Raw genomic sequence first — 144,179 nt, 5'->3', positions numbered from 1 at the left:
AAAGGTATTTTCTCCATTGACTTGAATGGTATTGTAGCAAGGCATTAGCTACTAAGAAAGCACCCCCCTGCCCCATGGAAAAAATAACTTACAAAGTATATGTATATATCTATTTTAAATCATTACCTGACCGTTAATTCTTATTCTTTGGACGTAACCAAGTATTGGTGTGTAACATATGGCCAAACTGAAGTTACTTGCCAGCATCCATGCATAGTAAAACAGTGGCTAATACGGGAATTTGGTTTCTGAAATTCATGATTCCTGCGTTTTGTCCTTTTCTTTCCCATGGTGTGGGGTGAACGGCAGTTCTTAAAATCTGTCTTAAAATGCAGGGAGGGTAGATGAATGGAATATATCTTAGAATCCTACAAAAAAGTCAGTGTTTGCCAAGTATAGACGACACATAATGAGTTGTTGAGCTTTGCTATATTGCTAAAATTCACAGTGGAAAGCTAGTTATTTTAAAAATGGGGTTTATGCTACTACTCTACATAGCATCATGGAAAAAAAAGAGAACCGATGCAGGAATTCTGAAATTTCAGTTCAACCTGGACTTGAAGGCATTAGTTGTAACAATGCATAACCTATTGGAAATAAAGTCTATGCTCCTCAATGTTTCAGTTTAAGTGAATATTTGAAATACTTTTTTTATGGGACTTCATCAGTTGAGTAATTATCTTCATCTGAAGAAGGTAATAGTTTGTTTCCCACCCCCGCCCCTGCCGTGAAAAATGAAAGTTCCTGTATAAATCAGTTGTCAATATCTTCAGCAGAGGAAAAAAGTTGCCAACACTTGACACAATACTTAGCTCTCAGTGGATTTAGCATACTTCAGGAAAAGTTGTTAATATAGTAGGTTTTAAACATTGACTAGCATTTTTTTAAAAAGTTCTGCTGATGAAGAAAAGGACCCTGTAGTAAAGATACGTAATTGGAAGACTTTGCTCAAGGCTTGAGATAGTTAACTCTGTTAATGATCATCATCTTGCTTTAATGTTAATATTTAAATGCATTGAGTTCTTTCTCTTTCAATGCTGCCTCCCATGTAAACCTGTAGTGTCTAAACAATGGTTTAAGGCATTTTCAGGCAAGTAAAATAATATTTACATCTCATCATTAGAAGGGATACATCCACAGCAACTTGTCAGCCTGTGATTATCCCCTTTTCCTTTGTGTCACCATTTTTAGGGTGTAGGCAATTGCAAAATTAAAAGAATTGGAGGTTAGAGTGAAGGAAATTGGGTGTTTGTACTTAATGTAATTCTTACATTTCAAGTGTGTATTTACTACTTCTCAAAAGTTTGACTCTGAAGTTCACCAACACTAATTTGTTTTATGACTGTGTTTGAATTGGAAATTAAATCCTAGAGCTTGAAACCAGCCGATGGGTACTGAAGGGGATCACAGTTGAGGCTTCTGCAGTATGGTTACCACACAGAGTATCATGATACAGTGTGTAATGTCAATCCTTTTGAATGGCGAGTCAGTCTCTCCAGCTCCTATTTTTCTGAAGCTAGGATCTCGTCAACAGAGACACTCACCCAGGGTTGAAACTGAAATATCATGCGCTCTCAGGAACCCTTTCCTGCTGTTCCAGCTGTGTGGATATGGACTTAGGACCAGAGCTGTTCCCCTACGTGGTCCCCTTGGACTGTCTGGTGATGCTGCTGCTCAGACTATGTCTTCTGCTGTTAGTAAGACAGGAGAGGGCATGTAGCTACTGGAAGTCTTATCTTTGGGAAGCAAACCCAGCAAGGCCAAGTGGGGCCATGCTGGGGAGTGCCCTCAGCCTGCTCTCTCTGGCCTTGTAATACTGCCTCTGCTCTGGTCCTCTTCATTTCTCTTGTGCACCTTCCCTGCTCCTTTGGTATCTGCACCGCTTAGTAGCTGCTGCTGCTGCTGCTGTGTCCTACCAAACTGTTGACTATCACCCTTTTAAAAACAGATTAGCTTTCTCTGACAGGGGGGCAAAAACCCCCAAAAACAAAATGCAGAAGATGTGGGTGTCTACACTAAAGCGATAACTGTTTTCTGCACATACAATTTGTAAATAGGGATTAACCTAACCAGTTGATGTTGGGTCAATGGAAGATAGTTTTGATGGAGAGTTTTCATTTTTTGTAGTGGTAGAGTAGATCTCTTAATTAGCTTTCCATATTGGATATTGCTGCTTTGGAGACAATATATACTTCCCAGGAGGTCATGAAATGGTACGAGCTTGGGTTTTGAAACCTTAGTGCAAGATACTGTATTGGTTAGACTCTTTTATTCAGTGTTGCATGTGCCCTAACAATAAACAATTACAGAGATGTTGGTGTTTATAAGGATTTAACTTTCACTGCTGCTAGTGTGAAATTGAGGAGTAGCTGTTTGCAGTGGATATTGTTCTCTGGATCAAATACAAATGAGTGATTAACCTGGTTCTTATGTGCTAATTGTTTTGCACAACCTGAAACTAGTTTTATTCAAACTACACGTTTTGTTTCCTCTTTAGGAAGAATGTGTCTCGTATTTTGCTCGTAAGAGTGGTTACTAAAACCAGAATGATAGCAGTTCATCATGGTTTCTGAATAATTTAAAATCCACTGTAGAATATTTTCTTCTCACTCTGCCTTGAGATAGTCTAAACTGGAATAATAATTTAAGTGTTTCATTCCTTTGAACAGTGCAAGTCACCTGTTTGAACAAGGTTAGCTTCATCCTCCTTTCCTACACTCTCACCACCGGGCATTAAGTAAGGAGATAAGTTGTAGACACAATTCTGAATTTCGGGAGTTAACACTCATATCTAACTGGCTTGACTGATCATCGCAAGATCACTGGCATTCATACTACAAACTTGAAACTCATTTCTGTAGCTATATGAATTTTAATATTGTTTTAGTAAGTATAAATCTGTCTTTTGGGAATGTTTTCTGTAACAGTAACCACTCGGTTGTGAACCAATTAAATGTATGGCAGAATGGGTATAGTTATATTGTGTGCCTTTTAATCTCCTATGTTTTGGTGTACAGTGCCTATTCCGGAGTTCTGATAGAAATGTTTCGTGAACGTTGGCTAGCTGGATTACCTGTATATCTACATTTTAAAAAAAGGCTTCATGGTTAGAAAAAAACTATACATTTTAATATAGGTGCTTAGGCTGCAGTACTTAAAAAAAAAATAAAACTCTAATAAATTTGTTGACATCTGTCAGCATTTGGAAATCAAACTGTGATTTGGAAATATTGTGTTTTTACCAGAAAACAAATTCTGGTTATTCAATCCTCAATCACTAGCTAATTCTGTTAATCCTAGTCTGCAGAAATTAGCCTGTAAATACAAAGACCACTTCTTCAAAGTATGACATGCAGTCAGCCATTGGCTATTTGGGAGCGGGTTACCTAAGCGCAGATATAAACACGCAGGTTTGTGAACATACTTCCAGGGATAACAGTACAGTTGCTTTCATTAGATGAAGCGCTGTACCCATGCTGGATCAGAAATGGTGCTGGATAAACCTTGAAAATTTTGCACTGTATTTCCAGAACTCAGGCCACTGAGACACACAGCGTGGAGGAGGCAGTGAGTGGCTCTACAAGACCTGTGGGTCTCTGTTGGTATTTAACATGGTCTCACTACCGCTCCTTCTGCACGTCACGGCAGAGCTCACTAGCGCAGTAGGACTAGAAGATGCTGATGATTATAGCAGGTGTCAGGGTGATGCGGTCTATGCTCTGGAAGGGTTTGGTGAGTGCAGTTCTCAAATATGGAGTCAGCTTAAATTCAGCGCCACATGTCAGCTAATTAGTCTTTCTGGAGTCTGGTGCCTTGGAAAGTACATTGCAAAACCCAAGTGGCTTTGCAGTGTTGACTCTATGCAGTTAGGTGTTACACCTCCATATCCAGTATGTCATATATTATTCAAAATCTTTCTGTTATACGTGATATCTTAACTTTCTGTTTTTCAAAGTAATGGAGAGTTGGCTTGCTCACTAAAAATTAAACCCAGATTTATGCTGAGTGTCCTGGAACAGACTTTGAACAGTATGACTCTAAAAATATCAGCTAACTGCTGAAGAATGCAGAATAAAACTTAGGTTTACACAGTAGTTGGGAAGCTGCCAGGTTAAAGGAGAAGCTGTCTTCACAGAATTAAATTTATGTTCAAGGTCTTAAAATTCTGATTCTTAACTGATAGCTGTGTTTGCTTAATTGTGTCAGTTGATAGTGGAATACCCTTACACATCCTTTCTCTCACACTCTGCTTTCTCTCATATTTCACTTTTTGTGGCTCCTTTGTTGTACCTGATACCTTGCCCTGAATAATCATCTTTGCAATGTTTTCTTCCCCTCCAAAGAAACCATAAAATAAATTTGAAATACTTGATGTTCTTTTCAAGGGGAACAAGAAAAAGTCCTAATCTGGAAGAGAAAAATTTCTCATGGGCAAAAATATAATTAACTCATGCTCGTTTAAAAGTAATGTGTATTTGAGAAACGTCTGTACAAGGAAGTGACCAGAGACACATAGTCAACTTCAGAGGTGGTCCACGCTGAAAGATCCAAATAACTTTTGGGCGTTACTATAGAAACAGAGACACTCATGCTTGCAAAGTCGTGTATTGAAGTGTGCAGTCTATATATTGTTTAAAATAATAATTTTGTGAAACTGTTGTGTACATCTACCTTAATTTCTTCCAAAGAAGTCACTAGCCTATTAAGATGATTGGAGTCTCATGATTTTATTTAGTGGTGTGTGTAACCTTTAATATGAAGTTGGAGCATGCAGGGAGAACTTTAGATTGCAAGAATTACAGTAGAAACTCAGTTTGGCAGCCTTGAGAATAGGAATTACGAAGTCTGGCAACTCAAAATCTCTGAGAAGCAGAAGAAATGGGTGTGCTGGCACTGTATATACACTAAATGTTACCTGTTTTCTACAGCTATGCCTTTTTTAATCATGCAAATTTACATGCATATACAGCAAAAAAAAATCCTACATGGAGGTATGGTCTAAAGTTCACAAATCTGGAGTAAAATTTCAGATTTCAGAAGGAAGTCGTGTGAAAATTTGGCTAAACAGGATTGCTCTGACTTGAATACAGAGAGAATCTCTTTTAATGAAAAGTGTTAACACAATTGGAATCTTTCAAACGTCAGAAAAACTCAAGGATGTGATCTGATTGCATGGAAACTTACCTCAAAAAGGCTGCTAGAAATAAGCAGAGAGCCTGCAAGAAACAGGAGGAGGAACCAAGAAAAGAATGTCCCATTATCAATCAAAAAGTGAATCTTGGCTGAGAATTGTTAAAACGCGAATGGACTTGGACTTTTCATGCTTGGAGACAGACAATAGAAACATGCAAATAGAAAAATAAGGAAAAAGTAGTTGCAGCCATTCGGTACCAAGAAAAAAGATTAAGGGTGATCTGAGACTGATTTGCTGGAATGTATGGTTTCAAAATCAACTCCAGGGAACAGTGGCAAAAATCTCAGAGGAAATAGCACAGATATTCAATGCTTTGTGCTCACCAGGACAAAGTATAAGTAATCAACTCTCAATAAGGACAGTGATTTTTAACCCAGGAAGATATAAAAAAAAAAGAAATTTTAAGGGAGAGGGTAATTTGGAATTAGGAATTACCAAGACTCTGATAAATACAGATCGCATATTTTAATAAAGTCAATTCAGTGATCTCCATTGCAGGATTCAAGAAGTTCATGCTTACCTTCAACTTTCTAAGGCAGTCTTTTGAATAGGAGGTGACACCATCTGAGAACAGATACCCGAGTTTAGCAGATATGATGCTGATGTTTTCAGAATGTGAAAAATGTTCAGTCCAGCTCTAAAGTACAGAGATATGTTGGTCTAACTTCAGCTATATGTGAAACTTCAGAAGAAATTCTAAGGGGTGGTGGAAAGCAAGGAGAAATGTTAAAGTGGAAAATGAGCTTTCCAAATTGTGTCATGCTAACCTGGTGGTTTTGATAAGAGAACTTTTTTTTTTTTTCTAGACAGGAAGTAGATCTTATCTGCTTAGGCAAATTTTAAAATTACGGTGATGAAACTGTTGATGAATTTTGAGAGGTTTAATTAGTATGCAGGAAGATTATGCAAGAAGGGTTGAAGGACCTTGGAAATTGAAGTAATAATTTTTAAAAGTGAGATTTAAAAGTAAAAAAATCTTGATTTATGTATGTGAGGCTGTACTTGAGCAGAATATGTTTTCCTCTAAGGGGAAGCATATAATTTGAAAATGCTGGAGGGTGGAGTTGGGTGATGGCGGGATCTCTAAACTGCCAACATGAACGAGACTGAAAAAGTACTGGGCACAGGTCAGGTCTTGCACAAATGAGCAACCTGCTGCACAGGGGCTTGCTGAGACATCATCTGGGATACTGCACACGGTTTTGGTGCTCCGCAATTTGAGAAGGGTAAAATCAAATTGGAACAGACTTCGAGACGGACTACTAGGTTAGGAGTTTAACCATGTGATGATAAAAAAATCTACTCTGAATAAAACCGCAATTCCCTGAATCCAAGTGTGCGGTGAAAGGGATGGAGAGGTGCAAAGGAAGAACTGGAAGTTAGTGCTAGGACGTGAATGGATAGATTGGTTTGACAATGTAAATGTTTATGTGGAAAACTATAAGGCGGCCTGAAACCATCAGGGGAAAAAAAGCCTTCTGGATCATTTTTCCAGTAGGAGTCATGGGGGCAAAATACGCAGGTGCTGTAAGACTGAGTTTGTAATCTCTTTTTAAGTGATTATGTGTGTTTTGTGGAGAACTGGGCTCCTGATGTAGGAAGTTGTTTCTAGTCCTTTGTTTCCATGACTTAAGTGATAATGAAAAGATAATTTATTTAATCAGCAAAGTTGGGCAGCCTGATTTAAGCAATCTGTTTCAATCTTGGTTTACATTTCTATTTTTCAGTATTTTTGTCAGAAAAAAAATTATTCTTGTTTAGTATAATTAGCTCTGGCTAGGAGAATGCTTTTTCTCTCTAATCATTGGTGATCATTATGACAGCATTGTATAGCCTACCGTGCATTGATTACAGTTCTTAGCGTATTTTGATTGTGAAAATGGTGAATCATGCCTTCTGATTTTTTAAATTTTTTTTTATTCACAGTGATGTACAGCTGCATTTTGATGGAAAGTGAAATTAAAGGTGTACAAACCCCTTTTCTACAACATTTTGTTAAATTTTAAGTATTATCATTATGACAACAACAAAAATCCCTTCAGAGTCATCAAGTTTATTCAACAAAGGTGGTATTATCTGTAGTTACTGAATTAACTACATGTTTATAATTTCCTTCCAAATTTTAATTATTAATACACTGGAAGAAAAAAAACCCAAACAGCTTTAGTGCTCTTTTTGGTTCCCAGTTCATTTCTCAATATTGGATAAATTTATCATTCAACAGATCTAAATAAACTAAAATGAAGAAAATTCTTTGTACCTGCAGAAGTGCACAACAGTTAATGGTTGGTTGTGTGTTTCAGTGTGCTCTTTTTCCCAAGTACTTAGCTTCTGATCTCAAATCAATATTAACTTCTAACAGTAGGAACATTTTTTAGGTACTTTATTAAATGCTACTAAATTTAGGTATTTGTGTAGTGTTTAAGTTTGAAGTAATAACCTTACAAAGAAAAATACCTTTTAAAAATGTGAAATACTTAAAAATCTGAAAGGTTTGCAATTAGTGTTTTACCTACCTGGTATACTGTTAGAGTACAAACGTGTAGGTTACATCTGTTGAACAAAGCAGGCTTTTGTGTTATTAAATGCTTCATCTTTTGTATACAGGTCCTATACATGCCAATGGTAATCTTTGTTAGAAGAATAACTTAGTTTTAGAGACCTGAAACTTTCTTCCTTATAGTTTGTTTACTTTTCTGGCTGAGATGAGAGCATTCTTTCTATCTTGATCTCTGACGATAATGTTGATTTTAAATGGGAGTTTTGCTGTGAACAAAGTCTGACTGCTGAAAGATATGCGTAGTCACATTTTACTTGACCTGTAGTTGGGTGAAATAGGGACATCAGGCAGAGACTGTGTTTCAACATACATGCATAGGCAACTCAAGATTTTGAGAGTAGGTCCAATGAAATTCATATGCCTAATCAGATTCATCCGTCTGTCCCTCTTCCTTTGGGTATGTATAGCCTAGCTCTGAGCACTGCACCTTCCTGTGCAGTTTGGCAAGTAGAGCTGTATGCCCTTGAAGAGTCATGTATAAAACCTCCCTTGATCTACCTGTTGGATTCAGTGACTAATCAGAAGACCACTTCCCTTTTCTAGGTGGCTTTGTCATGGCTATAAAAGATATAACTCAGTATAGTTGATTCCCAAAACCTGTACTGTGGGTCTTTGTCTACCATTTTCCTTTGAAATATCAAGCTGGTTTTGTTTCTTTTGTTTTCTGAGTATAGGCTACCTCTTGTATTGATAGACCTGTTGTTTCATGCAGTTCAGTTTGAATTCTCCTAAACCTTGTCAGGTACGAAACCAAATTTGCCCTGACTACCAAACTGTAAAATTACCTATGTGGAAGACTGGCTCCCCTCTTTTTTTCTTTTTTTTTTTTTTTTTGTCCTTTCTTTTTTTCTTTCTTCCTCCCCTAAAGAATCTTGGATGTAGAAAGCACATCATTCATGGGCCTGGATCTCTGAAAAGATCTCAGATCTCATGAAGTGGACTGCTTTCTGCTTGTTCAGTTTGGTTGTTGGAGCCTTGGTTAGATTATGGTGCTGTTCTGTGCCTTTGGTTGGTTTGACATTACGGATAATGAAAAGAAATTAGGGTGGATTGTGTCGGTCTGTTTGGAACAGTTACTTCAGAATGTCATCCCCCTTCGTTTTTAGTCATCCTCTGTCTTGCTTTCTAAAAATAGAAACTTGGAAATAATTTCTAAAGTTGGTACAACTGAATCAAAACCAGTGTGGTGCACATCATGAAGACAGACATTTTATGGAGCTGAACATACAGTATTTTTAGAGATGTATGAAAAGGTAACTTAAAATTACTGTGTCTTACTATATCCTCTTAGAAATATCTTTTTGGTAGCAAGGCACTGTACTGCATTTTAAGTGTTTGAAAAAGCTAGTATGTTGCTTTGTTTTAAGCTACTAAAGAGATTAAGCTTGTTTAATTTGAAGTTATAGAAGAAAGAGTGCAATAACTTCATATTTTTTCTGCTTAATTACATATTATGGTGTTGTGGGTTTTAAGTTGTTTAAAATGCTATTTTCTGTTACTTTCTATGAACAGTACGTGTCAAACAGTATGCTCTTTGTTGTTCTGCACCACTCTGAACTGTTAATGCAGTCATTCCACTGGTTTGCAGATTGGGTCAGAAACAAAAGTCCATCAGTCACTGGCAACTGGGAAATGTCTTTTGAGCCAGTAGATCTATCTTGTGGAGTAAAACTTCTAGGGACCCCAGATCCCTCATTAATCTTTTTCTTAAGAGATTTTGGCTCCAGTTACAAGAGAAAAGCCTTCTTAAGAATGAAGATGGAAATATTTTTTGGAGTGGCCTCTAAATCCCCATTATTCAATCTTTTTCCTCACAAAGTCATAGAGACAAATTCTGCAAATAAACATGCACTGATTTGTCCATCTGCCTAGATAATTGGAGCAGGAAAGACCAGTCAAATATACATTCAGGAATCAGTACAGTATCACCACATACTCGCTTAAAAAACAAAAAGGCAAAAAACCCCTTGACCAGCCTCTTCAGAGACTGTGCCTCCTCTTGTATACGAAAGTCTACTTTTGCAGTACTCTAGGAATCATTGTTGGAAGCAAGCAAGAGCAGAGGTATCCCTTTTCATGCTTGTAGAAGGTGTAACAGAAGAGGGGATTTTTGACTAGACCTGTGTGCAGCAGCCGCTGCTGTGGTAACCATGACCTAAGTGTTGGGCCATCATTCTTGGTCGCTCTGGGTCAGCATTCCTTAATACTCGCCTTTCCATTTCTAGCTGATCATTTCTCATGCTGCTTTCCCATGTACTTCATTCAGATAGGCACTTCTGAATCATTGGGTTTGTAGTAAATTTGTTGTCATCTATAGTAGGAATATCTTAGAAATACCTGATATACTCCTTCGTAATGTGATATCTAGTCTCTGTATCTCCTTCGAGGCAGACTACTTGAACTCTGACTTTGGGGCTCTTGAGAAGAGTCTTAAGCAGACCAAAGTGAGTCCTTCCAAGAATCTTTAGTATTTTTGGAAAAAATTCTTTTGAAGTTATTCATTTCCATGGTAAAATCTGAAATTCTTTAGGAATGGATAAGACCTAAGCTTGGGACTCATTTCACTAGTAGCTCTGAAGGTGAACCAAAAGGTTCTGCATAGTGCTAGTAACTGAACTGAAGAGAAGCAACATTTTGTGAAACTTTATTGTGGAATTTAGTACTGGTATTTCATGGTGTCATGACTTGGCTGTCTCAGCTAAATAGTTTAAGTTAGTAGGTGAACTTTCAACAAAACATCAAGATACTACTGCAAGAATGTTGTCTAGCATTTTGGCATGAAAGTGTCACAGTTAGCTGACATCGATAATGAGATGACAATATTAATACTCCTAGTTTTAGGGAAGAATTAATTTTATTTTTATTTCATGTTTTTCACTCGAGAGGAATCTGTGTCATCTGAGAAGTTCTTAGGATAATTTTAGTCTTTTTAAGCTGGATATATCCATGTAAGGATGTGAGCGGAAAAGTTTTGGCCAAATTTGAACTGCATCTGCTAATTGCTGAAAAAGATGGGAAGAAAAGATGCTGACAGATGAGCTCTGGTAGATTTAGCAGAAGGAGTTTTTATAATGGTACCAATACTAGCTGTCAATCTTGCTCCTCTGCTGCAGGTGATTTTCCTCACTGCATGCATGGCAGAAAGCATTATTTAAGCTAAAATGGACTGTGAACATGTGCAGGTTAGCTGCCTCTGTGTTGGACAGGAAGGCAGTCTTTTCATTTTAGAGCTGTAGCAGATGGTTTTATTTGAGCCCTATGTCCTTTTCAAAAGAGCTGTCATGTGTTAGTCTCTTACTAAATTACATTTTGCTGGCAGAGAAATGGAAACCTTTTTTCAGTCAGTCTAGGTGGTATAACTAGAATTCTTTTGGCTCTCAATGCAGCATGCAGAACCATAATTTCATGATTTCATGGAGTTTATTTTAGTTGATTTCTGCTGGGAGGTAAGATCACGCCAAATTTCACCAGCTGTAGTATTCGGGTAGACCCTTGTGTCATTTTGCATAAGATCATTTATAATTAGAGATGTGTAGCAATAGCCATTATATACATGCCATTAAAACTTGTGGCATATTTTAAATAACACATGAGGTATTTTGCCTTCCTATGAGCATACATCTTGCTTTTGTAATTTCAAGCTAACTTTTTCAAGTAATGTCATGCTGCTTAAGTGCTGTGTTCCTAACTTTACTTGTTCAGTCTGTAATTTTAGAAATTTCTGAATATTGATGAAGCCTTTCTGAATGCTGAAGTTTGTTGGCTAACTTCAGGAGCTGTTGAAGTGCGTCAGGTATCAGATGGCACTTGCTGGATTTTTCTTTCTTTTTCTTTTTTGGCTTCTGTGAGAAAGCTGGAGCATGAGGTTTCCATCCAGAGAAAGTCTTAGGACTGGAGAAGGATATTCATAATAGTAGCATCAGAATCCCATTGGTAATGAAAGTTTGGGGAGAAGTGAAAGTTCTGTAGTAGCTCTCTAGAGTAGCAGGAAGACAGACTTATAATGAGGTGAGAAAAAGCAAAATTAAGAAAGGAATCCTGAGAACAGTTTTAATATTTAGAAAACAATTTAAGCTGATCTGAGCAACCACTGTTGTGGTCCAGTTCAACGCTGCTCTCCGCGGTATCCTGTCATCTTTAAGTACGTTACTGTACAAGACAATTTGTCAAATGCTAATTTGTAGAAGTTCCTTCAATTTTCATGCTTACAGATCCCTTCTCCTTTATTTTTTATGATCTAAGGATATATCATAAAAGGGTGAGAGCTGAAACTGTTATTGAACAGACCTCAGCGCTGCTGCAGCCCTGTTCCTTATGGCTCTCCTGTGGTTGTTTCTGCCCATTATATTATGCCAACTCTGCCTATAACGGGGAAAGCCATGTATTTATGACTTTTTGAGGGTACGTTTTAGCTTTCTTTATGTTTAACTCAGTGAATCACTTCACTAAGTGGGTTCACACATCTGTGCATGCCATCTCAAAGTAGATGGAAGGAACGCAGACAACAATGGAATAGGGTTGGCATTAAATTAGTGTTAACTTGGATTGGTTTATGCAGTTGAGAAGTAGTTTGTTTCCTGTAATTCAAAGAAATACTGAAGAGTAGTAGGGACTTACGAGACTGCATCTTGAACTTTCCTTCTCCTGGCTTTAGGGTTTGACAGTGTCCTGCAGTCCACTTCCAAGATTACCATGGAAAAATATAAATGTAGTAACTTTTGGTGGTGTTTGTTTCCGTTCAGTTGTAATGCAATTATGTGAGTTATTAATGATGGGATTGCTGTTGCCTTTCCTCTGGGTGTAGAATAAGACACAGACTGTAGTTCATTCTCCGGTTGTGTTTTGGGCTTGTGTTTTCTTGGCTTTTTGCAGCAAGACTTTTAAATGTAACGTTTGCGAAGGTATGCCTAGTCCTTATTTCCTCATCTTCAGACATTGTCTTGCCAGTTTGTCTTCATGTGGTCTCTAACTTGTTTTAAAAGTTTTTTTTAGAACACACTTAACTACTTATATATTTAACAAATTCCTGATAGTTTTTTGCATGTAATATGTATCAATGAACAGAACTTCTGGAGAAATTTTCAAAATTCAGTCTACTTGAGAGAGTAGTGTAGTGCCATAGCATGACAGTGAAGGTTGGAAGAATGCTTTGTAGGTATGCGCCCTTTAGGTACACTTGTGTTTCAGCACAAATGTAAATACTGGTTTCATGTTTAAAATTTGTCACCTTTATTTTGCATTTCAGGCTTCTTTACCTTTAATAGTTCAAAAATCTTTCTTAAAATGCAAATTTGCCGCAATTGGAATCCTATGAGGATAGATCTGTTTGAAATTGTAGGGATTTGATTTATAGATAAGGCAGTCAAAACAACTATATTATACAAAGGCAACATGATAACACTATCGTGCTTTAAATTCACAGCATTATTTAGAAGGCTTCACCTAAACTAAGTAGCTAATGAAGCAGCTCTACATTTCTTTAAAATGGTCTGTTTTAACATTATCACGTTCATACAGCATACTATTAGCATGCTGTATTAGTGCAAGCTATACCCTAATCATTGTGCTGAATGCTATATAAAACATTGATGATGGAGTCTGCCTTTTGAGATCCAGCAATTCTAGATGATGCACAAAGAGAAAATGCAGGTGGAGGTCAGTGGCCATGTTTGGGCTCGGAAGTGTGCTAGCAGGTCTGCTTTCAAGTTCTGAGCAGTGAGTAGAGTTTTGGTGGGTCAGATCAGTGCATAGCATGTGACTAACTTGAAAGTAATCTCGCTTGCAAAATTCTTGTAGTAGGGGTGAGCAAAATAGACAGTAGCTGTAATGTAGGGCTTAGGTTGGCTTATGTGAAGTCTAGAAAACTAGTATATGAAGTAATTTCGCCTAGAGGACAAAACAAGATGATCCAGAGAGCATGCTGTAAAAGTGTTCTTTCCCACATCAATCTCATGAATCACCCTGCTCTCTGCTTTCCAAATGAAATGCAGGAGAAAGGGTTCCATGATCTAGGTGTATGGGGAGAGAAGTACAGGGAGGAGTCAAAGATTGCAGGCGCTGTGATGAGTGAAGACAAACATGGTAGCTGCCTTGACCTGAGCTGTGTCAGAGGGAAATACGCAGTCAGACGCTTTGAGCTTGCTAAGGCCTGTATTGGGATCTTGTAAATAGCAAGAGGTCAGATATGCATCTTCTTAAGAATCATAATTTTTGTCATGATACCTGTTCTAGTATTTAGAAAGCTAAGCACGCTGACTTAAAAAAACAAAACACAGTAACCCAATACTGATACTATGTTATATTTTCTGTTTCTGTATGTCTGGCTTTCCTGAGTTGTGTCATCACTGTATTTAAATTTGCTTGATTTTTTTTGTTGATGAAAATATGCCACATAAGTAGCCCATTTCTTTGCGGATATGAACACTGTAAGCGTTGTTGTTTTTGGTAACTGTTAAGTTCCCCCTTCTGTATTTTTTTTTCTCCTTTGTCTAATGTTATTTGCTTTGACGTGATGGCCTCCTTTTCAGCTTGGCATTTAGGCGAAGGTTTCTGATGTGTCCTTGCCATTGTGTGTCATAGCTAGCTTTTAACATTTCACATCAAATTTAGCCTGACTTTTTTGTCGATTTTGTTCTGGTTTTCTACAGTGGACAGGCCAAAATCCCAGCAAATCAGAACTTCTGGTACCATAAGGCGAACTTCTTCTTTGGACACAATAACAGGACCTTACCTCACAGGACAGTGGCCACGTGATCCCCACGTACACTACCCTTCATGTATGAAAGATAAATCTACTCAGGTAAAAGCTGTAAAACAAGACAACAGAGATGTTTCGTGTAATTGATGTCTTCCTGATAATACTTCTATCACCTGCTCTGGAATCTTAGCTCAACTTTATTCTGAAGAAATGTGGATTCACTTAATTTACTATAAATTTGAAGCCCTAGAAATAGGTTACAGTGGTGTTTTTTTAACCAGTGTCAATTCAGTAACATGGGTATGCGACAGATAATATTTTTATGCTTTTAGAAAACAGTTATTAAAAATAATTTTCTATATGTGGGCAGATCTGTTCAGGCTAAATAAGCAGATTTCAGTCTCAGCCTTGTATCTGGTTTATTTTGAAGCTGCTATAGGCAAAATTGTGCTGAGTGTTACTTTGAAAAAGATTTCATAATAGTAGTGGCTGACAAACTAAAGATGTTAATAAATCTCTGGGTCTCAAAAAGTGTATTTTTTTGGGGGGGGGAGGAGAAGGAGAGCGGTTACTGTTAAGAAGAATTGATCAGTTTGTCACTAGAGGGGAAATCCAGAACAGGAAGCTGGGAGTGAGCATGCAGTATGGTCTAGAGATGTCCCCTCTGCTGCTTAGTAGTAAGAATGACAAATAAAAATGCTCTGTGAAAGAGTTGTCTCTTGAAGCCAGACATCAGAACAAGAGCCTGACCACCAGCTACAAAGAGAAGGCTACTGAGATTATTTATGGCCTGATACCCTTGGATCCTCCTCAGGGCTCTGTCCTTAGCAGGAACCTCTGGCAGGTAGGCTGCTGTGGCATTCATAGTCCTCTGGTCCTCTTTGGCTAGAAAAGTGGACATTGTTTCTTGCCTGATTCCTCCTCATGCTGGAGCTTGTTGCCCACAAAGATGATCACTATCAAACAGGTAAAAAATACATATAAAATTCTAAAAACCCCAAATTACTAGCAAAGAAGTTGCATTATTGTTTTTTCAGTAGTGTTATTAGGGTATGGAGTAAGTCATCTGAGTTTGGGTTCTGAACTAAATTGGAAACTAGAAGAAACTATCTATCTTTGGTTGTATTTTCAATCTACACGCTGTGTAGTTAAATCAGTTTTCTATCTCTTGTGCCACGATTCTGGTCCATTGTTATCATGGGTGTCCTGCAAAGCAAAATGGTACTTCTGACATCCTGCCTTTTGCTTATAACTCTCTTTTGCCATTAAGAATTGTTTTTAATGGAAGCTTATGTTGTCACAAGGCATGATACCTTTAAAATATCAAGGATTTTTCTGTCATAACTTCACTTGTAGGTGTATAGGTTTTGGTTTCTACTGACTTGCCACATTCTTGTCACCCATTCTGCCACCATTGCTTAGAGCAAATGCAGCAGCTCTTTAAATTGATTCTGGGTTTTAGTCTTTTTTTGTAATACTGAATTTCTTAGGACAAGTTAGAATGTAAAAATAATTTTCCACATGCAACACAGGAAGTCCTCTGATGGGGGAAGGAGAAGTGTAGAATGCTTAGAAAAGAAAAATGATCTGTGTATATGTTCCAGAAATCCTATTTAATGAATTAGGGAATCTGATGATTAAAATTGTTTAAGGAAACTTCCACAAACTGTGGTGGGACCTTTAAGAAAATGCTGTCCTTATGTCCTATGCATTTATTTTGAAACCAGCTACCTAGTTTTAGCAAAAAAAGAAGCAGCAGCAGCAGTCATCTTTACTGTCATGAAAGATCTACCTAAAAAGCTTTTCATCCTGGATTTCCAAGGTGCCTTCCTTTCACAATACTATGCCTTGAAAGTCTTTATGTTTTGAAACTATAATTTCCATTCAGGAGAGTTTTTGATAGCATGCTTTGTACTTACTGTATTTCTTAACCCTTCTTTTAAAACATATATCCATACCAAACTTCACAAATACCCTTCTGAATAGAAATTTTAGAATATTTAAACATTCACAAACAAACCTTTTCACTAGTTACAGAAAAGAGAAACAAACTTGTTCTATAAATATTTGAGCTCCAAGCATTTGGCAGTAGAATTGCTTTCCTAGTGAGCTCAAGTAGGTGTTTAGGTTACTTGACCTGTTGGCTGCCACCCTTTGCCTCATTCAGAAACAAAGTTCAGGGAGGAAAAAAACCAAAAAAGTTGTTTTACCTTTTCAGTATAATCAAATGTAACAGAGAGGAAAGGCAGTACTGTTGTTGCTACAAGCTGTAGTATTACTTCAATGTGATAAGGGCAGGGAGGTTTTGTGGTTTGGATTTGTGTGGATATCTTCTAACAAGGAATTATATTAACTGTCTTTTTATTCAAATTATGCAAAAATCAAGCATTTAGCAGTGTTTAAGTTAGGTTGAAAAACATGTGTCTTGAGTACTCAGGACTATCTGAATATGTAAAATATAATAAGTATAGTGATTGGCACAGCGAATTCTAGGTGTTCTTTTTTTAAATAATATGTTCACTGGGGAGACTTGTAGATCATCATAAAATACTGACTTAGTTATGTTTTGGTTGTGTGAGGTTGTTTTGTTGTTTGAGCTCTGTGTAGTTTAAAGTGTATCTAATTTCAAGAACTGAGGATGAGTTCCAAGTTGTTGATAGGATGTGTGCATGGCAAATTAAGTTAAATTAAATTAAAACCTTGCTCTTTGCCTGAGTACCAGCACAAGTACTTCTACTACTTCATGTCTGTTGGCTAGGTAACAGTTTAGCTCATGGGAGTTCATATAGTTTACAGTAGCTAAAAATAATAGTGCTTGGTAGCTTAGCAGAGTGGAAGATGGTAACAAACAAAATAAATAAAAAGATAACAAAAATCAATAAATCTTTTTTTTTTTTTTTGTATGAGCATGTTTCACTGGAGAATAAATTATCTCTTGTTTTAATTCTGAAGTCATGAACAATACTGTCAGTATAACTTCCATTGTAGGTGGAATAATTATTTCTCTTTCAAGGGTACTTTTTGTCCCTAATTAAACATTAATTTAAAATCCAAATTTTGTGCAGTTTCATGAAGGCGGTGATTATGGCTCTTCCAGGTTTCTTAGAATTATTGTATGTAAAAAAAATAATTCAGATTCTGGTCTCCACTGTGAACCTTTAATGAGTGTTATTCCAAGTCCTTGTTTCCCACTTAAGTTCTTTGAACCTGTGTAGTGCTCATGAATAAAATATTTCTTCTTTCTCCAAAATTAAACCAGGATTTTTAAAAAGGAATTCAGTAATACCTTATTCTTTAGAGGAAACAATTTTGTTTGTTTTAGTTTCTGTTGCATCCTGGAGAATAGTAACTATAGTTCATGTTTCTGTGTCCCACTTACCCACCTCAAGTGTTTTGACTGAAAGCACTGGAGAGAAGTGAGGTGGTTATGTTTGCTTTTGGAAAAATATACTATGACACTACACATTGTGACATTTATACAGAATTTATATATTTCTCAGAATTCTGCATGCGTTTATGTTTGTGTGTGTATGTGTGCATGTGCATATGACTAGCTGATCTTTAAGGAGCAGCAAGTTTTGGGTAATGCAAGGTACACAATTTATTCAGAAATGTAGGGAAACTTACTATTATAGGAAGTTATTATACGTGTTGATATACTTTGTGATCCCCTTCCCGAGTGCCTCCACTGTCCTACTCTCCTCTCCTTTTCAGTAAATTTGAACTTTTCATTAAGGCCATTTAAAACTCAGTATAGCTTCCTTCCCCATTTTTTCAGTCTCTATTGGGAGCACTGATGGAACAATTTTGTATACTTCTCCTTCATGCTATACATGTAAGTATTCCCCCCTTCCTAGTGTAAGGAATAATTCAATGTTGAAATGGTTATGCCTAACCTCAGAATCTTCAGAAACATTTGGATAATCATAGTTTATTAATATAATTATTTGGCAGTAGCTAAATAATTTAAAAGATTTTTATAGCATTAAAAAGGAGAGATTAAGGATAAACATGATACTGATGTAAAAGATATTGCCACTTAAAGTTCGTCTGTGTAGTCTTTCTCGATCTAAATAATACAAAGAAAAGAGCAAATGACCGAGCAGAATATGATTCAGTGATTAACAACCCCCCCCTCCCCCGCCAGCTGACTACTAAAATGATTCCAATATGCCTGGATATGCCTTTTTCATTGTACATGGCAATTACATATTACACAAACAGAAATGAAGAAAGCTTGCAAAATGCCTTTCAGAATTTTTACTACTCTCTAATCTAAAGAATAATGCAGAGTTATTAAACTGGAATGCTTGGCTAAAATATATTTTTGTTGTTCTTGTGTGTGGGTCAAGGCTTTAATGTCGTTACTTCTCATTATTCACCTGAGTAATGTTTTGTTTTCTTTTGGGTAGAAATTTTGTTGCTTAAAAATTAACATCAGGAGGCTCAACTACATGAAGCTTTTTCATTGGTGTATTAGTTATCATTGCTTTCATGGGATATTTTAATGATGTACTTTGGGTGGAAGGGACAAGGAGGAAGCGATATGTGTCATATAACTATGAATTTATCATTCTAACTTTTCTTAACCTGTCTGATGTTTAAGAGGAGTCATCACTTATAGTCAAATTAACTTCGAACTCTTTAGGCCATTTCTTTCTGTAAAATTTCTAGAGGGCCTTTGCTTTAGAAACATCTGAGACTCATAAGACTTTATCTTCTAGTGCTGTTGCATTTTTTTTGAATGTGGAAGTTCTGCGAAAACATTGCTTCCCCTGTAAAACGTAGACTTGTATTCTTAATCTTTACACCCATCCCCCAACATAGTTAATCTGGAACGCAGGCTAGATATAGTAATTTGACTGAAAGGCTGGCAATAAAATGTGAGATTATTTAGAGTAATTCAGTCTTATGTCTAGGTTTAGGTAGGTTGGTACTCCATTCTGATCTAAATGAAGTGGAAAGAATGTAGGTGTATATCCCTGACATGGGTGGAAAAGCAAGGCAAAATTACCAGGCGTGTTGGAAGAAATGCTAATCTCTACAAGGTTGGGTGAGTTGGAACAATGGTAATTGTGATGTACGTTAAGACTGAAGAGAGCAAACAGATGTGGTGTTCTCAGCATGTCCTATCCCATGCGCGTGCTTTAAGCATTGTGTCAGCTGAAACTGGGACCACGAATCTTCACATTTCGAAATACCAGCGATTCCCCTCTTGAAGCTGCAGCATGCGTTACTTAATGTTTTCAAGGTTCTCCTTCTAAAATGTTTTAAATCTTAGTTTCCGAATATAGTTTTTCAGGAATAATCCTTCAGTTTCATGAAGTTCAGTTCATACTTAAGTGATGCTGTAAATTTGGTTCAACTCTGAAATACTACCAGTTTCACAGATAGTGCCTATGACTTCTCTTACTGTGTTTCTGACTTGAGGGGCAGCAACTTTGGTTTTGTTTATTGTGATTTAGAAATTTTTCTTCAAATCCAGTTTTGAGTTACTTTTTTTACTTTCACTGTTTTTTTAATATGTTCTAACATACAGGAATTACACTTGCAGCTTCAAATGAAGGCTTCCATGGATAAGCCTGTTTTGTAGAAGTTGTAAATAAATATGTGAAAACAATTTTTGTGAAATATCAAGGGTGCTGTATACCTCCCATCTTATTTGTGATGTAAATTACAACATTCAAGTGAGATATGAGGTGCACATACATGAGCTAAACTTACAAAAGCAGAATTTCTGTTTGAATGTTGCAAGTGTGGGGTTCTTTTGTTTGTTTGTTTGGGTTTGTTTTTTTTTTAAAAGCTTTTGCTTGAATATGAGGAGTTTGGTTTACAACCCCAAAACATGTCTTCATATAATGTGGGTTACAGTATATTACAAGCAGCAATTTCTAGGGTTTGAAGAAGACTAGTTTGCTATAATATTCTAGTAACTGCTTATGTTGTGTTATTTTGTTAACCTTTTTTCTTTTTTTCCATCTCAATATAAATAGCACTTTAATATAACATTACCTGACTTCAGTGCTGTGCTAGGAACATCATATAGTATTTGTAATCTAACACTGCAAATAAAATTGAGGGACACAAATAGTCTGCCCCATGTATACTGATACTTTTATGTATATTTTGAAAGGTTGTGACTTGACTCAATTTACCAGAGGTTGAAAGCAACTGTGTAATCCTTGTCTCAAGGGAGATAGTATTTGAGTGGAAGAGAGTGCTAAAGCATATTTGAGAAAGTACAAAATTTAGTATTAAGTGAATTAATGTTATGTATTTGTTACTTTTGATTTCTGATTAAATCAACTGCAATATAAGGATTCCTACCTCTCTCTGCTAAGTCACCAGTGTTGTTGATGAAGTTCTTCAGGGTGTTGCTATTAGTTTGTTTTTTTGTCCTTGCTATCTGGATTGGTATCTGTGCTTATTAAAAAATACAGGCAAGCTCTTGCTTTCTACATATGTTTTGTTTTTTAACAGTTTACTTTGTTGAGAAACTCACTTTGGCTTTTTAGACACTTGATGCCTTTTCTGTTCTGTTTATTAAGCTGTAGTTGAAAGGCTATGAGCTTGTAGTGATCCCTGGTACACCCTCCTGCACTACAGGTAAATATTTAAGCACCTGAAATGCCTGTTTCTACCTTGTCCTGGAGTTGTTCCCCAAACTATGGAGCAGTGTTGTATTCAGAAAACACTCTTTGGAAGATAAATTTTCCAAGAATTCCCTTTGCATTGATGTTTTTCTGGATTTGTATCAGGGTATAGTTCCAGCTGTACTTGATATATAGTAAAATACTTTTAAAAAAGAGCAATTTAAATTTGAAAGTAAATTGTAATAGATTGTGAAAGCCCATGATTTTGAAAAAGGACCAAATTCCACCCTCCCCCCCCCCCACCCCCCATTTCCTGTAGTTCTTTAGAAATCTGCAAACCACTTCAGTGTTTAAAAAATATTTAAAAGCAATACAGTGTCTTTCACACAAATTTCAGGGAGGTGGTAAGTACCCAACCTGCAAGAACAAGTAATTATTTAGAACATGGCTCCGCTAAAATGCAGAACGAGTGCATGCACACACAGGTAGCACGTGTGTGGTAGAAGCTCTGCTTTGGGTGATGAGAGTCATGGGTTGCCTGGCTGAGGGACTCCCATGTTTTTCTCATAGTTTTAAATAGCTGTTTTCACTCTTGATTTTTTTTTTTTTTTTTTTTTTTCATAACCACATTATCTTCTGGCTTCTTCCCCAGACCCACACAAAGAGAGTCATATAATAAATACACAGAACCCTAACTTTTATTAAGACTTGTTTTTTCTTTCCTGGGAACATGCAGCAAAAACTTTGTTACTGATTTTTTCCATTTTGCTTTCTGATCGCCCACGCAACTTGCTGGGCCTTTGGTGGAAGTATTCCTCGTGGTGTAAAAATAATGGAGAAAAAACCCACCGAAAAATATGGAAAGTGCAGGGCTAGCAGAAAGCACAAGTGGGATACGTAGGCCTGTGCACACAAAATTACTTAGCACTTTAAATATTAACACTGAGGAGTTAGGTGCTGGGCTGTAGGGTGTGAAATACTATGGCAGCGCAGTGATTATGAAGGCATAGCGTGTGCTCTGAAACTACAGTTCAGTGCTTAATGGTACCAGGCCTGGCCTGGCGTGCTTGGCTTGAGTGGCCTGGCCTCAGAGGTCTGCTTCCACCTCCCTTGGCAGGGCAGCAAGGGTGAGGAGCTCCAGATGCTGGTTTTGTGGTGGTCTCCAAGGCGATGCCCAGTCTCTTTCCTGAGCAGAACAGTGTCTGCTATGTGTGTGGGTACTACAGAAGTTTCTAGACCCTAGAGAGGAAGCAAGAGCAAGGAAAGCTGTGGAGGAGCAAGGTTTCCATGCATGAGAAGGAAGTCTGGCAGGGAGGTGGATCCCAGATCCTACCTGTCCTGCTGGGTTGGGGTCCCATCTGCCTTGGGGAAGTATTGGCAGTGTTCCCCTCCCTGAAAAACCTCACTGCCAAATTCTCATTGTTTTCAGTGGTGTAGTTTTATTTCTTGTGGCCTTATTGTGGAAGATTCAGCTAATACTAGTAGGAATTGGTGGGAAAAAAAAGCCTTTTCACAAATTTATGTATCTGCCTATAGCTCTGAGTTTTATATGGTTCATATCCCAAACTCTCCCTGGATTTTAGATGTCCCCATTGCTCCTCTGGCACCCGTTGACTCCCTTGTTCAGAAGTGCTGCTGGATACCCTCAGTTTTCGTAATTGTCTAGTGGTGAATAAGGACAGGAGTTGGGAGGTCTGGCTTCCAGACCCTTCTCAATCTTTGGGGTTTAACTTTATAGCTCCTACATCCAAGGACGGTCCTCAAACTTCTGGGCTTGCAGACAAGGCTGGAAAAGGCCTGCCCTTCACTTTTGTGCTCATGTAGGTCGGTGCCAAAAATAATAAAAGGTGTATCAAACTCTGTATCAAGTCAGAGTTAGCAAGAAGGAATTGATTACATGGCCCAATGATTAAGAAAGACAGGTGGGAGGAGTGAATCCTGGCTTTTGGTGTCTGAGTTTGTGTATTTTTTTTAATCTTGTGGTTTTCTAAACTGTCCACTCAGTGAAAACTAGAAATGGATGTCAAAGCGCAGATGGGAGTAGCCAGGTAAGGCTTTTTTTGTGATTGTCAGGCCTCTGATCCCTTCTTCAGTAATGTGCGTTGTCTCATCCTTTGTAAATGCAAGTTTACAAAGCCTTAGTTTTCTACATTGTTTTTTTATTTATTGAGACTATTACTGCTGCATGTCAGATTCTCAAATTTGTTCTTCATGTGTAATGCCTGAACTCTGACACTGCAGAAGGATTAAAGCATTAATTTGTGCCGTAAGTTTTTCTTACCTGGAGAGTTCAGTACAGTACATTTTCTTTTTTTTCCCTCTAGACACCTAGCTGTTGGGCTGAAGAAGGAGCAGAAAAGAGATCACATCAGCGCTCAGCATCGTGGGGAAGTGCTGATCAACTGAAAGAGGTGAGAAGTTTTGCACAATGGAGCCTTTCAAGTTTTGATATGCCCAAGGTATTTTTTAATCCCTGTCTGGAGTCCAGGAAACTGCACCCTTTCCCTCCCCTCTGTTGCTTTTGAAACAGGTTTTACCCCCAACGTAACAGTTGTTTCCAGAGTGGTGGTTACTTCATGCCTATTGGATTTCCTCCCTGCCTACTACACAGTGTTGGCTGGGAACGAGTAGCCCGAGTGAGTTCTGAGGAGCCAGCTGCTTGTTGCTTACTGATTTTTTCTGTTCAGAGTTACCTTAACTAGCTTTCTGTTCTTTAACGCTGCTCTCCTGAAAGAGACAAAGTGTAAGTCAGTATCATATTCTTGTTTAGAAATTTCATTCAAGTTTTAGGGTGGAGATAGAGAAGACATCACTTTCACAAATGGAAAAGGAGGGTAAGTGTTGATACAGTAATGGTATGACTACTTGAAATGCTCTTTAATCATATGTATTTTGCTGTAGACTACAATTGCAACTAGAAAGAACCCACCAAAAATGAAGTGGATTTGCATCTTGAGAAAGTGATGCAAAGTTTTTGTTCCAGTAAACTGTTCTGTCCAGAGTTCATGTAACTCCAGCTCTGTCCAGTACCTAATAACTGGCCTGCAGTCAGCCTCATGCCCTTGTCAGGAAGGGTGCAGCCTCTTTTCAAGAGCTACACCTTTCTTTTTAGGAAGTGAATCTTACTGTGTTTCTCATGGGGTGGGACTTTTCCCTGATACTCTTGGCTTTTTGCATCCTCTCTCCTGGCTCCCTTTTTAATAGAACATTCAAAAATTAGAAGAAATGTGTAGGTTATCTGAGGAGGTGATGTTACTGGCAATATATAGCCCTCTTCCGGACAGCCATTGATAGGAAGAATAATTGTCAAAAGGAGTGATGTAAGTTTAATTACTTGAATTTTAAAATCAGATTTGACAAATATGGAATAATCTTGCATTCCAATGGTGACAATAGCCTCATTTTTAAAGATGAGGACCTGGGCCAAAGAGAGGTCAGTCCAAGGAGGGTTGTCTGTTCCCATCTCCTTGAGTACCTGTTATGAAACCCATCACAACTGATTTATTAGTACGTGGGCCTTCAGTTGCCTGGGTGACTTCATCTGCAGCTGTGAAGAAGCACTCGGAATCACAGATTAAGTGCCCAGAAATTAGTGCAGAAGGAGTGTTGTGTCTGAAAAGTTTTGGCTTAAGCATTACCCACCAGCACAAAGGAATTGTAGCAGAGGCAGGAAGAACATCTGTATTGCCAGAATAACGCTTGCTTGCTTTTACTGAGAGACCATCTTTCGTCTTCTGGCAGTTCCCTATCAAGTTCTGCAACAAGCAGCTTTACCACAGGGCTGTGACTGTCAGTGATAGTGAAACCTGCAGCATGTAAGCAAGTCTCTGCCATTTGATAACAGTGATCCATTGTGCTAGGTTGCCATCCTCTTTATGGACTGACCACAAGAGAAAGATAAGAAACATGTGGCCAATGGGTTTCATGGTTTCTTTCTGATAGAACACAGTAATGGAAAAAAATGGAGTCTGTGGAAGGGAATTGTTTCTATCCAAATTTTGCAATGGTTGTTTACCCTAAAACTTGCCCTTGTCTTTTCCAGCTTGTAGTTCTTCCCCTTCCTCTGTTTTCCTTTCTTCAGCTTCTCAGACCAGTTTTCTTGCCTTTTCTAGTTTGGTGGGTTCATAGTCCCAGTGTCACTCTGCATGCGTTATCCAGCAAGTTCTTGTCAATCTTCCCTTACTTGAGCTCTTGCTCAGTTACCTTCCAGCTCCTTGTCTGGTCTGTCTCCATTGTTTGGTTTCTATTTTATCCCTTCCTTTTTCCTTTCCCTCACCTGTAAGTCCTGGTTCCAGCTTCTCTGTCTGGCTACTTAATGCCTGCGTGGTGGGTGTTAAGAGTTTGTTCAGTACCATCACTACAGTTTCTTTGTGCCACAGTAATCTGCACTTTCTGGAAGAAGAAATGCCCTGTGGCAGTTCTATTCAAATTGCAAAGCCCACTAGAGACAGAACTACTAGCAAATGTAGCTGCCAGTTCCAAATATCTTTCTTGAACACGTGCAAATTTCAATTTTTGCTAAAGCTTCGCCAAATGTAAAGACTTTTCCAAGGGAATAGAGGGGTGCATTCCCAGCATAAAGGACCCCCAGACCAATGTTCGGCTTTTTCTTCCAAAGCATTGGACAGCAGAGCTTCCCAGGTAAAAAGCTACGATAATGTGTTTTAGGGCATAAAATGGTAACTCAATTTCCACCTCCCTTTCATTTTAATCTCATTCTTAAAACAACTCTAATTCTTGTACTGAAATCTCTGAGGGGAAGGGGATAGGAGAGCTGAATGTTGCATGATAGACTTCAAAGAAAATTTGACAAAGCTATAGGCAGCTGAAAGCAAGAGCTTAAGTAATGGAAATAAAAGTACCGCCTCTCATGGGCAACTGCATTTATTATGAGTAACATAGGTAACAGTAGTTCTGATCAGCATTTTGAATTGTTTCCCATAGCATTTGACAGTAAACAAGTAGATAGCTGTTTACAGTTTCCTTGGCTTGTCTTAGCAGTTTAGATTCATGTTTTCTTGTTCCAGCAATTAATGGAATGATTTCTAGTGTGTATTTTTAATTATGATGGTACTGTAAACTAGCCAAATACTTGTATGCATAGTTTTAATTGGTTTTGGTAAAAGAAGATTGAATGTGCTTTCAAGTTTAAAAAAATTGCTTTTTCCTTGGCTAGTTTGAGAACTATTACAATTAAATGCATTTATTTAACACAACTGGGAGCTCTTTTTAAAAGACTGACATTTAAAAAAACTAAAAAAGAGTGTATAGACTTAAGGTCTCAAGCAAGCAAATGAATTCTGTACTACCACATTAAAAAAAATTCTCACTTTGTGTAGTTGAAAATTATTTTGCCCTTGAATTGAAATAGATGGGTGTCAGGATTGAATCTGTCTAGCGGTGAAATAGGCAGTGCTTGTTTTCTTGTAGTGTGTCTATTAAAAAATTTAAAACTCCTCAGATTTCAATATTAACTTTGTAATGATAGAGTATACCTTTTTTATCACCTCCTGATAAAATTTACTACTTTTTTTTTTTTATTCTGAAGGGTTCTACTTGTTTTTATGAAGTCTTGAATATAACTTGTAAGATAATGCCAGACTGCTTTAACATTATTTTAATAGATACACGTCTTCACTGGGAGATAAAGGTTGCTGTCACGTCTTTGTACTGGACACAAACCAGGTAGTGGTTTGAACCAGTGGTATTTTTTCCCCTCTCAGCCTGGGAATAGTTAGTTTGAAATTCCGTTGAAGTTCAGTAGTGACAATTTTAGTTATAGCTTACCCTGAACTGGAATTTACTTAAAACTGGAAAACCCCAGGATTTAAAACAAATAGTTTTCAGTTTGTGTAGGTTTTTACAGACATATTTCAGACAGCTGATTTTTCACTTCCCTTAAGCACCTCTGTGTGCTGTATCTGTTACACTGACACTAGCAACCCTCTATTGGAAGGTCCCTTTTGCTCTAACAGAGTACTTGAAAAGGACTTTGGAATAAAAGAGAATCAAATATGAGAGCTCGCACTTTTTATGTGCTTTCGTATACCAATCGAAAGATTGTATTCAAAGGTTTAAGGTGAATTTCAAATGCTTGTTTTGCTCTTTGACCTACTAGTTAACTTGTTTATTAACAAATGGTTCATGAATGAGTTGGAACTTGTTCTCGTTAATAAGGAGTCTGTGGCTTGTTCAGCAATAGGAAGTTACCATCTTATGTAGCCTGGTTGGTAGAAATACAGCCTATTGACGGGTAAATACTAATGAGCATTTAGACAGGAATGGTGAGATGTAACATGTTCCTTCATATTAGTAGTCTGCATCTAGGTCTCTTCAAATGAAAAATGACGAGGATACTCTGATTATTTCAGTGTTGTAAAGAACTGACCTAATGTGCTTATTTCTCAGGTTGGTGCTGTTAGTTATATTAGACTGCATACAGATTACAGGTGGTATAGACAAGATTCATATTTATTTCAAGTACACTTTTAGCTGTAAAAATACTCAGCAAAAAATATATTTATAGGGTTTTTTCTTAACTTCTTGTTTGTTTAATTATCTTTGATGGTCATCTTATAGTTGGCTGTATGACAGTAAACCATCAAGGCCGAACTGCACGTTTGTGTTCTAGATATGATGCGCTGATCTTTGTGTTTTCTTGGTTTTTTTTTTGTTGTTGTTGGTTTTTTTATAAATGACTTTAAAGTATGTGAGGAAAAGAGTCTTCCTGATACATCAACAATATTGCAGGGAACAGTCACTGGAAGAGGAAAGGCTGAAAACTTCACTAATTTTTTTTGAAATGTGGACAGATATGCTTTGTGTTCCCCCCCTGCCATACGCTCATGTGAGAGTACTTGCCAAATGTGAATTAAAACATATACTTTGAAATTTATTCCTGTATGTGGTTACACCTTGTAAAGTAGCAAAATAATTTTAAATAATTGTATCTGAACATTGGAAGTAGGATTCAAATTACATTTATTCCTTGAGGAATTTCTTGATTTTTTTTCTTTAGTTTTTTTTTATTTTCAGCTCTATCTTTTCAGAAAATACCTGTGTTGTATAATGAGAACTTTCTGCCCATCTTCAAGCTGGGTAGACAGGAGAGCATTTGAATTGGTATACTAAAATCATTGTCACATTTTATGGATCTAAGAGCACATATGTGCAATGCTAAGGCTTTAATGTCTTCAACAACTGAATGCTTTAAAGGATACACATTAGATGTTTTTGTGACAATTTACATGTATTCCTTAATATGGTTGTGTATGCCCCATTCACCTTCATGCTCAGTATTTGGGCACGTGAGGGAAATGTCCCAAACCTTTTCTGTTTTTAGCTGCCCTGTTAAAATGGAGTGTTTTGCTACTGCATGTTTTTTCCCCAGCATAGCACATTATTCCTTTTGTTCCTCATCTTCCTAACGGAAATATCTGTATTGCTGCCCTGAATGGACTTCAATGTCAGTGTATTTACACCAGTGTAATGGCTGGATTTTCAAGTACGTGTTTTCCTGATACCAATTGCTTGGTGCTCTTTTCTTTGCACAGCAAATTCCTTAGTTCATGTCAGTTGCATCAGTTGAGTGCCCAAGGGACAGGTTCTGCTGCCTCTTGAGATACTTGGTAAAACAAGTGCCATCAAGGTGTATGTTTCAGAGTCCTTCCTCACTACACAAATTAGATCCTAGGATGCGTGTACCACATACCTGTCTGCAGCTCATTTGGTTATGTTTGATGCTTTGATTATGCTTCTTTGCTGCTTAGGAAGAAGATGAAGATAAACTTCTAGGAAGCTAGCACAGATGCCTCTTCCTGTTCATAGTAGCAGCTTTATTTGAGTTTGAGGTGGAAAATAATTGGCAATAAAAAGATAGTCTTGTAGAAGAAAAAAAGCTATTGGGATTTCAGGATTAGCTTTAGCAAGTGGTAGATTCACTGTGGAGTCCCCTTAGCGAAGAGATGGAACATCATTTAGTTTGGAGGTTTCTTCTGTCCATGTACTCGGTGCCACCGCCTGATTAGTGTGACTGCTCTGAAGCCAGATTGTCTGTGCTGGCAAGCCTCTGTCTCCCATGTCTGGAGGATGAGTAAGAAGTGGCAGATTCCTTTCTATATGCACATCCTTAGTTTTGTTTTGTTTTGTTTTTTCTTTCTTTTTTTTGTCTGATGGTAACTACCACATCATGGAAAACTAGGGTCCTTCAAATTTAGGGCTAAGGACAGATGATCTGAGAAGGCGTATCTATTTCTTCACTGCATTGCATGTTTGGCTTAAGTGATCATACCAGCTCCAGATACACAGTCAGATTCTTCAACAAGTTTTCATCTTTCTCTTTCTCCCCATTGACCCAAGAAGCCTTTTCTTTCTGTTACTGTCAAGAACATACTGGCTGCCAAAATATACATACTCTTGAGGTAGCTGAGAGAAGCTCAGATTCCAGGGGTCCATGATTCCTTTCAGGATATCAGAGCTTCAAGGTTTTGGTCAGCCTAGAGACATACCAGCCTATCAACACTCTCTCATTTAATGCTTTCACTGTCCAAATTTTACAGTAGTGAGAGGCTGTGTTCTCAAAGATTTGCAAGCTGTTTGTGACAGAAATCAGTCAGCCAGATCTTTGAGGTGGAATTGTATAGATCTTTTTTCTTATAGCATGCTCCTGAGGAAAGCTCAGAAAGCCAGATTTCATTTAAATAGCAAAACCCAGGGTATTTAACTTTTGAACTAGGAGGAAGCACACAGCATCAAGGAGAGGCAGCAGAAATGAAAGATTTATATTACAGTAGTCTCCCTGTTTTCTGATTATTCTTGTAGCCAGCCATCTCAGTCCACAGCTGTCTTCTGATCTGGGCGTTGTTTTTTCTCTTCTGTTTTTAAGTTTTTAAAGGGGAAGATGAAGGTTATTTGCCTGTTTTCCTCATTCTCCAACATTCTGATGTAAGACATAAATCTTTGTAGATGTATGTATACTGACCAGACTGGTTACCTGCTTGCTTCTTCATCTCTCTATGGAGCTAGGTTTCCTAATTGCCATTACTCCTACAGGGAAAATGTGGAAGTTCTGGACAATTATTTTTTTTTTTGTAGACATGAACTATCTCTTCAGACTTCGTCAAAGTTTCTTCCAGTGTGGTGCCTGACTTCCACCTTTCATCAAGAGATTAGTCTCCCAGTTCTCTAAATCTAGCTCATCTGTGTTAGAAACTCAGTCATATTAGGGCTCTGTCTGTCTTGATGTATTCTACACACAGACCCTTTTGGAAGTCTGAACTGTTTGTTGTTGAAAGATCAAAGTATTCAGCCATTTCTGAGTAGCAGTTCTCTGAATGTGGGTAACAAGCTGTGGCAAGACTTGATATGAAGCCTTAAAGGTGGATCCTTCTTTTGTGAGTGATACCAGAAACATCACAAAGAAAAGTCCACAGTCTGGAGCAAAGCTGCATCCAAATCTCTTCACCAAGCAGTGTCATCTCTGATACTGTGAAGAGTGATGTGAAGTGATTCTCTACCACAGAGTTGCTTTGCAAGAACACTAGTGATATATTTAACTACTTGGAGTTAACCACAGAGTGCGTGTACTTGTAAGCTGTCACTCAGAAAGAGAGGTTACTTTCTGATGAACTGATGAAGTTCTTTGAAAGATGAATTTCATGTGCATTCACTTCTCCTTACTTGCCCTTCAGGTTTTTAAAAATTGTATCTCTAGCCGAGTTAAAAATGAAATGGGGCCGTGCATGCTTTGCCGTATATGCCAGTGTGCTGAGCATGAGCCCAAAGGAAAAAAATTATCCAGTCTTAAGAAGTGTCTGTACCTGTTGTGTGAATTTGCACATAGTCTAAACTTCTGAGATAATGCTTATAGATATAAATACTCTCTTTCATGTACAAATTATCCAGGAGGAGTAAGGAATCCCAAAATGAAATTCTTTGGTTTCTTGTAAGGAGCAGGTTAAATGCATAATGGCTTTAGTTGCATTTGACCTTTAAAATATGTAACTTTTGATTAGACATCTTTGCAGCAGACAGCAGAAAAGATAATTCTGTCTGCCCTAAGAAACCTGTGATAATTTAGCCTGCAGGGAAATGCTATTAAATAAGTTCTCAAAGATGAGCAATGCATATTGATTGCCAGTTGTTTGTGAAGTCTCTTTGCTTTTATGATGAATTATCACTGGAAAACTTTGGTTCAATTTAAGATCAAATAAATTAAACTGTAGACTTTATAGTCCCCAGTTTAAACCAGTTTTAGGCCAGAAATTGCTACGAACTGTTATTCTGACTACTTTTGTTTGCATCAGTTATTACAGCGCTTGTTTGTAAATGAGGAAGTTTAGTAATTAAACTAAGCCTGCTGTCATATTCAGGTTGGTGAGTAGGGCAGATACTTTGAAGAAAGTAATAAATAGAAAGAAGCTTTAATGCTCATGCTTCAATGGAAGGCAATCCCATATGCTTGTAAAATCCTCCAAAGAGGACTTAAAATGTCTGTGATTCACTTTATATGTGAAGATTTGAGCAGTTATCCATTCGATAACTCACTAGTACGTCACCTGAACTTCTTTCCAGCAGATTGCCAAACTGAGGCAGCAGCTTCAGCGCAGTAAGCAAAGTAGTCGTCACAGTAAAGAGAAAGAACGTCAGTCACCTCTCCATGGCAACCATATAGCAATCAGTCAGACTCAGGTAAGTAGATGGTTGCTTATATTAACAGCCTCCTACCTTATCAGGGTTGGGTGAATAGCCTGCTGTTTCTTCCTGTCTGTCTTGTTTTTTCCTTCTGTGGTATGCTAAAATGCTTAACAACCTGATACCATTGCATCTTCACTGAAATTTATCTGCTAGTTGTCATATAATAGAAGAAAGAAGGTTGCAGCAGGATAGTAACTAAAATATATTAAGATGCTGTAAAAATTCTGAGCATGGCCAGCTAAGACTGTGTTTACAGGAATACATACTTGCTTCCAAGACTCATTTCTGTGGTACACTTTCAAAAGTCTCTGCTCCTCTGGAAGGTATTTGCTTGTCAGTTTCACAACCCAATTTCATCTGAGCTGCTTAAAAAACCCATAAAAATAGAAAATAAAGAAAGTACCAAGGGTAAGAAGTCTGGATTGGCAGCCAAACAATTGATCGGTCTTTGAGCAGCAAGCAGAACACTTAACTGGCTTGTTAGGAACGGACTTGTAATTCACCTTACCATGTATTCATCAGTAAAAGACAGCAATGCTGTATCACCAGCAGTTTGAGAGAAAATCTCATTTCCTTGTCCCATTTTAAGAATCTTTCTGCCTTTGCTTATTGGTCAGTTCTGGCCAGAGAGGCAATTTCCACATCACATTGAGGAAAACAATATTGTGGTGTTTACTTTCTAAAAAGAAAGTGATAGTTCACCTTGAATTTAAACTCAACTGAAATCAAGATGATGCTTGCCACAATACCCCATCCCTAGTGACTGGTGACTAGAGGATCTGTCACGCTACAGGATGAAAGTCTTTTTCTTCATGGTTTTGTCTAGGGCATACCTATTGGTTGTTATGGTAGTCCAGAATCATTGTCAGTACAGGATCCTCTCTTCTAGCATGAGAGTTTGTGGTTGCAGTGGCTATGTTACAGTGCAGTCATTAACAGTATATTTTGAGAGTTTCCATCATACTAAATGGAAAAATTGCTACAATCACCAGCTTGTTCTTGTTCCAGACACTGTGACTTACTGTAAAACCTCAATTGGACATAATCTTAAGGATGCAAAATATTACGTCCAGATTATGTTGATGACCATTCTTATGTTCTATACCAATGGGCATTGTGATGACAGGATGTCTGTCCAACCATCGGTCTATGCATTTGGTATCCTCCTCTCTGAGAGGTTAAGCTCAGGCTCCTAGTCTGGCAGCTTCTGTTTTCTGTTGTCTTATTACTTACCTATTTTTCAAAGTGATGTGTGAGTTTAGGCAAATTCTCATATATCTGATCTTTTTAACACTAGCCTGGCTAAGACAATTTTTATTTTCAGGTCATTTTCCTGTTTCACAAAGCTAGAAAAAATTGCCTGTGCTCTGAGTATATCTATATTTCTCCTGTTATAAAGATGCTGACACATATGAAGAATAGCTTCGGACAAATTACCTGGCCAAATTACCTGACCATGAACCAGGTTCTCAGCAGGGTGCAATGGAGGATGCCCCATGCAGTGTCTGCTCTAGCCATTAAAAACTGCCAGCAAAATTGTAACCCAATTTTGAGTTCTAAAGCTCAGGCAAGGTTCAGTCAATGACTTCGTGAACCTTAAGCCACTTGTAGAAGGGAGTTAATCATGTCTCATTTGACAGTGCAGACATTTGAGTCCTGATTAAATTTCACCTTGGATCTTTAACTTGGACCCTGTGTTACTAACAGGCCACTATTTGAACTCCTGAAATGTTGGTTCTGTCATTGTATTTCCTGACTACCTTTTTAAATAGCTAGTGTTTTAGAAAGAAGAGGTTGAGCCATGGCTGATCCTTTATATTCCTTCTTCTGTTTAGATAAAATCTTGTGGTTAAAACCTAATCCTGTGATAAAGACATACAGGAAAGTGATGTTCTTCCTGAAACTTTTATGTGTCTATAACAAAGGGTCCCACTACATTTTGCATAGAAAAGGGGTTTGCTTTCCATCTCAAAGCTGTTGCAGGTACCTGTGCCACTATTTATAGTTACAGTTAGTATGGCACAGACTGAAATCCACCTGGGACAAATGCTTTGAAGGAACATTTTTCAGTACTTGGAGCTCACTTTGTCATGGCTTGTTCAACATTTTGATTTCTCAAGAAGGTATTCTCTGATGAGGCCAGTGAAGTTTTTGGTTCTGGCACCATTGTGAAAAGTCATCCTGCAGGCAGTGTGTTTCGTCAGAGGATGCCTCCACACAAGTGACATGTACCTTTGGAGCTGCACATTGTGCAAGGTTCATTTGGCAAGAACTCGAAAAAAAATATTTTACATTTTTTCTTAAGCAACCTGTGATTCTATGAACAAGAGGAGAACATATATTGGGAATTTAAACATTGCTCGTGGCTGTCAGCATAGGTGCATCTGTGCTGTGCAGCTGCTGCCAAGGTAAAGGTTTTGAGGTTGACTGCACAAGATGCATGTGCACTCTTGTGAATGTTCCTGTTGGTAACAGACCTTCACTCCAGCAGGTTATTCTGAAAACTATACTTGTATTTATTTACGTGCTTGATTCTTAAACTCAAAATGATTTCTTTTAAGACCTTTGACATAAAGTTCTGAAAAGCTATAAGCTAGTGAAATTAAAGGTTCAGAACAAATGCTTTATTTTTCATTCACTAAAACCGACCAACAGAGAATAAAAGTGCATTAAGTGAATATTTCAGTTGAGTGGTTAAGCTTTAGTAATATTACAAAATGCCTTTTGGATCCCAGTTAAACCACCAGCATCAGCACCCTGTGTACTCCCCATCCCCTTACTGCATATTCTTGTAGTCTATACATCTGGAAAGTACCTATACCTGCCTACTTACTGATAAGCGAAGTAGTAGAATGTTTTTATTATAGAACACTTCTGTGAGTTAAGTTGAGGTGATTTTAGTGGCTTTTGATTTATGCAAGCATTTCTTTTTATTAAAATTTGCCAAGTAAAGATGGTGTTCTACGTGGCAAAATTAATACACAGCTTCTTACTTTCTAGGCTATTTTAGTACTGGTCTCAGAATTCTGTCTTTATTCCATTTTCCAACTTCAAAATGTTGCTCTCTACCTTCTAGGCCTCTATTTCCAGATCAGTCCCTATGCCACTGTCAAACATTTCAGTGCCAAAATCAACTGTTTCACGTGTGCCGTGTAATGTAGAAGGAATAAGCCCTGAACTGGAAAAAGTATTCATCAAGGAAAACAGTGGAAAAGAAGAAGTATCGAAGGTAAGCTTATATTAATGTGTTCATGGTTGTTTTTCCTTTGTAATCTATAAACTCATGGGAAACCTCCCTCGTGAGAAACCTTCCTTGTGGCTGAAATTACAAATAATTTTCTTCAAAGAACTGTTTGTTTGAAAATTTTGTTTCAGTGTTTTAGGGTGGTGTTTGTTGGGGTTGGTTTTTTTGTTTGTTTTAAAGGGCTTCTGGCCAAACATACTTTGTCTAGAATGCTCTTTCTGTAGAGAACTTGAAAGTTTTTGTGCAAAATGCAAGTGCTTGAAAATTGAGGTACATCAGGCTACAGTAGTAAGTAATTAGAGCCCAGGAGATTAATTTATTTGCTTCATTTTGCATTCTTTTTCTTAGGCAAGACTTAAGTTTCCTGTGCTATGCTCTGCTTTTTGGTTTTAATGCTTTTCTTCCATAAACTGAATGGAAGACCATTTTACTTCCATGAAACCACTGTGTTCTGTCACGGGAGATCTCCGTATGGAAATACTGACAAAAGGGGCAGCTTTAGTTATGTGGGAGAACTGGAGCATTGGAATTGTCATTGAGGAGCACTGGAGACCTTAGATGACACTTAAAATGTGAAATACTTGGTTTACAGCCACTGTTTCCTAAATAGCCAATGAAAATTTTCTGCTGTGGAATAAACTACTGTTTTTTCTGATCTGCTCTAAGGCGTAGGTTCTTTTCTTGTGAATGGTCATGTAATAGCAATTCAATGTACAAGTCAAGCTATAAAACTTTAGTCAGGGGTTTAAGATTCCAAAACCTGATACAGCAGTAATCTTAAAAAGTTTTGGAATAGTCTTGGCTTCTCCGGAGACTTAGTTGTGAGGACAGAGAAGTAGAAGAAATAGAAGAAGTTGTAGTAGTAGAAGTTGTATGCTAAGTTTGCTTCCCTACGGCTGTCTCAACCCTTTAGAAGGGGTGTGTGTTATAACAGCGAAACAAGGAAAAAACCAAACACGCAGAAAGAAACAGAAGGCCCAAATCAATAAACCTTGTTGCACCACCTCGAAGAGAGTATAAAAAGGTACGTATTGCAGTGCCACCATTGATATGGCTATGACTAGGGTTGTAATCTCCTATGGTTAGAGGACATTTAATTTATTTATCAGACAAATCATCTTCGCAAATGTCCTTGGGCTTTAACAGCTTATTACTTGGGATGCAGAAGTTGGTCTCCTAAGTTACTGAATGTGCTGGCTCTGATCCAGCAAAACAGTTAAGCACATACTTAAGTGCATTGTTGGATTGGGGCCAGAGGTGCTCAGCAGTTTACACAACCAAGGCAATAGTGAACCCTTCCTCCAAACATCTAGCTGGGGAGAGTCTTTGGACACAAAAGAAAGTCATAAATTAGACATTGCCCTTGAAGTCAAGTCCATCTTTGTGGGCACAGGGTTGTTTCTTGCTATGTAACTGTTAATTTCTGTGAAGTCTGGTCTAGTGGGACCTAAAGTGGGACTCCTAGTACTGTCTTTGAGCTTACTAGATCTCATAGCTTACTTATGGAAGATCATAACAACAGTAATTTACTCTATCTTACTGCTGGTGAACTGTACCCTAATACAACAGTTTAGCTTCTTTTTAGCCTGGGGGAGTTGGGGCAGCTAGGTAAGGGTTAGGAATTACTGAACAAAAGATAAACCATAGGAAACCAAACTTCATTAGTTTCACTGCTAGTGAAACAATTTGTTTTCCTTTTACTTTTCTGCCATTCTTTCTTGCTGTAACATTCTGTATTTTTAGAAGGTATTTCAAAATAGTGGTCAAAGGTAGTTGGTTGCTTTGGGTGATGTGTGAAGGAAAAATTACTTTATAGACTTGCTTGTAAGATTGGTGTGCATCTAGATTTTCAGCCTGTTTCTTTTAACCTGTTTCCACATTTACTTCACAGTTTTAACAGTGCATGTTCAAACCTTAATTTTCATATGAATCAATCTATCCAGCTGCATAAAACACTTGGTGCCTGATTGTGAAACTATTCATTTGCCAGGAAAGATTTGGGGAATAACGTACAACCTGCTAACAACACTGAGAAGGAATACTACCTTTATTTTGGGTGCAGCTCACTATGTAATTAAAAAAAAATATATTTTGTTTTTTCCAAATTTAGGTTCTACATTAGTAACTTTCTGTTTTCTTGCATTTCATTTCAATAACCATGTTTGGGCTGTCCCAGGTAAGATAAAATGCATTTTAGTTTTGTTAACTTTAAAAATCTTAGTCTAGTGTTCTTGTATTTTTTTCTATTAGTCTCTCATCTCTTCAGTATAAACTTGGGATTTTTTTTTTTTAATGAACTACTTCTTAATTCATATGTTGAAATCAGACTACGTGATATATAGGACAAAAATAAGCTTAAGGTTAAAGCAGTTTTATGGATAGTTTTATGGATATTACTTGAATTACTTTTTAAATTTAGCTCCCAGTTAAAATGGGTAACCAGTGAAACTTTCCTCCCAGTTTCATACTTCCTTGCTTAGTCTTCAGATACACAAAGCAATTTAAATTATTTTTTAGACTTGGTTTTTGGTTTTGTAGCATGTGATGTTACATACTTTCCGTTTTCCCTTTTGCTGACTTGAATTTTTGTTATCCTACTTCTTAAAAAATATATATAAATTGATTTGGAATACGTCTTCTGTCTTCTCTCGTGCTGACTTAGTTCTGTTAGTTTTTTGAAACGCTCTTCTTTGCTGTTTTAAATAATATTTTAATGATAGTAGAAATTGTACTTGTGAAATACAGTTACTTATAAAAGTAAAAATAATTACTGTAGACATAAGTCTTCTTATTTTTGTGTTTCACAAAGATAGTTGATGATGCAGTGATGTCATTGTCTCACTAACTTTTAATAATCTAGTTGAACATAACTCTTAGAGCAGTTGCTTTGTAAGTGGTCAAAACATTCCAAATATTTCATTCTTTTTAGTTTAGCCATGTATGTGTATATTTTTTCCGATCATTCATCTTGCTTGCTTAGATGAAGGTGTTCTCTTTTTTCTTTCGTAGAACTAAGTTAAAGTTGGCTTTTCTGAGTCACTTCTTATTCACCTCTTTTTCCTCAGATTTATTAATAAACTTTAATTCATTTTCTAATGCATTTATTCAAAGGTCCTGCATATATTTTCCTTCCTGTTTTATAACTTGTGACTAGCTTTTCAGGAAGTTGTGATGGTGTTTCTCTGTTCCCACTATAACTTGTAAGAGGGAATCAGCTTTTTGTGAAGTTTTGACAGGCTTCTGTTCTTTGTTCCACTGTGACTTCACAACACAAATGTTGGAGACATTTTTGGTACAATATGGAGACATCTTTGGTACAATAAGATGATGGACTTATTTTAGGGAGTGGGGGGTAAGAATTCTTACAGAATACATTCTGAAAGTAATGAAAAGTGCCTTGTGGCAGGACATGGACATGTTCATGGGCCTTCTATTAAGGAAAAAATATTACTGTAACTATCTTTCAAGTATACCATAAGTCATTAGAAGTGAAGCAATTTTGATGGACTATCAAACAATATAAATAAAATGATTTAAAGTGTTTCTTCTTTGATTTCTAATGCTTCTGGAAGTAGATAGCAAGATGGTTTTAAGTACCTATCAGAAAACTTAATCCTGTAATAAATTTGCACAGACGCAGGTGATCCTTACTTAAATCTTCATATCCTTCATCTGAAAAGTCTGGTTTTTTCCAAGTTTTCCTTCTCAGGACACTTTATGGTTTTTTGCACTTGCACCTTATCTAATGCATTGATGACTTCATTGATGATAGAAGGAAGAAGCACTTTCCTATGTCTGCCTTTGTGTTCCAGTCTAGAGAACAGTTTTAAAATCAAAAGCATGGAATGCTTTGCTCTCAAGATATTGCCTCCCAGATAGATGTAAGGCTTGTGAAGAACACATTATTTTTAAGGCTTCTATTGGTATATTCTACCATAGTAGCATTCCTGATGATACTAAGTAGGGTGGTGGTGGTTTTTTTCCGGCAAAAAGATTGATACTGAAAACAATGTGGTGAATTTTAACAGTGTATTGAGAAATGCATGCTGTTGTCAAATTGAGCATTTCCCTACCTTTGCAGGGAGATGAGGGTAGTATGTCCAAGAACATGCTGTCCTATAGGGGTTAGCAGGTGTCCCGTCAAAATGCATTTAGCATAAGGTTAGTACATGACTGGATACTCTTGGAGAAAAAAAAACACAACAACAAACAACCCCCAAACCCAGCATATAGAATGCAGTAATTTCTAGTTGGTTCGCATGCGTTGAGGATTACGAAAACTAATAGCAGCTCTACCAAATTAGTTACCTTATTTCTTATGTTGTAACGTTGTGAGGACTTAAGTTTTTAGAATAGTTTAGGCATGGCTCATGGAAAGTAACTTCTACAATACTTGTTTATGTTGATCAGGTTTAATACATATAAAAAATTGAATACTTTCTATTGATATTTTCATGAAGTTTTTTGCACTTGTCAAAACTTGGATTCAATGTTAAGGAAAAGATAAATACAGAAGCACAGTAATCTGAAATATGTGCTGGCATTTTCTATGCCTTAAAAGTTGTTTTACTTGGAAAGAGTGGTAAATATTGAACTTTTTCTACTTGTGTGTATATTTAGAGGCACGTCTAAAAATATGGAAAACTTTTTGTACTTTGGATTTTAATTCAGTGGAGGTTGAAATACATGATTTGGGATATACTACATAAGACTACATTACATTGTTCCTCCAGGTCTGGAAGAACATCTGTGTTATCCTGAAGTCTTTAATTATGTGATCACTTACTGGTTTTTTTCCCTCCCTGGAATCCTTGCTTTACCTGTTACATACAGCATAATATATGCACTTAACAAGTAGCTGTTTGGTGTTCTTCATTAGATATGTGTCCTAATGCTCACTATTAAACCTTGCTTTGAAGTCAGAAATCTGAATTTCTTCCTGGGTTTTTGCTTCTATATAATAGGAGAGTGTCTGAAATTTTGTTCTCTTTATCACACCTGTGTGAGAAGAAAGATGATATTATATACACTTTATGGATGGAGAAACACAAATCCATCAGGTTTCTATAATGTGATTCTTCAGGTGACTCAGGATACTGTATGCCATTTTAGGAGTTTAAAGTGTAGCTCCCATAGTCTCCTCCTGCATCTGTGAACATTGAAGACCTTTGCAAATCAGTCCTACATGACTAAGCATCCAGAAAAGATATCATAAAAGAGAGAGGTTGGTTCCAATGACTTCCTGGCATCTTATAGAATTTTTGTGGCAGAGATGGAAAATAAAAATGCTGTTCTGTGTGGCAGTTATTTTTTTGCTTATGTTAGTTGTGAGACTGTTTTCTTTCTACAGCTTCAGTCTTGTTTTCCACCTCTCTTCTGTCTGTGTAACAAATGATATAATGCTTCAGGTCTATCTTGTGCATTGAATGAGTCATGGCCTGTTTGGGGTGATGGGAATAGCAACATGTAGTCATGTTGTAACACATATGCAATGTGAACTGAGCTGTTGGAACAGACCACACAGCTGTGTCCAAATTTTTCAGCATTTGATGTAGCAACTGTAATGTTCTCTTTATAGTGTGTTTCTTTGCTCTTAATTGAAATGTGAAATGGTATTAACTGGAAGGCTCATAAGAAGAAAAGGATCTTCCTGTTCTGCCATGTCTGCCTCTTTGTATAATATGTGGTGGTTTTCTGGATAGACTATTGCTGAAAAGGAGAGAATGCGATACTTGGTGAATAAGTTTTATGTCCTCATTGCTAGCAAAAGTGTTGGGTTGAATTTTAGACTCTGGAACAAGCTGTTACAGTTTTGGAATATATGAAGAAGAAGGCAGCAATCAAATAAAAATGTTCACTTGAAGTTAGAAGGAAAAAGACATTATTTTTTTGTAGCTAGAACATTTAAGCTGTTCTCTATGGCTTGAATACAGTCCTCACTGAAGTGAGGATAAAAATGGTATTTAAATCTTGCAGGCATTTTTTCCCCCTTCACTTTTAAGCAAAACTGTAATTCTCATTTGATTTCTTACATTTAAAGCAGTGCTGTCTTTATGATAAAACTAATTTTCCACTGGGAAGGACAAGTAAGTAGAGCGTGCCAGTCTACTACTATGAACATGTCTACGCAGTATATTGCAGAACGGAATGCAAGATCACTCTGGCCAGTGCCAACTAGGCTGATAGGAGCAGGAAGCGCTTACTAGCTTTAGTTCAAGACAAAGCTTGTGAGCCTTGTATTAGCCTGTGCATCATCTGCTTGGTTGCCATTTTGTCAGAGGTCAACTATAGAAGTGAAGGATGGAATGTAGAGTTGTGCTAGAAAATTACAACTTACTGGCAAAAACTTGGATGGTTTCAGTTATAATTGTAATTCAGTTGGTGTTAACGGCCATAGTATGCCATTGTATTTGAGGTTTTCTACTTTCTCTTTTATCCAAATGTGATCTCTGTCAGGGTACTTGTTTTACTTTCATAGTAACCGTGGCCTTTATGGAAAATTGTATTACTAAGTATAATTAGAGATCTATTTGTTGGGGAGGTTTGCTTTTTTAAACTATCATTAAAAAATGTAAAAACGTAATGCTAGCATGTGTTGAAGTGCATTCTGGTGTTAACTTTGCGTTAAAAGGATATAGTTGGCTTGGAACATCTGCGCATTGTCCCACCATTCAGCGTAATTAATGTGTGTTGTGTCCATTACACATTGCATTATTTTCTTGTGTAAAATTGATTCTTTCAGAAGTGGCTTGTTTGCTGTTCTTAGGGCCTCACCTCATTACTTCAGTTATGAGTGCTACAGACTGACACTGCTTAGGAGTTTGATCTTTCCTCTGTAACCTGAATTGCTTGTTTCTCTTGCAGCCTTTGGATATCCCTGATGGTCGAAGGGCCCCATTACCTGCTCACTATCGTAGTAGTAGTACACGAAGCATTGACACTCAGACTCCGTCTGTCCAGGAGCGCAGCAGCAGCTGCAGCAGTCATTCACCATGTGTCTCTCCCTTTTGCCCTCCTGAATCTCAGGATGGGAGTCCTTGCTCAACAGAAGATTTACTCTATGACCGTGATAAAGGTGAGAGTAGAATGGCCCGCCTTTACCTATGGGAGGCATGTGATGTCCTGCTTTTACAACTACCTTCATTTTACTCATTACATCAGTTTTTGTTTTTGTTCGATGGTTGTGGAGGGATTGAGGATTTATCTTAAAATTGGTTTTGTTTGTTTACATATCTTTTTCCCTCTTGTTTGTGAAACTTCACAAACATCTTCCATAAATACGTCAGAGGAGCACAGCAAACAGTCTTAACTATTTATGAAGATTCTAACGTGAAGAATTCAGACTGTAACATGTTTACGTTTAAAAAAAGGTTTCCATAAGGTTTGTGGTAGACTATATATTCTTCGTGGGTGATCAAAATGGTGATGATGAAGTTTTGGACTGCTTTTAAAAGTACTCTGCTTCTGAACCCGTATATTCTACTTGAAGTTATTTGGTGAGGAGCTCAGATATGAGTTTGAACAGTCTGATGGAGAGTAATTACTTGTCTGTGTACATTTCATAACAGCCCAAACTTTCTGAATAATTTATGTGTTTATATGTGAATAGCCTGCATTTTTTTCAAAGTCTGTAAAATGTCATTTGGTTTTGTAGAGGGAGTAAACGGGAGTTTCAGTAATTAAGAGTTACTGACAGAACATGTAGTATGAAAATATAGGTACCAGTGTAAAAAGACTGGTTTTGGATGATTGTTTACTAATGAAATTATTCTTGGGCTTCTGGTCAGCTAGCTGGAAACATGGACTTTAGTTTGGAGGGATGCAGGGTTTGGGTAAAACATGCAAGCTGAGAGTAGTAAGTTTCACAGAGGAAATGAAAACTTTTCAGATTCAGCTTAGATTTACTAATGAGCTAAAGATAGCAGTATTTTGAGGTTATAAGTAAGGTTAACCTTTTTCTGTATATATTCTCTATTTAATAATTCTTGAAGTAATTTGGGAATAAGATTGGGGAAGGCAGCAGGAGAAATACTAGCTTTTCGTGGTTTCTGAAAAGTATTGCTTTCCCATCTTGGATTTATAAGGAAGTAGTGGAAAACAAATCCACTTGACCAAATCCTAAATTCGGGCTGTGTGTGTGCACGTATGTAAGTTAACAACATCAAAGTAAAAGTCTTAACTCAACATGATGGTTGGCCATGCTCCAAAAATAAGAGATATTAGCCCGCCCCTTCTCTTTCTTATAGTATACATGCAAATTGTAATGTGTTGTCAAGACTGAATCACTATAGACACATCCACTAAAGTATTAGCACACAAGGAAATGTCTTGATAGGTAGATTTGTTCATATGTGTCCTGATAACAAATACAAGTTAAAAAGCAAGGAAATGAAAAGAATAATTCCTTCTGCAGTTAGTACTCAGTTAACAGCAATTGGAATTTTCAGTGGTACTTTATTGACAGTAGCGAGTGAAGACAGTTTGAGATGGTGCATCTAACCTTCTTAGCGCTTTTCAAGGGTTTTTATCTCCTGTCTTGGATTTTTTTGAACAGCAAATTGGAATAAAATTTATTGCTGAACTTCACAATGAGTAGATACGTATTTGTGGATTTTGGTTTTAAGACTGGCTTTAATGCTAGGTTTGGGAGTCTACAAAAAGTCTGCTTTAGTAGTAGCGTATAGGTGACGGTGATAAACAGCCAGCTTTGTAAAGTGAATATAATGGCATTTTTTAATTAATTAAAGTACTTAATACTGTGCTTATGAAAGATAGAAGCTGGAACTGTTCATCACAACTTTGTTCTAGTTAGAAACTACAAAAGCGTGTAGCAGTTTTCCAAGAGAAAGTAATTTGTTCAGAGGTTGTAAAAGTACAGTCAGAAAGGTACCTTTTAATCTCAGATCATTAAGACCCCACAGACCAGTTGTTCTGAATAAGATGTTATCTTCAAAATAGTTAAATTACCAGTAAATTAGGGATACAGGTAGAAATTGTAAGGGAGTAGCAAGTTTTGAGAGACAGTTTATTAATATTGTTGTGGCTGTTAACTGCTTTATAAAACAAAACTCACAAAGTTTTTCACACCTTCATTTTAAAGGTTTTTGTGATGCTAGAATAAAACTTGTGAGTTTGCTTTCAGGCCTGTTAGGCTTTGAAAAATGCATTGTATAGCCACATGTAGACATTTTAAACTCCAGATATTCTTCTGTTGCTTTTCTCAAGTTGAGGTTTTATTTTCCTCTCTATGGGGAATAACTTGGCTTTACCATTAAAAAATATAATTACCAGCTTTATGAATGCTCCTGAGTGTGTTGCTGAATAGGAAAGGAAGGTTAGTAGTTTGACTGAGACATGAGCAGTGAGAGGAGCCAGCACTCTGTACAGACACAGCGCTGCTTTACATTTCTAAAGCATCTTTTATTTCTTGTGCAAAGCTGTGCTTTGGCCTGAGGCCCTCACAGCTGCTCTTTGGACTGTATCAGCTGTTTGGTTTACATTTCTGCAAGAAGCTGCTAAATCTATTGAATTTTTCAAAAGAAAGTGAAAGCTAAGTTTCAGAAAAGGCCCACAATACTGCTCCGAACAGAGCAGTGATACTAAATGGTATTGACTAGAGCAGAGAAGGAAGGGTGGGAGAGAAGGTATTTTAATGGCATCTGGCTTTATGATTCTGTTTTCAAGTATCAGCCTATTGCAAGGTAAGTGACTGCCTTGCTGCATTAAAGCTACAGGTTTCACTAGATCTGTTTTATGATAACTCTGGTCCATGAGACTATAATTCAGGGTTTTATGTAGCAGTTGCGACAGAGGTAAGGTTCAAAGGCATCCTAAGGTATAAGCAGATGAAATTTGGGGATTTTGTACAAAAATAGATAGTATAACCTGTTTCTCAGGGATTTTCATTAGGTGCTTTTGTGTAGCATTGTATATTCCCACTGTTGCTAGCAGGCTGTTACAAGCCACATGTTCATGAAGATGAACTGAAGATACTTTTTAACTTCTGGGCATCTGATTCATAGTTCTTAAAATGAAAAGTGTATGTAAAGTCTTTGGATAATCTTAAGAAACAAAGGTATTTTTGAACCTATCTAAACAAATCCCAAGGCTCACTGGCAAAATTTCTTATTTCCCTGAAGTTTTGTTACTCAAAAAATTATTTTACAGATTCTTTTTTAGTTTTCCTCCTTTGTTGCTCTAATATATGCAAGCTGAAATTTGTGGTATTAAGTCTTCTGGTTAAAATAGTATTTTTAGTGTTTAATCACAACCTTAAACATTTTCTAGATAACAGAATATATCCATTTTGAATATTTATGTTTAGAAATGCCGTGTAATAAGGCTCCATATTGTCTGCTATGTGGTTATGGTAACAAAACTTGCTTTAAAGGTTACATCTGTTAATCTTCAATCATTGTCATCTTAATGAAATTTGATTAGTTGACTGAAATACGCCAGCAAAGCACACCCTACTGGTGGAAGCGTGGAAGATGCAGACATGTCTTCTGACATGAAGGCTCATGCATTGCAGCCTCTGAGACAGTAAAAAGATGTGTTAATAGCACAGTTTGAGAATACACATTTGCAGTGTCATTAAGGACTAATAAGGTGACAATTTAGCACTTAAGAGCTTACAGAATACACAGTTGGAAACTGGCTTAAGCTGTAAGTTCCACCTCTTGCCACTTTAACTCATGGCCTATTTTCCCAGTACCCTTCCGTTCTCACATTGCTGCTGTACGTGTAGAACCAACACCAAGCTTGTATATGTGAGCCTCCTAATAACCACATGTATTTTTCAAATAGTAGTGTGGTGTGCGTTTGGTCAAAATGAAAAGCTAACAACTTGGTAAACTTTAAAAATCAGGGAGGGTAAAGACAGGAACAGATGGTTGAATTATACAATATAATTTTTTTTTTTACTTGTTTAACAGCTGTCTTATACAGAAAGTTTCAGCCAGACAGGGCTAAATAAACCAAAAGCTTGATTGAAAACTGAACTGGCTAGACAAGACTCTGAATCTTCCAAGGACTGACTTAACTTTGAATTCCGTTTGATTCTTTCCTTGGATGTACTTCCACAGTTTTCCACTATTTGGTGGAATGAACAGTAGCACATTTTATGTCTCAAGTTTTTTAAATAGAAACTTGGATCTTCAATTTTAAATATTAGAAGGAGGAAACAAACTGTCTGGGTTCTGTTAATGATTTCTGTGTTTGGAATGAGCTGTGTGGGCCAACAGTGGAAATATGCCAACAGGACCATCATGCTCCCAGCTTGGCAAATATCTGCATTGTCTCTAAGCTTTTTCTGCCTTCGGACAGTTAACACCTAAAATTCTGTAAATAGAAGTTCTGTGTTCACTCTACAGCAGGAAAGAGCTGAATAATCAGTACACTGCTCAGGTTCACTTCAACTGTGTTTTCTTCTCATACCTTTCATAGTAAATCTCCAAGGGGAGGTGTGATATTGAAGTTGATTTGTGTCTTGTTATAAGAGGAAGCAGAGATGTTTCAAAACCTCTAATGATTAGCCTTTGTATTTGAGTCATGGTTATACAAAAGTTTATGTAGTTACTGTTTGCAAGCTGTTAAAGGCAACTTTGTATGCTTTAGTGAATCTAGATCATAGCGCTTGACGGCTTGGTTGGTTTTCCACTGTTGCTGAAAAGGCACACATGAACAACAGCAGAATAAACAAAGGTATCTGAGTTAAAAATGGTCAGATACCCTGCATCGGTGGAAAGATGCAAAAGGAGCTAAAGCAAGAGCAGTTATTTCTCTCCAAATAAGGTGTGTTTGTAAGTTGGGGGAACCTCTTTAACCTTACCATTTAATTTAATTTATTTTTTTTAATTGTAAGCCCAAGCAGAGAATAGGGAGCCACTAGTACTAGCCTGAGGTAGATGTTGCTCTTTGAAAAGGTAGAAGCCACTGCGGAAAGCTAATTTTCTGTGGGTAATTATTTTTGTACATACTCGATTTCCTTAATGCATTGAATATCATGTTGTCAAGATGAGTGTTTAAAGTGAACCTTTTCATAGTCTTTATTTTTCAAACTTTTGTGCTTGTCACTACCAGAGTTGAGCCTTCTCTCTTATATTTTCTGACAAGTAAAAGAAATCAGCCTATTGCCTTGTGTCCTAGATCTGCACACCTTTAGTTCTAAGTGTGTCTAGTAAAATATACACTGATAGATAGAGTTACAAAAAATACCTATATCATATAGGTAGTAGTGATGAGAGAATTGAATTGTGGAAACTTTATTTTGAATGCCAAAACAACTTCATGATCATGAAGCCAGGAAGGTAGGGCACTGTAATGATGAGGTTTCAGTACCTGTGTTACAAACATGCTTTGTTTCTTTGCAACTTCTGAACTATTCATGAGACTGAGGTCAATATTCCAGTGAAGAATTATGTTTTGAAATAAGATGCATGCTGTATACACACATTTTCAATAACTGTGTTTATACAGTGAGAAGGTGTATTATCATTACCACTCATAAGTCTTCTGCATGTATTATGCATATTACCTTGTTCATTTGAAGTACATAATAAAGAACGTATTTGTTTCCAGGATCACAGCTCTGCTTTGTTCTGATTGCAGTGTTCCGGATAAAAATATCCTCCTGTTATGTGTTGTTATGTGATAGATTACTGCTGCACTGAAGCTTTTATTCAGAAGAAATGTGCTATACAAGGGTGTTAGAAATAGCCTGCAATAAAGGAAGCTTTGTGGTAGAAGCAAACCGGCATAGTGGCTAAATTGTGAAAAAAGGCATCTTGTTTGGAAATCGAATTTAATTAAAAAGCACTCTCAATCTCTAGTAATATAACTGCTTTAAATTTTCAGACAGTGGGAGTAGCTCACCGTTGCCCAAGTATGCCTCATCTCCCAAACCAAACAACAGCTACATGTTCAAACGAGAGCCCCCAGAGGGATGTGAGCGAGTGAAGGTCTTTGAGGAAATGTCGTAAGTAATGCCTTTTATATCAGCTGGTATCTGCAAAGCAGTAAACCTGTTTACTGAGCCTATTCAACTGCAGATGAATAAACTATTCCAGCTGATGAGTTTTTCAGGAGCAAACTATTCTTAGAGTTTGTACAGAAGAGAAGTTGAAGTGTTCACGTTGGTTTGAAGAGGAAATGGAGTCTTTTATGCTTGAACTCTTTTTGTGCATTTGTAAAAGGCAACAAAAATCCAAGCAGAAAAGATAAGGTACATTTAATTTCCTAAGCATTTATAAAACTCTTCCCATATATTTTTTTTATTAACTTTTTAGAATGTTCATGGCTTAAAAAAACCCTCTCGTCATAATTCTCCACCAGTTTCAAGCATAGGTTATGTTTTGATACATATAAAACATATAAAATGGAATGAAACACATGTAAAGTGTTTCTAGATGGTAGTATACTTATGGCATAGACTTTGCTCAATATTTTTGCTGAGCAAGAGATGGGAAATTAAACTCTCGGACATCATGTCTTTTTCCCCTAGACCCAGCAGTATTTGAGCACATGCTGTCGAGGTTGCATGCTTAGCTCCTGTGGATGAAAGAATAAAGGAGGGGACATTTCTTGCTCTAACAGCATTCATGCCCTGCTGGATGGTGAAGGAGCAATGTTGGGTTGTGGAGGAAGCCTCCAGACAAATTATGGAATATGGGAAAGGAGAGGTCTGTTTCATTGAGGTTCTCGAAGGGTTTTAATGTGACTAAATGTGGTGTTGCTGCATTGTTTTTATTAAAGAAGAATTTGTGCCGTTCTAAATTACCTCGGCACTTTTTCATGTGCATATGTACTGCAGATTTTTCTTGCTGGAAGTTGCATGTTTATCCAGTAATTATCAAGTCATTTTTGTGACGGTACTATTTTTAATGCTGTGGATCAGTTAGCTGACTACCAATATGGAAGATGTTTGCCCCTCTGTCCAATTAATCCCATTCCTTGTCATTCACATTTTAGCAACGTGTAGAACCACAAAGTTCATGATGTATAAAACATCTTGGTTGGCCAGGTATATAACCTTTTTTTTTTTGTTGTAGGTCTCGTCAACCTGTCTCAGCCCCTCTCTTTTCATGTCCTGACAAAAACAAGGTTAATTTCATCCCAACCGGATCAGCTTTCTGTCCTGTAAAACTTCTGGGCCCCCTCCTTCCTGCTTCAGACCTGACGCTGAAGAACTCTCCAAACTCTGGTCAAAGCACAGCTTTGAGCACCCTGACTGTTGAGCAGCTTTCCTCTCGGGTCTCTTTCTCATCTCTGTCAGATGACACCAGCACAATGGACTCCACAGAGGTCCCGGTACAGCAACCGTCCCAACAGCAGCAGCCGCTTTTGCAAGAAATTCAGACTGAAGACCATTCCTCTTCTCAGAGCTACGTGCTAATCTAGACCAAGGTGGAGCAGGCCTCTGCCCTGAAACAAGGATTGAGGAGATAATAGTTCAGATACATCTGCATGAGGTGGCAACCTTTCAGAACAACACGGAATACTTAGCAGCACTCAAAAAAATATCTCGACGCTGTTCTTGGCAGGGACGGAATTCATAGTCAGCATTTTTTGTGAGAAAGCAGTAATGCCTGCAGAATCCATGTATCATTAAGCGTTTTAAGTGGAGACTATGCATTTCATAGTATGTTTGACCAGATTAGTACTGTGTCCTGTGTTCTGTTTCAAATTCTACAGTATAAATAAGCTCTATATATATATAAAAAAAAAGTTGCCTGTCTGAATAGAAAATGTCTTGCTGTGTTGTGTCCTATGGAAAATACTGTACTTCAGGATTATGTTTACAATTGATCCAGGTGTTTATGTTTCTAACTTCTGTAATACACACAATGCAAAAAAAAAAAAAAAAAAAAAAAATGGCCACAACAGTTGCACAGTGCCCACCCTATGGCCTAGCTTCAGGTACTTCTCTCGAAGTGTAAACTCAGGTAACTTGGAATGTATATCATATTGGGATATAAAATATTTTACAGCTACAAAGCTAAAGAGGGAACATCACTCTTTTGCCTTTCCTTATTTTATGCATTAATATTTCCTCATTACATTCCACTTTCTTGGAATAAGTGCATTCAGATCCAGGAGAACGATGACCCTGGACATGGGTGAACATGAGGAGAACCAGCAAATCTGTGATGTATATCACTTTGTCATGTGCTTACAAGTAAAACAACCGTTGCATTTACTGTCATTTCAATATATGTAAAAATGTGGCATTTAAAGGTTTCAGGTGTTGCTCAGTTAATGACTGTTAAACTGTTGCAAATAAAGTGTTCAGTACTAGGCTGTACATGAGAAACATTCCACGTTGTGTATGAGAGGATTTTGAAAGACAAGAATGTTTTTGTTCAAGGACAGAAATTGTTTCAGGTTTCACAGGGGGTGATGGGGATTTCCTCTCACGTTCTTGTTGGCAGTTAAGGATGTGAAATGCTACTGTTACCGTCTAAAAGTCAAATTAATGTTTAGTTTCTCTTTTGGAAATATTCATTCATTTGCTGGTTGGATATAGGTTTTCAGATTTTGTCAAGCAGTGTTAGATGAGCAGCATTTTATTTATGTAGTGAGTAATTGTGTTTGGATTAAAGTCCAAAAGTAGCAAGTGGGTGTTCTAAGAGGGGTGGGGAAAACGATAGTTTTAAGTTCATGTTACTTAATCAAAGCTTCTCCCATAACTTTCAGTTACTTAAGTTGTGTGTGTAAAAGTGTGTTTTCCCCCCTTCTTAAGTGTGAATAATAAAAAAAAATCCTTGTAAAATAATCCTGGTTTTGCAGGCTGGACACTTTCTCAGAATAGTACACGGCAAGAACGGGTTAGTGATGCTCTCCTATTGTACTGGAACAAGAGGAGCATTGCTTTCAGAGATAATTTCCTGTGATACAAAGAGGACCCTAAAGGCAAAATAAACTTGTTCTTGCTCCATTGCTTTCAGCTCAGTGGAACTACATTTATGCTGTCTGCTCCTAAGAGAATAAGGTTCACCTTTTCCAGGAATTGAAGAGATTAGTAGCCTGCAGCTACTGAGCATTTAAACTTGCTCCATTATGGTTTTTTCTTCTTTTGAAGATGAGATTGGAGGGGGGTGAGAGTGAGCCACCAATAACTACTCACTAAATATGTGCTTTCTTTGGAGATAAAGCATTGTTTCCTTTTTATTACTGAGTTTTTGTTAATAATATCTTACAAGATGGAATTTGCAGCCTATAAAATGGTCACTGTTTTTTGACTCCCCTTGCAGAAAATATAGAAGGAGAGAGAGGTCTGTCTCTAAACATTTTCATGTGAAAAACCTTCTTGCAACACAGCAGCCATCTTTAACCCTACTAATCTCAGGCCTAGGTGAAAACACTATATATTTTATAGACCGAAGATAAAGGGGAGAAAATACTCGTGATGTAAGTATCGATTCCTTTTAATATTTTTCTTTCTAGATTAACATTGCAGTATGATGACCTTTTTATGCTCTGGTTATGTCCAGATAAGAAATTGTAGTCTCAGTTATTGGTGTTAGGTTACCAGGGGATACGATGAGTGGTTTTTAGATCAGTGATGAACTCTGTACAATATTTGCAATACCATTACATGTTCTTCTTATTTTTTCCATGAGAAACTAAATATTAATTACATTGCACATTTGTTCTTAGCAGATTTGAAGGTTTTGAACCAAATGTGTTAAAGCTAATGCTTTGCCATGTAAATTTCCCAGCAGTTGTTTATCTCAATTGTATTCTACATCCAGCTGTAGAAATTTGTCAAATATTGTTTAAAGTTTTGTACATAGTTGTACTGTTATTTCTAGCCACTGTGCTGAACAGTATTCAAGTTATCACACAATATTGCTTTACACAAGAAAATGTGTGGCTTTTGTTTTGTATTTTTTTTCGGTATAGAAGTTCCTGTGTCTTATTTAAATAAAAATTATAGTTAAGAAAAAGTGGTGGGAACGATACACAAAAGCAGTGTTTTGTTTATTTGTTTCGGAAACTGTATGAAACACCATAGAATGAGATTAAAGTTTAATATTGTTCCAAAATCACATCTAGAATAATGTCAACCATGTATTTTTATGACTAGTATGCTATGTCTTCCAGAAAAAAGATAATCTCTTACCTATTGATTTTTGCATAATGCTGTTCTAAGAAGGGGGGGAAACTAAAAATAGCTGAATGCTTAAATATGCTTAAAAATAGCATATTTTATTTCTGCATATAATGAGGTTTTTCTTCAGAGCATAGAAAAAAATAATCAGTTAAGTGTTAATGGGAAACTGTGTATCCACTGCTGTGTTTGTAGTATAGCTAATATCAAGTTATCTGTTGAAAATTATGAAAGCCATTAGACGTTTCACTATGTGAAACTAAACTAAACCCCTAAAGGATGTGGTATAAATCTACTGACAGTCTTGGTTTCATGTTATTCTGTATGAGTCAAGTGATTGTCATTTGACTTGCAGAATAATTCTTTCCAGATGGGGGGTGAGGGGGAGGGAGGAGGAAAGAAGAATAATATTTAAATACATGTAAATCCTCCAAAGTCAGTGTTTACTGAAGAGCACTATGGCAATAACCATCAAGAATGGTTTAATGCTTATTAGCAGTAAGTGAAAATGTAAGTTTTCAGCATCCCAAAGATTACAAGGTTTTAATGTGACTATGTTAAAAACATTAACTGAAAGTGCTGAAAAGGGTGTAGTATCCCACCCTGCTATGAAAATGCTTGATGGCCTTCAGTCAGAAACGGCTTGGTTTCAGCCATTTCATCATCAGCTTGTAGGGCTTGCTAGGAAAAGCTTTGTGACCGCCTCATCCTCTAAATGGATTTGGCTGCAGCGGTTCCAGGCTGTCCCATGTGTGGGGAGGGCATTCTCTTCTCAAGAACTACTTTGACAAAAGCGTGTCGCTCACCCTGAAAAGACATGATGCAACTTGTACCATGGGTAACTTTTTCACCTTCCCTGTGAACCTAGGCCTCGCCTGGTTAGTTACAGTTGCGGTAACATGTTGCTTCCACCTAAGCCACACTTTGAAGTTGAGTGCTGTGTGTAATTCACTGCCTATGTCTTCCTCAAAGCCAAGACAAGCAGTCTGAAAAGTGCTGCGAGTAGAGAGCTAATGAAGTAATTTTGCCTTGTGTCTCTGCTTTGTGAACTAAAAGATCTTCCTCAACTCGAATGTTACATTTTCTAGCGGTTCATGGCTCTCGAAATGGACTCTGTTCAGAGACTGCAGGACTGTGTAAGAGGAGCCCTTGGCTACGTGTGCTGGGGGTAGAGGGCAACAGATAGTGACCTGCTTGTTTTAGGAAGCTGTCAGAGAAATGATTTATGGCTTCCTGACAAATCAGCTCTTGGGAAGGGCCAGATACTGGCCCAAGGGTAGAGTCTTGATATCTTCACAGTATTTAAACAAAAGCCTGGAGTAATACAAAATAAACACAAGAAATTGAATGGATTAGAGATGTTGGCTGACATCACAGTTGCACGCAAAGACCACTGAGGCTTAGCAAACTAGCTCCTGGCCTTACTCCATGGTAATGGATTGATACCTTCATCTGTTACTTGAGGTAAAATCCAAGCAGCTTGAAGATGACAGATGACTAGTAGAAGTATAAATCAATTACTGTTGTTAAACAGCCTGGCTTGCTTTGCAAAATACAGCCATGCAAACACAAATTTGAAGCTACACAATTTGGAGAAAATAACTACAATTCCTGCAGTGTGTTTCCAGAACCTAAATGCAAGGAAGAAGTGAGTGAAAGCTGGGAAGGAACATCCGTTACTGGGATGTACACGTACAGCCATTTGTAGTTGGTGCTTGGCTAAAGGAAGTTCTTTGATCAAAGATATCCATGCAGTTAAAATATGTATATCTTTCTGTCTGCATTAGTGGAACCGGTCCTGGAAAACTATCTAGTTCAGGAGAGACTGTAAAAAGCTGGAGAAGGCTCAGGGAAGAGCTATAGGAACGAGTGGGGTACTGGAAAAAACACACAGCAAGGTTTTGTAGGAGCTCAACATGTTTAACTTAACAGTTGAGGTGTGGCTTAATTCCAGTTAGTAAATATGTACATGTGAAATACTTAGTAACGAGCTACTTAAATTTAACAGACATGGAATACTAAAGCAGTAAGAGAATGAAGGTAGATGAATTCACACTAGAAACATTAATGTATTTTAGTACTAAGGGTAATTGAGTTCTGGGCCAACTTGCAAAGGTGGATTTTTTCAAGTACTGGTATGTTTAAAATGAGATGATTTTACAAAGGATGTGCTCAAAGAAGATGTTTTTATAAGCCTTACTAGCTCATGATTATTTGGGGCTTTTTACATTTCAGTTGACTTTAAAGAGGTAGGTTTTTTTAACTACCATAAGCATTCTTGCCTCGCTAAAAAAGTAGCATGCTGCAATATTTTTAACTAGGGAGTTAATGCTTTTTTAAAAACCTGGAATAGCTCTTTAAAGATAATTCCTGGCTTCTGAAACTTTTTGGTTTGTGTCACATGTGAACGTAGTCTCCAGTAAAAGAGGTGCTTGAGTAGCTTTATAGTTGTTTTGATTCCTGTCACGTCCTCAATAGCACTGTAATTCTGGAGAGATGGCAAGAAACGGGAGAGTCGGCAGTGTCTTTTTGGAGTGCAACCGGTCATAGAAATAATGTGTCACTCAAGTGGGGCTGGTAGGAAAACATTGATTGAGAAGGAAGAGTGTTTCCTCAGGTAAGACCACATCGGCAGTGAGTGAACATGCAAGTTAAACTGCCAATTCAGTTGACAAGAAGAAAGACTAGCAATCTGATGAAGCTGGATAGAGATGACCCCTTTTTCAAGAACTTGAAATTTTATCTCGGGTTATAACAAGTTCTGATGTTAAATTGGCTGCCTTGAGCTGTAGCCAGGAAGCTCAGATGCAGAGGAGCTGGTGGAAGCCTGAGAGAAGAGGAACTTGTGTAATTTGTTTTTTCCCCTTGCATTACAGACAGGGCTTGTTAATGAAGCACAATTAGGCTAATAACTGCGCCTGTAGAAAAATAAGTTCTGTTTTTTTTAAATTATTTTTGCGTGTGTGTATGGGCATAGTGAATTGCATGGTTGAACTTTGCAGTGATATGTACAGCTATTGGTTGAGAAATAGGGTTTCCTCAGGCAACATATGTTTAGTAACACCCATGGTAATCTATTTCTTGTACCCTAGTTTTTACTTTTACTTCTCCAAATAAGCTGTAAGTAAATAGTGTTACTGAAATCCAGACTGCTAGGCATAACAGTCATGTTAACTAATTCTGGGTGTCTGACTGCTTACTGCAAGAGGAGATGAGATCTGAGAACTCTTAAGGTTTTTGTGGAAGGAGGTTCTTTCTCCAAGGAGGAGAAAGCTGAAAGAAACTAGACTCCCCACAAAGATTTGGTGCCAAAAGGCTGGGTGAAGCAATTACTCCTTTCCGATTTCTATTTGGATAAGAATTTCCAGTCCTGCCCTATCTCGGTAATACAGAGGTTTCTCAGGGAGTAACAGCCTCCCTTTCCATAAGATTGGTGTATCTTTGGGCTTGTTACATAGGGAAGGAAGAACTCATTCTTGTGTAAAAATTAAAAAAGTAAGGGTGTTGCCTTTGGAAACTAAACATTGGTTTTAGGAAATGGTAAAAAAAAATGGTTGACTCTGCTTTTGTGATTCCTTTCGATTCTAATTCATTGTACCTCCTGAGAATGCTGAAAAACATTCAGCATTTTGGTGTCAGTTGCTGAAACAATATGTTTCAGGTGTAACCTTACATCTCTTTGACAGTACAGAGATGTTACCATACTGCAAGGTTTCACTGCGTGGTTTTTATTTTGGATGGGGCACATGTGTGTATTTTAAGGATTGCCACCTCATTCAGGGGCTCTTGTTCATGAAATGAAGTTGGGTACAATGGCAGACGTGTTTTCTGTTCTAGCAAAGAATGCCAAGGAGACGGTTTAGACGCTTTCTGAATTCAGTACCTAAGAAACGTGCTTCCCTCTAGGGAAGACTTTCTGGGTTGACCTTCTTCTGGAGGGGAATACTAAACCCTTGGGGGTGGGGGGGTGATGAAGATGATGGTAGTAGGCCTTTCACTTTCTAAGGAATGGGAAAGCAAAGGCAGCCTAGGCCCTACCTGTACCTGATTTGGAGGGTACCCCTGTATGTGCATATTTGTATGTGTAGCGTGTTCTTTGGGTTAGGAGGACAGTGGATGCTTTACTACTACAGTGGAGCGGTAGTCTGGGTTAGTGTCATTTGTTCTCCAGATCAGGCCATCTATAGGTTGCAATCTGCCTCTTTGGTGGCATCCTCACTGACAGACTGTTGAATGCAGCACTGTAGCATGATTTGGTTGTAAGTGAGAAAATGTTGGATACATTTATCCAAATAATAGACTGGATAACAAACTAGATGGGGAAAAAAACTTGTTTGGGAATCCTGTGATTTTCAGATCTGGATCCATTTCGGATATCGATCCACATGGCTAAGATTCCCCCCTGAGTCTTCTACAGTACTGAGTAGAGAGGAAGGGTTGAGCTTGGACCAGGTGATCCTTGAAAATCAGCCAGGTCTCCTGGACTCCCTTCCAGGGCTGTATCCCATGGGATTCTTCCAGGCAGGTCCCTGAAGGGGCCAAAGTCTGCTCTCCTAAAGTCGATGGTTGTCATCCTGCTTTTTGCTTTCCCCCCCTTTCTCTCAGGATCCTAAACTTTACTTAGTCTTGTGGTAACATCAGCCAAAGCTGCCCCCGACCTTCATGTTCCTGACCAGTTGTTCTTTGTAGATAGGGGATCTAGCCGAGCATCTCCCCTCACCAGCTCCTTGGCTGACTGTCTCAGGAGGTTCTCGGAAACCTCCTGGACTGCTTGCCTCCTGCTGTGTTGTCCCTCCAGCCGATCTCGTGGTGGTTCAAGGCCCCCTGGGGAACACAGCCTGTGAATGTGAGGCTTCTTCCAGTTCTCTGAAGAAGGCCTCATCTGCTCCCTTGTGATCAGGTGGTCTTGTAGCAGACACTCGTGGCAATGTCACCCATGTTGGTCTGCCCTCTAATCCTGACCCGTGAGCTCTCCCTTCCTCACCATCCTGTCCGCTCCTGCCTGAAGAGCCGGCATCCAGCCGTGGCAGCGCTCCAGTTGTGGAAGCTGTCCCCCCACAGCTGATCCCAGGGAGACGGCAGCCCTGCAACTGCATGCAGGCCTCCAGTTCCTCCCGTTTGCTCCCCAGGCCGCAGGTGTTGGCATACAGCCCCTTCGGGGAGCCACCCCCCTCTCCCAGAAGCGCTAGCAGAGCTCCCCGCAGCCCTGGTGTCTCCGCGCTTTGCTTATTCGGGCTCACCCGGGGTGAGCCCCTGTCTTGTCCTCTCCGAGATCTGGCTTGACCACATCACCCGGCGCCCTTTGTTTGCCAAACCTGGACCACGACTTTGTCACTTGACCAGACAGGCCCCAGCAGCGTCTCCGTCAGGTCCCTGATCCCAGTCCCCGGCAAGCTGCAAACCTCCCTAGACGACGGGTCGGGCCGGCAGCAGGGACTTGCCCGCTGCTGTGGGTCGCTGCCGCCTCCTCGTACTGCTGCACGGCCCAGGCTGGGCAGGCGCAGGGGCTTCGTGGGACACGGGTCCCGGGGCGCCGGTCCCCCTCTGTAGATGCAGATCTGCAGGTGGAGCAGGAGCTGTCTCCTGGTGCCAGAAAGTCACCAGCTCCCAGCCTTCGGCATGGTGGCCGTCTCCGTTTCCCAGCCCAGTTCCCAAGGCTCTGCCTGCCCCTCCCGCGTGGGAGTCTCCTTTCCGCCGACCCTGACGACTGGGAGAGGTTCACTCCTTCCTGTTGCAAACTAAGAGGATGAGGCCTGGTCTCCTGCAGCCTTTTGGACTTAAGGCAGGCAGCATCGTGGTGTTGTTTCAGGCTCGGGCAGTAAGCTGGGGACAGGAACCACCAACCACAGTATGATTGGCCCCAAGCCACTTGATGCTGTCGTGGGTCAGGCATTTTATTTTTTTTTTTTTTTCCCCCCTTATGCCCTGGTGCAGAAACTTAAGCTCCTTGATAGAGATTTTGTCAATGCTGATGGTGTGTATATTGGATTAAGCCTTCCCTGCGGAAAGGCACTTGCTTCACTTTGACAGTCCTCCCTGGGGAAAGGAACTTGTTTTGTTTCGGCGATGCTATGCAACAGAAGGACTTATTTCGGGGCCGTAAAAGCATTTTCCTGTATCTTAAAACACTTTCCTTTTTTCACTTGGATAATAACCAACAAAGTAAACAACATTACGTACCTCAACCTCAATTAAGCCCTCTGCTAGATACTTCACATGTTTATGGGGAACAGAGAGGGAACCCAAACCACCTACAAGCAAGCTGTACCGTTCATTAAAAACCAACCCAGGACAGACAGTTCATTCTGCTCCCACAAATCTCAAGTAGGAAAATGACCCATTATGAATTTTTAGTGTTTTCCGATTGCATTTAATGTTTGCTAAACAGGATGGGCTGCTAAAATGGGTGGGGGCAAGAGGGGGGGCCTTGAAGCAGTGTCAGTGCAGCCTTTCTTCCTGGATGCCTCTGTTTGCTTTTTGATCTTGCTTCCTTTTATGCTTTGTTTTGGCAACATTCCCATGGCTTAAAATGTGAGCGGTGAGATGGACCTGCGCTCTCTGAGGTCAACTAATGAACGTGGCAAAGGCTGGTGAAGCTGAGAGCTCTCCTGCTTCCAAGGCAACCCAGATCACTTCTCTTAAAAATGAAAGCAAAAGCTGCAAAGTGCTCAGCGTGGGAGGCGAAGGGAGGGTTAAGTGTTGACAAAAGGAAGATTGTGTTCAGTTAAGGCTTTTCAGAATTATTTCCCAAAATAAAGAGCAGTAACAGCTGTGTATACCTTGCAGGTAATCTTGGCTGTGGTTTGGTGATGAGCAGAGGTGACCACAGGCCCTGTCCCAGGGCTCCAATAGCACTGCTGCTTGCTGCTGCTGCCGGCATCTCCCTGCTCTGCAGGCTCACGTACCTGTATGACCTCTGCTGCCTCAAACTTTTTTTTTTTTCTTTCCCTTTTTTTTTTTTGGCCAAGTTTTCAGCCAGATGAGAGCCGTTACAGGATCTTCTTTTGGTTGGAAAAGGCCTGCTAGGACACCACGGGGCAGCAGCCCACATTTAGATGGGTTTGGGATGCTCACGGACCCGAGCCCTGGGCAGGCTTCTGTGACTTAACAGCATAGGCTGCCATTTTGGGGGAAAAGCCCTGTATAGCTCATGTGCCTCTGGCTCCTTTGCAATCCTGGCTGCTCTCACCAAATGCAGGGACAACCTTGCAGAAAGGTCAGATCAGCCCAGGACCCAGCTGAACTGTAGATCAGAAGAATTCCTCCAGGGCTTGCCTCATTCTTCAGAATCTCTGTTGTCTTCTAAAAATCGAAGGAAACTATCACCCTGCCATGGTGAGGGTTGCTCTCTGTTGTCAGACTTTGGTGTTCTGAAGCTCTCATACTCAAGGTCAAGGCAGAGATGATCATGGAAGACAACACAGACCGCCTAAATGGTCCAGAAAAATATGCAGGTCTAACAGCAAAGCAGTGACTTCAGTGGCCCATGATTATAATTTCTGTATTTTATGTGTCAAGGGTTTATTCTGAGGATTGCACTTGGAATAATAGTAGGAGTTTGGTTTTTTCCTTGTTGGATCCTGCTCCTGTTACATTCAGCATGCTTGTTTCCTGCAGCCAGCTGTTATCCGCCCACCTAGATGGAGACAGGGTGGATGATTTAATTGTGTAGCACTTTTAAAATTTTGTTTTCCTTTCCCCAGCCTGTTGATGAAGCAAGCATATGGCTTCCAGCACCTGTCCTGGGGCCTTTCCTACTGCCATAATAGCTGTGGAAGTCCAAAATAAAAGAAACACCCTACAGAGCAAGTTTCTGGGCAGATGAAAGACTGTTGTTTGAAGAGAAGACTGGCTGTAACTTTAACAGCTTAGGTAGGTCTGCAGTCACTTCTAAAATCCCTTATCTTTTTTTTTTTTTTTTTTTTTTTTTTTGGTATTCATTACCCCATAAAGATTCCAACAGCAACCGGTGTAAATAGCTGGCAGGTAGAATGAGACAGACCTTCACCTCCAAGCTACAGCATGCTTCTCTTTTTTTAATTTAAATTTTGTAATTTTTTGAAAGCAGCCAATAATTCACACCCTTCCACTACGGATTAATTGCAAGGTCGGGCACATCAAGCTTTCGGTATGGTAGAACAGAGTTAAAAGTTGATGCAGTTGATGGGAGGTGTACACTGCTCCCTGGCGAATGGCAGCCTTCTCACTTCATTATAGACTCACAGAATGGTTTGGGTCAGAAGGGACGCTTGAAGGTCTTCTATTCCAACCTCCCCTGCCATGGACATATTTCACTAGATCAGGTTGTTCAAGGCCTCATCCAACCTGAGTTTGAACACTTCCAATGATGGGGCATCTGCAACTTCCCTGGGCAATCAGTTCCAGCATCTCGCCACCCTCATCATAAAAAGTTTCTTCCTTATATCCAACCTAAACCCTACCCTATTTCGGTTCAAAACTGTTGCCCCTTGTCCTCAGGCCCTGGTAAAACGTCTCTCTCAGTCTGTTTTATAAGCCCCCTTTACATATAGAAAACCCCCAGTAAGGTCTCCCCAGAGCCTTCTCTTCTCCAGGCTGAACAACCCCAACTCTCTCAGCCTGTCTTCACAGGAGAGGTGCTCCAGCTCTCTGACCATTCTCGTGGCCCTCCTCTGGACCTGCTCCAGCAGGTTTCACATGGTGGGCTCCTGTGCAGGCAAATACCTTCTGTTACTTAAAGGGAAGGTTATCTGGTTTCTAATTAGTCAACGAGGGGAAAAGTCAATTTTATGCTTAGGAAAGCACTGTTAATGAACACCTGGGTAATGGTCTGATTGACTGCAAAGCCAGTCTGCCTTGGAGCTGGAGGCTGGATGGGTTACCCAAAGCCAAACTTGCTGAACCTGCAGGGCCTGTTTGGCCATGTACCCTTGTCTCCTGTCACAGGAGAATCTCTGTGTCTGCGCAGGGCATCGGGCTCACGCGCTCTGCAGCATCACAGCCGGGCTCTGCGCGCTGAGCACGTGCTGAGCAAGGATGGCAGCCCCAACAGTGGGAAGCAGCTCGTTTGTACCTAGTTTGCCAACGCGGTGCTAGACTGTCTCAGCGTTTCTGCGTCTTAGCTGAGGCAAACCCTCTGCTGCTCGGCTGTTGGCAAGCCTAGTTGCTGCTCTGCTTCCTGCCTTCCCATATGGCTTGTTTAAAAATAAGACATTTACAAGGAGCAGAAGTTGTAAAAGTAGGCTAACCAGAGGGGGATTTACAGTAAACACTAGATGAGAGAGTGTGCCGGGGGTTGCAGTGAGGGCTGATCTTCAGGTTACTTACACACCTGTAGTGTTAAAAAAACCCAGAAATGCATGGGGTCCCTGGCTGGCCACAGAAGTCCAACTCCTGCAACAGTCCTCGCTGATGGGATGAGCAAGAGTGGCCTCAGGCTGCCCAGCCTGCAGCATGGCAGGGCCTCCCTATGCTGCCCAGCTCATCCTTGCTGGCCTGCCCGAGAGCCTCCCTGCCAGGGAGGAGAAAGCAGATGGGTGCTGGACCAAGTGAGTGGAAGCAGTAACTGCATGCTGGGCAGAAGAGGAAGGGAGCTTGAAAAAGCGAGGAGGGACCCTACGCTGCAAATTTACCATGTCAATGTCTTGCTGCTACTCTGAGTAATCGTCTTTGGGAACTGCACTGAGAGAAGACAGGACCTTCCAGTTCTTCTTCTTTTGCCCTGGGGCTATTTCACCCCACATGCTCTCAGCAGCAAGCATGGACAGTACAACCACCATTCATTCCTCAGTGGTGCTCATCCAGTATCCCTTGGCACCTGCAGTGGGATGTGATGGAAAATGGCAAATGGTAGTGATAGAGGCCCCAGGAAAATGCAGCACGATGCACAACACCTGGGTCAACCTCTTGGGCTCAGATCCTGGAGCTGTCATGGCTTGTAGGTCTGCTGCTATTCCTACCTGGAGCAAAGCTGCTGCTGCTTCTCCACTCGCAGTCACCTTGTTGCTTGGGTGGTCCTGTTTTTTCTAGTGTGTGCAGCCCCTAACACTTGTAGGGCACCCATTTTAAAAAGGGTGTTGGGGGAAGGCAGGTGGCTGCTTGTGGCCAAGTAGTCCTGCTTCAAGTACCTCAGTGTCACGCCCATGCAATGTTGGATGTGGAAACAGCAGAAGGGAACAAGGTAAGTAAGTCATTCTACTATGTTGGAACTAAATTCTGATCACTTAAGGCGGCCAGAAAAACTACTTGAAAATGTTACTTAGTTTTTTGTATGAGCTATTCAATTCCCAAGGCACACACTCCAATTCCCCTGAAGCAGCTGTGCTTAGATTTGTAGAAACCCCGTCTCACCAAAATCAGTTACATCAACTTTAATAAACTTGCAGATAAAAACAGTTAATCAATTACCACTGTTTTCATCTGCCATAGGGTTCTGCAGCTGTTTTTATTTTAAAAGAATCCACTACTCAACCAGAATACGCAACTGGAATGAAGCATATTAGATCAAGATGAACGTTATGTGTGTAGAACAATCCATCTGTAATTTTACCAGGATGATGAACTACCCTGTTGTCCCAACTACTGCTGAGCCTGTACACACATCACAGAAAATCCTCTCATGGTGGCACTGGGGCTTGGAGCTACTCTGCAGCCAGGCTGCCGAGAAACACATGCCATACACTTCATTAGTAGTAGGGAAGCATTGTTTGTAACTCTGTAATTAAGATTTTTGCCTGAAAAAATGCCTATTTTCAGGGTGTTAGCTTTCTTGCTCTAGTTTTCAGCTTTAATAAATGTTTTTGACAATAATGCATTGTACGTAGGGACTTCAATTGCTTTTCTTTAAGCAAAATTAATTCTATTTTAAATACTTTTGGCTCCTTTTTTTTCATTTGAAAGTGTAAAAAATTGCATAGGCTAAGGACTAAGAATTCAAAGCTAATGATAATTTCAAAAATTACATATTAAAAGAAATTAATGCATAATATGAACTAATTGATAGTGTAGTTGGGAGGGGAGGGGGAACCCTGCAGCCATGGTGTTTCTTGTGTAAAAGGGATGATTGTTCAGCTGGTTTTCTACCTAAAAACATGATGAGGATTCAGAACATCTTTAGCTGAACTTGTGCAATGCCCTTAATGGTGCCAATCAAGACAGGAGACTTTTTTTTTTTTTTCTAGAATCTGTGACCTAAAAAGCAAACACAAACATTTTTCTGATTCTTGAAGAACAGTTAATTAGCTGTTTTGAAGTCACTATGGCCTCCTCTTTGCTTTTATCCTAATTGCTTTAGCTACTAAAAATGCTAAAGTGATTGTCCATGAATGTTCTAGCAACTATCAAGACAAACAAACATAATCCATAGCAAGTTTAGCAACCACAGAATTGCTTAAAAGTTGCAAGAATTTGTTTAATGATTTCAGTGGTAACCTAGCTGGGCTGAAAAGCAGCCTGTGTGTCCCTTGAGCTCCTAACATTTTTGGCATTGCAGATAATTACAGTTTGACATGAAGAGGATTTGGGGCAAACATCCTGTGTTATGAGTGCAAACGAGCACTTGTAAGTGTAAGTAAATGCACCCCAGTGTAAACCTTAGGTATTTCCCAGTTAATCCACTTTGTAGATGCCTTATTTACTGCCAGAGACTGCAGCCCAAAGGCAGGAGTTCAGGCTCCCCGCTAATGCTCAACAAAGTTATACGACGGCTTATTGAGCAAGGAGCTGCCAGTACCAAACAGTAGGAAATACTGTGGCAGGAATCAAGTTTTATCTTTAGAGACAGTCAGGCATCCACCTCAGCTTCCATGTCTTAATTACCAGCCTCAGTGCTAGGGACCTGGTTGGGCTGGGTACTGCGCAAAGAGAAGACCAGGCCATACAAAAAACGTGAAAATATGCTGCTAAACATCTGAAGAACTTCTCTGGCAAAAACTGAAGTACCTTGAGACTTCCAGGCTATGGGATGGGGTTCTGAACACTACAGTTTTGGACAGAGGTATTTATTTAAAACGTGCTGAAGATTCAGTCAGATGAACTCCAGTCAGTCGAACCCCCCCCAACTACTAATAGCATGTAGCTTTTTAGCTAGGAGGTATCAAACACACATTAATGCTGCTCAGTGCAGCCATCAAATTATGTTCTGCTCCATTCAAGAAGCAGCAGGTCAGTTTGGTTAATTTCTATGTTTATATAGTTATTGTTATGTTTCCAATACAGGTACTTAGTTATCTAATAGACCATGAGGCAAGGATTAACTGAGCGTACAGTTAACTGGTAGTGAAAAACTTAACCAACGTAAAAGGAAAATTAACTGAACTAAAAAAGGCCAAATACAATAAACTGCAAAGTAGGTCTTATACAGTACATAGAGCAAATATGCAGAATTTATGATCTTAAGTGGCTGCTGACACATCCTTTTTACCTTCCTTTGCTGTAAAAGCAGAGTGGGGAGGCAAAGGGACACTGAGCGAGTTCAAATTTTCTTACTGTCCTACTGGATTACTATTCAGAAACAGTATGAGGCAATGATATTAATTATTAGGTACTGTCTAAAAAGTGGTCCTATGTTTTATCTTCAAATGCTTATTATGTACCAATTCAACAGCACACCAGCATTCCAGTGGGAATAAAAGGTCTTTTTTGTCAAAATCATTTTATTAAAGAGTTAATGTCACAACAAGCTCAAAATAACACATGCTTCAGAAATAAACTGGATGAAAAATACTCCGAAAAGAAATACGAATGTTTTGAAGGCGTGGTAAAGCATCAGTTGCAAGGAACTTCTGCAAACAGGTGCATATTCTGTTGGTGCAATGGAGAAAAACCTCAGAAAAGAAGCCTGCTGGGCATGACTTCTGGTTATGTAGTGCAGTTTGTCTAGTAAGTTAAATCAGAAAGGGCACAATTTCCATGGCTGCACAGACCCAAATGTATTTCTTCAATAATTAGCCCCAGCACAGGTTTTTCACTGTGAGTACTAACAAAACAAATTTAGTTGACATCTTAATGTAGCAGTAATATATATATTATATACATGATAGATGTTTGACTCATGCAGCCTCCTCAGTTACATGATTTTTTTTATTTACTCAAGAAACATTATAAAAAAATAGGTTTGCCATTTGTATTTCACTCCAGCATTAGCTCCGCATCACCTCAGGCAAAGACAGTGTTTCAACAGATAATCTAATTTGGCAGGAAATCTGCCCTAATTTTTAACCTCATTTTTGTAAATCCACGTAGAAAATAAATGCGAACTCTTTATACAAAACAAGAGCAAATAACTGTACCTATATAAAAGGGGATTCATTCCCTTTAGTTTTATTATCATGGCACATACTTTATAGTTTCACAACAGTATACTAATTTTCATTTAGTTTTTTTAAACCTCAAAATAGTGTTGATGAATGAAAGAATGTGAGTTACCATAGGCAGCTGACTCATGCATTAAGCAATTCATGTTCTTTATCAGTTTTCCCAACAGCATCAGGATTGGATAATGGGTCAAGGTCTGCAAAGAGACTGAACCAGGCAGTCAAGTCCTTAGGATTCTTTGTAGGATCTGGGGAAAAAAAAGAAGTACAGAGTTGTCAACTATTTTAAAGCAAAACTGACTGAATGTTTGACTGAGGTCAAACAAATGCCACGCTATTGTTTAAATTATTACTAAGAGCACTTCTGACAAGGAAATCGGAATGAGTGATGGCATTTTAAAACACTACCTTTAACAGAATATGGAACTTTAGTAAGAATTAATGTTTTACATCTGTCTGCCTGTGTATTTTATATGGCTCCTGCCATGATAAGTACAGGAACACTTTAATTAAAAATAGAAACAATCTCACTCTGTCTAGCTTTGTTTCAGGAAAGGTATTTTATTTGTGTGTGCACCTGCATGCCTGAAAAAAGTAAAAGGAAAGCGAAGGCAAATTTTACTTTCAACCTTTCTTACAGGACTAAATTCCTTTGCCTAAATCCAGTTCATGTGACTGTTCTGTCCCCCCTGTATATGACCACACAAGGTCATTACCCATCTGGAATGAAGTTTTAATGGGAAGGTATTGGCTGGAGTGAGAGGGGGTACATCTGATAGCCAGTCCTAAGTACAGCTTCTAGTATTAGGGTGTATTTTTTGATGCATATAAAAAAATGTGAACCAGGAATATGTTCCAACAGCAGCTAGACCATTGCATCTATGTGTCTATATTGACATAAAGATTTCACAGAGGTCTCCTGCCTTCCCTTATTCCAACAAGGCAGATGTTCAGGTTAAAGCAGTGACAACTTTGGCTTCTATAAAAAAAGGTACATCACCACTTGCTTTATTTTTTTGTGACCCTATGCTTAACAGGTATTACAGTGATAGTGAAATAAGACATGATTTTCCACTCAGAGATACAACATCACATGAAAACATTCTTTGTGACACAAGGAATTAACGGACAAAATAGGCTGCACCTGGCATGACTTTAATCTTGGTGTCTGCAAGGCTGGAGTATCTGCCACCTTCATAAACACAGATTTCAAAGTAGCTGAAGGCTGTTCCATTTTCTGGTGAAGGTACTGTGGCTATGGTATAACACTCATTTCCAAATCAGTTTCAAAAACACAGTAACCCTCTTTTTTTCTGCTGAGCTGAAAAATACCAGTCTTTGAATCCTGGGAGGCAGGGGAAGGAATACATGTCACTCCTTTCTTCTGCACTGAACATCTGCGACATAGCCTCTGATTGAATGCAAATGCGCAGAATAGGCTACAAACTGGCAATAAGGATTCAACATATTTCTGGTTCACTTATCCAGAAAACCCTAGTCAAAATCAGTGGGGCTTTGTCTCAGTAGATGGCAGGACTATGCACTCTTGGCTCAGTTGCAAGAAGTGAATTAAGTTTCAAACAGATGATTACTGATATGATGTACGTTATCAACAAAATTTGCAAGTAGGGCTCTTGTGCCTTATCAGTAGCCCATATTTTAGCCGGTGTCCTCCTAGAGCTTTGAAACAGTTTAGCTTAGACAAAGTGCATGCAGATGCTATTCTGTGTGGCTCAAGTAGTAAAAGAACTGTAGTTTCAGCTCCCTCATTATATAGTAAATTATTCTTTTGATATACTACTAGTACTGAAGGCTACCAAAAAAATACACATACATCATGCACATAATCAACACTGAAACAGAGTAATAATTCATTAGTGAGCACAAGATTCTTGACATGCAACTACTACAAAAATAGGTTTTATTATGATAGAGTAACTGACAAGACTGGAAAGATACAAGAGTCACAGCTAAAAAGGAAAAGCAAAGTAACTGAAAAAATACACAACCATCACCTTTCACTGGTGTCTTGTTAGCATTGACATTCAGGCTGTTTGGTTTCTGTGCTGGCTGTGGTATAGATGGTGGGCTCACACTGTTAGCTGCCCATCCTAAAAATTCAATAATACAGCAGCATTAGCATGAAGAGTTACCATGGAGCAGAATATTATGTTTATGGCTGTTCATATCTTTCCTTGTACACAAAAAATCAGCAGTCGGATGCTGCAGACAAGCAACATTTTTAAGAAGAGAGTATCTGTGGATCAGTTTCATCATCTCCAGATTCAGGCAACTCAAGCCTTTAACCTGGCTAAAAAAGATCCCTTCTTGTTTCTTTTATCCAATCACAGTTAATACTTGCTTACAAAGAGCCCAGTAGAGTAATCAAATCAAGCATAGCTGTAGGGAGAAGAATATCACTTACATTTGGGTGAAAATATCACACATACTAAACATTTTTTCCACCTTTCTTTACTTTTACAGTTCCAAAGACTTTCATTACATCAACTATTCCAAAACCCCCGTATTTAGTGACCACAGACTTTTTAGTTAATTTTGAAATGAAATTATTAATTCTGAAAAAAATAATTTCTTGCAAAACACTTTGAAGAATTAAATCCAAGATGCACTACTAAGTTAACATTAGGTTTTAATGGAGTATTTTTTTGTTCTTCATTTGGAAGAATCTTCTCAGCAGAGAAGAGAGTAACTATGCAGGAAGAAGTGAAACTGAGTATTCACAGTTTTTTGTTCCTACATGCATATTCCACAGGCACAAAAGGGTAACGACAAATACAGTTAATGAGGCCAGATGAGCTAGGCTGGCAAAATGAACTAGGGGTGGTGTACCCTGGAAACACATTAGGAAAAAATGGAGCATTTTTGTCCCTGGCTTAACATATTTAAATTCTTATGATTTATCACATTTAGAGGACTGGAGGTCATATTTCTAATTTCAATAATATCTCCTTTAAGTGTGGCCTGATCAATTATCCATCCATCTCAGGGATCTAGCATATCTAATTCTGCAGTATCACAAACAGGATAGTCACCTGTGCACAGAGTTAGCGTTTCCTTATTCAGTCTCTTTTTTCTACAATTTCATGCTCTCACATCCTTTTCTACTCTCTTTGTCCTTCCTCCCCTTACTTTCTCCTCTTTTGAGACTCCTGTCAGATACTGGTACCCAGTGTCCTGACAGTTACGGTAACAGCCACGTAAGTCACACAAACCCTTCCTTTCTCCAGCAGATTATTCTTATCACTCTCTGATCTTACCTTGACTATAAAAGGTCTGACGCCCAAGCTGTGTTATTAAAAAGAGGCAAGAAGAGTGTTTCTATAAAAATCACATGAATTAGGAAGGAAATTTAAAGCGACAAACATCCTCCTTGTCTCTAAGGAAACAAACTGAAAACTGCTTCTAAATCTGGATGCAGAGGGCTCACATATATTTGTTCTAGGCAAAGGTGATAAAAGGCTTATGAGCTAGCCTGTGCCCCCCGAAAATGAGATTTTAGAGTTTAATCTTTCAAATAAGCACATTTGAATCATAAATAATGAAAAGTATGGCATTAACCCTTCAGAATGACATACTTTTCCAGGCATTTTCTCTGCTTGTGTTACAAAAGAGGAGAATGGCAGAGGACACTACACACAACTACAGAAAACTGTAATGCTTTCATTTGTTTGGAGATGTATTGCAAGAAATTATTTTAATACGTCAATGGATAGCAATGGATAAATTGAGTGGCTTAAGCTAATAGGGCCAAATCCTAATTTCATAGAAATGAATGGGAGTGTTGCCCGGAAACTTTCTGTGCAAGTCCCACTGACTTCAGTGAGATCAGGAGTTGGCTCCCCAAGACCTCACTGATGTTCATTTACGCTGATGTGACTGGCAGACCACAGAGCAAAACACCGCAGACCAGTTAACTCCTTTGGAGCCCTCCTTTTGCGTCCCTGGACTAAGGCCTAGTAAGTAGCATGTCCCTGAGAGATGCTGTGGTCTGGTTCTCTGTTCGTTGGAACGCAGGAAGCTCAAGCACCACTTAGGAAACAAAAAGAACCTAACAACGGCAACAAAAACATCCAACCAAAAATGTTCCAGAAAATGTATGATGTTTTTGTAATGAACTTGTCCATCTATGAAGGTGCTGGGAAAGACTGACACAGAATTTTTATTAAATACTTTCATGAATTATGTTTTTAGTGTCCACTCACAGCGAGCTACAGAGGACAACTTTGCCTTTCAAAAACAAACTGCAGGCTATCAATTTGAAAGCAGTTGTCAGCCCTAAGCCTGTTCTGGTTTGCCTGTTCACAGGATGGCTTTGTTACGTGACTAGACAAAAGATTATTGCCAAGACAGCAAGGAAACCAAAGAACTTACTTTTCAGCTAGCATCTTCACAAACGTTACCACAATTAAATTTAGAAATGGAAATGGTAAGCTGCACATTTTCTTACCAACTAGAATACATGCACATGAAGGGAAGAGGAGTCCTTAGTAGTACGAGTAAGTAAATGAGGCCGTAAACATCATGAAAGAGAAAGCCAATGCTCTCTCTGAAAAAGTGGAAAGGCAGCCAAACTACAAAGCTGTATCTAGAGGAGAATCTAAAAGATTTGTTGGGAGCATGCTTTGTTTCTAATATATACATACACACACACATTTATATGTATTTTAAACCAGCACCTTGTAGTCCCACAGCAATTCAAAGTCCCATTGTGCTAGATCCTGCCTATAAATACAGCCAGAGAAAACTCCGAGCTGGGAATTCCTGACCGTAACAGTTTATAACCTGCATAGCATTGTGCCTGTTTTACAGATTAAGATCTGAGGCAGAGAGAAAACAAAGCCCCAAAGATTTATGAGTGTGCTTAACGTAAAGTAAGTAAGTAATCCCACTGAAGTTAATAGAAAAGTTAATGTGCTTAAAGTTAAGCATGTGAGTTTTAAGAATCTTTATGGTCTTAAGGCCAAATTCACACAGGAAGTATGCAACATCGAGGCTCCAGTGTAGCACCTCACACTGAATAATTATTAAGCAATCGTACTAATTAGGGGAAAAAAAAGCGTAGGAGATGTATCACAAGTCTTCAGTAAAAACACCCATAATTCATATATTCTAATATTTCCAACTTGGATGTTTAGGTATATTTATAGTGCAGTTAGTATTTTGTTAAACACCCCCCCCTCTGTTTCCAAATGTATTGATAAGGTCAAATTATGAAAGAAGTGCTGTGAAGTGAAATGAAATGCAGTTTAAGATTAAAGCTGATATTTCACAAGATATAAAATAGACAAGATTTTACCTTCTGTTAAAAAAATAAAAACCAAAAAAACTTAAAAATAGTCTATGAAAGTTAGTTTAAATAATGCATTTTACTTGGCAACTAGGGTCAGCTGGGAACATGCTCATTGTCAGATGCGATCATTCAGCTGATTAGCTCTGACTTTTCAAATGTCAGTAGATCAATTACCGTGATCTTCTGCCAAATCCTTGGAAATCCATTTGAAAACATCAACGTATTTTATTCTTCCAATACAGATTTATTCTTTTTCTTATTAAAAAAGATTTTGGGATACCACATTGACTGGAATGGATTTACCATTTCTAGTGTTCATTGAATGCAACATACCCGAGTTCTGACTTTGAAGTGCTAACAGTGCAGCCAATGTCAGTGTCTTGTGCAAATGAGATCAATAACAGCCTCAGAAAGGATACCCAGCCCTGTTTGCCATTTACACCTCAAAAATATTTTTCCTTCAAAATCACGTTTACATTTAAAAATATGTAAAAACTCTGGGGGAAAAAAAAAAAAATCAATCCCATAGTAGTTCTACTGCTATTTTCAGTAATTTGCTTAAAATCTGTTTATGTCTCTGTATCAAGAAAGGCGTTTTTCATTGTTCCTTTTCCCCCTTTCAATAGATACCGTGTCTGCTTCTTGTCAAAAACTGTTTAATTTGACAATGCAATGACTAAACCTCATGATTTTTTTAGCTCAAATTTTATGAGGTCAAATCCTACATTCTTCCAGTCCCCTCTTCACTCTATCAATCATACTCATATATGCATGTCCCTTATCATAAAAATACAACTAAAACTGCATCATTACAAATGTCACTCCCCTAGTTTCCATCTAAGCGCTGAAGTCAGTGAACCCAAATATCTTGCTTTAGGGGGAGTGATGATAACTATTAATTATAAGGTAAATTCGACTTTCTTATTCTTGCCAAAACTTTATAGGTCATTTTACATCATGTATGATTGTACCAGCTGCATGGGTTCCACAAAGTCGTCTTCAGGATGGAGTCAGTCTGCTAGTCTTTCCTACATCACCCTTCCCCAAATGAGATTTAAATGACTTGGGACAGAGCCCAAAAAAGACAAGGTCCTCCTCCAGCTTGCAAAGCCCTAGGAGAAATCTAGCCAGACTGTGTGGAAGACAAAGGTAGCTGCTGTTGGCTGGGTATCACCAGCCTGCCTCTCTCCCTCCCTTCCTCAAGGCCAAAGCAGCAGCAGGAAAGCTCTGCCCTAGTTCCCCCTCTTTCCTCTCCTCCCCCCCCCCCCCCCCCCAGCAGCTTGGAAAACCCAAGAAAATGAATTGCATAGAAGAAAGGGGAGAGAAAGAGTTGCATCAGTAGATAACCAGCCTAGAAGAGGAATCTACCTGTATCATTGCTAGGATGAGACAACCCATTCTACCTTACCCATATCCCTACACGCAACAGTATGGGATGCTTTGAAAAAAATAGGAAACGAATGAATGCAATTGATTTTCACTAAGTTGTTTAGCAATAGTATTCCCAGACAAAAGACAGTAATCATTTTTGGTTCTTTGGCCACTTAACAGACAGCAGTTGTGTTTTAAACAGTAAAGCCCACTCAAACAGATTTTCTGTTACAGAAAAAAAAATAATCTCAAAGGCCTACAGAACATTTCAGGAAACTCAATGAAAACATTCAAGACAGTAATTTTGACTTCAGGTTTTAGCGTACCTCATTCACAAACACTGAATGAGCAGGGCTAGAAAAACAAATATGCTACTCAGATGTTTTTCTCCAGGCCACACTCTGCTTTAACTTCAGGGTTTCTGCAGCTATGGCACAACACAAGCTGCCACCACGCTTCTACATAGCAGAAAACCATACTCTAAAACCTAAACCCAAAACACTAACAGAACAAGATAAGCTCTCACCATGTAAAGATGACTGCAAGTCATTCATGTTTTGGTCTAACAGCTGTGAGGGCAAGTAGCCTGATGGTGTTGGTGCCACAGATGATGAAGTATTCTCCACATCTCCAGCTGAAGAGTTCATGGTGAGATCAGCAAGTGCAACCTGTCCGAAAACTGCTGTCCACTCTTTGCTGAATTCCCCCTCGTCCAGGGAAGAAGCGTTGAGGATCTCATTCAGTAATACCATGTCATCCTTATCACCAGGTTCTGACTCCAAGGACCTCACAAACTGATCCTTTGAAGCTGTCTCAGAACAAGAGAGTCAAGAGAAATAATTTTTTTGACAAACAAAGAAAAGAAGGAACCTTTTAAAAATATCCAATCTAGGTTTTGTATGTTAAGTGAGATGGAGTATTTTTGCATGAATACTTGTTGTTTTCTCTTTTAGACCCAATTCTCTTGGACAACTGGGCTTGCAGCTTATGCAACAAATAATTCCTTGATTATCTTAGATAACCTCACTGCTGTTAAGACTCATTTCTCTTTAAAAACACTACTATGAATACGCTTAAAATTCTATTAAACTCCACACCAAAACCATTACATGGTCTATATTTAAAACATTGGAGAAGACTACTTTTATGTTGCTTTTTGAAGCATTATATAAAACTGTCAAAAAAAAGAAGAAAGGATTGGTATCATTTGAAAATAAGTAAGAGTTGGGTATTATTCTAGAATTTTGTGAGAACATACTTCAGATCACCTTTATAACCTTCTGACCAATGCTTGAATTATTGGGGTATTTCCCCATGAGAACAGTTTACACAGAGTGAGATTTCTACACTGTTCAATGCTGTAGTAACTTTTTTTTCCTCTCTTAGGCTGCTGAGAAATAACTAGGGCCACTTTCCTTCTGATTCCCCTCGCTAGTTTTACTAGCACTAGAATTGCAGCTGAAGAAGCTCTTAGATCACTTGAGCCATTACTCCTTAAAAACAGTTTTCTTCCTATTTTAGAAATGTTAAATAGTTGTATAAAATACATGAAATTTGTAACCAGGATTGTAATCCTTTTCTCTAGCTTACAAAATATTTGGAAAGTGAAAGAACTATCAAGGAACCCCAAGCGTTATTTAACGTGGAAACATTTAGAGCTCCACTGTGGAAGCATGCAGAGGATAAAAATGGTGGTTACCAATGTTGATAATGTTATGTTACTGAAAGCCAGATCAATTTATCTTAATTATGCTTGTTTCAAACTTGTGGTAAGGCACAGCAGCAACTTTAGTTTTCCAAAGTTCCGGTAGATCAGCTACGCTCTCCAAGTTGCATACAACTTGCAAAGATATTTTTAACCCTTTTGGGTTGGGATAAAAGATTGATAATAGCAAAGTGGTTGCAACAGGCAATTTTATTTAAATGCAACAGCCTTCTCAGGAAAGTTGCCTTTCACTAGCTGTAATACGTTATAATGAAATGGCTGAAGTTGAGTCAGAGGAGAACAAAAAGCACAAAACTGTGTTTTAAAATAGGCTGATGAGTCAGCATACACACCCATGTACTAAGAAACAAATAAACCGACACATAATATAAGTTTTTTATTCATTACTGAAGTCAGCTCTGAGATTCAGCTCTTTTCTAATTCACATTTTTATATACCTCTGTACTCACTGACAGGGCCGCAAAATTAGATATAGAAACATTACAAACGTGAATTCTCCTGCTGTTCCCACTAGACTCTAACTAAAATACCATAGAAAACAATTTGTTCTCATGAATTTTCAGGCTGCTTTCCCATCTTCAGGTAAACAGCAAAGAATGTTAATGTTGCCCAAGCGCCTACAATTCCCCCAAGCTATTCAGCAGGTGAGGCAGAGGGGTAAATCCTTCCATAGGGGAAACACACCTGCTATTTCAAAGGCGCTTAGGAACTCTGATCTCTATGGGGCATCACCACCTCAAAGCTGCTTTCAGGAGGCCCCTTCATGAACTTGGAAGGCTTGCAGGGTGAGATGCAAAGGGAGCATCATTAGTAACAGATCTGCTAAGACATACCGTCAACACTGTACCTAACCACAAATGACCTATAATGGAACAGCAGCTTTGCAGCGACACAGCTCAAAGCAAAGCTCTGCTTCATCCCATTGCAGTAGTCCCATTTTTACTGGGGGAGAAAGTACAACACATAGATTTACATCTGAAGAGCAGTTAGATCTTGCTGTAGTGCATATGACCACCAGATATCAGGAGTGACACATTTCTTGTCTGAGCAGCTTTTCTGATCTTACTGCGGGGACAATGAATCCCAGGGCAGAGGAGAATAGGGTGGTGCTTATGCTCAGGCTACCTCAAGTAAGCAGCAGTAAGTTCTAATCTTGTTTTCAATAAAGGTTATCTTGAAACCAGTCTTGCTTATTGAGATATTACTCATGTGGTATCTCTGCTAGATTACTAGAATGATATGGACTTTCTCACCTCACCCGTAAATCTTCTATTACTTCTTTTCCTGTTTCTGTTTTCACTGCCCATTTTCACAGTCAAAATCCCTTTTTTGTCTGCACATGCTGCCCCAACCTTATAAATGTCCATGAAAAAAACCCCAAAACTCCCAATAAAACACCGAAAAAACAATGTTACTATATTCTTTTTTGTACTTGTTTGAACAAGCCTTTAGCAATGGCCATATTCCTTTGCAAACATGCCTCGTTTTGCTGGTATTTAAAAAAAATAAATGGGAAGAGAAACTAAAAATATTTACAACCATACATCATTGGAAACACAAGATAAAGACCTCCTTCTGAAACACACACGAAAGGGTGCCTCTAACTATACTGCTTCGCTTAAAATAATACAATATTCATTAGCCTAAAGCTAGCTAGTATGTAAAATTAGGGTAAATAGCTGATATTGTAACATTGACATAAGCACCATTAACTGATGTAGCTGCCCCACAACTGTTTTCATATTGATTTAACTATTTGACTAAAAAAACCAATAGCCTTCTAACTGACGTAGCTAAATTTGTATGACCAGTAATTGTATGCATTATCTGTATCTCCGCTGTGAAGGTCCAACAAGGAATGGAACTGAGTAAGGGGAAAACCAGAAGAAAAAAATGTTACTATCAGACATGCACTGACCTTTTTTATTAACCACAGAATAGAAGTCATCACTACCTTATCTATCCACAGATTAGGGCTGCTTCTACACAGGCAGCTGAGGAACTTTCCCTGTTTCTGCCTTCATGGGTAACTTCCCCACAGTGCAAGAGACTGCCTGTGGCAAATCCAAAGTCGAGGTGTTTGCAAATGCTCTCTTCCTTACCTGTCATGAAGGCAGTGCCTTAAATACCCCAAATGACACTCTCAGTCTGACTGTCTAAACCACACAAAGGGATTTTTTTCTCTGTTTCTTTACTTGCTTTTTGAGTTGTCAGAGTTGTTTTTGCTGTTGAAGTGTTTTTACTCATTCTTCTGAGGTATATGAGTGAAAATCAAATGAGAAATTATAGGCAATACTCTTACTGCATATGAAAACTCAATATAAAACTTTTAGTCAGATCTTTCATATGATACATGGTAAAACAGTATCCTTTGGAAAAAACCAGCACATCCCCTTGAGCTGCCGTGGATCTTACAAAAGTGTGAGGTTAGGAGTAGAGCCTGGAATGAAAGATTGCTTTCTCGTATGTATGAGAAGAGCACAGCAGATTTAATTAACTATCTGGCTGAAAGAAGTCACGAGTTCTTATATGGTTTTAAGAGGACTAAACCATTTCTGTCTGATACGCACATTTCTAATATAAAATCTCACAGTTACTAGTGTATTGCCAAGGCTTGTGATACAACAACTTGAAGAACCAAAAAGAAAAGTTTGTGAAACATTATAGGAGGGGTATGGTTTATAGTGGAACCTACTTCAGTGCGGGAAATACTATATAGTCTTGTCCTTGAATCACCTTTTACAAGGTGTTTTATCCCCAGTAAGGTTTTTTTCATGTTACAATGTCAAGAATAGTTCCTCTGCATATATATGAAGTTGAGTTTCCTTTAACACTGTTTAAATACTGCAGCTGAATAATTTCATTCAACGTTTCAGATTATGAAAACAATTAAGATCTAAGATTAAAATTATAATTGGTGCCTGTAATTGAAAAGGAGATGAAACAGACATACACAAATGTTTCATACCATTTTCTTCAGGTTGCAGGTCTAACAAGTCATCTATGGCACCTGAAAGCAAAAAAGAAAGAGAAAAAAAAAAAAAAAAAAAAAAAAAGAAAAGCCACAAAGGAAGATATGCAGTACACTGACAATCAGCATGTATACATCTAAAGGTAGTTTTCTTAAGTCTCTTCACCTGAGTTCTGCTTGTGGTTACAATTTCCTTGTAATGTGGATATGATATCCTTGCCATCATCAGCTGTAATCAAGATCCATAAACATGTCAAATTGTACCTGGCAGAAGACCATGCTTATAAACAGTGTCACCATAAGATCAACATGCAATAGTTGTTGGTATTCATGTTTAAAAGGAACCTGGTCACTATGGATGAAAGACCAAAGATATAAGCATTTCTAAGAAGTTAGGCAAATTTCTGAATAATAACCTGGGGGGGATCTTCCTTTGAATCTCCACCTGCCACACTAGCCCATCTCCAGTCTGAGTGCACCCAAGTGAGTCAACTGCAAGAATCAGACAGGTCTCTGCTGTCCTCCAGAAGCAGACACACTTCTTTTAGAAGCTTGTACTTACACAGACCAGGAGAGAGCACAAAAGTGCCAAAACCTCATCACTCCCTAAATCGCCTTCCTTGACAATACGTTCTTCCTCATGACACCAACTCTGGGAATGGGGAGAAGGCATCTTCCCCCAAAGCACCCCGGGTCAGGATATAAGTAACAGCACCTCTTGTCCTGCAGGGAAATAAATGGGCTAACACCAATAGGAGGGAAAATGTATAGCTCAGGGTTATAGGCTATCAGAGGTGAAAAAACACCACCACACCCCAACTGTAAATACCTTAAGTTCTGAGCAAGTTTCTTAGATTAGACATGGAATCAAAACAATCATCTAAATTCTCTCTATTGGTGAAGAGAAAGACACCTCCCTCAGGTGATTAATTCCATTTAAGATATGTAGCAAAACAGGAGGGATGAGTTACCTGCTGAACATGCCTTTCTCTCCCAATTAACTGTTGAGGAAACCTAGCTTCTAGACAACTAGGGCTGTAGCTCTAAAGGCAAGTGAAAGAATCGGTCACAGTATTGCCAGAATTGGAAGGCAGATCTGCTGGAAGCCTCAAACTTGAGGCTGGAAAGAAGAAATAAAATTCTCTATAGGGGAATAAAAATTGAATGCCAAACCCTTTCAAAAGAAACTTCAAGGTGTGTTCAGAACTAAATGAAACAGAACAGCCTGCTGTTTCAATCATATTGTTTTAACAAGGCTTTACTAGGACAATGACAGAAATGTGCTACCAGCACTAGGATCAGCTGGTCATTTAAGGACCCATGATCACATCTGATTACACTCTAAATAGATATACATAGGAGAGCCACAAACACACATGGACAAACATACATGATGCTTCTATAAAATGACAGTGCACAAAGCTAAAGGGGAAAAACCCAACCCTAAACTGACTGGCAGAAGGGGAAAAAAATAGAAATCAGAAGGAGAAGGTCATGAAAGGTGGGATACGGATGGCTACAATTCTGTGATGAAAAAAGTACAACTGTTGCTGAAAGCCTGCCTTAGTTCAGGGGTAAACATGATGGAGCCAATCTTAAAAACATCCATAGCATATAGGGAAAGTGGAGAGCAAGTGCTAAAAAATTGGAAGTTATGAAGTAGAAGCAGTTGATGAGGAAAACTAAGAAGAAATACAGCTTCATCACTAGTAGCACTACATCTGTATTACTTTAGTATGTACAGAGTACTTTAAGAAAAAAAAAACCAAAACCTTAGCAATGGCACAGACCAACTAGTGTATGGAGATGGAAAAATGGTAGCAGAGCAGGCAGAAGTATTCCAAAATACTTCAATTCCTTTTAGGGGCAATGGAGAAAGAGACAGAACAAGGTATTTATATTATGGACAACGGTGAAATATTTTACAGCCCATAACTAACTGAGATTCTAGAAAACATCTGCTAAGAAAATATAAGTCAGATTTTGTACCCAAGAATATTAAAATATCTTGTCAAAGAGATATCTGATCTAATTAATTGCAAAATGGGTGAAACCTCAAAACAATGGAAAAGTCCTAATACTGTATCATTATTACAAAAACAAAAAAAAAAACCTAACCCAAAACCCAGCAATAATTAACAGGGTGACTTAAGCAATTGTAGGTAACTATGGGCTGGTTGCTCACCATTACTCCTAGGCAAAACGTTATCTGAATCCCATATGGGATTCAGCAAAAGAATACGAGCATAATAAATGCTCCTATAATAAAAGGTGTTTTTATGGAAAGCAGACCTAGTTAAAAAAACCCAAATAATTTCATTCTTTGATAAAACTATGAGCTTTGTTTGGTAAAGATATTTGTTTAGAAACAACTTCACTTTGCACTGCATCGCCTTCCAGCTAAAAAGTTAGCACTGCATAATATCTATAATGAACATATTGAATGGATTAGAAACATGACAACTAACAGATGTCAAAAACCAGTTGTTAGGAGAAATAATTGCAAAGTAGAAGTGTTTCTAGTTTAGATCTGCAGGGTTTAAGTGTTATATCCATCGCTATTCAATGGCTTTAGCAGTCATATGGAAGTAAACACAAAATCACTCTTGAAAAAAACATGCAAACAACTAACAGACTATTAGAGGTAGTCATTCACGCCAGTCATTCAGTTTCTGTAGTCAGAGCTGGGAGAATTTAATACCACTAAGTTGTATCTTACATCTATAGGAATAAAGAATATAAGTCATGCTGCAGAAAGGAAGAATGAGTCCTGGAAAGCTGTGACCAAAAGGAACCAAGTCTTGATAAACAACAAATTCAAATACAAGCTCCTAGCAAAAAGATGTTGCAGCAAAAAGAGATATCCTTGGATATAGAAACAGGAGTGCGATTTCATCTTCTAGAAACACGACAGGAGAGACCAACAGCAGAAATGTCTTGTCCAGTTATATATTTCACATTTTAAAAGGGATGTTGTAAAGCGGAATGGAAACAAAAACTTAAAGAATAAAGGAGTAGAGAAGATGTCTTCAAGACATCAATATGGTTAGCCTATCAAAATGAAGATTTGAGAGTAGACTTGATTTTAATGTAGTACCTTTTACGTATCTTCATGGAGGATAAAACACCACATATTTAAATGATTCTCCATTAATTTAGTAGAAAAAGATGCAATATAAGCCATGGCATTATTTAGGCTGGAAGGCACTCTGGGGGTCATCTTGTCCAAGCGCCTTGTCAGAGAAGAGTCAGCTATGAAGTTAGATCAGGTGCCACAGGGATGTGTCCTGTCAAGTCTTGAAGATCTCCAGCGATGAAGATTCCACAGCCCCTCCAGGCACTTTTCAACAGCACTTCACCACCCTCACCACAAAGACTTTTTTCCTAGCATGTAATCAGAATTCTCCTTCCTGTCGCTTTTGTCCATTGCCTCCCATTTTTTCACTGTGCACCTCCAATTAGAGCCTGGCCACCTCCAGTTAGAGCCTGGCTGTATCACTGGGTAATAACCCATCAGGTCACTGGCAGCAGCTGAATATAACTTTGCCTAGCTTTTGGACAGAAGTTCCACTGAATTCATCAAGTCTTTAAGAGTACATGTTTAATCACTGGAACAAACTAGCAAGTTAAGTGGCATACTTCCCTTATCTCAACAGCTACTAATTTGTAGATCCTTTCCTTGAAGACATTCCCAATATAACAACTACACTTTGGAAGACAAGCTATTTGACCTATCTGAGAGTAACTGAGTGAAATGCAGTGGGATATAACATGCAAGAGATTAGTTTTAACATCTCCTGGCCTTAACTTTTATGCATTTGTAGGGATTTGCTGGGTGAAGCTGAACATATAGGAAATAAACAAAAAATGAAAAAATATGTATTACAGCACTTACGAAGTTATGATAACATGAAATAAAATACCTGAATAGTTTGATTCCTTGGTATGGCTCTCCTCATCTAATGAAATCAACCTTAATTTGAAAGAATAAGAAAAAAATTGAGAAAATAATTTTCAGGCTATAGGATAATAATACATTTTTCTGTTTTTGGTCACATCATTACAGAATCGTCTCAATAAACAGTAATTCAGATAGACTCTTGCATTAGCTGTATATGCTGGTCTATTATTAACTGTTATTGTTTTATTGGCGTAAGTTCGTTGAAAACCAAAATTAGATTGAAGGCTATTTATCAAAACCTACCACCCTTCCATTTTAATCTAATTAAATCTCTGTAATGAAAAGTACAGTGTATTCTCCTTTTCCAGAATTCGTCTTTCATAACTATCATGAAGGAGGTACAACTGTTCCAACCCCCCCTCCCCAAACCCCCCAAAAACCCCAAACAAAAAAAAACAATTAAAAAAAAACCACCCAGCCATTTGCACTTCTCTTTTTAACAGCAACTAATTAAAAATCAACAGTCAGGTGAGTTTTGTCCCATGTCAGCACATTTCTAAAAGACCAGATCAGCAGTGTTGATGAAAAAGCTCTTGACAGAAGAAAAAGCTGTGGTTTACATGCAATTCTTATACAAAGGTAATCTCTTCAATGAAGAATATATACTTTCTAACTGCTATTAATTTGTGTAAAGGCATTCAACCAGTAGGGAATGAAGCAGCCACAAGGTTGATGTGGTGGTGAAGAGGACTGTATAGGCACACTCCTCTCCTCTAGTGACAAGAGAGGAGGAGCCACCTCCCCTCCTCTTGAGGATAGGCTTGTGGCGGAGCAGAGGAAAATTAGACACAGGCCAAATTCTAGTGTAATGAATGTTTACTGTGAATGGAAAGTTCATGAGGATTTTAAAAGCTTTGTTTTGTGTAATTCTTCTAGAATATTAGATGTTTGTTTATGGTTTGTTTTAGACAGCAAAATCATGACATATTTTTTTCCCCTCAGTTTTATGACAGACTAGGAAAAAGCTAATCCATAAATAAAAAAAAAGTACAACCATGACATGGCATCTGACGTGTTTGCTGGTAGGTGTCAATGCACATATCTTGCATAAATCATGCATTCATTCTAGAACTTTATATTCAACATTGAGGAAAATAATTGTTTATGAAATTATTATTGTCACGAGATGCAGCAGATTCAAGGAAATGCTGTGGAGACAACCACCTGCCAAACTGTACTTGGCCGAGTTGTTTCTAACCTGAATAGCACCAAATCTGACCAATTTATAAACTGGTTTTGGTCAGTGGTTCTGAATCCAAACAAGTAGAAGGACTGGAAAACTGATCTCTTTAAAAATCCATTATTATAAACAGCCGAGCAAAATCCACTAATCAGTCAAGCTGTTCTCTGCTTTTTGACAACTGATCCTTTGCTGGGTGCTTCATTTAACCAGGAGCAGTCAAAACAACAGGTGGCAGCAGGATTATATCAATGCTGCATCTCCTCGCAACTGAATCCCCATGGTCCTGTAGCAGAGGGATCGCATCTCATTCTCCTCTTCGACTCTCCCCATAGCAGCCCATTCATAAGTCCCTCTCACCTCAGAGCTACAGGTAACTCAAACCTTGATAGCATCAGCTCACTTAGATGTACTTTACACTAAGTACCTACTGCTTCATTGGATTACTAACCGATGCTGTATACATTACAAAAACTAATCGCTGCTCAAAGCAATCAGGAATCCATATCCTATTCCCAGGTGAAAGGAGATGCTGTTGAAGGGAGAAATACAATGCTCATCTATCTTCTCCCATGTGTAGTTGTTTACCATTTCTTTTACTAAAGAAAAAAAATGAAGCAAAAGCTGGAAAAATAAAGAGAAGGCTAGGAAAGATGAAAAACATATAAAGATTTAATGGGTCTTTTTAAAGTTCTTAATTTCACCATAAAGTTTATTAGTTTTCATATACACACCACAACACTTCAGGAATTCTTGTATTAAGCTTACTATTAGCTAGTGTGATCAGACTAGCTGTGTCTATATTTCCATTTATAAACGTTTGGTGACTTTAGCAATCAGAAAGCAGATTATAGACAAGAATACTTATTATTTTAATAAAGAGGCCATGTGACTTACTGACTCTGCTGATCTTGTACTGATTTGGAGCTCTCAATCTGCAGGTCCTCCTTTTCTGCTTTTTCTGTTAGTTTATTCACAGGATCTTGCAAGCTCTAGATCATAACCATAATATAAATGAAGAGAAGAAAACAAAGTAGAATCAGGGAAGCAAAAGTGTGTCACTGAAGGCCAAACCAGACTATAGAACCTACATAAATTAAGCAAGAATGGTTTTGAGCTGTATCAAAACTATATCTGACTCAAACAAGCAAAATAAAAAATGGTAGAAGATACTCATTCGAATTGAGTCACATGAACAGACTTTATATAAAAAGGTGACCCTTGGGTACTTCTAAACTCATGTTCTGTTTCCAGTATCTCTAAGTAAAACCATCTATACCATGTGCAAAGCAGGCACTGACAGCCTGTTTCTTTGCCATTTTGGGGGTTTGCCTCTTTTTTCCCCCTCCTTTTTTGCCTTTTTTCTTTTTTAAAGTTGAGAAAAATTCATTCTTTACATCGGTTTGTTCCTCATCCACTGCTGCTTTACTTCTTTATTCTCTTTTTTTTCTGACACAACTATTCACACAACCTTGGCAACTGCAGTGTAGTGGGAAAGTACTACTTGTATCCTGAATCTGAAAATGAGGTTTAAATCTTGGATAATTAATTAGATAGAGGCCAGGTGTGCTATTACAAAACCCTACTGTCCCTTTGCAATCTGAAAGGCCATGCTACAAAATAACAATGTGCAGTTTCACAGTCAGCATTTTTATAACCAAAATTTGGACATGTGAACAAGCCAACACATAAAGCATTATAGACTGACTCTTTGAGATTACAGAAGTGATAAGTATACTACTGGTTTTCCCTGTTATGCATTAATACGGATTTCTGTAAGAAAAATTAAATAACTGAAGATAGTAATTATATAATTGCAGACATTAGCAATGTGAATATTTAGCTCTATCAAATGGTTTTGCTGTGAAGGTGAAAACATGCTCCTCTTTCCAAAGTCCAACTCAGTTTCTGAAAAATAAAACCGTGTTTCATGTGAATAGTCCTGGCCACTTCTACTTAAGTTTATTTATGTCTCACTCATACTCCTGGTAGTGCATCTCATCCACCTTCTCCCCCGAGCCCCTGAAAAGATGAGGCTAAACCAAATAAGCCACCTTTTCTGCAACAAAAATGTAGTGGTTTTGCATCTGGAGTTTTAACAAAATGGTAGTATGTTTCATCAGAATAATAGAACAAAGAAAAAAAAACGTGGCCACTACATCCATCTCATCTATTGAATACAAGTTAGAGTCCCTAGCCCATCTGTTACAAGAAAAGCATTCCCAGGCATGTTGCAGGTCTTGTTTGCACTGCCCTGTTAACCAGGACAGACGAGTCCCCAGAAGGGGCATCCCAGTTTCTGCTTGGCTCAGTACTTATCTGTATGAGGAAACGTATACTTCAGAGTTTCAGAAACCAAACGAATGGGACGTGTCATATACTGCAGCTGCATTTCTTTTTCCTCCTAGTATGTTAATTCTTCTATCTAGAACCGCAGATTAATTTGTCATAAACACCTTTAGCACTGCAGACATCATGCGTCAAAAGATGAGGGATCACAAAAGCAGCAATAATAAATAGAGGCTTTAAAGAAATTTACCTTATTCTGTGGTTGCCACTTTTTTTTTTTTCCTTTGGACATTGTAACAGTACTAACCAGAATCACATGTAAGTGTAATTCTTGGATTCTGAATAACAGACACTAGCCACCTCAGCTAGATCACCTATGAATGAATATGTTACCCTTTAACTGCATTTGTACTGAGTATTGATTAGACTGCACTTCTTGTACTGATAAAATTGATGGGAATTATTCCATTGACTCCAACAGGACCTCGATTAGAGTTCAAAAATGTAAGAATATGCACTATACCTGCACAAAAGTGCAGAGCAGAGAAAGGCTGCAGAGCTTTGCATTATGGGGACTGTACTGCTTCAGGCACTTGAAACATCTTGGACACTTTTACAGTAGGACACACAGTCCCCTGTAATCAGAAGGCGATGGTGCAACAGTTGTGGTGCTCTGCCTGCCACTAAATATAGCAGCACAAAGCCTGCCCCAAGAAGGATGTAATTGTTTTGAATAACAAACAGGACTACTTTAACCACTGCTTAATTATACAAGTGAAAGACAATTATCAGAAGTAAAATCTTCTGCATCTTCCCCAAGAAAAATACGGAGAAATCAGCATCCTTCTTTAAGGAATTGTATTTTATGATGACTTCACAAGTGTTTCAGGAAATCCATATTTAAAGGACTGTGATCATACCACGGAAACAGCATATAGAAATGGAGTTCACAAGTACCTTGGGAAGGAAACAGCATGATAATAATGGCAGTTACGATTTCCTGTATTAGAAAAATAAACATTAGCTCTGAAAAAGCTTCAGTTTCAATGGAGATTATGATAAGAGTTGTTAAAAATCAGCAGCTGTATTTTAATGCAATAATCCAATGTAAAAGTTTAATTAAGACAATATTCCCTCAAATTCTGATAGCAAATACTGAAATTATTTTCCTCTCCCCTGCCTCCCTCTACTCCGCATCTTGATGTGCACCGCAAACTGAGATATCTTTTTTAAAAAAATTTTAAAAGGCTAGAGAATGGGTATGACATAAAGCTCAGTGTTAAAAAGCCATTGTCAACTGTTTTCTAAACATGAACCCACGGCACCGTGATCACTAATGTCAGCATGTATAGAAATCAAACTATGATATTCTCTTATCTCCCATCAGAAGAAGGGAAGAAGTCCCACCATCTAGAAAGTGTAGTGATCAAACAAGGCTGTAAAGGCACAGACTGAGTTCAGACAAAAGCAAGCACATGTCAGTTGGGTGGGTGAAGCATACCTGACTTGGCTGGCACAGAGCAGACAAATGCATAACTTCACAGCATAATTCTGGTTGCTTACGTGAACTCATATGGACTTTGTTGTGAGCTACATCAGCGTGTGGCTTAAGGTAGGATACTTGCATGTTTAGAAAGCTATCTTCCTAGCTTTATTATTTCTCTTTTACTATAAAAATCAGGGTAAGGCCATACACACTAGAAGAGCAAGTTCACAGTCATTCACTCTGCCTATCTTGTCTGTCTCTACAACCAAAAGTCACCCAGTGATACTTGCTTGCTCCCAGTACTCAGACTAAATATCTAAGCCAACAAGAAGTTCCTTCACTACAGAGTTAACTCTGGTTCCAGCTCAGGCATCATTCCGAGGCTGACTGCTACTCACTCAGAAAATTCCTTCACCTGCATCTGGACTGCTTTCAAGTCAAGCCAAGATCATCTGGACTGCACACAAAACCTGTCCTCTGCAGTTAAATCACCAGAGTGTTGACAACTCACTCAGCTAGCCTACAGTTCCTTCAAGTGCCTTGGACAACTAATGCACTTCCTCTTGACTGAGAAAGAATCAAAGCAACACAGCTAAGGGAAGGTCCAGGAGCCAGGGATACATCCCAGGATGTCATGACACATATGGATAACTGCGACACCACTGAAGAGACAAAAACTTGGATATGTTTCATTTGGGGTGGGAGGGGTGGGGGAAAGAGCTGAAAGGGAAGAGGAAAAAGCAGGTAGTCTCAGAATTTCCTCATAGAGATTCATCAGAGAAAAAAAAAACCACTCCCCCCGCCAAACCCCTAGAGATATAAAATTACACACAATCTTGCCTATGAGTAAAGTCATGGTGCAACAAAGAGAAACAAGAAAGGCTACCAGACTACAGCAGAGGTCAGCAGAAGGCAACAGTATTGTACAACCTGTTTGGACAGAGTTCTCCAAACCACATAAGAAGCACAGGCAGCAGTGTTCCAGTTTGCACAGAAATAAACGGATGCATTGAGATTTACACCTTCTGACTCCCTTACCAGGGCTATTATTATTTCTAGGCTCATATGAACTCTTCAGGAAGTTTGGATTATAGCATTAAAATGTAAAAAATGCAACTAAATATTAAGTAACTAAGGCAAATAAATGGTGACAGAAATTAGAAAGAAGTATTATTCATGAAAAGTATCCCCTGAAATAAATTTGAATTCATTTGCTATATGGTAATTTCAAAACAATGAAACCTTAAAGGCCTTACCAAAACAGCAGCCCATCATCTTTAATATTACAGCAATGGATACAGTAACGGATACTTTTACATCACGATATATAGAGTTGTTAGCACATTAATAATCATCTTTCATCAAGCATAAAACTCGCAGTTAGGAAATACAGCTGCAATAGCACAATTATACTACTCTCAGCATATACCCTGAAGCAAAGAAAACAAATGGGCTGCTTTTCATTAAGGGAGTTTGGCAAACATCTCTAAAGACAATGTTTTCTTTCCAGAAACAATCCCGAGAGGCATTTAAGAGTCTCTTTCCTGAGGTAAACCTGGTACATGAATATATTCATGCTACAAAATACAAATAGTAATTTTCCAGTACATAGCACCTTCTAATTTTTCAGTAAGACAATCTACATCTAAGTAAAATATTAACAGTTTCTTTAAATTCTTGTTTTAAAGTAAAATGCTAATCCTACATACATGTATGCTTAGTTTAATTCAGAAGGATCACTTGTATGAGCAAAATTAAGCTGCTAGTATGAGAACTGGAATCGTAAAAGACAAAAATTATTTTCAAGCACCAAATTCAGAATTTTCTTTTAAGAAAGATCCCTTTTAAGATATAAGACGGGGGAAAATATTGTAAAAGGGGTAACTCCCGATTAGATGTAGAAATGGGCACACTGAAATATTTTATGTATCTTTTAAGCAATTATATATTCTGATTGTGTATTTTTAATGCATAAAGTCAACAGCAGACATGGCATCTTCATTGGGTACATCTTCAGATTACCCTAGATAAGCTATAGCTGTTTATTATACTTCATAAAAAAATAATACCATGTAATCTCAATGTAGAATTAGCTTGCAGCTCCTTCTTAATATATAGTTACTCTGGCATGAACATATGATACGACTGGTAGGGATCAGTTCCCCAACCATAAACATCTATTGTTATTCCACTCCCAGGTCTAGCAGAGGAGACATAGGACTCATGGGAGTCCCACACCCTTCAGAAATGACAAGGAGAGGTGAGGTCACTTACCCTAGTAAGGCACCTGAAGTAGCAGCGAACATCTATTCTCTTATGCAACAGAATCTCACCTGATGCAACCACCAGAATTTGATTTAATCTCCTTATCAATCATTTAATGTAAACAGACAATCTACTAGGGAAAACAGATCACAGAGGAGACTTAACTTTGGTATAGAAAATAATCCCACACTCAAGAAACTGAAAGAAATAAAGAACTGATACTAAAAAGCAGTAACATAGTCTTATTCCCAAGCAGCTGTTTTCTGAAAGCACAGACTTTCATGAAATGCTGTAGTATAAAACTACCTCCTGATTAGCATCATTTCTCAGCATACATATCACTGCAAAAACAGGAAATCACATCTTTTCAGTGCAGAAAGCCAGCAATAAAAATGGTTAAGATTCTCGTAACAAAGATAGGCTGCATCCTAAACACACTACAATATTCACAACCATTTTTACAGTTACTTTTTGCTTCAAGGGACTGCTTGTTACACATGTATGGACTCACTATAGATTGTATTTCTTCATCATGATTCCCAACCTAATTTCATATTTAGATTATACTGAAATCTTTCACAGGAGGAAGTTCAAAAGATAACAAGCATCCCCAAATCTCTCTCATCCTCCACCACAAGGGTACTTCACACTTCAGAACAGGTGCATTTTCTGTATAAGTTTCTCTCCAAGGTGTCCAATTGCTACTATACATTTTGAAACATCATATGTCGTGTTCAGATAATCACATTTTTAGATAGAAAAGAGAATAAAGAATAAATACCCAGCAACAATATAGGCTACCTACACAAATTGGACTGGAACTGGTTTGTATCAAAGCAAAGAAGAAAAAAAATCCTCAGAAACCTTCTAACATGGGGAAGTTATGAGAACAGCCGACCAGTATGGTAGACAGGCTCCTGAGCAGTACTCCGGCTGTGCTAAACCCAGGCTGTGAACTAGACATCGTTGCAATGGGAGGCAACAGCGGGGAAATAAAGGGGACTTTCTTTCGCGGCTTGAAGTTTAATTGGTGAGTCTGTATGCAATTACTAGCAATATCAAGATAACTATGGCCAACTGTCTCCTGGTGAAATCTGGACATAAGCTCTGGCTAAAACCCATCTTCCATGACATGGACTATGCAAGAAAGATGCTTAGAGTTATGTTAACTTCACAGCAAATGAGGACTTCTCCTGCAAGACAGGATTCTTCAGACGCTAGGTGAGATGAAACAGTTTATGACCCTCCTTTTATTTTCATCCTCGGTCAGGATAGACTGATCTTGAAATTTGTTTGGTCTGTTGTGAAGTTTCAAGCTGCAGCAGTAAGTCTCCTCAAGCTCTTTACACACTTCAAAGTTCAGAAACTGCTCCCTCTCAACCCACATTCTAGAAAACAACTTTAAATATAGCATAGTCATGTACAGACAAGTTTGGTAGTGTGGGGTGAATTAAACCTTATACCTTCAGGTGCTTCTTTTTTCCAGGAGCTCTGGGGCAGCCACAAGCTATATAGCATAATACAGCCCAACTTCCACTACTACATGTCACATGCACAAGTGTTTCATGGATTGAGGCTACGACTTGTAATTGTTTTCAAACTGGGTTGTCCCTCCAAGCAAACAGTGGCTTTGCTGCAAGGTATTCATTCCTCACTTTCATCCTGATGGTAACCCTTCTGTCAGACCTCCTTCAGACAAATGTTATTTTTCTCCCATGCAAATAGGATCAGCCAATCACAGTTATTATGCTGCACAAAATAACTACAGAACAAAGACATCTATGGGGCTAACTGGAAAGTTAACTAATTTTTTCACTGTTTTCCCATTCCCTTGCTGAACTTCGATTTGCAGCGAGCGAAACAACTTCATATGCAGGGGCAGGCATGACAAGGGAAATACACAGTGCTGAGTAATTATTTTTAGATACTTGGTGAAACTTTCAACTCAGACTTAGATATTGCACATATTCCATATTCAAAGATTACAAAGGATCAGCAAATACCGCTAGTCAAGCAAAACAGTATTTCCCAGAGCAGTTAAAGGTTAAAAAGTCTGAGTACAGGTGTGAGAACGCTGAGCATCCATGTATTCATATTCAGTCCAATAAGGTGTTCTTAAAGAGTGTGAGTTTTGAAAAACAGACACGAGGGCAAAATAGTATTAATTCACTTGTGGGATTTTGGAGACCAAATAAATACATAATTCTGCTAGATTTTATGATTCTTTAGGAATAATCAAATACAATCCCAGTTAGCACTTAAACACATACTTAAGTGCAGCTCTGAATAATGTCTTCCTTGAAATATTCCTTAGTCACTGCACTCTACATTGCAGTTTTTGATCCTACTAGCCAGAAGTGCATTAAACAGAAAACCTGTATTTAAATGAAAAGACAGGACAGGGCCAAAATTGTCAGAAAATATACAGACAAAATATGAACGTGTGCTTTCTACATCCTTGTATGATCTCTTTATTTTTTATCATTGGGCAAACAAACATATCTATATATTCCTTACCTTTAACATAGTGAATTCATACGGCTGATAACCTTTGAAACTTTCATGGATGGCTGCCATCGTGTGCGAAGTTTTTTCCCAAAAATGAAGAAGTGTTGTCTGTAAGGTAGGGTAAAATTTCAATGCAATATTAGCTTTAACACCGATCTGCTTTCAGTGCAAATTTCCCATCTCCCCTCCAATACTAGTTACATATTCTTACAGTTGAATATCACCATGGTAACCTCTTCCAAAAAACATATATTAACAGGAAGTCTTTCTTTTGGAGGTCAACGTTTTCTTTGGATACCTGATATGTTGTTAATACATGAGAAAGGAGGTTGCATCTGCTTGCTCCCAAAAGATCCACTTTTTGACAGACATCAGTCTTCAATTTGTCAAAGTTCAGTTTTGCATGTCGCACTTGAGCTTGAACCTTTGAACAAAGAGGCAATTGTTTATGTAGTGAAATTTTTTCTCCATTTTTCATGATGCAAACTAATACAACTTTTAGGGAAATCAGACAACCTAACAGACTCAATTAAAATTTAAGTAGAACTTTACTATAGCATCAGTCCCACTGAAATTAAGATATGGCAGGCTGATGTATGCTAAAATATGGCTCTTACTAAAATATGGCTCATACTATCTTTTATGTTACTATTTTTCTAGTATATTCAGTGAAGAAATTTTGTTTTCTAACCCCTGTTTATAAAATCGATATTAGTATTAAAGTTATACTGAGAAGATAATAATTGGAAAACATACTCATTTTGTTATCTTTACAGAAATATCAATTCAAAGCCTGACCAACAAATTTAGAACTAAAAGTTTACTACATACAGGCACACAGGCAGAGACATCTCCATGTACCTATAGTAGGAAACAAATTACACTGACAAACTTTAAAGTCAGTCTGCAGCTTTCATTAACAATACAGCACTTCAATAACTGAACTGCTATAAAATTTCACTCATTAAGGTTTTCCTTCTAAAATGGAGTGCTTTTCCTGTTTATTGCTATATGAAAAATATCAAGGCCCCCTTTCTTAGAAGCGAACAATTTCAGTTTCATAGGGGTTTAGTTTTTCAAATTATTCTTCTACCACCTATTAAGTACATACAAGACACCCTCTGTTACACAAGCCGCACATGTTTGACAACAATACTGGTATTCTCATGATGAGGTATCAGAGTAGCAAGTTGATATAGGTGTTTTGTAACCAGGATTCCCCATTTTTATGACAGCTTTGTACACTACCCTAATACTATATTAACAAAACAAATTTGTTTATAAAAAAATTGGTATACAAAATTTAGTTTTCTTCCAAGGAAATGGAAAACAATCAAACCACAAAACATGATGATTTTCCTATAACTCTTTCACAGTTACAATAAAATGTTTACCCCAAAAAACCTTCATAGTGAGAAAAAAACCCCACCGAATGCAAATTAAATACATTTCCCTTCCTTTACTGGCCTAACGCAGAGAGTAAACTGATTTTGTTCAGAATATGCAGACTGAAGCAAACAAGATCTGACAAACTTGTATGCTCCTGATCTTCAAAAGTAAATCCAGAACCTTGCAGCAAGCGCCTATGCTCCTTGTGCACTAAGGACAAATACATACCTCATAACACAATCCGAAACTTTAGGGTTACCATATTTCTAATCTTACTCTGCCAAACTCACAGAGTGTATGAGACATCCAACTAGGCAGAAAAACTGCAAAAGATCTGCATCACAAATTAATCAGATGACATACTCACACAAATTGTGGGACTCTTGGGTTGCTGGATACATGGCAAACTTTTTTTCCACTGATCAGCTCAGCTCTGCATAAGTCATATAATATGGTTGCACATATCATAGGCCTGATATGTTCATAATGAAGAAACTACCACCATTCAAGATTTCTGATAAATGCAGCACCTCATAGATGAGATTTTAACAGTAGAAAAAGATGATGCCTAGAATTTTTCATTTTTTTTTTAAGAAAGAAACAGCAGTGATACTCTACCTTTATAAGATAGCTTTGTGGTTAGTGCATTCATCGAGCAGGGGAAGTCTTCCAGGGTAACTCCACATATTACACCAAGCAATCAATGAACAAAGCTTGAGTTCTGGTAATAAGAACTACACCTCAAACTTCTGACCTGATCCAGTGCACTAACCACAGGACTAACACATCTCACCGATGACTTGCCTTGTTGTTTTTGCATATTGAAGACTTTCAAACCAAAGAGGGGTGTGTCCGGAGCTGGAAGAATTCCTGGGTAGTTAGGTGATGTTTTGGTGACGTAGAGACAGATTTGAATTCCCTCAGGAAGGAGGAAATTGCTCCCATGGTTTCCCCTCCTTAGGCAAGCATGATAAATGCTAAGCTATGATATAAAATGCAAGGAGCAGCTACTGCCAAAATATCTTCCTACAAAGTATGATACTTTGTGAAAAGTCTTACTCAGTCAGAACTACACTGGCATGAGCTAAGGCTGCCCCTTAGTTTGGGATCCTTGAGGAACTCTACGCTACTACTTCTAGCTTGTGCCTGGTGGAAGCCCGAGCAAGACACCATGCTATCCGTGCCAAGAGTCCCACCCCACACACAACTGTCTAGTCAGAAGAGCAGGTGGGTAAAGAGCTTATGGGCCTCCAAAATTAAGCAGCAATGGAGGAGGGTGGGAGCAGTGGCAGGAGTGTGGAAGCTTTATCCACTGCTGGATAAAACACCTTTGTCCTGCATTAGGTCCTCAAATCCTTTACTTGCTTTAGCTGCGAGTGACTGAGAGCACAGGTTTACAACTTCAGTCTGAAAAGAATTGTGAAGAAAATCATGGGCCTGTGCAAAAAGGAACTTCTAACTGAAATTGAAACGTGAGATTACCTACATCTTTTGCTAGCAAGTATTGGTACAACAGGAAGGTATTTAATTAAGACATGCTGTAGGGCTTTGAAAAACCAAGTGAGACTTGAAACTAAATTCTGATCTCAGTTACAGCCATGAAAATCCAGAGAAATTCAACCAATGTCAGTGGAAACATGTCATGTATAAAACTATATTTTACAATGGTGCAGCTGAGATCAGAATCCCTTTCCTATTCACTATACCATAGCACTGGTGAAAACACAGTAAGAACAGCTGTGGCTTTGTAGACTGATAGTCCAAGTGAGCAAAGAATGTTAGCTCTGGGGAATAGAATTACACTGTCAGAGATTGTGGGCCACAAGAAAAAAAGAAGTACTAATAAATATAATTAATAATTTCTACAACTGCAAGTCTGCACAAGGACTTTCTACAACAGACTGGGATTTGGGTCTACCTCATATCTCCAACTCCTTAAAAGAAGAGGAAAAAATCCAGAAAACAAAAAACCTGTAAAATTTTAGTTGTAGTCTTCCTGCATACAGTTTTCAGGGACCTTTAGTGTGAAACAATGTCAGCATTTATCTTAACTGAATACATAATTAGTGTCTCTTAAAAGCTAGGGAATTCATAAAGAGGCAATCTACAACACAATGTGGAATTCCCATATGACATGCTCATACAGATGATTCAAAATACTTAATGCTGTGTTACCAAATGCCACACATTTCTCTTGCCAACCAGGGAAGATGCAATACTATGAGAACTATTAAATTAAGGACACTTTTAGGTTTTTTGATACACTGAAAATTTATGGAAAAGTACTCTCCATTTTGCAGCAGCAGCGCAGGACGGCCAAGAAAGAACACTGCATACTACATCAACATGACCTTTTGCCTTTTATGTGTGTGAATAAATGCATTTTCAATTCAAATTATTATTAGACATCTTTTAAGATTACTTGTGGCTTCAGGAATCAGGTATAAAACCTTAGTGCTTACAAAGCATTATCTACTTAATACCACACAAGTTATCAGAATGAACCTTTGGTTTTCTACTCAAGGGAAAGCTGATGTAATACATACTAATGTTCTCCTTTCTCTGCAATTACTCTCTAAGACATGAGAAACAGGACCTCATTGTGGTCTCAGTCCTGCAAATTTTTCTTCAAAATCCTGGTTTGAAAAGTGTCAGGATTTTACTGACTGTAAGAGAACTGCACCGATCCAAATGCAACTTGGACATTTTATGATGAAAGAGCTCCTAAGCATCTGAAATCACAGGTGCTAGTTTTGAGGTTTATGCTGTACAAGAAAATCTTATGGTACTACTGACATAAAAAGAGTATTACTCTTCATCTTTTTCTAAGCAGCAACCTGGAGCAACCTGCTTTTAATTTCCCAATGTAAACATTTAAGTACAATATCTATGGAATATTATTCTTTAAAGAGAGCACATAAGAAAACACAAAATTGGAAAGCAGTATCGTATTAAATCAATAGCTTGGTAAACTACGAGATGCCAGATAAAAGTGAAATAATTTCAAAAGAGTAAAATAAATAAGTACGTAAGTAAGTAAATAAAATAAATAAATAAATGTTAAAATCCTAAATCCTGGGGGCTTGAAAGTCAGATTCTGGAATGCTTGATTGTAAGGGCAAATATTTGCTGACACAGGTTCTTAAAGCTGTATTCAAACAGAAAAGTCTCAGTCTTCAAGAGTGCTAAAAATATGTTCGGACCCAGTTAAAAAACCCTGTTCAGTATGTTCAGTTACTAAAATATGGATTTGTCATGTATTTTCAAGGAATCTTTATGTCCTCTGCAGTACATCTGTGTTATTACTTTCTTTTAGTCTACCATAAAACGCAAAATTTGTTTTCAGTAGTAGCTCAATTTCAGGGACAATTCAGCTAGTGAAGCATCATCTACAAAATGAACTTATGTCAGATAAATGCATTAACTCTCTTTACATACAGTGTATTTTTGTCTCAGCATTTCTAGCATAGAAGCAGAAACAGATGCTTCCAGTCTAATTTGTCACCCAACCTTTCACTTACTCGATCTGAAAAGCATGCACGGCGTGTGTATAGGCTGGAAGGAGGTGGGTAAGTAAATCAAGAAGGAAAAATGCCTGGAATATAGCAAAACTTCCTGTTGGAGGCTCTGGGTAAACTCTACCAGCAGATGGAATCAGCACAAATCTCTGCAGTAAGTATAGCACCTTCTGGCATACCTGATCGTTGTAAAGACTACATGCAAATTAAATTCAAACTGAAGTAGGCTGTAGTTTGAGGACAAAGTATTTAGCGTACAGTGAATCTTACACCATTTCTGCATATAGCACAGAAAGCATAAGGAACTAGAATCTCAGTTCCCACAAAACTGTAATAACTTCATAGCTTGAGTGGTACTATGACAAGGAACACGCGTTACACTTTTACATGAGCATCTATAAGGACATACTGATTATTTTTTTTTTAAATTAGAGATTGATGCCAGGTAGTCAGAGAACAGAAAATGTAATGTTTCATACAAAATAATGCCTGTAACTAAGCTTTTCTGTGTGCAATGTAAGGACTTCCAACGTCTTGCACAGTACTAAACCTGATTTCAGTGTGCTTTGGTATGTTCTACATTTTGCAGACTTATACTTTGACTCAACTGTTCCCTTGGGTTAGAATAGTATTTATTGCATTCATTAATCTCTGTTCCATCAACTTGTAGGATAACACATAAGAACAATGGTTAAAGAAGAGGTAGCATTATTTCTGTTCATCTGCTTGAGCCCTGGTCATTAAAATCTTCATTTATGATCTGATGAGAAACACCAATAAAAATTTATTTTAGGAGATGAAATTTATAAAGTGAGAAATACCTAGCTAAAAAGGAAAACTACTTGGATAGTATAATAGATCCAAATAATATCTCTTAGGTCAGACACTGAGCAGCTGGACATCAGATTTGTTCAAGAAATGTAACCATTCTAGAGATATGAATTTAGATAACCTAAAGTGCATAATGACTTCCAATGATACATTTCTTATATTTGCCATTCTGGACTTAATTATGATCATCTGTGCTTGTGCATGCATCCCCATGCACCTCATCCTATTAAGCTTGATTAAGTAAATTTGCAGTCATGTTGCAATTCATCTAAAGTACTTAATTACCATTGCATGTCTATCTGTCTCACTGTGGAAAGCAACAAAAGTACTGTCTGCTTTTCTGCCACAAAATAACAACCAGTATGTCAGCTTTGAAAGAGAAGATTATGTCTGTGCGAGGAGAGGAAAACCTGCAGGTACACCTGCCATACAGACTGCCTTTTTCTTCTTTTCCTATGCAAGACTAGCAGAGTGGAGCAGCTACCTACGACTCAGATTCCCAGTCACTACAGCAGTACAAGCAAATAACACTGAAACGCCTGTCAAAAATATAGATGTCCTGTGTCAAGGCAGTTTAAATGTATCAGCAAACTCATGTGGAAAGACAGTAGATAAGTGAAAGCTGAATTAAATGTGTATTAGGCTAGTTGCACTGTAAGAGATAAAGATTCTGGAAAGAAAACTTTCTGGTATCCTGAAGTGGTAGAAAACTCTCATTATATACGGACTTGATCAAGGCAAGTCTATCACAAGATACAATACAGCACAAAGACTTTTCAGCCACCAAAGACCATTTTTCTAGCAGCTCAAACATTAATGGTGGGAAACAAACTAAATATTCAACCGAAAGAGTGATATCCAACATTATCCAATGAAATCAATACCTACTCAAATAATTGCAAGTATCTACTAGCAAATTACCTGCCATAATTACCCAGACATTTAATTGAAGCATCTAATTCACCTGTTCAGATTTTTCACTGGAGGCTGCAGCATGTTCATGACAATCCTGGAACTGAATGTAAGCAATAGAAGAAGAGTACTAAAGTACAGCAAAGAAAAAGAGGAAAGGAGAAAAGAAAAGAAAAAAAAAAAGAAGGCAGAAGCAATGCTATACCCCTCCATAACAAAACATAGAGAAATGCAGCTCAATATGGATTAAGTTAGAAGTAGCAGCATTTCACTGTATTTACTGGGACCAAGAATGATTGCGTTTCTCTGCCAAACAACTCAACCTGAAATATCAATTGTCTATAAAAAGAACAACCATAAAGTCATCACATGCTGGTAAAAAGTTTCTTTTCCTTTAATCACAACATTTTTGCTTCTAGTCAGAACAATCAAATCTCCATGATTTTAACATCTATTTTGCTCTCCTTGCACTATGACAAAGCGGTGTAAAGAAACAAACTAGTAAAAAGTCACATTATAACTGAAACGTTATTCCCCCAAACCCAGCAGCTTTCATGCATTCAACCCTGCTACATTTTAGCTATTTTCACAATACCATCCTATTTGAATTCACATGATAGAATCATTCTTACGCTTAGTCTTCCTTCTCAAAATATTAGTTTAGTCAAAACCAGGATTTTTCATCTACCTCTGCAATCAGAATGGGAGACAAAATAACAGCTGGAATTGTTTTAATTCACACAAAAGAACAATAGTTCATTTGAATATGTGACTATTCCCTTTCATTTCAATAGTATTGCTCACTATTATTTAACATTTGTATTACAGCAGTTCCTGAAGGTTTCAACAAGACTGGGTCCCATTGTCCTCAACACTAAAAAGCACTGAATAAATTACAGGTCTGCCCCAGAGTTACAGAATACTTAAGCACAAGCCCAAGTGTTTGAAGGACAGGAGTCTTAAATTAGTATTGCACTGGAAAAACAAGCCCTTACTGGGTATGTACAGGGGTGAGTGACTCTTGCCCCCCGGGATAGTGGAGTCTACCCCACCAGAACATTATAACATTACAGCAGCCGCTTGTTCCATTTTGCAAAATAAAACAACTAAAGATCCCTGTCTTGTAAACATGACCATGAATAGTCTGCACCATTCCATCATTTGTATGATACAGTTCTCTTAAACCTCCATTGCACTATACACATATGCATGTGCACGTACACGCAGGTCTACTACAAACTTTTCTATTGCAACACCTACCAGCTAAAAAGCATTAGAGCTGCCACTGGGTGTCTGGATATAACAGATTCAAGCAATCTTCAGCCTTCAGCTGTGCTCCCGGTCTGAGAATTTGTAGAGTTTGAAGGGCTTGGAGATTTTTTTTTTCTGCTTAAATTGGTTTATAATAAAAATATAAACATATCCTGACTGGTGTGAAGATAAAATTGAACTCTTCTACATAAAATTCCAAGGTTGGGGGGGGGGGGGGGGTGTGTTGCAATTTCTCATGGGTAAGGCCATAGGATTTTAAGCTCCTCTCTCCCTTTTCCTTCTGTCCAGCTCAGGAAGGCCTAATAAAGATACTATAGTCAGGACAATATTTGTGTACCAGGCAAGGAAAGGATTATATGACAGAACTAAATTTCACACGGACACTTTACACCGACACATGATAGCTTCGATACAACGCACAGCTCTAAATTAGTGTGTAGCATGCAACTGATAATACAACAGAATTTCTCAAGTCTGCAAAATTAATAGAAATAAAAGAACAGTTTGTGTGTTCTAGTCTCATCTGTGCCTGTGATGCTATATCATGCTATAGAACAACTGGCCGGTTAATTATTTTTTCATCAGGAAAGTGGTCATACTCTGGTAGCACTTCCTTCTGCCTCTAACATGCCCTGAGGCACTGAATAAATAATAATTTGAAAAGAAAAACATAGGAGGTTTTTAAGAAGCTATATTGAAGGAACTTTGCAAAGTTGCATTACTTAGACTGTAAACTATACACACATACATTCATATATATATATATCATAGAGTATCATCTCCCAGAATGGAATAGAACGACCTCAAAAATCTTTTAAGTTTGGATGATAATATTCTGTACTTTAAATCTATTAGCAATTATAACTCTTAAAACCTTATCCACCTAGAAAACAACGTAATCATGTAATAGGGAAAGCTTAGTATATTTGTGTTGGATTAAGTTTTCACAGTTTTAAAAATACATCAGATGTCATTAGTTTTAGATGAACTACTTTTTAAAAACACTACAATTTTTTTATACTATTTTAAATAAAACAAATTTATACTTAATTTACTTTTTTCAGTATGTTAAAAACTTTATTAGAAATATTCAGGTATCTGTGGGTAACAAAGTACCGAAAAGGATCCCATATTTTCTTTGATTCTGTGATTTTCAACATGTCCTAATAGGATATGACCCATTTCAGCAGTTCATTGAGGAGAGCCATTATAACTCCCATAGTAAGTTCCAAAATTCTAGTCACTATTTTTGCTCAGTTTTTGCTAGAATTTGTCACTGTACACAGCAGGATTCCTATCCCCTTGGTCATTCATACCTTATCCAGCTTAGGGAAGCTCTGCAGGTTTTCTAGAAAAGTGCTCCTAGACAGTTGCCATGTATTTGGCTAGAGAGTTTAAGGCCAGAACAAATCAGTAGATTAACATCACAAAATATTATTCCTGCACTTATCCTAACACATGTCTTCTAGAAAGACATGCTAGGTGTGCCTAGCTCAGATGTTGACATCTACACCATTACTCTGTGATCTGTTTTAGTGGATGGAGATCTGGCCAACACAAACAATTGAGACTAGAGTTTGGTTCATGTTAGCCTAAAAAAGCCTGTTTCTGTCCACTGGACTATAACGAGAGCTCTTGTTGATTAGTTTAAGTGCAGACATCTACACAGCAGATGTCCGAAGTTACGTTTGATAAATCCTAACATAAGTGACGTCCAGGAAAAAAAAAACTAGTTTCCTTTATTGCTAATAATACCCATGTTTAAATACCTGCCTTATTTACCATTTGAATTCATTCAGCATAAGCTTCCAAGCTATGATTCTTGATAAAATTCCATTGAGTAGATTGAGGAGCCTCAGCAACTTACTTACCACTGTCAAGACGACTGTTCATCTTCTCTTTGCTAAACAAGACAGACTGACTTAGAAACACCTTAAGTAATTTCCCCTAGTCCTCAAGTTACATCTTATAGTTTTTTATACTCTCCCTCTCCAGTTTTTCAAGCCAGAGGTGTGGACCGTGATCTGTGCTCACTCAAACTGTATTGAGAGTCTCCTGCCACTGGCTGACAGCTAAGCTGCATCTTTACAGAAGATCTTCACAAAAACTGTTGCAAAAACCTTTCGAATGTAGTTGCAGAGCTGCAATTAGCAATTTGCTGGCTAGGAGGAGAAAAGAATTAAATATACAAGGGAGATGAAATTGTGGCTATATATACAAAAGAGCTTCTTAATCTAGAACTCCAAACATAGGCTGTCATGTTGCTTCTATCTCCAGTCACTGAAGATGTGGCTGTTGGACTCGGGATACATATCCCAGACAAACCATTACTTCCATTCTCTGTTCTCTTCTCTGACCACAGAGCCCCATGCTTTTCTTTTCTCCTGCCTATGTAACTTTGTCCTAATTTCTAGCCCTGTCCTTATCCTCTCAGTACTTTGGGTCAGTTGCCTGCCTTTTTCTTCCTGGTTTGAAATCCATGCGTATGGCCCTGGGTCAAGAAGAATGTCATATTAAAGAGCAAAGTGCTTAATGAGCATTGCTGCATTTTATTTTTTTCTTTAACAGCAAAAATATAAGGGTAAGAAAAGATGTTAGGTACACTGAGTTAACTACTGCTGCTTTTAAATCCCAACAGAGGATTTTTTTTTAAAAGATGATATAAAAATACTTTATCTACCAAACAGTTGGGTTGTGGACATGCACCATGACTTCTTTGTGGATTTTATTCAGTAGAATATGAAATTTGCTCTTTGTATCACATTTATGCCACATTTCCCTCAAGTTCTTCAGTACTCAGCCTGTAAAAATTTTACTGCCTTGAGCCTGTTGGCTCACACGCCACGTAACTCCAGCCTGGCAGTAATGAGTAAGCCATGGTCAAAACTGCTTACTTCATAACCACTGACAGTCAGCAGATGTGAGCAATTCTCTGACCCCTGTGAGGATATAAGGTTGTGGCTAGATTGAATATTCTTCCTTTTTTCCCTCTCCAAAAAACCAAAGGTTGGTTGTACCATCTTCTAATATATTCAATAACAGCCATCACAGAAATTGAATCCTGCCAAGTAGCTTTCCCTCTCTCCTTTATGCAAACACATACACATTTCTCTTACTCCTTTCTCTTTCTTTTTTTTTTCTACTGCCTCCCTTCCTTCCCAGCCCTGTGTTTATTCCTGCTGTTTTATAATGTACCTTTTCCAACTCTCTTGTGTCTCTTTAGGGATGGGGAAAAATGAGAACCTCCTTGCACATTATGCATGTGATTCCACAAATATTATACAGTGACATGAAGATTTTTTTTTACTCTACATCTTTGGTCCACCCAAAGCCAAGTTGGATCTGCAAGAGCAGATTAGTTCAGGCTTAGCAATGGGGAAAAAAAAAGCAGGCAAGAATGAAACGTCTGATCAAAGATATAAATTAGTTTCTGTAAAAACAATGATAGATTAGGAAATTCCAGCCCAGAAAAAAGAGGTGGCGACGGAGGAGTATGATGGCAATCCATCATACCACACATACAAAAGTTGTAAAAGACCAGACTTCAACCAATACAGGAATCAGAGGGCATTATACCAAACCAGCTGTTTGAATTCAACAAAAGGACAGTGAATCTTTACATAACATCTGTGTCAGTAGGGCAGCTCTCTGATCACAGTGATCTGTTGCGATGGCCAGAAATTACATTGCTTCAGAAGGCAACTGGACAATTTTATAGAAAAAACCCAAAGATATGTTTTATGATGCCTCCATTGGTCACAGGACTACAAGAAAATCCCACTGTGTATTTGCTCTATGCAACTCCCTGGTTGCTAGCACTGGTCACCAGTGAAGACAGGTGATGGACAGACAGTGGAGTTTTGTTTGAACTAATGCATCCTTAAGAATAAGGTAATCCTGAGGCACATTTGCAGGTCAAGGTGGGTTTGTGAGTTTGCTATGCTAGATTCAGACTGGTTCAGTGCCTTCCCATGGTGGGAGAACTCTGTTCTGTGGCTTAAGGCAGCACAGATACTTCAAACGAGCTTTTCCAACAAGGTAGTAATCTCTTTATCACCTGTGTAACAGCAGATTTTCCATCATCAAAATTCAAAAGCATGTTGAGCTGAGCAATTGCTGGAGCAGCCCTACTACTGGGTTAGATATTTAATCAGAACAGGCCCATCAATTAAAGATACTCTAAATTCATATGCCCAAAATCTTTCTGCTATTCAACCAACAACGTGTTCTAATTGAAGATGTCTCAAGAGAATGTGGTTTTTTTCTTTGTCTGTTTAACTTTTTTGACTTGAATTTGACATATTTTCCTCCCTACTATCAATACTATGGTAGTGCAAAGACCTGGATCCAAATGTGTTTGCAGCAGCAAAGTTTTGTTACATCCAAATCAAATTTCTCTGAGACATGAAAGCTATCTGTGGCAAGTAATATTGGCCTCTGTGCTAAATAACAACTTTTTGAACAGCTGCCCTGCAGCAACAGGAATATACTTCCTCCTCCATTATTAAAAAATAATTTAGTCCCTTCACAGGAAAAAAAAGCAGGTTGAAAGGTACGGCCCAACAGCAACAGAAAACCTCTGAAGTTTTTTTCTAAGGAACTACCAGGAATTAAGTAGATATTTTCCTCCTCCTTCTTGATTTCTGCCCCTCTAGAATGGCCCAGTGCAGGCAGACACAGCACATCATTTGGTGAGAACGCAGCCTCTGCAGAATCCTTTCCACTTATCCAGCAGCTGGACACAGCCCTGATCAAAGTTATACTTCTCAGCACAATCCAGCAAGTTCATCCAGCCAAAAACCAGACAACAAAATTTTTAGCTTTAAGCCTCACAACTGCTTTCACAAACAGAGCAGCACAGTGCAGTTCCAGAATATGAATCCATTTGCTCTACCAGCAATGAGTTCATTGCAACAAGACATAAAATGGAATGTGCACAGAAAATACAATATGTCAGCTTTTAAAAAAAAAATTCTATCAAATACAGGATGCAACCAAATCTCAGTTATAATATGTGGATCACTTTCATAACTCCAGTCACTATTTTACTGTAAAATGAAGGAAAGTTTGTTAAATTTAAGAAGCTGAAAGCAGCAACAGTTTCAATTTGTGAGAACCACACTCAAAGTCATTATTGAAATTAAGATCACAGCACAACATAAAAATCAGGCAAAGCAAAAAAAATGTTACTTAGTCGCCCCATCTTAAAAGACTCAAGAGCCTCCAAGCCCCCAGCCCTAGAAATGGAGAAGTTATCTTACTTTTCTGCAGCTTAACTAAACCATTTAAAAAATGATTTTGAATTAAACAGATGCTAAGCATGTTTACACAAGATTTATTTCAAATTAAGAGTTGTTTACTTGATTTTAAGCTAGGGAAAATACATTTTTAAGCTCAACTGATACATGCTATTCTCAAAATGCAGTGAGTGTTTACACAGAGTTCTGCACCAATTAAGCCTCATTTAGGCACCACCTTTCAGGAAAGCAGCATCTCTGCATAGCCATACACCTTCCCCAGAAAAAAGGGCTACGTGTACTCCCAGCTCTTCCTTTCCAAAAATCTTCCCCCACTTTTCAAATACATAGCCCCATGCTCCTTACATCTTACCTACCAACTTCCCTATCTCCTGCCTGTGCAGAAAGAAATCAGCTCTAAATAAATGCATCCACACTTTATGCAGGGTAGAGCCTGACCTCAGCAGCTTTGACCCAAAGAGCCGTAGCTCTTGCTCCAGAGGAGGGTACTGGGGAGAAGCAGAGGGCTGCAGTCAGCAGCTACATCCAGCTGAGACCACTGCTAGCTGCATGAGGCCTCTTTTTCTCCAGCATGAAGACAAACTACTTATGGTTAATCTGTTTAACTTCAAACTGTATCAAAGGAGGGAGTTTTCATGCAGTCAGATATGCGGCAGCCGAGAGCTAGAGTGCACGCAGCCTTTCCTCCTAATTCATTCACATTGGGTCATTACAGGAATAAACTGTGTATGAGAGCAGCTCTACCCCTCAAAGCTTACACCTTCTGGCTACTGTCTGATTATCAGCCAGCAAAGAACATAACATCCTCCTCAAGCTATTAAGATGGAAAGGTTTCTCACGGTAATTGTTTTCATTTTTACAGCTTGGATCAATATGCAAATTATTTTAAAGAGGGAACAAACATGAATCAACAATTTAAATGAAGGGAAGGCAATCAATATATAGCTTCTAGGCTTACTAGAAGGTCTGCTTTTTTCTACTTTAAGAAGCCTAGATACATGCCTCAACTTTCTGTTGGTAACAAGTTTCAGTATTAGTCAAACCCACAAAATGCGCTTCACGAGGCTGAAGGGAAAAAAACAAATGTGTTGACACTAATAGAGACGTTGAAGCAAGGACATATAAAAAAAATAATTACCAATGATTTTTCTATTCATGTGACCAGGAGCCTCTTAAATTGCATACACAATAATGTTCATCTAAATAGCATTACTTCAGAGTTTGGGGATAGACTTCTACATTACAAGCCCCAAATGTAGTTCTAGTAGTGAGCACACATCTGTCAGTCTGCAGCTGCAATTACCACAATAGCGTGCTTGGACATGTAATATTCTAAACTGCAAACAAGTGCACATTTTCATCCATGGACATACATCCTCTTTAGGGAAGAGTTTGGTCCTGATAACTTAGAACATCTCCTCTCCTCAAATGACTACGAGGGAGTTGATAAAACCCAACAGTTCTTTGCACAGATGCGAATAACTTTATGTAGTCTGAAAACAAAGAATCACATTTTGTTAATGTGATGAAAGTCTACGAATTGCCAAAAATGGTTGCAAAGATTTGCAGCAAGAAGCACGCTGACCAAGATAAATGGCAAAAGTAAAGAAATAAGCTTTCAGGTCTGAAAGATCATGATCAGCTTGAAACCAGAAGTAACCTGGACTTTGAGTTTAAAGTGATGATAAATTTGAAGCAATTTTCAGAACTCAGTTGTGTTAATCATATTACACAATCTAAGAGCAAAGGATGGTGGGCACACGTGGTGCAGGGGGAGATGCCAGCACGTGGAGAGTAATTAGACAGCCCCTGCAGGAAACTGAGACGGGTAATTACTACCTTTGAACACTGAAAGACCAGAGGAGCAACATAAGGAAAATTGTAATATAGCATAAAACTAATCTCTCTACCATGCCCATGATTTTATTCCTCTAGTAATTACACAGTTCAGTTTATCTCATTTAATGAAGGTATTTTGGAGGTCTTCTCGACTCCTTTAGGTGCGGTGTCCTCATAGTTAGAAAATGTCTTTTATATTTTTCATTTCTTTGCATCCAAATTAAACTCTTCAGGGCCTGAGCAAGATTGTTACTTGACTCTGGATCACTTAGTAGGCAGATGAGGGAGTGAATAAACTGGAATTAGGTAAAGGGATGTGAAAAGTTAAAGTTCAGGTGCAGTAACATTTTCTCCAGTGAAAACACCATAAAACAGTAAGCTGACCTGCAAGATCCTCTTGGCCATTGCAAAGGGTGGTGGGATGGGCAGATGTACAAAGTACCAAGGAATCCCATTGACATATATGCTGCAAATCCTAGCTGGATGCGAGACCAACACTCCAAGAAAGACACCTTTAACAAGATCACCACAATGACCAGGTTGCCTTCAGTATTTAGTCCCCAAATGCCCTCACTGTCCTGAGCACAAAGCCACTCTGTTTACAGTGCTAACGTGGGAGTAGAAGTCCTATAAGTTGAGCTTTGGGGTTTCGTTTTCTATTTAGCTCTTTCAGCACAGAACATGAAATGGCAGCCACTAATAAACATGATTCATTTGTAACACAATGTCTGTTGTACATAAACCCGTGTGTTGTTACTGCTATTCCTGGTTTGCATTTAATACATCAGTAAGTATGCCTTGTTTCCCTCAAAACAATTTAATTATATTTTGTCCAGATACAAACTCAGAAAGATTGTACTTATAAAAAAAACTTTCTGTAGTGCTCTTCAGATTTCACGCTGTGCTATTACAGAAGAAACAACATTTGAAATATAAGCAGGGTTCAGGCACAATATCCCTAAAACAGAGATGAAATGGTGTATAAGCCATTTTTCTGGTTAGAACAGTATCTTTTGTTTGGTGGCTTTTTTTAATCCTATCTTCAATTTGGTTTCACTATGTGAAGGAGAAAAATCAAACATAGCATCTTTGTAATCATTCAGAGCCTACGTAGCATATAACTGAACAGCAAAGGCTTTATGAAGTAAAAGCAGATGGACTACATTATGTATGTGCCCAGGCATTTTAGGAAAGTATAAGAAGAATTCCTGGGCAGTGGCGACCATAGAAAAACGTGGTTCTCTTGTGTAAACAATGTTTTCCCCAACAGCTGTATTCCCCTTCCTGTTTATTCTTCTCTCCTGCAGAATTCTCTCAGTTTGGTCACATCTGTATTTCATTTATTTTTTAAAAATATTTCTTTAGCTATCCTCCTAGCCTTTTTGGATTATTAAGGCTGAGGGAATTTTCCAAATCTCACTTCTCCTTTCACAACCTATTCTGTTTACATTTTTACACTTCATTTAGGTTCTGAATTCACGTGATGATCCACATGGGTTAGGGACTTTGCCCTCGCAGACCAGTTTGCAGGGTTAGAGGTTTCATGTGAGCAATAGAATTTGGCTAGGCAATCATCTTTTCTGATTTTAAGACCAAAACACAGCAGAATAATTAAGTAAAATCAGTGTTCAGTTGTTCCTTTAAAAAAAAAATAAAAAAAAAATCAATACTACATTTAATGCTTACACATTTCTGTAATTATTAGGTGTGAGAGAAATTCTTGGAGTTTAATTTTTGTCACATCATATTTAAGAGTGCCTTTTTAGTATTGGGGCTAATAACAATTATTACATTAAAGTTGGACATTCCTATTGATTTAAATAACTGGGTTTTTTTATATATTTGTTCTATTCTGTTGAAACATTACAAGTTCTGCTACTTATGTGAACAGAAATTTTTAGGATGTGTCTCTGTCTGCCTTTTCTTGAAATAAATACAAGTCTGAAAATGCACAATTAAAGCAAGTCTACCTTTTTTTGATTTCAGCTAGGTTACATGAAACAAGATTGTTAAAAAATATATTGTATCTGTAGTCTAGAACTTCATTTTATTATATTTTACAGCCATTTTGCAGAGTCTCACAGACTCTTCTTTCTTAAAAATAACTGAACAGATGATGAACCGCCTCTCAAGGGCAAGCATCAATCTCTGGGAGCAACTATATTCTATAGCAATACCTATTAAGATGATGTAATCTGTTCTAAGAAGCCTGTTTCTATTTTTAATTGGCATACTCTTATTATGCTTTTAAAAGGGTATCTCCATCACATGTTTTTACTTTGCTTTTAACCCAGTAACAATTATCAGTGATATTTAATATACATGAAATGGCTTCAGAATTGATTTTATCTTATTGTCTATTCTGATTCTTACAAATGGTACTTGAAATGGTAATTTAAAGTTGTAAGACTATAAAATGCTTACACTGTGAAGAACATTTCTATTTAAGGTCACGTTTTCAAAAAAGGTGCATCCTTCACATCTGCCTTAAAATGTTTGAGCATTTTGCATGTGAAGTATCTTGGAATGTTTTGGTTTCTCCTCTTAATGTTACCAAATTTGACAGTGGAGAACCTGGAAAAAACATTTCAGCAGAAACTGCACAGAAGAAACATGGAGCACTGAAACTCCATCTGCTTTTAAAAAGGAGCAACAATAATGATAAAGCAAAAACTAGAATTTTGTATAACTAGAATTTTGTATAAAGAACACTTTTTTGTGTATTTTGTTTTTCATTACCATAATTTCTAGGTAAATCATGAAATTTAACATTTCCAACACCATATACTTTCATATTAAAAAAACACTTAAGAAAATAATGTTTGTACTGCTATTCCTTACCAGAATGAAACCAAACATACTCTTGGTGGCACAGGCATGTCACGAGAAGTGATATGTGTAGGTGTTGCTTATCATCATATTGTAAGAGCATGCTGTTATCCATCTCTGCCATCACATTGCTACATTAAGATGTGGGTCTCAGAGTGCAGTGTGACACTGTCTTACTAATTTTAGAGTACACAGCTATCTTGCAGCAAGTATTACTGGATCTCCTGGAATCTGACCTATTCATCTAGTGAGCAGCAGCAATCCAAATCAGCATACAGATTGCGTTGTTTGGGGGTTTTTAAGGAAGATTTTGAACCAAGAGTGATAAAGATGGACTATCAAAGTGATAGATTTTACCATCTCACATTCCTAATAGGTATTATGAAAGCCAGCGTTATTTTTCACATTATAGTGCCACACTTCTCATATTTAATGTGTGGTCAGCTACTCAGACCTTTCTGACATTTCCAGCTCACAACAATCATCATACGCTCTCTCACATGCAAAGGCCTACATTTTTGTCACCTATAAGCAAATGTGCTTTAAGTTTTCCATATGAATTTAACCTTGGAATTTAATGTGGAAGTATCACCTAAAAAGAAACAGAGATAACAGCTGTCTACAACTTTTTTTTTTTTTTTTTTTTTTCTCTTTTGGTGACTATCATAGCTGGTTCTAAACATCAACCACTCACACTCCTATTTGTAACTATGGCAGCTGAGAGTCTATTGATTACACCACTGTGACTGCAATGGCCAAAGAATTTTTTCTTTGAGAGGGTGGTATACTTTGCTGCTTGGAAAACCAAAAGACTTTCCAGCTCAATATCATCTGCAGATGTAATTATCATTAGCACATTTTCTTTTGGTTGACTTTTTAATAATTGAACTAGAACATCACCAATATCCACAAAACTTCTAAGAGCATTACCCTCAACTGAATTATATTTATTAGATGTAGAAAAACATTTGGAAAATATATTACAAATGCACAACTTTATCCTGGCAGGAAGAGAGTTTAGTTGATCTTTAAGGTATTTTCCATCTTTATATTCTAGGATCCTGTGAAACTTTGTTTAGTGTCCCTCAGCCAATATTCTCAACTCTCAGCTCCTGAGAGCTCTTATTTCCCTAGCAAAGTTAAATTCATTTTTCCAGTAATCACTCATAAGGAACTGCAACAATCCAGATTTGCAATTTTTTCCCACTAATTTAATAATTTGATTAAAAATGCAAAATAACAAAAAACCATCTGTAATTTTATTTATAAACCTGTGTTGTTTACTCTTCAGTTTCTTAGCCTCTAAATAGCTGCAGATTTCCTTTTCATTTTTTTTACCAGGAACTGAAATTATGTTTACAAGGATGGTAACTGCCAAGTCAGTTCTTATTTCAAAGATCAGCATCATATTTGCTTTTTCTCCTTCCCTAGGCTTTTTGCATTCTCTCAGCCCTCCAAGAGTTTTCAAATACAACAGAGAATTTAAAAAAACAAATCCTCCAGCACATTTCCACAGTGCCTCCAGGTCTGCAAGGCTGTTTGCAGCTGATGTTAACAGATAGGTGAGTAGCAGATGATACTGTAACGTGGTCCCTTCGTCATCACATAAGCCAAAATGCACTCATACCAGGCCATGCTAGTAGGCAAGGTGACAGCAGGGGAACAGAGATGTAGGTCCAAAGCCTTCCCTGTAAGGCTGCAGCAGATGCATCTTATACTTGCTGAGATCTTTACAACAAATATATATATACTTCAGTGTTTCCCTTCTGACCTTTTAATCAATGGATTTATTTAGATCTTCATAATTCCCCAGCTGTCCACATAAGCTTTAACTTTTATTTCTTGAAAGATATTTAACAGAGAACTTGCATAGATGAGCCATTCCCTACATTAGTACATCTGTAAAAACAACAGTTTAAGCCATTGTTATATCATTATTAGTTCTTCTTGTTGAACTTTCCTTTTTCTCACTGCCTTTCCTTTTCTCTTGCCAGATTTATCTTTAAAATGCCATTTAAGGGCATTCATTTTGTTTGCAGTATATACAGTGCTACAGATAGGAAGAACTTGAGATAAACCGTGCCCAGACAACTCGGCTGCAGCCTTCCAAGTTTCTCAACAGCTGCATGCAAAGTAACAGCTAGGCATTAAGGGTCTATAATAATTTAGGATCTTTTGGGGAATATTCCGACAGTTCTCGTCCACGGTAGGACCTATTCCACTTCCTTAGCACCACTGAAGTAGTTAAGGGCTCTGCACTGTGGGGTAAGGCCTTTCTAATCTTCCAGAACAAGAGGCCCAGCACAAACTATGCTAATGGTTCCCCTCACAGATCCCATGCAAATATATTGATCAAAACCCAACTCTTTTTCCAGACAGTATCCCATCTGATACATACTGTTTTACAAACTCAGATATTTATTGCTATAATATCCAAGTACCATAGAGATAGATACAGGACTTGCACTGTACGCCAAGCAGATCAATCTCATAGCATTTACAAAGCTCTGCTGCAACCAGCAACCATGCATCATTCCTTAACCTTACACAGCTTCAACCTCTTCTTTGTCGCACCTGAGTTTCGTTTGGTTCATACAAAAGCAGAGCTCCTAGGAAAGGAGCTTTGGCAAAGCAGAGACAACTAGCCAACAGGGAGAAACACAGCCCAACCCTCCAGGTACCCAGTTCTCAGTACACTGCTGCAGCGCAGCTTGTCTGAGGGATCCCAGCATGGCCACTGGGTGTTTACAAAGATACTCCAGCATTGGTTCAAGCCTCAGGATGAAGGGGAAGCAGAGGAGTAGAAGAAAGATGGAAGCAAAAAACAAGTATAGAAAGGATTAATTTGCTCTATCAGTGTAGCATGATAAAAATCCTGTATCACAGGTACAATTTTCCTTACAGTTAACCTAAAGGTCAGCAGATGATTTTTTCAGCTCTCACTTTTTACTTGTTATAGGTGGCACTGTGATGTCTAGGTTTGATGAGAAAGTCTATACTGCGCTGTATAAGCATCTGAGATAGCTTAGCTAAGTAAAACTGAACAGCAGAGTCTCTTCTGTATTCTTGTAGGATGCACGTGGGACACTGTTGCCTGGTATCACAGCCTATCACTCTGCACATTGGCATGTTCCTTCTCAGGAAACCCATGGAAAAGCTTAACTTTTTCAGAGCTCCAGGAAGGACACTGGGGGACTATCAGCACTTGGGAAATCTGGTCTGTATTTTTACCATATCATGGCAGAGCTCATGCTATAGTGTACAGTTGCCAGACAGCTAAAGCAGCCTGTATTTAAGAACCTTAACAACCTGATCAGTGGTGGAGAATTTGGTAAAGGGATATTAACTCATTCAAATTCTTTTAAATACCACAGCATTGCCAAGACACTGTTTAGACTCTCACAAGTGACACTTCAAACTCTGAACTTGGGATTGAAGACCTCTATATCTAGAACAGCACTGGAGCGTCCATAAAAACTGTTAATAGAAAATAAAAGAATGAAGTTACATAGCATTTATAGAACTCTGCAGGGAAAAGTAAATACTCCACCTGTTTCCTTGGTTTGACTCAAGTAGCTATAATCACATGGATATCTTCAAACAACAATGTAAAAAGGCTGTTCTGCAATGTTCTGGGACACTTTGAAAGTGGTAGTACTGCTAGGTCTCGCATATTTAGACTAATGCCTTGAGAACAGCATTAGAAAATTCTTTCAAGTACCTCATTGTTTTGAAAGAGAGCTACAAAAATGCCAATGTTTTAACTCAGATTTTATCAGCTCTGAAAATACCGACTCAACTATTGATCTTTTAGCCTGAAATATTCTGAGGGAAGGTATGAAAAACCCATCTGGATTGATTTAGCTTTGGTCTCCAAAAACAAGTACCATATCTGTATACAAAATGATACATTTAGGTTTACATTATAAAAGGCTACATACTTGAAAAACAGTCCTATAACCAAGTGATATAAATACCGCTGATGCACTACATGCATTAAAGATCACTAAACCAGCACGGTTTACTTGAAATAAAAAAGAAAAAGATGTTTACTAAAGTAATACTTAGGATTTTTACAGTTAGAAATCTGAAGAAAACTTTCAAGTGCTCTGCAAGGATCAGCTTCATTAACTACTTGCTGGTGTATGCTAGATATGCAGCTCCAGATCAAACAAATTCTCTCCAGTGATGGCATATTTTAGAACCAAAACCCTTACATCAGTAATTATATCTTTCTCAACAGAATAACATGACTTCTTAAATTGTTGTTATAGATCCAAAATAAGCTCTAAAACCCCAGCATTACACTGCCACACTATGGCACAACTGAGATCTGCAAGCAAGAATAGAACAAAAAGACAATAAAAATAACTCCTTTACTTTGATTATTTATGACTACAGTATCCACCATTAGTTTTGTTTGGCTAGTACATTTGTAAAGCACTAAAAACAAACTGTTGTGTCTTGTTCAGCAACAGCTATCTAGGTACATTATGCTTGAGGATTTTATTTTTGTAATTATTTTTTTTTCCAAAACGAAAAAAGGAAAAGTTTACTTTCTGCAAGTGTTAAAATCTTCAAAGACTAGTTTGATATGCCTGTTGCACAGATGGGATATGCGGGGAAGTGGATACCAAGGGCATTTCTTTACTTTGTTGGCTGCAAAATATAGAGCTTTTTGTTCTCTATATTACAATGTGATCTGAAAGGTTTTCAGTTGACAGGGAGTCAGAGGAAAGAAAGGTTCAAAAGACCTTCACCAAGTTTTGGTGTTTTTTTTTGTTGTTTTTTAAACTATTTGAGGTAATGCTACAAAATTTAAGAATGTACATTCATTATTTCTTTACATCAGAATATAACCCATTTCAGACCTAGAAATATTTCAAAATATTTAGTACTAAAAATGTGGAAATACTGTTTTGTGAGAGCTTTAAAGAAAAGAAAACAAAACAAAATCTTGGTTTTGCTGACCTTGAAGCACAGCAACCCAAAACGGCTGAAATTTCACATCTAACTTTTTAACTACGCAGCCCGCTGTACAAAGGATACATTATTTTAATTACTTTGCCATTTATATAATTTATACCTTCCATAGCATTTGTTTTGCAAGAAAGCTATAAATCAGTTTTGTACAACCATTACCAGTACTGCTTTATTCATTCTAACATTCCATTTTTTAAGTGTTTTTCTAATAAATCAAACATTATACATAAGCAATTGGCTGAGGCCAAGACCATACCAATTATTTTACCTGCAAGGACTTGCCATTATAAACATTTCCCACAAGGCATAATAAAATACATGTCTGGTGCCACAAGACTTACAGGAATATCCTGTACTAAAGCATTAAATAAAGATTAGATGACTAGCTAGGGTTTCATTTGTTCCACCCCTTCCTTAATTGCTATTGTCACCACTTCAGTTTACAAAAAATAGCATAGCCTAGATGCATGCCAGTCCTTTCCCGTTAGGATGGTTTATTCAAGCTTTTAAAATTCCGAATTAAGTATCTTTCATCTCCAAACACTTCCAGTCACAGGCTGGAATGATGAGCCATCGATGAACAGTGTTTTCTCTTTTGTACATTACCTGTCTCTAAGCCATATGCAGATGCATATATGCACATTCAGTACAATTTCTGTTACTAGGCCTCTGCTTTCACTTATCACACAATTTCTGTAAATTTTTTTGTTGTTTTTACTCAAAGCACAAGCCACCATGTTATTCCTAGAATCCTAACTCTTCCTAATAATCAAGATGTATAAATAGCAAACTGTCAACATTATAGTCTTTTAACAAAATCGGCTCTAAAGCCTCACCAGCAAATATGAAGTTCTCATAAGCATTCCTGAACTGACTGGAACAGGATCAGTCCAAATAAATTCTATACTCACACCTGGTAGCAAGCCTGCAGACCACCGCCTAGGACTTGTGATTTTTGGAAGCCCTTTGGGAGAGGAGGAGTTTAGCAAAACTTGAGTGACACTGAATGAAGATTTATGGAGAGTACATTCTTAGCAGTTTTAGTGTTTAACAGTTGCCCAAGAGTCATGCGAAATTGCACAAGGAACATAAAAAAAAATTCCAAATGTGCAACTCCTCCCCAAAATCCAACAATACCCAATTTTGAAAATGTTGGTCTTTAACTGCACCCAAAAATTTAGCAGCAGATACTACAGGATTTCTGTTATTCTGTACTTTTTAGTTGCAAAAAATCAATTTTCCCTTCCCCAGTTGACAGCAGACACATTTTTTTCCATTAGTCATTCAGACATCACAGTTAAGTATTTAAAATTAAATAACCTTCTTTAAAAATATGTCTTATTTAAGTTACAAAGATTTAGGCTGAAGTTGAATGACTACTGAAAAATGCAGTTTCTTACTACCATATCTTTCCTTACAGCCCACTCTGTGAAGGATACTGTATTCCACATCAGATTAATTGGACTTCTGTCACACGGAAAAGATTAGTTACAATAAATGGCATCCTTAGTGCTGCTGAATTATGTCTTCCTAAGAAGAATCAAAACCATGCTTCATTGTAATTCATCAGGCATCCCCTTCTAGGAAACTACAGGAAACTTCATACCTTCCTGAACTTTTCCATCTGCTTATAAAGATCTGGATCCAGCTCCTGAGACACATCTTTCATCCAGAGTAGAGCTCCTCTGTATTCAGTCCGGTACTGTTCCATTCGGTTTACTGTCAGCCATGTGTCTGAGATGGCCCTATATCTGAAAGTCTCCACTTCTTGATACAATCTACTCAAAGGAGTACGCAGTGCTAACCTGGGGGGAAGGCATGAAGGGAAAGAAAGGAAGGAGAGGAACATGTTAAAGTAGTTGTTCCACAAAGGCAGACGGATTAATACTACTGACACTTTACTAGCAATCAAAAAACCATACATAGCCAAAATAGTTCACGTAAGTGCTAGTGTATGTTCAGACGGTTCTACAGCTTGGCTGAGGGTACGCATGAATGGGGTAATTTTGCATGAATATTGTGTTTACAACCTTCCTGTTCAAGTAGTGACCTTTCACTTACACATGCAAATGGAAGAGGAACCTTTTCTAACGCACAAGTGTATTTTAGTTAGCCAAGCTGCTTGTATGTATGCTATTACCGTTCCTCTTTGCAAGTTGCATTTAACAACTCTAAAGATGTACCTGAGGTAATTTATTACTGGATACATACCACAGATGTATCAGGATTGTTATGTTAAATTTCACAAAAAGCACTTCCATTAGCCTTTTAATCTTCAAACGTACATGTAAATAAATAAGTCATCTGTCAAGTAGATAATTATCTGATTTTTTTCCTATTTTTCTTTTTTTTTTTTTTTTTTTTAAGGAATCTCAACAATTCCTTTGAAGGACATTTATCTTTTGGAAGGATTTAGGCATTTTCTTACATGTTTCTTCCAGCAACTACACTTTGGAAAGGCAGTAGGGGACACTGTTGTCTTCCCTATGCTATCACTTTGGCTCCTAATGGGATCTCAGAACTAGACAGGATTACTCCAACTTCTGCTCTGCTTCCTCCTGCTGCTTCTGCTTTCCTCTTGGTTGCCAGCAGCCACCTCACTGGAATGGGTTCAATCAGTTCCACACCAGTGTAGAGTTTGTTTAATGTGCTACTTAGGGACTTCTTAGGCATAAGAGAATTTCTAATTTCAGCTCCAGTACCCAGCAAATTGTGTCTTCTTGATCTCCAGCTACTGAGCTAGCTATTGGCACGCAATGTAAGCAAGAGCAGTCCCAACGTCAACATGAGCTTGAGGATGGTTCAAGAGAAGACAGACAAACAATTGGTTTTATTTTTATGTGAGTTTATTTAAAAAGATGCCTTAAAAATGCATTGAGTAAGAGATATAATAAAATGTGAACTTCTCGGTGTGGCTTCCTCCCCTCCATTTTTTCTCATTCTACAAATACTTACCCAGCCATTCAAAGGAAAATTCAGTTTATGTAGACATGTCATACATTGGGATTTCTATAAACAGTTAAGCCTTTTAAAGAAACAAATCATCAGTGCTTTTGCTCAAAGGTGCCTTACATGTGTTTTAAAGATTCCACTCATGGCTGTTACTGAATGTGCTAATGACCAAACTCTAGCCCAAGATAAACACATGAAATTCTCAGTGCTCTGTATGCAATGTTTTATTTTGAGCCAAACAGCTGCACTGTTAAGCTAAAGCCGGAAAGTATCACAATAGTTAAGAGCCCCAAAAAATCGTGTAAAATATCATGGAATAGAATTTTCCCTTGCAAATTATGGTGAATTTCAAGCTTTCATAGTCCCCATACTGTTAAAAAAAAAAAAGCATCATAATACTCACAATGCCATCAGGTACTGTTACTTAAAAGTTTAAAAACTCTGAGCAAACACAGGGTCAGCGAGACATCAAGGGCTCTGGCTAACAGCATATGTATATGTGTCCCTTTGGATTCCTTACCGTTTACTGATTTGCTCCTACCCAACCTACATGAGCTCAGTGGGCATCTAGGATCTTCTCCTGGGGGACTTCATGGTGTAAGGTTAAAGCAGAAAATGGCATTCAACTCCTTCGTCTGCTTGAGGTATGAGACTCCACAGCCCAGAAAAAGGCATTCCCTTACCCATTTCCCTGCCCTCCCAGGACCCAGAAACCTCCACAATGAGCCTGCTGTAGCACTTCTCTGCAGAGTGAGAAGTGCCACCAAGCAGGAGAGGGACCCTGTATCAGGTGCTTTACAACCCCACTGCTAGAGAGGCTGTGCAGATACACCTGCACAGCTTTAGAACTGCTGAGCTGAACAGGCAAAGGTGGGGGATCTGGAGATACACAGACATAGCAGGTCCATAAGACAAAAAACAGGATCAGGCAAAACTACACAGAGCAAGCCAGTATTATTGCCAATACCACAGCAGTTTTGGTCAATAATAACTTTCCTATCATTTGGTTCCTCACACATTTCAGATGGCAAAATGAATTATACCAACAGTGAATCAACTACCATTATCCCACGTACTTTGTAAATCAGAGAGTAGTTCTGACACATATACCTTTGCTGAGAAGAGAAGCAGAGTGCCTTTCCTGTGGCTTGCATCATTTTTCCTGCTCTTGTTTTATCCTGAGAACCCTGTGATCGAAGAAATTTCCCCAGTTCGTTTTCTTCCTGAGACAGAACTAATGAAAAAATAAATGAGTGGTCAAACACGTTATTTAATAGGTTCCTAACAGCTCTAAAACCAGCCTAACATCAAATAAGTTGTCACTCTAAAACCAAGCTGCACAGCAAAAAATAAATAATTTCACGGAATTCCTGCATTTAGTAAACAGAAGATCTGATTCACTTGAGACATTTGTTGATACACTTAACAAGAATCACAAAATTCTGTCAGTGCCAAAAGACAACAGGAAAAACATGCTATTTCTTTCCTGAACAAAAGAATTAGGTTGGTTAGATTATACAAAGGGCCCAATCCTGATTATAGTATCTTTTAGTCTTGGGGTTTTTTTGTTTGGTTGGTTTTGTTTTGTTTCATTCTAAATCCTTTTTTTACTACCTGGACTGCCTCAGCTAATCTTTGGTAGCATGCTTTCACTGAAGCTAATTCTGAGTTATACTACCTAAAGCTCATTCACTTGCTTTTCTCTTGCTCTCCATTTTTCATGGTTGACTACAGAAATGATTTTTTCATATGAAAAATCTAGTACTTCATTTTAAAGAACATTTATTTTCAAATTACTTTGCAAAATTATTTTACAACTTTAACATTCCACACAACTCAAACACTAATTTTTAATTTATATTTCAAATATCTGAAACATTTCTATTTCAAATTAACTGATTGCTTTTTAAATAAGAAGATGAAGAAAAAGCAAACTTTTTTTACACTGAATTGACGACGTCCAAACTGGGACGATGGGTCTTCATGATCTCACATCCTCACAAAAATATTTCATTATGGCCTCATCTATTAGTCTTCCAAAGCAACCGTCTCCTATAGTACCAATTTCTTCCCACTATCAATAAGGAAAGTAGCCCAATACAATGAAAGAAGATCTCTTGAAGTCCTCCTGTCATTTTTCCAAATGTTGACATTCAAATCCAATGCATACTCATAGCATACTCTGGTAGCACGTGTTGCATGCATATCTTTGTGTCAGAGATTTCACCTGCTACTGTGGAATGCTTCTTGAACTCATTACACTACTATTCTGTATTCTAAGTTTACCTCCAGATCCTGAAACATTATCTCTGACTCTTTGAACAGGCAAAAGAAAAAGGAAAGACTTCAGAAAATATGGATAACATTCAACAAAAGAAGGTAAATTGAAAGATGTCTCCAAAGCTGGATTCTCTTTTCCAGGCCAGAAATCACAGCAGCAAAGAATCCAACAATATCGATTGCAGAGAACCTTTAGAGGTCATTTAATACAACCTGTTGTTTGAAACTTCTCAAATCAGATCCCTGTGTCTCACTAATGACTGCCACTAATTACTGTACACCTGTTACAGCCAGGTCAGCATTACCAAATTCATCGTAATAACATGGATTACTTAATTATAAACTAGTAATAAGCCTAATACACTTCATAGTCAATCATGATTAAAAAAAATTTAAAACTGTTCTGAACAGAGTTAGGATTTCTAGGACAAGACACTTCCAAATTTAAACAAGTCAAGCAAGCGATGGGAAAAAAAATCCCCAAAACCATCTTACAAAGCAAGCTTTCTCCTACAATTATTGCTACCTATCACTGCATAATATCAAATATAAAACGTAAGAATTAGGACATCTTCAAGTAGATAAGCAAGTCTGCCTTTAACTGTCTGTAAGGAATGTTATCTTTATTTTTAAATAGGATGAAACTACTAGCTCCTTATTTTCATTTTTAGTTTTTAACTTGTTCGATGATTCCATAATGCAGACCTCCTTATCATTTTAACTACTGTATTTGATCATACTTACAACAAATCCTTTTTTGATACAGTTCAATTGCTTTCAGCAACTCCATACACGTTCTCTGAATAGAATGGAACAGCTAATATTGAAACAAAATACACACAAAAAAAATTGTAAGCATGTGCAAGAAACACTGACAATTAAACGGCGAGAAAGAGTTTAATTTTTTGTAGAAATTATTGGGGAACACTATTTTCTTCTTGAACAATGAGTAAACTTTCCAGCTTGAAAGTAATTTTTCCTTATCAATTGTGCTTTTCTTTCAATAAAGTTGTCCCACTGAAACTACAGACAGACCAATCATAACTTACTAAAGGAAAATAAAGACAAAAATAATTTTGGAAACAGATTGATTCTAAACAGCTGGTAGTTAACCAAACTACTCATGTGGGGTTTTTTGTTTGTTTGTTGTTATCTTTGGATATATAGGAATATGTACAAATCATTGTTTCTAAAAACCTCGCAGTACAGCAAAAAGTTATCAAAATGTCTATCATGTTTATCACGTGTGACAATATCTCGGAATTTTTAATATTGCAAAGTCTAGTGGAACAAACTTGCATTGGTTTCCAACATAGAAAGTTAATGATTTAAACTGAACTTTTTACTGGCATAGCTCCAGTTTTCTAACCATATTTATAAAGCAGCAGTTTCCAAAGAAAGTAGAGGAAAAAGTTTGGAGATTGTTTCTAGGAAATAGAGAAGTTATTACTCTTTCTGTCTGTCCATCTAAACCTTCCAACCTGTAACTTAAACCTAGACTCCACTGGATCAAGCTTTACGCAAATATAAGCAAAATGGACTGTGGGCACAGTAACTGTCTACCTTTGCATCTGCTTGACTTTCTGTACATTTACATGGGTCTTGCCTTTTAAACTGAGAGCATGACTTGCAGTTGAGAAGTTGTCCAAGTGAAAACATGCTTATAGTTTTTTATCTGGTAAACAGAAGTTTCCCTATTTCCAATCCTACCTGAGCTAACAAAGCATCCTTCCTGATCAATCTGGAACACAGTAAGCATGGTAGGAACTCAGGTATATATTTATAAAATATTGTTCCATCCTTCCAGCTTGTTTTACATCAATACTCTTGATTTATAACCCATCATGAAGACCCCATAGCTAAAATCAACACATTATAATTTATCACTATTATAGCTAGAACTACAAAGATTTGTTTGTTGTAAAAAAGCCTCGTGTATTTCAGCTAAAATGCAAATAAACCAAGAATCCTAAGTCAACAATTTTATAAGAAACTGCAAGAAAACCAGTAAGGCAAAACCTCTACCCTTATGTAACAAAACAACACCGATAAAATATTACACTTTGGAAGTCCATTCTCTATCTTTTGCTTTCTGTCACAGACATTCAAGCTCTTCAATTTGTAGATCCTTAATTATTTTTTTTTCCAGTGTGGTTGAGGATATTGACAGTAGGACTGTATTTGTCACACAGCAGGATTCCTTCTCTTGGTTACACATTACAGACTTTAAGAAGCTTCTTTGGTCATGTCAGAACCAACTTATCTGAACGAAAGCTCCAGAGAGTGAGCGCACTTCTTGGTATATTGCATGTTTTTCTGGTATATGTGATATTTTATAACTGTATAAAGAATGTAATTTGTATATAATATAGAATACTATTAAAAAAATAAACCTTAAACTGACATAAGCAAAGGGTAAGAATGACTGATATAAGCACAAAGGATGATCTCCTGCTCCTCCCACCAACAAAAAGAAGAAACCTGCCCCCCAAACCTGAAAACAAATACGAGAGACATTAGGTTCCAAATCAAGTTTGAGGGTCATGGGTTTTTGTATTACAAAATGCCACTCTATTCCCCATATTTACATAGGTACTTTTGTCAAAAATCGGAAAAGATATTACAAGAAAATAATGATAAAAATGTATATACATATTAGAGGCTTGAAGGAAATGCAAACATTTTTAAAATTAACAGAGAATAGCTACTATGTAAACATTACAAACCTCTAGTTTTGCATCCAGATCTGCATCTGAAGCCACAACATGTTCATCTTCCTTTTTTCCTGTAACTTTTATAAGGGTTTGTTTTGTTTTCCAGTATTTCTGTTGCATTTTATTGACCACAGATTTTTCTTGGCTTTGAGCATATTGGTCGTAAAATTCCCTCGGATAATTGCTAGAATATTAAGAAACAGAATTACAGAACTCCAATAGGATGCTTAAAAAAAATAAGTCTATCATGCTAGATTAATACATTTCCAACAATAATATTGCATTTGCATGCAGACACGCATATTCTAACATGTATTTCCTCATTATGCATTAATAACAAAGCAATTCAATTAGTACTATATTTCCCATCCTACTTTGGAAAATAATACACTGCTTTCAATTTGAATGTCTTTAGCACGTAGTACTGCCAAATAATCAGCTGCAAAGAATTCTTCCCAATGCATTATCGAATGATTTATAACCCATGGAATTAAATTTCTATTTTTATATAGCTAATAGGAGAGTTTCAAGTGAACTAGCACAGTTGCTTAAGCAGGCAGCAATTTTCATGCAAATTCAGCAGTGTCAGGATTTCACAAAGTTCATTTTATGAATGGAACTGGACTACTTCTTGCCCTCCCTTTTTTACAATTGAATAATAAAGAATTAGAAGAACACTCATCTCTTTTGATCATGCTATGTGAAAGATGGATAGCTCACATCTTTATGTAATGACTACATGGCAACTGTGGGTGTGTAAAAGGTAATCTTTTTTTTCCAAGGATTATTTTCTACTGACAGATGATTCTGCATTCCTGTAGCAGACCTAATAAAAAGTGCAATCTAGAGACAAACTCCATATTCCACAATATTTAAACCATACCAAGATGGTTTAATAGAAAATATAGCCTTACAGTGAAATCCTTGATGTCTTTCAGAAAGTGTTATTCCATCATTAATTTCTGCAAAAGTACATGCCTTTTCCCCTATGTGCACATATAAAAAGCTGCAGTGAATTTCCAGATCTTTAGAAGTAAATGGCTGCTAAAACTTGCTATATTAAATACTCCAGGAAAATTAAAGAGGTTGAGTTTATTTTGAAAACAAATACCCTCCACCTGTGGAGTGGCAGGTGGTTCATTGGTTCATTACTGAGATACTGCCTACTAGCTCTGTTCACAACACACAGACAGCTCAGGGATGCTACCCCAAGAGGTCTTCAGACCCAACATACACATCAAGTCATGGAGGGGGGGGGGGAGGGGGAGAGAGAGAGAGAGAGAGAGAGATGCTTGCTGTGAAATACTGTGGCCATTCTGAAACAAGCCATTGCTACAAATGTTCCCCAAAAGGGTGGCACATCTGCCCTACATAGTTACTAGTGACACAGTTTAATCTGAAAAGGAAGTTTGTTTCACAGGGATTTTGGGATTTGTTATTTGCTTTAGTTATTTTTAATCACTGAGTTAGAGGACAGTGCCTTAATCACCAAAGAGATGGCAAGAAATTAAACTGGAAGTGAGCAAGGACAAAATTCGATGCGCTTATACACAGCACTTCTTGGCTTCTTCCCCAAACTTTAAAAGAAAAGATATTTATCCATTTATTTCTACCCAAAAATTAGTTCCAAGAGTTTAATTTATGAATTTCATTAAAATTAAAATAAAGGCCTTTTTGGTGCTACAGCACAAAATAAACACCATATGCAAAACATACCACATTTCATGTGGAATTCTGCACAAACAAACCATTACACACTCTGACGACAGCCTATCAAGTTAGGTGAAGCCTATATTGACCTGATATATGCTGCACCTTTAAAATACAAAATCTACAACCTCTAATAAACAAGGAGATCCTTGATCTGAGAATATGAACCTTTAATAAAAACAGTACTACTTTAAAAATAGTAATAATAAAAATAAAATAAAAAAAAATCAAACCACTCACAAGGTAGTATAAAGACCCTAGCTGTTTGGCTAGTTGTGTGCTTTAACTTCTGCTACAGCTGTGCAAATAACTGATATCTCAGCTCAGTGGTCAAGCGAAGAAAACACCATAATTCATGTGATGTCAGCCAGCTTTGATATCTACCTCACTTGAGGTTACTAGAAATTCTGGTGGCATGGTACAAGGAATAAAAATGAATATGACCAAAAAAAAAAAAAAAAAAAAGAAAAGCTATGATTAATACAAATTCCTGAATTAGAGACTGATAAACCAATTGAAGGAATAAGAGAAATATAAACTTTTACAACTACACACAAATTCAGCTTCTAATTTCATTTGGAGAATTTACTGGCTCCTGTTTATGCTTAAGATAAAAAAAGATTTATAATCACATTACTGAAATATTCAGTGGACAATTTTTACTTGTAGACACTCATCAAAACCTTTTAAAATGGATTTTGTGTCAAGTAATCATGGACATATTTAGGCTTTGTTAAACAATCAGAAAATATAACTAAAATAAGGATGTACTTTATTCTGAAGTTAACAACCTTGGATAAGCCTCTTAAAATACAACAGTTCATACACTTCTTTCCATTAAGCAAGAAGTTGATAACACGCTATTTTTCTATCTAGCCAATTCACTTGTTTTTCCATTCCTTGGCAGTTGTTCTTTTTTTTTTTTTTTCTTTTTAAAAAGAATGTCTACCAGTGACTTTATATAAATACTAGATGCCAGAACATAATGTGTGATAGACTGAGGCAGTTACAAATCAACATACCAAACACCATTATCTCTTTAGAATAAGAAAAAATGATCAAGGTACTTACTACTTATGACCTTCCATGTTTCTTGTTTTCTTCAGACACTTAAAATAAGAAATTACAAGTTAATACAAACATCTTTAAAACATAATTTTCCAAGTTAGACACTAGAAAATCCCTACCTTTTCACACAGAAAATTACTATGTTGTAGCATCTGGTTTATCACGTTATGACAGAAAACTTTTCAATCCATGGACCAAATGCTTTTCTCATGCAACACACAATTCTTGCTTAAATCCATAACAAACACATTTAAGCGGTGTCACTGATATTGCCAATTATTATATGTTAGCAAAATTTTCCAGGCAAAAGCCAATCTATCTGGCATAAATTCACTGACTTTAGACAAGGCAAGCCAAAATTGTCTGTGCTAGGCGTCTTCCTCAGTCAAGATTTTTCCCCCAGAGTTTTAGCCACAGCAAAGTTCAGCTACTTTTTCACTCATGTCCCACTGATCTATTTTTTAAAAAACACTAGTCACATCATGTCTTGAACCACAGATGCAAAATTTAACCACCAGATGTTTTTGCTATGAGGGACACCACAGTTCCTGAGGATAGAATATGATCTGTATGCATTTAGACTTTAGATTTTATAAGTTAATATCTCCAGCTTGGATACTTAATTCTCCCACTATACTTTATGCTGACCAGATGGAACAAACATCACTTCCCAACAGTAACTGAGCACACTCCTTCCAGGCCAAATTTACAAGTGAAGCCAGACACTCCTCATAAACAACAAGCACCTGGCTTCTCCTCTGCTGCTTTCAGAGGACCCTATTCTCCACCATACAGCCAGCATGCAAACATAGGCACTACAGCATGATTGTAGACGAGACCAAAAAGAAGCTGGTCAGATGGTGCTGCTGGGAAATGGCCTTTGGTAAGGCTGGGCACAGAAGGAACGCACCAACAGGCTGCACTAAGATGTGAAGTTGACAGTAATGGAAAAAGCAGCTAGGAAGGTAATGATGCTGGAACTGAACTTTGGCACTAAATCTGGGCAAGAGAGAAAAGGGGCTGCAATGGGGACACGTGACACTCCGAGCATGGTGCTGCTTGCAGACAGTATGGTTAGCACTGGAGTGGCAAAGGGACTGGAACAGATTACACGAATCCAAACAACAGAATACAAACAACTCGAGCACTTCCTGCAACTATGAAGCACGTGCACTTCCACTTGGAGCCGAATGGAGCCAAATCCCAGATTTCCAATTCTAACCTCTCTGCTCTCAGTACCTGTGAAACTTCCTGGCAAAGTTCCATGAGATGCTGCAAGATTATATCAGAGCAGGAAATTTGCCTGAATTGGAATTTTTGTGAAGTGCTCATAAGCACTGCAGGAGACACCATGAGAAAATTCATAACTCTGTCTTCAGAGCAGAGTTTAAACATAAAGGCCAACAGCTAAACAACAGAGGAAGAAAGAACTGTTTCAGAGTGTTGTTTGCGTTATAGCACCATTAAGCCAGACAATATACAGAATGGACAGCATCAGTCACAGCTTTGCTGTAGTTTCTAGAGCCATAAGGCACAGGCAACATTAACTCCAGTTTTCTAACACCTTTATACTCGACTTCACTGTTTTAATACTGGTCCTCCTTATGTCAACTGTGGGTGTGTGCGAGTGAGATAAGAACACAGGATTTAGCTTGTATACACATCCATGACTCAGTTATTCAGCAGCACACTTGGTTTGGCAGGAAGCGGAGAACAATCTAGATGGAATAGCATGCATATTACACGGGCCAAAGTGTAAACGACCAACATGGGGAACAGGTCTAAGGACTCACCTTACACGCTGTACACGTCCACCTGACTCTCCTGGAAACCAATGTCCCATTAAAAAAAAAAAAAAAAAAAAAAAAAAAAAAGGAAAATATATCAGGGTCATGGTGAAACAGTTCTCATTTGCAAGCATAGCTCATGCTCTTTCTTCCTGCTCTTTCTGACCTTGTATTTTGACTCTGAGATCTTCTCAGTTATATTCCTCTGAGTCCTACATAGCACCCCTATGCCCTTAAGATATTATTTGTGGGGATTTTTTAGTTCAAAGTGAGGACTATATCACAGCTACTAGGACAGTGTTTTCATGCTATGAAAATGAGGGCATGTGTTCCCTGTCCTGCTGTGTGACATGATGGCATTTGAGGTGTTTGAGGCTACAAGACCTGCTGGGATAGTGTTGTATGGCCGATTAGGGTGGAAGGAAACAGAAGTGGAATCTTACCTACACTGCCTGCTGGAAATGGCTCCTGGCACGTGGTATCACCCAAAACATGCCAGGAGAGAGAAAGGTCCCAGAGAGTTCTAGGTGGTATAGATAAAAACCATGCCAGTGAGACTGCAGCAACTAAACAGCAGGAACAAGCAGCAGCCTAGTGCTCAAGCTCAATCCCTGGGCCCATTTTATTTCCCGTACAGAGCTAGCTTTTGAAAGAGAATGAAAATAAGAAATGAGAATTCAGTTTGTACAAAGACAGCTTAGTAGAGCACTGTCATTGAGAAAACAGAACTGTGCTCAAAAAGAATCAGATGACTTTTGATAAGGCTTGCAGTATTTCACCTACAATTTCCATCAAGAATGTTCCTGGATCCCATTCATTCCAGATGTTGTTCAAGGAACTTTCATAAAGAAACCAGTTATGCCTCAGAAGACCCAGTTGAGTTTCACCTTTCTCTGTGACTGAGAACACTCTGGAAAACCTGGATGTTCACTATTATTATGCCATTATTTTAGCTGTTAATTTAGACCACAAATCTGCATTTGGTTTGAGTACCACTGATCTCAACAGTACCCTAAACTATTTCCATTCACACAGACCTTGTTTCAAGTTAGATACACTTGTGTAATATTTGCAGCACTGTAAACTCATTCATATTTCATGTTTCAGCACCACAGTTAAACTCTACTGAAATGGAAACAGTATATATAACATAGATATTAGTATTGGAAACAAAGGTAGAGGAACATAATAAAGGAATATTTACTTGAGCTGGATGTAGTGGATGTGCTAGTACAGGAATTGTATCTGAGTTCTACTGCAAATGTATAAAATTTTAGCTTGTAATGTTAGGATTTTATTTTTAAGAAACATCCAGTTTTACTAGATAGGTCATATCTGGGTTTTCAGAAGGAGCTCAGGACAACTGTGTGATCTTTGAGGTAAACTTCCTCAAAGCACAAAACCAGCCCATTTCTATGGGCAGAAAGTTGAGCACCTGTGGCAGAAGGCCAGCAAGATTAATTTTAATGGACTCAAATGCAAAACTAATGCATGTAGAAGATGGAGGCAGGGACAGGTTACTCAGGAGAATGCAAAAGCATTGCCTGAGTATGCAGGGATGGACTTAGGAAAGACAAAGCCATGCTGGGTTTGAACCTAGCAAGGGACGCAAAGGGCAACAAGAAGTGCTCTGTAAAAACAGTGGCAGCAAAAAGTGGGCTAAGGAAGACACAACCCACATCATAACAGAGAATATAGAATCAGAGAATCATTGAGGTTGGAAAAGACCTTCAAGATCATCAAGTCCAACCATCATCCATGCCCACTAAACCATGTTCTGGAGTAGAAAGGCAGAGGTACATTTTTGCCTTGGTTTTCACTGGAAGGTCTGCCCTACAGCTCTCTAGTTCTCCGAGCCTATAGTCAAGGTCTGTGGGTATGTAAATATGTATCATTACCCATATTACAGAAAGACTGATTTAAGAAGTACCTAAGACATACACAAGTCCATGAGACCAGATGGGATGGATCTTGAAGTGCTGAGGGAGCTGGCTTATGTCATTGCAGTGATGTTCCCTCCGTTCTCTTGGGGGTTATGGTGATCAAAAGAGATGGCTGATGACTGGAGAAAGACAAACACCATCTCCATCTTCAAAAACCATAGCAAAGAACAGGGAAACTTCAGGCCCACCAATTTCACCCTCAGTTCCTGGAAAGATCATGGAGAAAACCCTCCTGGAAACCCTTCTTAGCCACATGAAAGACAAAAAGGTGAATGGGAACAGCCAGCATGGATTTATTAAGGGCAAATCACGCCTGACTAACCCAACTGCCTTCTACTATGAGAAGACTGCCTCTGGTGAATGAGGGGAAAGCAGTGGATGCTGTATGCTGATTTTGGCAATGCCTTTATCATGGTGTCCTACAGAATCCTTACAGCCTCTTGTGGGACCACATCTGAAGCAGTGTCCAGTTTTGGGCTCTCCATACAAGAAAAACACTGGCATACTGGAGTGGGTCCACCAGTCAGGGTCTGTATCCCGTAACACATCTGTTCAACTATAAGACCATCAGGCTAACAGGAGGCCTTATTGCTGTCTACAACTACCTAATGAGAGATGTAGAGCAAAGAGTCAAACTCTTCTCAGAGATGCACACCAGAAGGACAAGTGGCCATGGACACAAGCAGGAACATGTGAAATTCCAACTTAACATAGACAGGAAAATTTTCACCATGAATGGTCAAGTACTGGAACAAGCTGCCCAGTGAGGCAAGTGCTGGACATGGCCCCGAGCAACCTGCTTGAACTGGGCCTGGTTGAGCAGGAGGCTGGACTATGTAATTTCCAGAGCTCCCTTCCAACCTATTTGATTCTGTGAAAATTTGTACAACAAAACAGTAAAAGAAGACAAGATCGGAGAGCAGCAAGTTTGCTGCTACCATTGGTTTAATACAGAAGACTCTCCACAAGAATGGTGTAAATGGACAGCAGAATTAACATTGTACCATGACCACTGTGGCTACACACACACACACACACACACACAAATACAGTATGTTTTCTTTCTAAGAGTTATCTACAATATTTTCAGCTTTTAGTCATATTGTTTATTTTCATTCATAGCCCAAACTTTTAACATTAGCAGTTTTCATTCTCCAGATATTGCTACATGCACAATGTAAATTGCCCCTGCAGTCATTTAACAGGGCAGTAATTTATTTATTTTTATAATCTCTAACTACATGTGTTCTTACTGTCTATTCCAAATCCAGGAACCAAATAGGGTTAAGATATTGGTTCAGCTGTAACAAAGGACATTATTAAAAGCATCTGGAATAGCTGAAGCAGTGAGATTTTTTTTAAAGAAATCCCAAAGTATAGGTCTAGCCACAAAAAGTGAGAGATGCTAATAAAAGGGGACTAGAAACAGCCCAGGGAAGTATCCAGGAACTAAAGAACACTTCATAACGATGTAACAAATAATCCCTACAGTCATGAAATGCTGGCCCTGAGGCTGCAGAGAGAGACCAAGGAATGAGCACATAACCTTTGACTACTTTAGGTTTTGAACTCTGTTATGCTTTCAAAGAACAAGACATAAATGTACTGAACAGAAATAACAAGAGAGTTGCTCTTTGCCAAAGCTGACTACAAGGGAAGCACATGACACTAACTACAGTCCACCAATACCTTCCCCCAAAACTGCAAACTTAAAATTAACCTATTTTATCATTCAGTTTTATATACAAAACCAAGCTTAATTTGCCACAAGGAGTTGATATAAGGGAGTTCTTTTTCTTTTTTCTTCCCAGTGTAATAAGACTAAAAAAAGAAAAGTTTCAATAAATAATATTATGCTGACACTGATTAAAAAAAACCAAAACCACAACCCAGCAGCATTCACCACCCCATTGGAAAGCTTTTGTATTGGAAAGTTTCCATTATCTTTGATGATAAAGAGTTAGACAGACAGCCTTTATCTTGGCATACAAAAGGTAGGGACAGTCTAGATACGGGCGGGGGTTGAGGGGAGCAAACTTAGGTGTTCTATAGCATGCTAGGGAAAGCAGTGCTACATTACAGCTGACTGTATGCAAATCCATGTTTTTTGCTGCACAGTGCTGGATCTGAGACTTCCCGAAGTTGTCCACACACGGCTCCAGTAATTTTCCAAGTGCTTCCCAGCATTTTGAGACAGACAGATGCTGCCTTAGTTTCAGCATCAAACCTGACCTGGCCCCATTCATAACAAGTCTGCCCAGAACACAAGGGACCATAGTGCCGAACCATCCATTCCCATACAGAACCAGCTGGGTTCATAAGCCCTGCTGAAACCTTGAAAATCTTTAGCAGACCCTCTGCCCTAGCAGGTCACCAAGAAGCCTCAGCATTGTGTTCCACAAACGTCCCTGTTTGCAGACTGACAACAGAAAGGACTGGCACCACCTATCCGTCTGGACACTGTGAAATACAGCTGAACTGTTTCTAGACTCAGCCTGGCTTAAAAAGCGGTACAGCTGCATTCACACAGTGCTCTGCCAGAGCTAACAAAACATGCTGGAACCAAGATGGCCCTGCAAACAGCCAAATATGGCACCTCTGCATCTGTGGCAGAGTTTATCTGGGTTGTAAGCTATTTACCCACAAACTATTTCCGTGGGAAGCCAAAATAGCTGTAATGCACACAGAACTTCATAAAATTTCTGGCATACCGCATCACCCTATCTTCCTGCTGAGATATTTTATTAGCCATGATGCTGGAATGAAACTTGATGGAAGACACTCTCATTAGCGAATGGCATTTCTATTCCTATGTAAATCCTCTGATTCTCTATATTCTCCAAGACCATTTGAATATATCATCTGCATTTTTTTGTGCAAACAGGAAAATGCTTTCACGGTGTTTTGAAGCCCAGCATACCCTGGGCTCACCATCCAGCTCATGCTCATAGAACATTTGTACATGCTTGCTTCTCTTTTTTAGCTTTATTAAACTATACTTTGTTGCAGCATAAGTTGTCCATTTTCCCAAGAGCTGAACAACTTTATACAAGTAGTATCTGAAGATTATTCATAAGAAAAAAGACAGTAGGAATGCCTTCTCTCCAACAGCTAAATTGATAATAAACAATTCTGTATATCAGTGTCACTTGGATAATTTTTCTTTTCCAGTGAGAGTAAATATAAGAAGAGTCATGTGGCAAGGTGAAGTTCAGATCTTAATGCTTTCCTAGGTTATGAGAAAATCAACTTAAAATTTTAAATAAATCTTTCCCCCTAATTCAAATACTTCTCCTTAACTGAGCATTGGTTACACAGCTCTGACTGTGCTTTTAGCTTAGCTAAGGGATCTTATAGAAGAAACCAGGGAACAACGAGAGACAGCAAAGAGGAATCTTTTCCACTATCTAAACCAAACTGTTGGCCTAATCACAACTTCTCAAAACCAAGAGATGATCTGAAATCCTTGCAAAAATGCTGATCTACAGATCAAATTTGACATCCAAAGATGACCTAGCATAGTTATATAGGAAGGCAGTAGATTGAACAACATTCTTTTGAGATGCATCCAGAAACAACAAAAAGGAACCAAGAGGCAGAGCAGAATTCAGCAACCCTTATGTGAAAGTAATATGTTCATCAAAAAAGACACAGAAGAGTCTGCACTTTCACCCATAGCACTGTCCTCTCAGTTCACTGTTCTTTCAAAGCAGCTGATATGTTCTCTGTAATTCTTCAAAACCCAACAGACTCTCTGCACCCTAAAACCCCTGCAACTTATAACTTCAAATACAGCAGAATCATACATTGCAATTGATTTACTTAATATAAGACTTTTATTAAAATGAATAATCTTCCAAGAACCTTTTAATACAGTAATAGTAGCATGGTATTACGTAATAAAAAATAAGAAGAATTTTAAGGAGTTCTAGCTGTAAAAGTTCATAGTGATAGTTTCATTTATGTAAAATACTGTGAAGGAAAGAAAATGTACTTAGGCGAGTGAATCGGTGCCATCTGTGCCTCCAACAGCTCTTGGCTGACCACGTCTCTCCCTCTGCTCCCTGGAAGCTGTGATCAAACTGAATCAAGTAGATGGGCCTCCAAAGCAAGAAGCAGTCTCACCACAAGATAAAGATTAGGCAAGGCAGTTTTAACTTCTCTGGTCTGCCTACAAATACACTGACCAGGAGCTTCAAATCGCATCTCACTTTTCCTTTCCCAAGCAAAAGACAATAGAGCAGCCTATTGATCTGAATTATTCATATTGTCAGTGCAGGAAAAAAGTGAAAACTGAAGTTTGGGTTTATATAGGCATTCAGCATCAAGATTATACACAGATTTACAAGTATTCCCACTCTTAACTACATGAATAGCTGCCACTAATTCAGCTAAAATGACTCTAGAGTTTAAGTTATATCAATATGACAAATGACAAGATTTAATTTTTCCTCTAAAGCTCTTAACACTCATCATCGATGTTCTAATCCTGCGGAATCATCCATGCTTAGCTTTAAATCCAGGAGTATTTCCATTCTGTTAGACTACTCACTGATGCACTTGTTTATTAATTCAAAAAGTTCGCAGACTTGGTCTGCAAGCACTGCATTAGCAGTCCTTCCACCCACTACAACTTTTTGTCTATTCCTTTGTCTTGGACAGATCCACAGCTTTGCTACTTATCCTAGGAAGCATGTATCTTACAGATTATCCACAACTTGCCAGGAGAAGAAATACTGCAGTCTTATAAGGGAGTTGTATTAACAGAATTACTTTCAACCTATTTCGGGGGCTGACATATAGAAAGAAGTTTCATATGTTCTTAAAAGAAGCACAGGGCAAAACGGCATTTATTATACAGAGAGGGACTCCTGCTATATTCATACACCTGGGAGGCACTGAGGGTGAAATAAATTCATGCTGTTTGACCCCAATTATCTAACTGTAGTGCCTAAATTTCCATACAAGCCTCTCGATACTAAGCCCCTGTACAGATAGTTAATAGAACCTCCAAAGAGCAACTCTGAGCACCTGAACCAGAGCCTCACCACTGTCCTCTGAGCACAGGGAAATGATGACTTCTGCCTGAAGCACCTGAACTACACGGCTAAATCACAGAGTAAGAGAACATCTCTACTCCACTTCTCTTAGAACTGGGATTTCATGGTGGTCTGTTGAATTACTGGGGAAAGAAGATTCAGCAGCATACCGAGTAACACATTGTGCTTGTGATGCAGCTACATCTTGTAAGCCCACTGGAACCAATTCTTTCTTTCACTGCAAGCACTTTTGGAACTAACGTTTCTATACACAATTTCTTGCAATTCCTTCTCCTCCCTATTGAGGTTTATGAGACACCCCAGCAAAAAGTTCATTTATTTCATTCCATTTACTCATTTGTCTTGATCCTTCAGAGAATAAAAAACAAAACAAAACAAAAAACTACAACCCCAACCCCAAAATTTGACATGCAGAAAAACCCTAACCAGGTACTCAAAAGGCCAGAAGTATCAGAGAAATTGAAGTCTGTTTTCCAAGAAGGTAGTTTGAGCCAATATAACACTCCCTTTCCCTTCTTTTTCAAGTTAGCAAATTGTGTGGAGAACAAAAAGCAGGAATCATAAATGACTAAGATTGTGTGATTAAGGACTCGCGCAATTAGAAACCATGCACAAGGTATGAAGAAATCTGGATGTTTTGGGTCTTTTTTCTGTCATTTTGTAGCACTACCTAGGCACCCATCTGTGAACCGTACATCCAACAACACGAGTAGTAGTACTATTGACATTAAGTATATAATGACCCGTCTTCCACGGAAATTTACACTGACTCTTAATACTCTATGCAGAGCAGATGACCAATAGCTACTGCAGAGAGTACTGTTAGGAGTAACTTTATTCAAAAAAAAACAATTATCATGCTTCTAATGTTTCAGAATACACAATTAACATAGGAAAGTATTCTGTTTAATTTACTGGTGTAGTCTAAACAGAGGATGATATCCAGGGCCCTGTTTCTTATGCTATCATTTGGTCTTTCTTTTTTTATTCCCAACTCTGATATGTACAAGTTAATAGAAGACAGTAGCAGATAAACAGAGCAAATTTGCACATTGGAAATGTATTGCTCACTTATACCTAGAACCTAAGAGTATCAATCCATCTGAACTGCATCGGTTTTCAGTACTCGAGTGGTTACAGGTAAGTTTTAATCAACATGAAAAAGTGAAAGTTTGGCACCATGTCACCATGTTTTTTAAAACCTGTTTTTGCTCCCACAAAGTGCAAGGACCAAGTCAGCCATTAGTATTCCTCTCTACTCAAACAATTTTGTGTCTATTTTGTACTATACACGTGTCATATTATTCCAACAACTATCAAGTCAAACTTACAGGCATAAGTTATCTCCTTCTTTCTAGACCATAACATGTATTGAAACGACACTTGGAGCTGGGTTTTATTGTGTTTTTTTGTTTTGTTGTTTTTTTCGGGTTTTTTTGTTTGTTTGTTTTTGTTTTTTTTTTTTTTTTAAAACAGTTGAATGACAAATTCCTAAAAACAGTGGTTTATCTCAAAAACACTGATAAGAATGGCACATGTAGTCATGACATAGTACATGTAGTCTCATAACAAAATATTTCAAATAAATGCTGGTAGACTCACAGTTGGAAGATTGACAAGCAAACAATAGCCCTTTCTAGATAAGTTAACTTGCATGCAGAACTTCATTTACATAAAGACACAGATATTTAATCACACATAAAATTAATTTTAAATTCCTTTTTCAGATTATACTGTTTTTTTTCAGCTGCTTTTTGTGAAATAATGCAAGAACAGCACATAGTATCAGTTTACACTTCCGTAACATCTTTTACTTGACTACTAGTGTTCCACTTATATTTGTGAAGAACGCTGAGCGAATGTCTTTAGGAAAGAACCAGGTAGGTGTTGTAAGTATTATGTGTGTTTTATGGAAGAATAATTTGAATGCAAGTTGTCGAGTGGCAAGTCTAACCTTACTCTGCAAATGAGCAAAGCTGGGGATATATGCAATCAAGTGTTTAATCTCATTCTAAATGCAGACTTTTTTATTTCTCTGAAATGACTATCAAATCGTTTTGTAATACACATTTGTTCTCTTAGTTTAAAACCCAGTATTTTTAAACTTAGTAGCCGAATACTATTAAAGAAAATGCCATATGGAACACCTGCTGTCCACAGATTATAAAAAAACAATATAAAGATGTGTTTTCTGACACGTTTTACCCATAATCAATCTAGAGTCTTAACCTTAGGAAACCTTCCTTTTGTAGAACCTATGCGGATGTGCAAAAAAGTCATGAAACTCTTTTCACATGTATACTATATTAAATATGAACAAATATGGTTTTAGAAGTTCAAACTAATGGCTTTCTTATTTAGATATCTTATTTGCTGACAGAGTCAACACTCTCAAGTGTTTGCCTCCCTCCTCCCTCTTCATCCATGCAGAAGCCAGGAAGCAATGCTATTATACCCAAGGGGAAACAATGCCAGGTGAGGGAACAGGGGAAAATAATTTTTTTCTAGATTCCCTCAGGAGATCATTTCACATCCATGGATAAGAGATTTGATTAACAAAACAGTTTTAGCATGCACAGCAACAACAATACAGGGTGATCTTCTTTCACTGCCTTTTGAGTAAACACCACGATCAATACAGGCTATATATTCTTGAGAGAGGCATAGTCCACTCATTTTAATACTACTGTTCTTAGATTCTGGCACACCAGCTGACTGTTCCTAGAGCAGCAGTGATCCCTATGAAGCTACTTGCAAGATGGACCCAAGTACTGTTTCAGTGACTCAGAACAGGCAGTTCCCAAAGTTGACGTAAGTGATTGCATAACCGGTCAAAATGCCCCTCAGTTTGCCACAGGAAAAACTACTCAGAGACTATTAGTACTAGCAACACATAAAAGGTCAAATGTTTCTACTGTTCTTGACTGCTTGGTTCTTTGTTTAACCTTCTTCACTCTCCAGGCTTTTGTATTTTTAATGCTTCTGCATCATGTGGCATAATTTTGTCTTTAGGTGATTTTATGGTTGAGAAGTGGCAAAACATCTTGAAGAATCAACTACTTCAGAGCAACACTGTTGGAGGAGATTTTGAAAAAAGTATTAAAAAAAAGAGTCTTTGAGGACATTTCTTGACTTCTAGTTTAGCTGAGATATTAGCACATTTTTTTCTGCCAACTCGTACCAACAGCTTTCAACACTAGTTGAAGAGTGAAAAGAGCTGTTATTATTCATTTCTTCCAGAAAAGGTTACTTAGGAATTCATCAGAACAATTTAGCAGCCCTGTAAAGCATGGAGAGCAGAAAAGAACAGGCAAGATGGGTGGGCTTGAAAGTCTACAAAGGGGAAAAAACCCAACCCTGTAGTAGTGTTCAAGAGGAATTTTACTTTGCACTGTGTGATTCCCACCACACCCCAAAAATATAGTCTTGTGAAATAAAAATGTTAGAGAAAACTTCTCCCTTCCATACAGTCATAACTGGTGGTCTTAGACCTGCAAACCTTCAGTAACGTGCGTATTTGAATCTCACCTCCTACAAACATAATGGATTGTTGAGGATTTCTTGGCTGGGCGAGGGCATGTGAGCAATCCAGCTGTTAGGTGGGAACGAAGCATAAGTTTACAAAGTGCTGGAGCAGACAAGGACGCTGTGTCCTTGTACGCTGGGAAAAAGGAAGATAAGAAGAGCCTGACAAGCAGCTCCTGGATGCTGAAAAATGAGATAAGTAACTGCTGGACACCTCGTGAAGAAGCTCGCACAGCCAATAGAGGATAAGATAGTGTCACGTGAACTGGGGTATTGTACCAATTAGAGTATTGTATAAGGCGCGTGCACAAGCACATAAGGTATATAACTGTGCTAAAAGTTGTAGTAAATGGACTTCACTTGATCACATTGGTCTGTGCGTGATTTCCCCTGTGGATCCTCCGCAACAATGGATGAAATCACCATTACCTAAAAAGCACTTAATTCTTTCTCATTTAAAAGGGCGGCAAATTCCAATTACCAACGTCTAACTCTTGAGTGCACTGTTTGAACCTTTCTGGAAACAACAATGTTTCAGCAATTTAGTTTTGACAGTACAGAAACTTTAGACCAAGGTTTGGCTGCATTTAACTGCCACATCATCTTCCAGTAGAGTTTGCCATTGGAAAAGTGTGACTGGTTATACCAGTTATGGCAGTTTACTATTCAAAACAAGATCACTGTGGCTTTACACTAAATTCCTTCTTCAGTGGTATTAACATAAATCATTAAGTTACTCAGTTTAAACTAGTAGGCTACCCTATTCAAACAGCAGTATAAAAAATTGCTAATGTCTAAATGAGATGTTCCTGGACTTCATGCCAAGTACCACTAAGAACTGCGACTCCTAGATCAGTGCCAGGCAGATAGCACTGTCAAGTGGTACTTCCACTCACTCCTTGGGAGCCCTGGATAGACAAAGTAGAAAAAAGAAGGGATTATCAGAAAAATCAGATGAAAGACCATAACCAAACACAGCCTGCACTGCAGACTCCAAAACCCAGCCTGCTATTTTCTCTGTCCAACACTTTGGAAAAGTGATCAAACACAGTTTTTTCCTTACAACAATAGCCTTGCTAGACCAAAACACAAGAACATTTTATTTCCAAGAAGTCTGCTCTGAAACAAGAGCCACAGCTGCTTTCTAAGACCCCAATTAAATAAAATCCATCCAGAAAATAAGAGGATAACAGAATGAAATAGGGGGAAGGGGGGAAACCCCCAAACAGGTGCTTCCTCGAAAAAACCAAAACGGTCACCTTGGTTTACATCAAGGCTTGCAGGCAGGGGCAAAATATTACAAACAAACAACCAAACAGAAGAACAACTCCAATAGCAACCTTCCAAAATATCTACACAGTGTAACTTGGGGGTAGGAGATTAAAGGACGTACCCCTGAGATTACCCAATTCAGTTTCACATTTACACATTTGAACTAAGGCAAACCTGCATTACTGCTTTAAAAGGGTCCATGCAGGACCTTGATGCTGTCAGCACCATGCAAAACAGCGTGGAACAGGAGACTTATTTACATTTGGCACTGAACATGTACACACTGATACTGATGAAGAAAAGAGCACAGTGCCCTTCACCCTCTTCTCTTACTAAAAACTGACCAGAGGTTTCAAGCAATTGTCTATTTTCCTCCTTCTTCTAAACGACTAGAGCTGGTAAACAACATTCGTGTGCCAGGTGGATGGATGCAGAACAAATGCGATGATCAAAAGCAGCCTTTCACAAAATATAAGCTTTAAATCAGAAGTTTGGGGGAGGGGGGTGGTGTTAATTCCCATTTCACCAGCTGTTAACGCCTCGGTGCCTGGTTAGATAACGGACATCACCTTACCCCAGGAAACCCTGCCACCCCTCTTAACCCAGGCGAGCCGAAGCCGTCAGGTAAAAACAAGGGCGGCGGCAGCCACCCCGGCGAGCGGCGCACGCCGCGGCCGGACAACCTGCGCCTCAGCCCGGAGCCTGGCAGGCAAGCCGGAAACCGCTGAGGAGAAGCGGCCGTTTTCCTCCCCAACCTCCCCGCTTCCAGCGGGCTGAGGGCCAGAGCGGACGTACGGGAGGAAGGGAGGCAGAAACGCATAAACGCGATGATCGTGGCGAGATAACCGCACGGCGGGAGGGGGAACACAAGGCAAAAAGGAGGGGCAGATGCCATCTTGTGCCTCTGAAATTTCACCCCTCGGCAGGTCCGGCCTCGGCTGCACCCGCCGCCGAGCCCTGACGGGCACCCGCGCCTCAGGCCCGGCCGCCGCGCCGCCCGCCTTCCCCGCAAGAGGCGGGCGGGCAGCCCGCGGGGGAGGCGGCGCCCACCCGGCGCTGCCCGACAGCGGCCGCAGCAGCTGCCGGCGGAACCCGTTTTCCCCGCCAGGGCCCGGCGCGGAGCCCGGCGAGTCCCCCCTTCCCGCACTCACCTTGCCCGCGGCGGAGGGGAGGGCCGAGCCGGAGGCGCCGCCGCCCCTCCAGGTGTTCCAGCGCCGCCGGCGTCACAGCGGCGAACGGAGCCGCCTCTGCCGGCGCGGGCGGCCCCCGCAGCGGGGCGGAGCCGCCGCCGCCGCCGCCGCCCGCCCAGTCCCCGAGCCGGCAGGGCGGCGGCTGCCAGGTCCGCGGCGCCCGGGGCCGGCCGCTTCCTGGCGTTGGTCTCGGCCGGGCCATGTTTCCTCCTCCTTCTCTGGCGGCGCGGGGAGGGAGGCCTGAGGGGAAAGCGGCGGGAGGGCCTCCCCGGTTCTGAGCCCTTCCGGGGCTCCTCTCACCGGCTCGACCGAAACCCCAGGCCCTTCGCTTCTCCACCGCAGGCGTCCCACAAGGCCCGTCAAGGAAATCATAAAAGGCTTTGGCTGCTGTAAATAGGCAGTTGTCGTCTAGGCAGTGGAAACTCATTTGCGATTTTGTGATAACTGTTTTCAGGAAACTACTTGAGGGGGATTTTAAGCTGATTTCGGAGCTTGAAATGAGGGGGAAAGTTCGCAGGTGGCATTTGAAGATGATCCACTGGATGGGTGGGAGGTAAAAGGAGAAATGGGGGAGCAGCAAGATAGGGTGAAAAATTATCCCCCTTAAATGGGGAAGGGTTAGCTTTCCTGTACTGCACGTGAAAGGAGCAGCTGTTTAAGGGCAACACAGGGAATGAAAGCGGGAGCGGAGGAGATGAGGTTGAGTTGGCAGGGCCCAAGGGAAGAGTTGAAGAAAAGTGGGCCGAGTGCAAAAGAGGACAGTTATGGGGCACCATTTGCTGACCCTTACAGAGGTCTGAAGTGCTCATCTCTGTTTTGGTGTTTCTGCGAGGGGTAGCTGAACCACTTCACTGGAAGTTGCACACCTAGGAGCGAAAATGTAAGATGTTTACAGCAACAGGGACTTTACTGTGAGACAGTAGCTCTGAAAAAGACTTGGGATCCTAACAGGTAAGTAGCTACGCATGCACTCCCAGTGCACTGAAGACGTCAAAAGGGATAATTAACAGCTGTATAACCTGAGGAATTTCAGGTAAGATTTGGGAGGTTGTATAGTTTCCCTGTTTGACACTGGTGTGACCACTAACAGCAGGTCATACCCAAGTGTGGTGTACATAGAGCAGAGGGTGTGCTGACAAACTAGAATGGATTTATGGCAAGAAATGTGGGATTGCTTTCCAGAACTGCAGAAACCCCAACAGGATAGTCTTTGTGTTTAAACATGGTCACAGTGAGTAAATACTTCATGGGAGACAAATCTCTTAATGGGGTCCTCAGTCCTGCAGAAAAAGGTGTAACACACTTAAGCAGCTGAAAGTTTGGCATACAGGAAACCTGATGTTAGATACCTCATTTGCCTTTAGATGTTATGCTGTAGATAGTTAGGCTGTGTTGGTCATCTAAAGCCCTTTTTAGAGCAAATAGAAAAAGGTAGAGTTTTGGGTGTGGTTTATCTGATTTAGTTTAGTTTCCAATGAGATTAATCATTCTCTGGACACAAGTTCACTTGACTATGAAAGAGTAACAGGCTCAGGTGTAAATACTTTCATTAGAGGTATTACCTGATCAGTCAAATGAATTCTAGGTACTACTGGTTTTGAGAGAAAAAACGTTCATGGAGTTACTTCTTACCTCTCCAACAGGAAGCGGTGCTAATAAGTGACAAAAGGTCTCTCTGCAGTGGATGAGGATCTGGGATCCCTTCAGCCATGTCTGGCATTGGGTTTTGATAGTTTTTCCTTCAGAAGTGACCCTGAAGAACTCACTGTGTTTTTCAATGGGATTTATAAATCTCCTAGAGGATGGTGAAAAAAGAAAATCTCGCAGTGTGTGAAAGAAGTACTTTAACCGTTGCAGGCGCAGAACCATGACACAAAGGGAGATTTTATTTGGTAAATTTAAAAGTATTATATTTCTTAGTTGCACCAGAGTAAGGTGGGAGAGCAAATAGTCCTGAATAAACCTTGATTCTGGAAAATGTTATACTTCTGTAATCATGGAACTATTTTTATGCCAACAGTTATATATATGTGTGTGTGAATATACCTAGAATCAGGGACTTAGGCTAGCTCATTTCTAGTTTACATGAGGCCAACATTCTGCAAGTTACAGACAACTTTTAGCATTGTCCAGCTTAATGTCTTAAAGCGTTAGCTAATATTACTGTATAACCTCAAAAAAATTAGTTTTAAACCTTTATTCCTCACTATAGTGCAGGCATTTCTTAATCTTTTATCATATTTCTTATAGTTTATCACCAGACATGAATGTTATAAATATAAGCAAGTGCCATCTGGTTCTTCTAGCACCTCTCATCTCCCATAGAGATATTTTTAGTGCAGCAGAAATACAGAAATGCAACAACAGAAAACAGTTACTGCAAGTGGTGCATGAAATAAGGTGTACTTACTACTTTCCACAAAGTAGCTACTTTTTTTTCAAAGTAGCTTTTTGGCAAAGCTGACTGGATGCAGGAAACGCCCTGAAGCATGGTGCTACATTCATACTGTTACTAACATATTTTTCCCTATTTGGGCTTCAAAGTACGCTAGTTGCTTAAATCAACCAAGCAGTTGATCTGCTGACCTTAAAATGTCCATTTTTTCTGTTTCATAGAACTCCACATCCTCCTGCAAACTGAGATTGTTTGGATGACATCATCAGAACTGCTGTAAGATTCAAGCAAAGATAAAGTACAGCCCTCTGAGGTGTAACTATTAACCATACCACAGGTGGAAGTGTCACATTCATGGTAGAGAACTGACTTTCCAAGCCCCCAATCACACAAACCTAGAGATTTTTGAAAGAGTGAGCTGGCAATAAATAGTAGCCTTCTTCATGCAAGATCTTTTCTGAATCTGAGCCTTATGTTACACTTTGCCCCAGCTGCATTTAATTTGTAAAGGGACAAATAAAGATTGGAATCACATGTTGACTCAGTGAGACTCACCATCCAGTCATGCTTACTATATCACATTGCTATTATGGTATACTATGGGATATGCTCCTCTTGTCACTTAATTTGGTACATGCTCCTGTATTCTGTGCTATCTGTATAATAAAATCTTAACAAATGTGTGTCTTTCCCCTCCCCCCAACCTAGATTATTATATTTCTTTAAGTAATATGACAGAAATTCAAATATGAAAATGGAAAACCATCAGGAGCAGGAGAGAGCAAACTAGAAATTCAAGTATTTTGGAAGCCCGTTGGAAGTGAGCTGTTTGTCAATTGAAGCAATAGGAGTGATAATTTTCCCTTTTGTATATTATTTACTTAAGATTTCTTAAGATTTGCATGTGCTGTAATTCTATCCACCATTTAGATGAATCTGTGAATCAGTTACTTCAGAACTTTGCATAGTATCAGATATTCCAGAAATGACATTGAAGGTTTCTTATCTTCCCTGGACTGAACATTATTAGTATTAATGGGTGGTTGAACTTTCACACAATAAGATGTTTTTTAATCTTCCCATAACACATCACTTGCCCTCTGTTTTTCATCCATGTAAGGAAGTACAAGCATTTTGTGCTGTATTTTATGGACACGGTCACTGCCTGTTTGAGTTTCTGTTCAAAATTTGGAAATTGGAGAGGGAATGATGCTTCCCTTAAACTTCCTCCAGTCCCTTATATGAGTATTTTCAGTCTTTTGTGTCCTCTCTGATCTATATGCTGGTCTTTTATTTTTCTTGCCACACTGCTCCCGGTGTCTGGAACACCACTGCAGTTTATAAATGGCTTTTCAATCTTTAATTTGTTTTCAAATATCTTAGCAAAATTATCTGTCGAGTTTAACGGTGTTCAATTCTTCAGTTCGTGTTCTCCTGTTTTGTAGTTATTTCTATAGTTAGATAATTTAGCTCTATAAGGCATGTACTTTGTATTGTTTGTGTGACCTGTAGATAAAAAGCCATTGGAAAGTAGAGCATATTCTTTCGGGTGTTAACATTATCAGCTGGAGGAACCAATCCATGCAGATTGGAAAAGACTTTAAAGAGTGTTATATTTCTATGAGCAGGTTAGTGAGAGGCTAATGTAGACTAATTCTAGTCATCAGTTGAGGAAATCATGTTAATGTAAGGACTGGTTGGCCACTTGTGTCTGTGATAAACACCATTTCAGCTTAGCGATATGCTGAAAACCTTTAGCCTATTGGCAGCTTCAGAGATTTAATTAATTAATGATTTGATTCTGCTTTCATATGCTGGAAATTACGTACTAGAATAGTGAAGTCACTGAAATGGCAGTCAGGTTTAGAATTAGAGGGCTCCAGGTTGGAGTGGTGCCAGCATCTCTGACCATCAAGGTAGGACCAAAACATTGCCAAATAGGAGTCAGCCTGTAAGGGTGGCTTTCATGATGTTTAGTCAGCATTACTTTCCTATATTTCTATGGACTTAAAATGAAGCAGTCATGAGCACAAAAGCTTGCCTGGATTCTTTTGCATGCAGGATTGGTCTCACTTCTTTCAATGTTGCTGTTCAAGTGGAGGTTGATACACTCTTTTTGGCAATTCATGATCAGTGAGCTGTGCAATACTTCTCTTTCCTCTTGTCTGGCTGATACTGAACGTTGTTGTTACTGTACTTTGTTCCACTATCCCACACTATTTATCTCCCTTATTGTCATTATCAAACTCCTTGGATACTCTTGCAAACAGCACACGAAGTACTCTTTCCTGTCAAATACTTTTCATTTGAATGACAGGGATGAGGCACATGGAGTGACGATCTATTTTTCATGCCTGACATTTTGAATCAAAAGAGCTGTGTTAGTAAATCCATTGTTTAGATGGAGTTGGTATTTGTAGAAATTCACCAAAGAATTACCAGGGCATTCAAGAACCAGGTTTATCCTTAATAAAGACAAGTAGAAAGTAGGAAAATGAGAACTGGCATGGTAGCAATTTGCACTGATTTCCATCTGAGAACAATAATAATAATAATCTCCCTTTCAAGTATTTACTTGAAATTATTAATTTTAAACACACACAACCTGCAGTCATCAGTTGTATTCTGAAATGCAGATATACTTGAACTGAGGTTATCTTCACCTACTGTGGACTTGGGTAAGGAATCCAGCCGCTGCAGTAAGCTATGAATTTATTTTATTATAGCCTGCAACTGTATTATCCAATAATCCCAGCACAAACCCAGACCCGGTAGTTTTGGCCACTATACATACATGTTGCAAATAGTAATTTCTTTCCAGAAGAAGCTTACAGTCTGAAAAAGAATGCAAAATGGGAGAGAGACAACAAGGATCATTGTTTTCACTTCATAAATTAGAAATTGAGACACAAACAGATTCAATGATTTGTCAAAATAAGCCTATGGCAGAACTGGCCAGGGGTTCTTTCTTTGATTTACCACTACCTTAAACCATCCCA

At 38.4% G+C, this 144,179-nt stretch overlaps 2 protein-coding genes across 5 annotated transcripts in view; one reads left to right on the top strand and one right to left on the bottom strand.

Annotated features, from left to right (window-relative positions):
* The window catches only part of GLCCI1 (glucocorticoid induced 1), a 57,802-nt gene extending 5,854 nt beyond the window's left edge, over positions 1-51,948 (top strand). Inside the window, exons 2-8 of one of the 4 annotated variants that reach the window (XM_049799055.1) lie at positions 14,402-14,553; positions 23,369-23,455; positions 31,620-31,733; positions 34,816-34,968; positions 41,848-42,058; positions 47,839-47,959; positions 49,032-51,948. In XM_049799055.1, the coding sequence (XP_049655012.1) occupies positions 14,402-14,553; positions 23,369-23,455; positions 31,620-31,733; positions 34,816-34,968; positions 41,848-42,058; positions 47,839-47,959; positions 49,032-49,380 (1,187 nt within the window). In that variant the 3' untranslated portion in view covers positions 49,381-51,948. Of the gene's footprint in view, positions 1-14,401; positions 14,554-23,368; positions 23,456-31,616; positions 31,734-34,815; positions 34,969-41,847; positions 42,059-47,838; positions 47,960-49,031 lie in introns of all 4 variants that reach the window. The other 3 variants (XM_049799054.1, XM_049799058.1, XM_049799057.1) reach the window with 3 other exon arrangements.
* Positions 51,949-65,134: 13,186 nt separating this feature from the next.
* ICA1 (islet cell autoantigen 1) lies at positions 65,135-139,173 on the bottom strand. Its single transcript, XM_049799059.1, is given in 18 exon segments — positions 65,135-65,633; positions 67,401-67,496; positions 72,594-72,875; positions 76,762-76,803; positions 76,931-76,993; positions 80,688-80,737; positions 82,803-82,897; positions 90,463-90,561; positions 90,752-90,877; positions 114,891-115,089; positions 117,347-117,470; positions 119,261-119,333; positions 121,243-121,414; positions 124,012-124,049; positions 125,802-125,832; positions 138,747-138,859; positions 138,861-138,887; positions 138,889-139,173. Coding segments are annotated over 18 exon segments (1,851 nt in total). The 5' UTR covers positions 138,988-139,173; the 3' UTR covers positions 65,135-65,511.
* Between the last annotated feature and the right edge of the window lie 5,006 nt (positions 139,174-144,179).

The sequence above is a fragment of the Accipiter gentilis genome, chromosome 4, assembly GCF_929443795.1.
Source record: "Accipiter gentilis chromosome 4, bAccGen1.1, whole genome shotgun sequence".
NCBI lineage: Eukaryota > Metazoa > Chordata > Aves > Accipitriformes > Accipitridae > Astur > Astur gentilis.
Note: the sequence above shows the minus strand (reverse complement) of the source record. Positions and strands in the feature narration are given on the sequence as shown.